Consider the following 121,293-nt stretch of genomic DNA (forward strand, 5'->3'; position numbering starts at 1 on the left):
CTATCTGTGCCTTCTGACAGGTCTCTGTGCTTTCAATGACATGACTACTATTTTAAATATTGCCTGTGTAATTTCTGTTCAAAACTGAAAATTTAAATCCCACAATATGGCTGCCGCGGCCCGCGCATGAGCAGAAGCACCTTTTGATTGCCAAGAGATGCTACTGCGCAAGCGCAGGTGCCATTTTGCTTCAGGAAAAAGAATTTGGGTGCAGCAATATGGCGCCGCGCATGCATGAGCCTGGTGTGAAAAAACTAAGAGGGAACCCCCTAATGGATATCTCTCTGAGCGCCTCTTCTTTCTGTGAACATTTCAGTGTTAGGCAATGTTCACACATGTTGGGTTTTTCAGCTTTTTTTGCTGCAGATTTTTATGCAAATTTTCAGCTGTGTTTTGCTGTACCAGCAAAGTCTGTGAGAAACCAGAATTATCTCTTCACACATCTTGTTTTTTTTTTTTCTGTGTATTTTGTGTCCTGGTTGGGGTTTTGGAAAATAGACCATGTCACTACTTTCAGAATTTTTTCACCCATAGGAAGTAATGGGTGGTGAAAAAAATCGCTGAAAAAACGAACCAATAACGCAGGTACATTTTTTCAGCGTTTTTGATGGCAAAATAGAATGGGTTCTTTTTTTTCACAGGACTTTATGTACATGTCTAAATAGATAGAAGGAAAGTGAAAAAAACGCTGAAAAAACGCAGCAAAAACCGCAGCAAAACCTGGGTTTTTGACGCAGCTGATTTCCTGCCAGAGATCAGTTTTGCTGCAGATTTCTGACATAAAAAAACCACATGTGGGAACATAGTCTAAAACAGTTTTCTGTAATGTGGAATTCTTTCTGTATTTCATGATGCCAGTGGGTCGAGCAGTATGAAAACCTGAATGAGGTAGTGTTAGATGAATCGGACAATTGCAGCAGAACTTTGAGGGAAAATCTGGAACGTGTAAATTCAGCCTTAGAGTAGAAGTGGATTTTCCTCTGTTCATTCACTTGCAATAAATCTACTTCACAACGTGAATTGACAAGGTCAGTGGGTTTGAGATCCACAGTGTGAGGGTGGTGGGTGTGGACCCAATGCCCCACTGGCCGGGTGTGTGAAGTGGCTACCCGCTCTTCACTAGAGCATCTGATGGTGAGGATAGGCTTGAGTTGTTAGGGTAGCCACCAGGTGCCCCTCCGGGGCAGTGCCTGGACCTGCAGCAGCTGACCAACGGGTCAGGGCAGGGATACAAGGCACCGAGGGCATAGGCATAGACGTGGTTGGGAAGTCCAAGGTCGGAGCAGACAGCACAGGTACAGAATACAAAGCCAAGGTCAGGAGCAGACAGAACGGGTACACAAGTCGGGTCGGTAGCAGGAGAGGCAATACAAACATGCACATAGTGGGGGATTCTAGGAGACGAACTGCACTATGAACCTAAGTTCAGGCACGGTGTGGAGCTGCCTAATATGATAGGCCAGGGAAGTTAAACTTTGCAGGACACACAGGGGTTAAATTCCTGCAGACAAAGTGTCTCAGATTGCTTATCAGACTATCTTATGGCCTTGTATCATGACTATTTCCCAATGTTATTCTACGTAATGGTTGTTTAATAAACTTTTTCTACTTTTATTGTATACGCTGTTGAAGGGTCCTTTCTTCCTATCGGTCTGTTGGTTCTTTTGGACCTTTTCATTAAATGAGAGTGTTCTTTGGATTTCTAAATTCCTGCAGAGTCTGGCTGTGCCTCCCTATAACCATGTACAGATTCTCAGCAAGAGGAGGATGCAGCCATGCTGGGAATGCTGCAAGAGGGCATTCAGTGTGATGTCCTGAGACTGAGAACAGCAGTGTCGTGAGCACAGTGAGTAGAACAGTGCTGAGAAAGCATGCGAGTTACCAGCGTGACACACAGCATGTCAATTTATGCTGCGAAAATCAATGTGAATGTCACCCTTTGCAATGGGATTCAAAGTAGGATTCCTTGTATGAAGGAAACCACACCACATTAGTACATGAGTACAGAACCACCACGTTGGTTTTGGTGGTGTATTCCTGTACTAATGATGGATCTGGTGCTGTGTTCATGTACTGATTGTGGTTCTGGTGATGTATTCATGTACTGATGATGATTCTGGTGATTTATTCATTAATTGTTCATGATTCTGGTTCTGTATTCATGTACTGATGATAGGTCTGGTTCTGTAATCTTGTATATACAGTACAGACCAAAAGTTTGGACACACCTTCTCATTTAAAGATTTTTCTGTATTTTCATGACTATGAAAATTGTACATTCACACTGAATGCATCAAAACTATGAATTAACACATGTGGAATTATATACTTAACAAAAAAAGTGTGAAACAACTGAAAATATGTCTTATATTCTAGGTTCTTCAAAGTAGCCACCTTTTGCTTTGATGACTGCTTTGCACACTATTGGCATTCTCTTGATGAGCTTCAAGAGGTAGTCACCGGAAATGGTCTTCCAACAATCTTGAAGGAGTTCCCAGAGATGCTTAGCACTTGTTGGCCCTTTTGCCTTCACTCTGCGGTCCAGCTCACCCCAAACCATCTCGATTGGGTTCAAGTCTGGTGACTGTGGAGGCCAGGTCATCTGGCGTAGCACCCCATCACTCTCCTCCTTGGTCAAATAGCCCTTACACAGCCTGGAGGTGTGTTTGGGGTCATTGTCCTGTTGAAAAATAAATGATGGTCCAACTAAACGCAAGCCGGATGGAATAGCATGCTGCTGCAAGATGCTGTGGTAGCCATGCTGGTTCAGTATGCCTTCAATTTTGAATAAATCCCCAACAGTGTCACCAGCAAAGTACCCCCACACCATCACACCTCCTCTTCCATGCTTCACGGTGGGAACCAGGCATGTAGAGTCCATCCGTTCACCTTTTCTGCGTCGCACAAAGACACAGCGGTTGGAATCAAAGATCTCAAATTTGGACTCATCAGACCAAAGCACAGATTTCCACTGGTCTAGTGTCCATTCCTTATGTTCTTTATCCCAAACAAGTCTCTTCTGCTTGTTGCCTGTCCTTAGAAGTGGTTTCCTAGCAGCTATTTTACCATGAAGGCCTGCTGCACAAAGTCTCCTCTTAACAGTTGTTGTAGAGATGTGTCTGCTGCTAGAACTCTGTGTGGCATTGACCTGGTCTCTAATCTGAGCTGCTGTTAACCTGCGATTTCTGAGGCTGGTGACTCGGATAAACTTATCCTTAGAAGCAGAGGTGACTCTTGGTCTTCCTTTCCTGGGGCGGTCCTCATGTGAGCCAGTTTCTTTGTAGCGCTTGATGGTTTTTGCAACTGCACTTGGGGACACTTTCAAAGTTTGCCCAATTTTTCGGACTGACTGACCTTCATTTCTTAAAGTAATGATGGCCACTCGTTTTTCTTTACTTAGCTGCTCTTTTCTTGCCAAAATACAAATTCTAACAGTCTATTCAGTAGGACTATCAGCTGTGTATCCACCTGACTTCTGCACAACACAACTGATGGTCCCAACCCCATTTATAAGGCAAGAAATCCCACTTATTAAACCTGACAGGGCACACCTGTGAAGTGAAAACCATTTCTGGTGACTACCTTTTGAAGCTCATCAAGAGAATGCCAAGAGTGTGCAAAGCAGTCATCAAAGCAAAAGGTGGCTACTTTGAAGAACCTAGAATATAAGACATATTTTCAGTTGTTTCACACTTTTTTGTTAAGTATATAATTCCACATGTGTTAATTCATAGTTTTGATGCCTTCAGTGTGAATGTACAATTTTCATAGTCATGAAAATACAGAAAAATCTTTAAATGAGAAGGTGTGTCCAAACTTTTGGTCTGTACTTTAGATGATGGTTCTGTATTCATGTACTGATGATTCTGAAGCTGTATTCATATACTCTTGTAGCTTCTGTTGATGGATTTGGTGCAGTATTTATTTACAGATCGTGGTTCTGGTGCTGTATTCATGTACTGATGGTGGTTATGGTGATGAATTCATGTATTGATGGTCATTCTGGTGATGAATTCATGTAATGAAGATGGTTCTGGTGATGCATTCATGTACTGATGAAGGTTCTGGTGATGCATTCATGTAATGATGATGGTTCTGGTGATATATTAATGTACTGATGGTCGTTCTGGTGCTGCATTCATGTAATGATGATGGTTCTGGTGATATATTAAAGTACTGATTGTCGTTCTAGTGCTGCATTCATGTAATGATGATGGTTCTGGTGATATATTAAAGTACTGATTGTCGTTCTAGTGCTGCATTCATGTAATGATGATGGTTCTGGTGATATATTAATGTACTGATGGTTGTTCTGGTGCTGCATTCATGTAATGATGATGGTTCTGGTGATATATTAAAGTACTGATTGTCGTTCTAGTGCTGCATTCATGTAATGATGATGGTTCTGGTACTGTTTTTTTTTTAAGGTTCCATTCAGCATCCGGCCTTGCAACACCTGCTACTTCTCCTGTCGATCAGAGTGGACTCTGAGTTGAACTATATCCCAGCATCTCTATAACTTCATTCAACGAACACTACTTGGACACGCGACTTCTAACAGTGTCTCCGACCTTGCCTCTCCCCCCTCCCCTGTGTCCCCAAACAAAATTGCAGCACAGTCTAGAGCCTTGCAGTTTACCTTTACTCAGGTTTACTCGGCAATGGTTCCTTTTTAAAATGATAGGTCCTAGCCAGTTACCCAATATAACCAATCTGCTGAAGTCAACGCCACTATTATGGGACAGTAAACACGCAAGGTTAACCAGAACTGGCAGTGTATAACCTGCAGTAGCCTGAGCCTCTCATCATCAGAATATAAACTGGTCCCTCTCTCCCAGTATTTTCCCAATAAGATGAGTATACGACTGACTGTAATGATAATTTCCACTTCCTCGGCCCTTACAGTGAAGCCTCAGAGCAGTCTCATGGCGAGAGTCACTATATTACAGGCATTCAGTTTACAGCACGTATCTCTATCGCCACCAAGTGGTAGAAAACGGAACTGTATTCTGATCGTTCACTGCAGTCATGGCCGAGATTGTTTCTATGGTAACACAGAAGCTACAGCCGCGGCGCATTGTGATGACGTACGTAGCGCCGCTCCGGGCACCAACGACTGGCAGAGGTTGGAGAGCTGCAGGACACCGGGTATTCCTAACATAGCTGGAGTCTGCTCATAGCCAGTAGCGGTCATCGACTGTCTGCTGAGGTGCGGTAGTAACTGATGGACTACAAGTCTCAGCATGACTACGTGTGAGCAGTGAATGAATGCATTGCTGTTTCATGTGCATTGTATGATACCTTATAGATGAGCCTTAGTGCACTATTAGGCTGTGGGCACAGGAGATGGGAGGCAGCGGACAATATACATTATAAACAAAGGCCACACTGAGCTTATTGAGGCTGATCCGTCCAGAGTCCTGTGAAACCGCGTCATATCCACTTCGATTACTCTAAAGGCCCTGTCACACATAACGAGATCGCTAGCGAGATCGTTATTGCGTCATGGTTTTGGGATCGCTGGGGAGATGTCAAACATGCAGAACTTTCCAACGATCTCGGCCGCCCCAGCGATCTAACCAACGATCTCGGCGGTCGTTGGGACGCTTTCACACAGCAGCTATTTCAACGATCCACACCGTTATAGGGACTGTACTGTGTCAGAAAGGCGTGCATAAAATTGCTTTTTTCCGCGCCCCCCTCATCTGCAGTTGGTGGACGCTACTGCATTCAGATTGGGTGGCCTTGGTTTAACACTGCGTCTCCGGTCAGATGGGATCTCTACTGCGTCTCCATTAAAAATGAAAACTCATTTGAGACCCCAAACAATACCTACCTCGCTAAAGATGCCTGGAGAACGCTGGTGGGATCTGAAAAAACAAGGACGCAGTAGTGACCACCAATCGGGGACGAGGAGCGCAGAAAAGTCCAATTTATGCACGCCTACATGTCTCAGTTCTGAATCGCTAACGAGGTCGTTGATAAGGTGTCAAATACAGCGATGCACACTGCCCAGCGGGAGCGCAACGACCCAGGAATGGTCCAGGAAGCTTTTTAACGATCAGCGATCTCACAGCAGGGGCCTGGTCGTTGCTACCTGTCAGACATAACGAGATCGCTATTGCGTCACCAAAACAGTGACTCATTAGTGATCTCGCTAGCGATCTCGTTATGTGTGACGGGGCCTTAAGGCTGTGTTCAGACTCCGCTTCTTTCCATCAGTTATTGAGCTGGTCCTTTAAAAAAAAAAAGGTGGATAAAGCGCTAACAAAATGCTCAAAAGAAAAAATGAATATAAGGATTTCAATGTAATGATGACGTGCTGCTCATATGTTAGGTCTTTTGAGCGTCGTTTAACCACTTCAGGTTCCCAAAGGCAACAATTGGATATAAGACATAGGCAGAGCGTTCTTCAGGCATCTTCTGCTCTATACCCTCACAATAGCAATGGGGAAACCAAACGATTTGTTTTCACAATAGAAAGGAGGTTTCACTCACGGCAATGAGGCTTTCTTTGCTAAAAGCTCTGCAGCCAGATACTTGTAAGTCACTAAAAGGGGTATTCCCATCTCCAAGATCCTATCCCAATATGTAGTAGGTGTAATAATAGTAATATTAGCAAATACCTCCAATTAGAAATGTAGTATAGTTCTTCTGATTAGCTATGTCTCTTTCCTCATGTGCAGGCATCGCAGGACCTTAGGTATCCATGGTTACAACCACTGATCTAGTGACATCTAGTTGCTAGTGGTCGTAACCATGGATACCTAAGGTCCTGCAGTGCCCTGCACAAGAGGAAAGAGGCATAAGAAATCAAAAGAACTATACTACATTTCTAATTGAAGGTGTTGGCTAATATTATTATTACACCTACAGCTTATTGAGATAGGATCTTGGAGATGGGAATACCCCTTTAAGGTAAGATGAAACCCTGCCATGAAGTCTTTCCCCCCACTTTTGGAGCCTTTGTTGGTGCCTGCCATTTATTCCAAGCACAGTGTGCTCCGCCTGTGGTGTCTACTTCATGCATGTTCCCAAAGGTTTTTCTATGGGATACAAATAATGGATGAAGAAATATGTGTATAAAAAAACACCAGAAAACATTTGCAAAAAATGCATAAATATAATGATGTTTCTTACAAGCCAAAAAAAGTCCTAAAAAGCTATGACGTATATTACTTTATTACTACTATTTTATGAGATTGGTGTTTAGTTTTCCAATTTTTCTATACAATGTTAGTGGTCCATGACCTCGCTGTAATCTGCAGAGATGAGCAACCGCTATTGTGCTGTATCTGTACAGATCCAGCACTCCAGAGACCCTCCTCAGGTCATTGGGACCACCAGTTATCATGTTACCTATCCCGTGGAGAGCTGATAATTCCATTTATATTCCAACAATTTTGCCGGTTTCTTTTTTTAAGTCAGCTCCATCCAACTGTCCACATATTTTTTTTTTCTTTTTTGCTAGGTGAATTGCTGAACAAGACAATGTCTGTAAAAAAGACAAGAGGACCTTTGCAGAACATTATAAAAGTGACAGATGACTTGAAGCGCCAGGTATTTATTTATGTTACTTATATATCGCCATTAATTCCACAGCTCTTTACAGACATCATCGCTGTCCCCATTGGGGCTCACAATCTAAATTCCCTATCAGTATCTCTTTGGAGATATACATTTCTTCTAAAATGTTTCTAAAAGTGAGGAGGATAAGGTAACGGGATGACTATCTGATGTGTATAGGGGTCTCCCAGCTCTCCCCTGACAGCAGAGCTCAGGGGAAGAAAGACCAGGCATGTTAGATGCTATTACTGACGTCTGGTGACCCGCTCTCACCCATATCTCACCTCTATGGGACCTCTGACTGGCATCCCACATATCATACCATGTATGATAAATCTGGATGGCACAGATACCAGCCTGCTATGGCACCATCATGATTTCCTTGTATTGCCGGTATATTCACCCACTGATTCATGATCTGGAGGACAGAGAATGACATTTTAGGATTTGTTTGCTTCATATGAGTAATACATGTCCAGGATGATTCGATTTCATGTTTATCTTTCTTATAATTTGAGACATGAAACCAAATCTCATCTTGATTCACTTATAGGCTGCCCCTAGCTCAGAAGTACTTTCCTAAAAACTTTAGGCAATTGTACACACAGCATTTTCCCAATATATTTCATATCCTGCAGAGGAAATAGCTGTGAAACGATCCATCATCTGCGGTAGGGGAGCCAGCTATTAGTTTACAGACACAGCAATGGCGAGCTGATTTTAAAGGAGAAAACGGCAACCAGCTAAGCTGCATCTCAATGGTTATATAGAATTACATGGCTGACAAGCAGGTGAACATCATCCACGAAATATTCATATGCCACCAAAGTAAAAGCCAGTATTACAGAGTGGCTTTATGTTCTGGCTCTTAGATGGGGTTCAGACTTGTGGATCCTCCTCTCTGACGTCCATGTGCCCTTGTAGGAACGAGACAACCCCTTCAATACCAGGGTCTTTAAAGGTAAGACAGGAGCGTTTAGTTGCTGCCCTGCTTCCTCCTAAATCAAACTGGCCGTACACATAAAATGTCATCTAAAAATCCCCATCAGATTTCAGAGCAGTTTCCCAATCTAAATGCCATTTTACTAGATTTTAGGATCTCCTTGCAGGGATTTCACTCTTTGGCAGTCGGTAGCGTTCAAACACAGGCACAAAGTTCTTATGGCACCAAGGAAGGTTTATTACAGTTCATAACACTTCCAGCATAAGGCAAAGATATACAGCCTTGCTCCAGCAAAAAGGCAAGCAAAGGAAAAACAGTGACAGGCAGCTTTCTGCCTATGCACAGTATACACAAAGTTGCCAATCAGTGGTGTGGTTGGGTTATACAGAGCTTATTCAGAGAACTGCTATATCTGCAGCGGATAAAACAGTTTTTAATCAAAACTGCAGCACTGCAGGAATCTGGGTCTCTGCCCCTACCTCATGCAGCTCTCAGGTGTGGTAGCAAAAACCTGGTGACAGATTCCCTTTAAGGACCACTCAGTAATACATGGAGTTCAGTATAGCAGTAACTTACAGTGGCAGGATGATGAATACTAACAAAATGCAACATTAACTCCTGAATGCTCAGGAGGAAGAGTATAACAGATAGAATTGTAAATTTGGCCCACCAGTCCACTAATCCTGGGAATCTAAGAGTATGGGCTTTGTGGTCATTTCCACTGTATACAGCCACCATTCTGATGTTTGGTGCCAGATATCTTCACTACCCACGCTGATTGGCCAAGCCTTTTCTTTACAGTTACTTGTAGCAGTCCAGCTGTGTGTCTCATGACAGCTGTAACAGTCCAGTTTTGAGGCGCATTCAGCACAACCTTGTGGCCTTTTACAAGATCACTGCAGCACTCTCCTTACTTTCTGCCAGGCTGGGCTGATGCTGATACGGCTTTCTGACAGACTCTATCTCAGCAGCACCTATTTGATGATAAGCAGTAATGCTGCAAAGTTCAGCACCACTGCATGCAGCAGCCTGACGGACACAAGCATGGAGAGAGAAGACAGGTGGACACAAGCATGGACAGAGAAGACAGGTGGACACAAGCATGGACAGAGAAGACAGGTGGACACAAGCCAGCAAGGGATAAGACACCACAGAGAAAAAAAATATATGAGTTATAGCCTATACAAGCTTAATATCTGCCTACAGATCCCTGTGCTTATTCTTTTAATGACCTCTCATTACTGAATATTCTCAACAGCAGACGATGAGATGATCTCACTTTCCATACCAATGCAGGTTATCTTTCACTAGTCACTATAGAATACGGCCATGTGAGGAGTCTTCTATGCGTACTATGTAATCCTCAGCATTTAGAGGAATCCCCTCCCCATTCTTTTATATTGCAGGTTGGTAATTATACATATCTCATGTTCCTTTCACAATGACTTGGCTGTTATTAGCATTAGTTTAATTGTGATCATTTTTTACATTGGGTAAATGCTTCTTCTTTCTCCAGTCTTCTACTCTTCTGGTTGAACCTTTGAAGCCTTTTTAGAGTACGGAATTACCCGCTTTTATAGACACAAGGTAGCTGGAGCATTCACATCAGCTTTCATGTCAGTCCGAGCTCCTGGCACAACTCTTGGACAACGACTTGGAATTTAGATTGTCCTTTTATCTCCTGCTTTGGCGGTAAAGATAGCAACTCCCACAATAACAGTATATTAAAAAAATGTCTGCACAAATTATTTGTTCAAATAATTCAATATTTAAAGGAGATCTGTCAGCAGGCTTTCACCCCCAAACTATTTATATGCATATGTATCTTCTTCAAAGACAAGTCCAGCAATATCTTTACACGACCAGTCCGTTTTTCCATTAATCAGCGTTTGAAAGAATGTGCAAAGGAGGTTGGAGTGCTTTTTGACTGTGGCAGCACTTCCAGAGCCTCTCTATTCCCTGTTCAGAACTTTCTCCTGCCTGAGTGACAGCTCTTTTGCTGTGTGACTTCAAGCAAAGAAACTGTCAGTCAAGCATGTGGACAGGAAATAGAGCTGGAGTGACAAAGGCTTGGGAAGAGCTTTACATGCCAAAAGCACTTCAGCCTCATTTCCATATCCATTAAAACTGTTATTTTTCAGTAATAGAGAAATGGACTGGCCATGTAAAGGTATGGCTGGATTTCTCTTAAAGGGCTACATGCGCATATATATTGTTTGGGCTGTGAAATCCTGCTGATAGATTCCTTTTAATGTCGGTCCTTTGGTGAATCTACACTTTAAGGGGGTTGTCCAGCAGATTCAGAAGTGAAAGGGTTTATTCCCATCTGGGACATTATATGTCATAAATGTCCAAAACATGCGGGTCCCCCCTTGAGCTTGTGTTTATTGTAAGAACAGTATGGAGTTGTGTGCCACCAGGAATGGAGAGGTGGGCGCGCATACTCTGACCTCTATTCTATTACATGGGAATGTTACAGCTAATGTGCTCGGCGATATTCAGAGCTCGACGCCCATGATGGCGCCTCCTTATTAACAGAATCGTACAATGGGGCGCTGTTCTCAAGTTAGTTGCAGATCCCATCATTCAGTTGCAGTAAAGACATGGTTATTTAATCTAAAAATATATTTAGGATGCAGTAACATATGCTGCTGCAGATCACTATAGAGGTGTTGTATCCACCTAACTCAGTTGTGATGAATGTTAGGACCTGTTCACATGTCCCTAGGTTTTTTTATGTCAGATATTTTTTATTAAGTTTTCAGGTTTACAACAAATAAATCCCTAAAATGTCCCCACCAGCTCCCCACCCTGCATCCCATCCAACCTCCTAGTTGAGTTCACTACTGTGTAAATGAGCTATTATAAACCACCTTATTAGGTATCATTGACAACAATGGACTCCATAGCTCACTTATGTAAAATGTAGCATTTTACAATATAACATTGTTACCTTTTTAGCTGTTTCTTCTTATTCTTAAATTCAGAACCTGGAAACCATCTATGTGCAAGTTAAATGGGTTTTCTGGGATTTTACAAAATTGGCCCTCAGATGTGGAATAATATAAAATAAAGAAATAACTATTACTTACCACTTGAATTCTCCACCACTCCAACACCGCCGCTCTGGTAGACCCAAAAGTGATGATGTCCCACCTGTCAAGTCACTTGACTGCTGCATCAATTGACTATCCTCAGTGGTGACGATGTACTGAGTGTGAGAGCAGTGATTGGCTGCAGCAAGCAGGTGACTGTATTCACTGTGTGTGCACTATACAGGCACCGGGGGCCTCGTGAGACACTGGACTACATACATTGACCAATCTGGTATGAAAGAACACAACTGTAGGGCAATTCTAGTATTATTACGCCAATCCGGCCCCCTCCCCATTCACTGCAGTATGCCAGTAGACATCCAAAACACTAATTAGAAACGAATAATTTTAGATCCATCATTAGCATCTCTTATGACATGTCAGTAAACCATTCCATAAAAATGCAATTGATGGGTTACTTTCACCAGTTACAAGTGAAAAATAATTGGTGGAGGTCCCGGTGGTCATATCCCTAACCATCATAGTTTTGTGGTATGCTGACATGAATTGATTCCTTACCCAGCCCCAGGATCTTTAGCTTGATTACTAGCTCAGTGTCTGATTTACTTCCATGGTGCATAATGTCACACAGTGAGCTACCAGTCAAGCTAAACGAGTTAAGGGCAACATTAGGTGAGGATAGTTAAGTGATCTGTCATGCCCCAAGCACTTTAAGGGCTTGTCTCCTTTTAGTTAATGTTTGTTCATGAGCAAAGTTTGGTATAAAAAAAACTACAAGAAACAAACCACGCTGTATTCACCTTCCCCAGGAGGACCAACAAGTCTCTTCAGCTGCTCCCGGTTCCTGGCATTGGATGACAGCGTGACAGCCAGTCAGTCTAACAACTCTGGGTGGGACGTTTCATGGTGACTGGCAGAGCCACTGAGCTCACTGATTGTCTACCGCTCTGTCAACGTGATCTTAGTGACATTAAGTTGTTTCAGAAAAGTATTAAAGGGGTATTCCCATCTCCAAGATCCTATCCCAATATGTAGTAGGTGTAGTAATAATAGTATTAGCAAATACCTCCAATTAGAAATGTAGTATAGTTTTTCTGATTCACTATGTCTCTTTCTTCATGTGCAGGCATTGCAGGACATTAGGTATCCATGGTTACGACCACTGATATAGTGACAGTTAGTTAGCTAGTTGCTAGTGGTCGTAACCATGGATACCTAAGGTCCTGCAATGCCTGCACATGAAGAAAGAGACATAGCGAATCAGAAAAACTATACTACATTTCTAATTTGAGGTATTTGCTATTATTACTACACCTACTATATATTGGGATAAGATCTTGGAGATGGGAATACCCCTTTAAGCCTGAAAACTGAAATGAACTCTGAGTTCTCTCACGTGTATCAGATATATTTCACCTTTTGTATTTTTTTACTTTCGTAAACGGGATAAGCCACAAATATAGATATTTACATTGCGAAAATGAATTAATGAATTCTAGGCAGTTATGCAATAAAGTGAAACCAATGGCTGCTCTGCCTAATTGTCATTTGCATTGATAAAGTATTTTTTGGGGTGTGATGTTTAAAAGGACGTTCAAGACTATTGAGTCATTGTAATTCATATGATACTAGGAGTGTCAGCATAATGGGAACACAGGACCACACCTTTGTGTTACCTACACAACAACTTCTGAAATCCTTTTAGGTATTCCACCTTCTCAGACACGTGAAAAACTGACTTCGGTATCAGCATGTTATTCATACCTACAACATGAAGTGACTCCAAAGTCGTAGCAATCTGGGAGGTTGGAAATAAGAACGCGGCTTAAAATTTGAGTGTTGAGTTTGTGTTTATAGGTTTCTTTTTTTGAAAATTAAGAAAAGAAAAGAAAATCCCAAGTAAGTAAAAGGTGACAGACTACAGCTGCTCTTTGGGTATTGTAAAAAGGTTCCTTCTAACAGAAACAGGGAGTGTCCATAGTTGAGAAACCTGTTTTGTAAAGGTCCCGATAAACATTTGATTATTGTTGGTCGAACATGGCAATCTGAACAGATTTGGCCAACAGTCTAATGTCCCCATTGTCCAGATGGATGATAGCAGGGTACAGAAGGATCTGGCATGTCCGATTTGGGACTACCAGACCTTTTCCGTTAGATGTAAGCTGCCGCCAAATATCTCTGTTGGTGGCTCTTTCATGGAGAACACAGAGTGCTCGGCTGAACCATAGTTCAAGTAACCGCTTTCTAAAATGTATTGGGGTATTAGAGTCATTTGCAGTGTTTGTCGGAACTATGTGTCAGGATGTTTGCTGACATGTGCCTACAGCATTCTGCATACACTCCTGTGTTAAAAAAGTTATGCCATTCTGTATAGGTTTTGTTTGCGGGATGCCTCTGTAAGAAATTTGTTCTGCTGTAAATTCGAACATTGGCTTCAATAAAAGTTTGTTGGTTAAAATAAAAACAACAAATGTTTTACCTAACAGAAAGAATGAGCCACGATCCCGTGCTGTCCTGTCTGTATACTCTTTTTCCTCCTCCTCTGCCCAGGAGCTGTGGTATGATCAGACCATGTTCCTGCACGGTCAGACACAGCCATTACACAGTACACAGCAGGGGCACATTTATAAGATTATCTCAGCACAGGAAAAAAATTTTTAACACATCCAATAGTGTAACTTATTATTTTTTCCAAGATCTATTGATTAAAATGTACTTTGATCGTGGGAAAACCTCTTTAATGCGCAGATACAGAATTATGGAATGTAAATTACAAAGTTGCATCCTGATCGATCCCAACTTTTGGGTTACCGTGTTGTTATTGCGTAGAACCACCTTTTCCTTCAGAGATTCCACTTTTATCTTGCAGTCTAATAACATAATTAGACTTTACCATTTCTATTATTCTTTTGTGTTCTAGTTTGATGATTTACTTCAGGAGACCTTAGAAAAGGATGTTCTGGAGCCCAGAACCGGAAAAGATGTTTATAAAAGGTAATGTCATATCTATAAAGTAAAAAGTATAGGGTGATAATTTACAGTTTCCGCCCCACACCTTATTAATATCCAGTATGTAGTAGTATTATAATTAGCTCTCTGTATTCTCTAAGTAGTTGCACAGTTAAACCTTGAATGTTCTGCTTTTCTTGTTCAACTAGCAAAGACTGCCAGTAACTTTATTACTAAAGATGCAGCATTTAAAAATGTATTTTTTACTACCTTATTCATCTTCATATAGATAGAAAAATTAAGATTTTTGTTCATACTGCCCTTCAAAAAACCGTAAATGTGTTGTTTGTTGGCTTAAAAAAAATAAAAGAAGCAATAATCATCTAAACCACTCCCCGCCGTTATCACTCCGGTGCTGCCCGGTGGACCTTTGCAGTTTCTACTGGCTCAGCACACTGAAGATACTACTGTAAGTAGGTCACTGCTGCATCCATGATTGACTGAGCGGGCATTTCCTAACAGTTCCTGGATTTGCATCTTTTTCTTTTGTTGAGTATAAGCCATTGATAAAATGTTTTTATCTGGCTCTGATGGAAAGTTAGAGAATGGCAGGGTCTACAAGGGGTCACTCAGTTTGGCAAACCCCTTAGCTTTCTTTTTTTAAATCAAATAATTTTTATTTAAACATTTTCAACATGAACAGGTAAGTTGCCAATCACATCCTTTCAAATTTCCTCACAACTCCCATCCCTTCCCGCCGGCTCTTTCGACTTTAAAGGGGAGAAACAGTTTATAGACATTGCCAATTTCTTCACATTGTAAAACTTGTTTCTCATGCAATAAAAGGATTTATTTTATTACGTATCAGATGTGTTGGTCACTTTCTAACTCTCCCTTATTTATTAACATGCACAGTTCATTTAGCTACTTGTTATCAATCTGCTAATTATCAATTAGCTGGAGTCATTACATTTATATTACAATCGAATCTGATTTATCTAATCAATGCAGTCGCTAACATTCTTGACTATGTTAATGTCATAGGGGCCAGGCCGGAGAATCCAAACAAGGTGCCCACAATTTTTCAAATTTAAGAGGGTTCCCCCTTCTCTGGTACACATATCTCTCTAGTCTAAGTATATTGTTGATTTTAGGGATATATTCTTTTATGTTTGGAGGTTCATTGTCTTTCCAGTGTGAAGCTATCAGCTTCCTTGCCTGGTACAGTAGACGGAGGATAGCTATCTGATGGGCCTCTTCAGTTGGTAAACCATTTACATATCCCAATAGACACACAATAAGATCTTGGGGAATCTCACATTCAAACACCTTGGACACAAGATTTAGAATCTCTCTCCAGAATCCCCTAAGTTTAGGGCAGTTCCCCATTGCGTGACATAGATCTGCATCAGGATTACCACACCTATAACAGTTTGAGTCGTTTTTGTAACCAAAATTGTGTAAGCGCACAGGGGTATTATATACTCTATGGATTAGATAGTATTGTGAAAGTTTTTGCCCCTTGCTTGTCGACACTAGTGGTATGGACTGTAAAATATCTTCCCATGTGTCTTCCCCTATTGGGCCCAGGTCTTGCTCCCATTTAGTTTTAAGATTACTACCTTGTTTTTTGAGGACCTGTTCCATTAGACATTTATAATGGAGCAAGATTACGCCTCTCGTTGACCGCTTCCCCACCACTGTATCCAAGAAAGCTGTTCCTCTACTTTGAATAATAGGCTTCCGACCATTTTGTGTCATGAAGGCGTGCCTCAACTGCAGGTATTTATAAAATCCCTTGCTAGAGACCTCAAACTCATTCTGGAACTCCTGGAAAGACTTAAACCTACCATCCTTGACTAATTGTACGATCTTATAAAGTCCCAGTCTTTGACATTGACCAAACCCCTCCAGTCTATCGAATTGTGGAAAATTAGAATTATTCCATATGGGTGAGTATATTGAGTATCCCACTATGCCCATCATCTTTTTAACTTTAGACCATATTTTATGAATCCCTCTGATTGTTCCTCTCACTAGCTCGTAATTCCTTAATCTTCCTCCTTCCAGAGCCTCCACTAGGTTGCTTTCTCCTAGTACATGCCTAATCATTCTAGCGGATGAGGATGGGAGTTCCGGGCTCTCCCACCCCCTCAAATGCTGTAATTGTGAGGAAAGATAATACACCAGTGGGTCAGGAACCGCAAGTCCTCCACCCCCCTTCGGTCTCTGCAGGGTCTCAAGTTTTATCCTTGGCACCTTTAAGTCTCTAAAAATTCTATTAACTTTATAAAAAACTTGTAAAGGAAGCAATATTGGTGCATTATGCAGCAGGTACATTAACTGTGGTATGAGGATCATCTTAATTAGACTGGTTCTCCCTATCACCGACAGGGGCAACTTACACCAAGCTGCAATTTTGTTTTGGAATTTACTTAAAAGGGGGTCAGTGTTTAGATATACATACTTCTCCATATTCTCGCTTATTTTAAACCCAAGATACTTAAATGAGTGGACAATTTTAAGTTGTCCCACTTCCATATCTTCATTTGAGAGTTTAGTTCCCACCGTCATAGGCGCTTATTTACCCCAATTAATAAAGAGGCCTGACAAAGAGCCGTAGTTGTTAATAATTGCCATGGCTTCCCTCAATGATTCCGGCGAGTTAATCAAGAAAAAGAAGTATATCGTCTGCATATAATGCGATTTTTTCTTGATGGTCCCCTGAACCCTTGGGGAGAGGCGAATTGCTGCAGCCAACGACTATATAGCAATGGTGAACAACAGTGGAAAAAGTGGGCATCCCTGCCTTGTGCACCTTTGCAAGGGAAACATATCTGATTTAAGGCTGTTAACCTGAATTTTGGCTTGGGGGGGCAGAATAAAGAAGCTTAATCAAGGAGATAAATGTATTCCCAAATCCCATGTGTGACAGTGTACTCCACAGAAAGGCCCACTCTATACTGTCAAAGGCTTTGGCTGCATCCAAAGATGCTATAGCCCTGTAGTTGTTATTTTGATTAGGAAAGGACCTAGAATTGTTGGGAAGCTGAAGGTTTAAGTACAGTCTACATATATTAATCACTGTTGATATGTTTGGCATAAAGCCTGCCTGGTCTTGGTGGATTATGGACGTTATTACTTTGTTAAGCCTATTGGCTAGTAACTTTGCCAGTATCTTAATATCCACCATAAGTAATGAAATAGGGCGATAAGGTTCTGGGAGCAGCATATCCCTTCCCTCCTATGGAATCACTGCAATTATGGCCTCATTCATGGACGGTGGAAGTCTCCCACTCTGTAATGCCTCATTGTAAACCTCCATCAATTGTGGAAGAATATATTTGCTATACTTTTTGTAAACCTCTACTGGGATACCATCCTCTCCTGGTGCCTTATTATTTGATAAGGAGCCCAAGGCTTCTTCTAATTCCCCAAGTGAAAGTGGTTTGTCTAAGAGTTGGGATTCTGTGTTTGTCAGTGTAGGGAGAGAGAGAGGGGAAAGGAAGCCCTCTAGGTCTTACTTCGTGGGTTGTACCTTTGAGGCATACAATGAAGCCTAGAAATCTCTAAACACCCCAAGTATATCCGGGAGAAAGCAGAGCTCTACTCCCATCGAATCTTTGATAGTCCCAATATATGATGATTTTTGTTGTGCCTTAACAACCATAGCCAACATGTGCCCTGCTCCCTCCCCTTCTTCATAAAATGTCTGCTTCATAAAGAACCTCTTATTAGTCACTTTTGTGATTAAGTGTTGTTTCAGTTGACCTTGAGAATATTGTAAGTTTTTATTTGTTAAAGTGGAGGGGTTCTGCACATGCTCAGTTTCTTCCCTTTGCGCCTCCTCCATTAGGTACTTCTCCAGTGCTCTGGAAGATGCTTTAACACCATTAACCTCTTTAATCAACAGCCCCCTTAAAAATGCCTTTAGGGCCTCCCAGATCATCAGTACAGAGGCCGTGCCCTTGTTGACCTCCAAGAATTCTGTTATTAATTCAGGGATATCATTGTCGGGTGGTATGACCCCCAGCCAAAAAGGATTAAACCTCCAGGAACGATTGGGCAAACTGCCATAACCAGAAAAAATTAGTTCCACCATAAGCGGTGAATGATCCTATAACGGGTCAGGGAGGCGGAACCTCTGAGCTACTATATAAGGGGGTGGTCCTTGTAAGGGAGCGGGTGGCGACCAGGGAAGACGGGCAGGCAGTCACAGCAGGTGACCGGGACAGTCTCTGAGTGAACGGGCTGGAGGTCACGGCAAGTGACCGGGGCAGTCTCTGGATGAACGGGCAGGAGATCACGGCAAGTGACCGGGGCAGTCTCTGGATGAACGGGCAGGAGGTCACGGCAAGTGACCGGGGCAGTCTCTGGATGAACGGGCAGGAGGTCACGGCAAGTGACCGGGGCAGTCTCTGGGTAAAGGGTAGGTACGACCTGTGATGGCAGAGCCTCCAGGTAGGCTAGCAGGCAGATGGTTGATGTGTGCTCCCAGGTGAGCAAGCGAGAGTCTCTGGAGTGGCAGGTGGTCACAGCACGTGACGGCGGAGCCTCCAGGTAGGCTAGCAGGCAGGTAACTGGTGTGCGCTCCCAGGTGAGCGGGCAGGAGTCTCTGGAATGGCAGGTGGTCACAGCACGTGACGGCGGAGCCTCCAGGTAGGCTAGCAGGCAGGTAACAGGTGTGCGCTCCCAGGTGAGCGGGCAAGCTGGTCCATAGACAGACTGACAGGAGTTGGAGGGCAGACCGTCGGACCTCAGGCTAGCAGGCAGGTAGCAGAGGAGCGCTCCCAGGTGAGCGGGCAAGCTGGTCCTTAGACAGACTGACAGGAGTCGGTAGGCAGACCGTCGGACCTCAGGCTAGCAGGCAGGTAAGCAGAATATCAGGCAGGAATCAGACAGCAAACTGGCAGGAATCTGGCAGGTAACTGGCAACGGGACCTGAGGGCTGAAGCAGAGTAGTGAACAGTGCAACAACATTGCTCGGGCACCTCCATTTTGGAGGAGGTGCCTTATATATGGTGAAGTCCTCCGGCCATTGGCCGGGGACTCCTTAGGACGGCGCGCGCGGCCCCTTTAAGAGGGAGGGAGCGCGCGCGCGCGCCCTAAGCACAGTGGCCGGGAAGGAGCGCGCGCTGCCAGCAGAGCGGGAGGAGGACGCCGGGCTAGGAGCAGAGAGGTGAGGGGAACAGCGTCCCTGCCTAGCAGAGGGCAGGGACGCCGGCGCTACAGTACCCCCCCCCCTTTAGGCCCCCCCTTTTTTAGGCCAGACAGAAATTTAGCTAGGATGAGAGGGGCATGGATGTTCTCCCGGGGCTCCCACGTTCTCTCCTCAGGACCAAACCCCTTCCAATCTACTAGAAAAAAGGTCTTTCCTCTTACCCTTTTGGTGGCAAGAATGTTCTCTACCTCAAACTCGTCCTCAGCAGAAACCGGAGCAGGAGGCGTACCTGTAGACTTGGAAAAAGAGTTAAGTACCACAGGTTTGAGGAGAGATACATGGAAGGAGTTAGGGATCCGTAAGTTGGCCGGGAGTTTCAATTTATAGGCCACCGGGTTGATCTGACTGATGACCTCCAGAGGACCGATGAACCGAGGCCCTAACTTGTAAGAAGGTATCTTGAGTCGGACATATTTAGATGAGAGCCAGACTTTATCTCCAGGACGAAATTGTGGAGGATCCAGGCGTTTTTTGTCAGCGTGTCTTTTCATCCGTTCGGACGACTGAAGGAGTGCGGATCGGGTACTCTCCCAAATGGAGGAAAATTTGCTAACGAGAGATTCCGCAGCCGGGTTGTCCACAGTGGTGGAGACAGGAAAAGGAATCCGAGGATGCTGACCGAAGACTACAAAAAACGGGGATTTGGAGGAGGATTCGCTCTCGTGATTGTTGTAAGAGAACTCGGCCCATGGTAGGAGATCCACCCAGTCTGAATGATGGGCATTAACGAAGTGCCGGAGGTAACTGGTCAGGTTCTGATTGATCCGCTCCACTTGACCATTGGACTGTGGGTGGTAAGCGGAAGAGAAGTCCAGGGTGACGTCTAGCAGTTTACAAGTGGCTCTCCAGAAGCGTGAGGTGAACTGTACCCCACGATCCGACACGATGTGGAGGGGCAGGCCATGAAGACGAAAGATGTGACGAATAAAGTCTTTAGCTAGCTCGGGTGCAGACGGGAGGCCAGGCAGGGGAACGAAATGAGCCATCTTGGAGAAGCGGTCAGCGACCACCCAAATGACCGTACAACCGGCAGAGACTGGGAGGTCAGTTATAAAGTCCATTGCTATATGCTGCCAGGGGGGCAGCAGGTACAGAAAGCGGAAGGAGGCGTCCGGCTGGCAGATGTCTCGGAACCTTGTTGCGGGCACAGGACACACAGGCAGAAACAAAGTCTATTACGTCCTTGTGCAGGGTAGGCCACCAGTAGTGCCGGGTAATAAGCTGGAGGGTCTTTTTCTGACCGGCGTGGCCAGCCAGTTTAGACGAGTGACCCCAGTGAAGGATCTTCTCCCGATCAGGTACAGATACGAACGTCTTTCCGGGAGGGAGACGATTTAGACTCACGGGAGCCACCTGCATTACTCTGGCGGGATCGATGATGTGTTTCGGATCTTCCTCGAGATCAGACACCAGAAAGGATCGAGACAAGGCGTCCGCCTTGACGTTTTTGTCAGCCGGGCGAAAATGAAGAACAAAATCAAAGCGAGCAAAAAACAAGGACCACCGGGCTTGGCGCGGGTTAAGTCTCTGGGCATGCTGGAGGTAAGCCAAGTTCTTGTGGTCAGTGTAAATTATTACCGGGTGAAGAGCCCCCTCGAGCAGGTAACGCCACTCCTCCAATGCCAGTTTGATGGCCAATAACTCTCGGTCTCCTATGGAATAATTGCGCTCTGAGGAGGAGAAGAGTTTAGAGAAGAAGCCGCAAGTTACCATCCTCCCGGAAGATGATTTTTGAGTAAGTACCGCTCCGGCTCCAGAGGAGGAGGCGTCAACTTCCAGGAAGAACTGCTTGTTGCCGTCCGGGCGATGCAGCACCGGGGCGGAAGAGAAGGCCTGTTTTAAGGAAAGAAAGGCCTCCTCTGCTTCGGGCGGCCATTCTTTGGGATTAGTACCCTTACGGGTGAGCGCGGAAATTGGGGCAGTCCGGGAAGAGAAGTGTGGTATGAAGAGGCGGTAGTAGTTGGCGAAGCCCAGGAATCGCTGAATGGCCTTCAACCCCTCCGGTCGAGGCCATTTCTCGATGGCAGACAGTTTCTCTGGATCCATTCGTAGGCCGGTCTGAGAAATAATGTAGCCCAAAAACGGAAGCGAGGTCTGCTCAAAGAGGCACTTCTCGTATTTAGCGAAGAGGTGATTCTGCCTGAGCCTGAGCAGGACCTGACAAACGTCCCTCCGGTGAGTCTGGAGATCCGGAGAGAAGACCAAGATGTCGTCCAGGTACACCACTACGCAGGAGTAGAGAAGGTCCCGGAAGATGTCATTGACCAACTCTTGAAAGACGGCAGGAGCGTTACAGAGACCAAAGGGCATTACCAGATATTCATAGTGGCCGTCCCGGGTGTTGAATGCCGTCTTCCATTCATCCCCCTGACGGATACGAACCAGGTTGTACGCCCCATGGAGGTCCAGTTTGGTGAAGATTCTAGCCCCCCTCAGACGATCAAATAACTCCGGAATGAGCGGAAGGGGGTACTTATTCTTCACCGTGATCTGGTTAAGGCCTCTATAGTCTATACAGGGACGGAGAGAGCCGTCCTTCTTTTTGACGAAAAAGAAGCCTGCTCCCGCCGGGGAGGTAGATTTCCGGATGAATCCCCTGGCCAGATTCTCCTCAATATATTCGGACATGGACCGGGTCTCAGCAGCGGATAATGGATAAATACGCCCACGGGGAGGAGTAGTACCAGGTAACAGGTCGATAGGGCAGTCGTATGGTCTATGAGGGGGTAGTGTCTCTGCCTCCTTTTTATTAAAGACATCAGCATAAGACCAATAAGGAATCGGAAGTCCAGGTAGATTAGCTGGGGTAGGAGAAGGACGGACGGGATGGACGGGAACCAGACAGGTCTTATGGCAGTCCTGTCCCCAGCGAAGGACTTCTCCGGTCTGCCAGTCAAGCACGGGTGCATGTCTCTGGAGCCAAGGTAGACCTAGTAAGAGGGCGTGAGAAAGTCCAGGCAGAACATGAAAAGAGATGCTCTCAGAATGCAGCATTCCCACCTGCAGAGTTACGGATTCGGTGATGAGTTGGATGGGACGTGGTAAGAGGCCCCCATCCACAGCAGCGATAGATAATGGTATAGCCAGAGGTTTGGTGGGAATGCGGTATTTTTCTACCAGGGCCTGTGAAATAAGATTCCCGGCCGCTCCAGAGTCAAGTTGGGCTAGTTCGAAATAACGATTCTCCCCGCAGATAATTGAGACTGACAGCAGCAGAGATGGAGAGGATTTATTCTTGTCTAGGTCGACCTCTCTGAGCGAACCTAGACACAGGCGTTTCCCGACCTCTCCGGGCAGGTACGGATCCGGTGCTCCTTACTGCCACAGTAGAAGCAGCTCCCCTCGGCACGGCGTAAGTCCTGACGGGTTTTGACCATCTTGGTCTGGTCGACCTGCATAGGCTCAGGAGAGTGTACCTGGGGAGAAACGGAGGGAGTGACGGATTTCTGAAAAGTAGGAGCTAGACGTGGAAACCTCCTCTCACGGGTGACTTCTTTGGCACGCTCCTGGAACCGTAGGTCAATCCGGGTGGCAAGAGTTATTAGGTCATCGAGAGTGGTAGGAATGTCTCGACCGGCAAGTTTATCTTTAATACGGCCGGACAGACCCTCCCAGAAGACAGATACCAGAGCGTCGTTATCCCAGGCCAGCTCTGAGGCAAGGGTACGGAACCGTATGGCATATTGGCCCACGGTGAGACTTCCCTGACGGAGGCGTAGCAGAGATGATGCGGATGAGGTCTTCCGTCCAGGTTCGTCGAAGACTTTCCGGAAAGCCGTGAGAAAGGCAGGCAAGTCGGACACCAGGGGGTCTCCTCTCTCCCATAGAGGATTTAGCCAGGCCAGGGCCTCCCCGGTGAGATGGGACATGATGAAGGCAATTTTGGCCCGGTCGGAGTTAAACTGGTGGGACAGGAGTTCAAAGTGCAGGGTGCACTGATTTATAAAGCCCCGAGCCTGAGCGGAGTCGCCTCCGAAGCGAGGAGGTGCGGAAAGCCGGGGTCCGGGGTAGGATACCATAGTATTGGTGGGCAGCGGAGCTGCCGGATTGCGAGTCATGGCTCTGGCGGTGGTTGCTGGTGGAGCAGTCAGAGTGTCCAGGCGAGTATTGACATTCCGCAGGTGACCCAGGATGGACTCCTGTTGGGACCTCTGACGGGACAGTTCATGACACAGGTCCGAGAGTGAGGGAGCTTGGGTGCCACCGGGTTCCAGGGCCCGAGCAAACTGTAACGGGTCAGGGAGGCGGAACCTCTGAGCTACTATACAAGGGGGCGGTCCTTGTAAGGAAGCGGGTGGCGACCAGGGAAGACGGGCAGGCAGTCACAGCAGGTGACCGGGACAGTCTCTGAGTGAACGGGCTGGAGGTCACGGCAAGTGACCGGGGCAGTCTCTGGATGAACGGGCAGGAGATCACGGCAAGTGACCGGGGCAGTCTCTGGATGAACGGGCAGGAGGTCACGGCAAGTGACCGGGGCAGTCTCTGGATGAACGGGCAGGAGGTCACGGCAAGTGACCGGGGCAGTCTCTGGGTAAAGGGTAGGTACGACCTGTGATGGCAGAGCCTCCAGGTAGGCTAGCAGGCAGATGGTTGATGTGTGCTCCCAGGTGAGCAAGCGAGAGTCTCTGGAATGGCAGGTGGTCACAGCACGTGACGGCGGAGCCTCCAGGTAGGCTAGCAGGCAGGTAACTGGTGTGCGCTCCCAGGTGAGCGGGCAGGAGTCTCTGGAATGGCAGGTGGTCACAGCACGTGACGGCGGAGCCTCCAGGTAGGCTAGCAGGCAGGTAACAGGTGTGCGCTCCCAGGTGAGCGGGCAAGCTGGTCCATAGACAGACTGACAGGAGTTGGAGGGCAGACCGTCGGACCTCAGGCTAGCAGGCAGGTAGCAGAGGAGCGCTCCCAGGTGAGCGGGCAAGCTGGTCCTTAGACAGACTGACAGGAGTCGGTAGGCAGACCGTCGGACCTCAGGCTAGCAGGCAGGTAAGCAGAATATCAGGCAGGAATCAGACAGCAAACTGGCAGGAATCTGGCAGGTAACTGGCAACGGGACCTGAGGGCTGAAGCAGAGTAGTGAACAGTGCAACAACATTGCTCGGGCACCTCCATTTTGGAGGAGGTGCCTTATATATGGTGAAGTCCTCCGGCCATTGGCCGGGGACTCCTTAGGACGGCGCGCGCGGCCCCTTTAAGAGGGAGGAGGACGCCAGCAGAGCGGGAGGAGGACGCCGGGCTAGGAGCAGAGAGGTGAGGGGAACAGCGTCCCTGCCTAGCAGAGGGCAGGGACGCCGGCGCTACAGATCCGAGAGCCCACGGGGCATATATTCAAGTTTACCAATCATCCCTGCAGCCGAGGCACTGCTTATTATATGATCTATACGTGAGAGTGAACCATGCATGGCTGAGTGACCGGATAATATTTTATTTTCCGGATGTCATGCACTCCATACGTCTATCAGCGCCGCCTCTTCTAGTACTCTTCCGAACTGGGTTTACCCATCCCTTGATCCAGCTGCACCCCCCCGAGAGTCTATCCATCATGTAGTGTACTGTATTATTAAAGTCTCCCACAATCATTAAGGGGCAACCGGGGTATTTACTAGCAAATATTAGGACGTTTTGGAGAACCTATCCCTTATACAGTGGAGGAACATTAATCGTAGTTATAATGACCAGAGTATTAAGTAACTTCCCAAACAGGCATATATATCTCCCCTCTTTGTCTATCTCTATATCAGTACATTGAAAGGGAGTGGAGTGATGAAACAAGATACTGAATATCTAGAGAACACTGAGTGATAACTTGATCCTATCCAGGAGGGGGGTAACAATTTGGTGGTTTGTGTTGTTGCATGAGTTTCTTGAAGGCATATTATTGAGGGCTTGCGTTTTTTGACATCATCAAGCACTGCCTTCCTCTTACTTGCGTCATTCATTCCTCTAACATTCCATGATATTATGCTAAATTTCCCAGCCATTTTCTGTTAGTGGTAGTAAACTGTAAAGATATTGTAATAAACAATGAACTGTTTCTATTGACATTTTAGCTATCCAACTAAGAGCTAGCTTTAATCTAATTAACTCTAAACATATCCTAAAATTAACCTTTAAAAATTGGGTCACCGCGACCGTACCCCAATATTTCCTCCCGTAGGGACTAGGGTATAGTAATGGGCCGTACTCGCACCAAACGGTCGCAGTGGGGGGGGGAGAAAACCCCTTAGCTTTCTGATCATCAACTAGAAGGGTTTACGAGGTGGAATTTGAGGGGGAATTACAGATTGTCCCATGTTTTGGTATGTGACCTGATAAAGGAATTTTATCAACTACAAGCTGAGTTTGGGATACCTACCTCTGAATTTTATAATTACCATTCGTTGAGAGATGCATATCAGGCAGAGGGTTTATCCTGGAGGGCCACATACCTAAGAATATGATAATTCATAGAATTTCTACTTTGCATAATTCTAGTGGTCTGATCTCAGTATTATACAGTGTCTTATTAGATGTGGTTTTGGCAAAGTACCCATCACATTCTAAAATAAAATGGGAAAGTGTAATAGGCCCTATAAAAGATGGTCAATGGAAAGAAATTTTGGAGAGGATCCCGCAATTGACTCTGAGTGAATCCCATAGATTATCCCAGTTATATGTGTTACATCAAGTATACAGTTCTTATTCGACATAGTACTCCAGACAAATCCTATTTGCACTAGATGTAAAATTAACTCTGCAAACTTACTACACATGATGTGGTCCTGTCCTAATCTGGAACCTTTCTGGAAAAGGTGTGGAAATTGTATATAGTGTTTATTCAATTCACATAGTTCCTACTCCTTTAGTGTGTATATTGGGGTATGTTGAGGACTTGACTACTGATGAATATGGTAAGACGGTTGTGTGCTGTATATTGTTCGTGGTCAGGAAATTAATAGCTCATTATTGAGTAACGGATGAGGTCCCTACAATTCCGAAGTTGATAATAAAAACAACTGGTTATTGAATTTGGAAAGGGGCATTTATTTAAAAAGGAATGTTATTACAAAATTTGAAAAGCTGTTATGACTGCACAAGCACACTAGTACCGTACAAACCGGGGGAAGAAATACCTGAACCTGTCAGATCCCTGTTCAGACTGGTAAAAGCCCTACTCTAACCCTGGTCTGTCCCTACCTGACCACTGAGTTTGGCACCCTAAGATATCGCAATGGCGCTCCCACGCGATGGCGGCTCACCCTGAATGCTCCTAGTATCGCTATGCCTGTGTAGCAAGTCACTCGGAAAAATAGGTTATACACTAAAAACTGCAACTGACCCTGCCGATTCCTATACAGACTAGATATCCTGACTCTGCAGTCCTTAGTAGTGCCTGCAGTTGCAGAGATAGACCTAACCATAGACTAGGAGATGGCAACGCTGGCCTAAACTTGCTTCATGTTCCTCCTAAAGAACCAGGGGGCTGAGAAAAGTATGAATTATTTACAAGAGGACATGTGTGCTGAACAAAGGAAAGATCCCAGAGTAAGTTAAGTACTTAACGAAATACCAAACAAAGAATAAAGCAAGTAATTTAACAAATATACTGCATACTTCCTAATGATAAACAGAAATAGGTGCAAAGTATAGCAAAGAAACAGCAAAGCGAAAACCTTTAGCTGGAACATACAAATGAATCTATCACCAGCAGGAAATGCCAGCAGGGAGACAGAATATAAAGTTTCACCCAAAAGGTGATGGGCACACAAATGAAAACACCTGGTTTAAGCTAATCAGACTGCAGCTAGAAAACCAGAACCAAAATACACAAAAAAAGTTGTGTTTCTTCAATAAAAATTGAATTTTGAAAATAAAAATGTTGTGTGTCCTGTTGTACAGCAGAAAGAGAAGCCGACCACAGAACATAAACTCAAGGGATTGAATCCAGGAGCATGATAAAAGCTCTGAGCTCCATGGATTGATGGATCAGGGTTTGCATCAAGAGAGTTACAGAGATACCGTTTAGGTCTTTTCTGAATACTAGGCCTTTATAGTACATCAATTCCAGAAAAATTATATTTTGTGGTGAAACTTTTTCCAGCTTACCTGTACTCATTTGTATTTAATCTCTGTTTCAACAAGTTATCGGTAATCAACTAAGTATGATATTTTCTCCTTTACCGAACTGTGGTCTATATTTACACTTTGATATGACTTGTTATACTGCTTTGGGAGTCTGGTTCCCTTTTGTCTGTAATTGTCCTTAAATTTGAAAATCTTCAGTAAAAAATATTTGATTTTAAAAAAATTGGTTTTAACTGCTGGAAAACCTCTTTAACCGCTTCCCGACCGCCCACTGTACATAAACGCCAGCGCTGCCTGGGCTCTGTGCAGCGCCGACGTTTATGAACGGTCGGTGGTCCCGCAGCCCTCAGGACCCCCAGGGTCTTGCAAGTGCTGCGGTTGCGGTTCAGAGCAACAGCTCTGACGGGACATCATCGGGACCTGATTGGATCAGGTCCCAATGATGTTAACCCTTTGCTATCTTCTATATGCTGCGATCTATAGTGATCGCGGCATATAGAAGATAGTGAGAGGAGAGGGGGTCGTCCACTTACCTCTCCGACGGCCCCCTGATGTCTTCCAGGACCTGCCATTGTTATGGCAGCTGGAGGTCACATGACCACCTCCGGATCTGCCATATATGGTGTCCTGCTAGGCTCAGCCTGCAGCTGAGTCCAGCAGGAGACAGACAGTGTGAAACTGTCAGAAAACTTCTCTTGCAATGCAATACATGTCTATTGCATTGCATGAGAACAGTGATTAGAAAAATAAAAATTAATGTCCCATACAGGACTAAGTAAAAATGTAAAAAAAAGTACAAAAAATGTTTTCAAACTGTTAAAAAAAAAAATCACAAAATAAATAAAAATTAATGTCCCATACAGGACTAAGTAAAAATGTAAAAAAAAAGTACAAAAAATGTTTTCAAACTGTTAAAAAAAATCACAAAATAAATAAAAATAAATAAATAAAATATTAAACCAATAAATCCGTATATTTATGCAAAAACAAAAAGAGTACACATATTTGGTATCGCCGCGTCCGAAACAACCCAATCTATAAAACTGTCTTACTAATTAACTCTTTCTGTGCACACCGTAATAAAAATAAATAAAAAACGGAGCAAAAAACTATGCTTTTTCATCATATCGCAAACAAAAAGTGGAAAAAAATGCGTTCAAAAAGCGAAATGGAAATAAAAATGGTACCGCTGAAAACGTCATCTTGTTCCGCAAAAAAAAAAGCCGCCATACAGCTCCATCAGCCAAAAAATAAAAAAGTTATAGCTCAGAATAAAGCGATGCAAAAAAAATATTTTTTCTATAAAATTGTTTTATCGTGTAAAAGCGCCAAAACATAAAAAAATATACAGTAAGTGTAGTATCGCTGTAAACGTACTGACCCGAAGAATAACGCTGCCTGATCACCTTTACCACACGCAGAACGGCATAAAAAAACCTCAAAAAACAATTCCTGAATTGTTGGTTTTTGTTAATTTTACCTCCCAAAAAACGGAATAGAAAGCGATCAAAAAATGTCACGTACCCAAAAATGGTACGAATAAAAATGTCAACTCGTCCCGCAAAAAACAAGCCATCACATGACTCTGTCGGCCGAAATATGGAAAAGTTATAGGTCTCAAAATATGGCAATGCAAAAACTAGATTTTGCAAAAAAAAGCGTCTCTTAGTGTGTGACAGCTGTCAGTTATAAAAACCCGATATAAATCTGTTATCTCTGTAATCGCACCGACCCGAAGAATAAAGTAATCTCATCACTTATACCGCACGAGGAACGGCGTAAAAAATAAATAAAACCAATTCTTCACCTGCTACTGATTTGTTTATTATGTCTCCCAAAGATCGCAGTAAGGCTCTGCTCACATTTATCCTGCGCTCTGCGCTGAGCACTTACACCAGAGTTTCCGTGTAAATTTCCGTGTAAATACGTGATTCAGACGGAACCCATGACGGAAGATTGCCTGTAATGAGGCAGATATAGGCCACTGTGGATGCCATCTGGCCTGTGATCCCACGGTGTCAGTTTTTTTAGGCGTGCATAAAAGTGCGGTTGGCCACAGTTTTGTGCACTTCTGAAAAAAAGGACACCACTAAACAGAGGCCAGACGGAGTCCAGAGTAACTCTGCTGCCTCATTATAGTGAATGGATCCTGCAGGGGTTTCATCTGAATTACATCACTTGGAAATTTAGATGGAAACCCCGATGTAAGTGCTCAGCCTAGAGCGCCGGATAAATGTTACGTAAAATGTTCCCAATAAAAGCTTCAACTCGGTCTTCAAAAAAAGCTAGTCCCCATTCAGGTCTGTCATCTGTTAAAAATATAAGGGACTTCCAAGTTACTGGTAGCAGAAAGGCTCTGGAAAAGTGAAATGGCCCTTGCCCCCCAAAAGAAATTCTGAAAATTTTGTGCTCCAAAATCCAAATGCCTAATCTACAATAATTTGTTCTCCAAAGGTCAAATAGCGCTCCGTCCCTCCCAGATCTCGCCGTATGGCTAAGCGGTACAATACAGCCACATATGGGGTATTGCCACTTTTAGAAGAAATTGTGTGACACATTTCGGCACCATTTTTACCCATTGCCCTGTGTCAAAATGTAAAATCTGAGGGTAAAACATTTTTTTGTGGTAAAAATACAATTATGTTTTCTTCACTGCCCAATGGTATAAATGTAAAAATTAAAAAATACTCACTACTTCCCTATATGAATTCCTTGAGATGTGTAGTTTACAAAATGGGGTCACTTGTGGGGGTTTCTGCTGTTTCGGCATGTCAGCGACTCTTCAAATGTGACATGGTGTCTGCAACCTATCCCAGCCAACATAGCGCTCCTTCCCTTCCAAACCCTGCCGTGCGCCCAAACAGTGGTTTGCCTCCACATATGGGGTATCGGCGTGTTCAGGAGAAATTGCACAACAAATTTCATGGTGCAATTTATCCTATTACCCTTATGATAATGCAAAATTAAGGGATGAAAAATGTTTTTGTGGGAAAAATGGGAAAATTTTATTTTTACGGCTCAATATTATAAACTTCTGTGAAGCACCTTGAGGTTCAAGGTGCTCACCACACATCTAGATAACTTCCCTAAGGGGTCTAGTTTCCAAAATGGTGTCACTTGTGGGCGGTTTCCACTGTTTAGGCACATCAGGAGCTCTCCAAACGCAACATGGCATCTGCTAATTATTCAAGCAAATTTTACATTCAAAAAGTCTAATGGGCTCCTTCCCTTCCGAACCCTGCAGTGCACCCAAACAGTGGTTTTACCTCACATATGGGGTATCAGCGCGCTAATGAGAAATTGCACTACAAATTGTGTAGTCCATTTTTTCCTGTTACCCTTGTGAAAATAAAAAAATTGGGTCTAAAGTAACATTTTTGTGAAAAAAAGTTAAATGTTCATTGTTTTCTTCCACATTCCAAAAATTCCCGTGAAACACTTCTTGAATGTGGTTTTGAGCACCTTGAGGGGTGCAGTTTTTAGAATGGTGTCACTTTTGGGTATTTTCTGTCATAAAGGCCATTCAAAGTCACTTCAAATAAGATGTGGTCCCTAAAAAATATTTTTGTAAATTTTGTTGGAAAAATGAGAAATCGCTGGTCAACTTTTAACCCTTATAGCTTCCTAACAAAAAAAAATATTGGTTCCAAAATTGTGCTGATGTAAAGGAGACATGTGGGAAATGTTATTTATTAACTATTTTGTGTGACATATCTCTCTGATTTAAGGGCATGAAAATTCAAAGTTTGAAAATTGCAAAATTTTCACCAAATTTCCAATTTTTTCACAAATAAACGCAAGTGATATCGAAGAAATTTTACCACTATCATGAAGTACAATATGTCACGAAAAAACAGTCTCAGAATCAGGGGAATCCGTTAAAGCGTTCCAGAGTAATTACTACATAAAGTGACAGTGGTCAGAATTGAAAAAATTGGCCCGGTCACGAAGGCAAAAGCAGGCTCTGGCGCGGAGTGGTTAAATTTCTTGACTGGTTTCGAAAAATTATTTTCTTATACTCTGTAGCAGATGCTACATAAATAGAGTGTAGTCTCCAAACCAGTACTGTTCATCCATTAGTCATAGAGAAGAGCACCTACCTCCGGGGAATGCAGCATGTTTATAGATTTCAATGGGAAAGGTGTAATACTTCAGTTCCCCTTGGATATTGCTGCAGGGCACTGCTGTGGTGTATTTCACCACAGATTATAACTGATCTGTGGGAGTTGCAGCATTGTGGCAACTTGTGGTTATCGAATTATAGATATAGATAGCCCCTTCAAAAGGCTCGTGCACATGACCATGTTTTCGGTCCGAGTGTGATCCGACAAAAGATTGGATTGCTCTCAGACCAATATTAATCTAAGGGGCCATGTCCATGTCCGATTTTTTCCTTGGACTGTGCCGGTCCGTGGAAAAAAAATCACTGCATGCCCAAGTTGAATCTGATTATCGCACTCGGCCATACAAGCAATGGGTCCATCAGAAAATTGGACTACATTTGGATAACATCCAAGTGTGGTCCGATTTTCATGTATTGACACAGTTGAGAAGAGGGCGAAATTTCTTTCCATCTTCTCCATAATCAAACTAATTTTCTTGGATGAGAGAAAATATGGTCGTGTGACCCTTGCCTTACCATGACAGGAATTGTCCAAAACAAATTAAAAGGGTTTCACCAATGCCAACTACACATAGCACAAGTGCATTATATCTGTTGATCTTGCATGGATTATGGAATGTATGTGTAGATGTGAAGTCATTGCTGGCGCTCATCTCCCAATAGGGATGTGAGCAACATCGGACAAACCATTTCAGGCTGCTGACCCATGTTTTACAGGTAACCAGTATTATTCTCAGTGGGGATTTGCAGGTTATAATAAATTGCCCTTCAGTATAGCCAATGGGAGAAGTCAAGCGCGTTTCTTCAGTTATTTATGGATTTCTCATATATTTCACCTCTCCACAACCAATTTCTTGGAATGTATGTGAGTTGCTTTGGTCAGACCCAGTTTAACCTTGGGAAAAACTTGCCTGTAAGGTTTTATTCTGATGAATTGTCAATTATTCTCTTTTAGATGTGTTCATCTTAAGAATTTAGTCCAAAGAAACAGAGATATTCTTCAGGGGCTGAAAAAGGTAGGCAAATGTTATTCTGTATTAGAAACATGGGCCTATCATGTGTCAATTTGTATAAAGTTCTCAGTACTAAGGTTATTACTACAGCTCAGTAAGGCTATGTTCACACATCTTGTTTTTTTTCAGCCTTTTTTTATGTGTTTTTATGCAAATTTTCAGTTGCATTTTACAGTACCAGCAAAGTCAATGAGATTCCAGAAATCTCATGCTCACATCTTGGTTTTTCTTTCTTCAGGATTTTGTGCTTTGCATGTTTTTTTGTAAAATAGAGCGTGTCACTATTTTCAGGGTTTTTTCAGGTTTTTTTCACCCATTGGAAGTAATGGGGGGTGAAAAAAATGCTGAAAAAATGCACCAAACGCAGGTTTTACAGCGTTTTTTTTTTCTGTCACCCATGACGGCACAATGAGAGAGGGGATTCGCCCTTCAAGGACAGGAAACCTTCAAGATAAAAATGGGCGGCGACCGCAGCAAGCTTACCTGGGCTGGTCCCATGGTTCCTGGAAGCGCCGTGGGGGGCACCAGCATGTGGTCTCCCCACGTGCGGGCGGGGGTTTGCGGCACCTACTCAGCATGGTAACCGGCAAACCCCACGTCCCGGATGTGACATCACGGGGCGTGGCCGGAAGTGACGAAACCTTAAGTCACGCAACGATGACGCGCGACGGGACCTCTGACCCCTGGATGTAACTTTCGGGGGAGGTACCGGAAGCTGCGGGGACGTCAGTCAGTGATCTCCCTGGCACAATAAGGGTACTTAAGGGTAGATCACCGGCCAGGCTGGGGCGCTCCACATGTGCGCTCCCCTACTAGGCCCCTTATTTCCGGGTTGCCCCCTGACTACTCTGTGACCCGGTTCGATTTTCCCTGGTATGTATATGGTGAATGCTCTGGGGATAATGTATATGTAAATGCTTGTGAGCGACTCTTTTTCCCTATATATGCTATAAGGGTACTACGATAGATTACTTTGTGAACTTCTTATAGAGTTGTCACTTGCTATGTTCCCCATGGTGACATCCTTTTTGTTTTTTTATGTCTTAAATTGATGACTGTAGTATATATAATATGGGGCTTATTATGGTGACTGTCATGTGGTGTGGGTTGTTTTTAAAGATTTTTTAGTCTTTCCTATTGTACTTGCACTTTCCCCTATTGTGTGCCTAATTATTGTTAATAAACTTTGCTATAAATTCTCAAATTTAGTGTCCCCTTCTATCGTCCTTTGTTTCCTATGTGTTTTTCCTGTATTGAAAGGAGCAGCGGCCTTCTTATCGGACGCCTCTGCGGATTCTGCCATATTAGCAGCAAGATCTGCGGCCCTGTCTAATGCCGGCCGTAGAGCAGTCTGGCTGAAATGTTGCCCGGGGGACATACAAACGAAGGGAAAGCTATGTTCTCTTCCGTGTGAAGGAGACTTTCTTTTCGTTGCCTCTCTTGACACAATTCTGGAGAAAGCAGGTGACAACAAAAAAGGATTTCCTAAATCTTCCTTCTCAACTTTTAAGCAGTCCTTTCTGAGGAAGAAATTCGGCCGCAGAAGGACGTCCACAGAACAATCTAGATGGGAGGATCGTTCCAGGAAAGGGAAAGGGTTTTTGTTTGGCGGACCCTCCCAGGATAGTCGCAAACCGCCAAAATGACACTCTATCCCAGGTGGGAGGGAGGCTCTCTCTCTTCCTTCCAGCCTGGGAAAGGATCTCTTCCAGCAAGTGGATCCTCAATTTAGTAAAATTGGGTTTCAAACTGGAATTTCTGAGAAATCCTCCAGAGAAATTTATCCCGGCTGACTTAAGATCCTCTCTACCAAAACAGCGGGCACTGGAGGAAGAAATTTCAGGTCTCCTGCAAAAGAACGTCTTGCTGGAGGTATCACCACAAGAAGAAAGAAGAGGGTTCTATTCCCCCCTGGTTCCTTATAAAGAAGCCGGACAATTCATACAGAGTGATCCTCAACTTGAAAGGCCTAAACAAATTCCTGAACATTCCATCATTCAAGATAGGCCTTCTATTCCCCTGCTGCTACATGGCAGTGTTGGACCTAAAGTATGCGTATTACCATGTGCCAATCCATCACGGCTTTCAAAAATACCTGAGTAGCCGTAACTGTACAGGGAGTCGTCAAGCACTTCCAGTACAGAGCTTTTCCCTTCGGCCTAGCAGTAGCGCCCCGCATATTCACAAAACTTATAGCGGAGGTTAAGGCTCATCTCAGGGAGGAAAACAGATTGATCATTCCGTACCTGGACAACTTCCTAATAGTGGGCAAAACTTACAATCACTGCCTGGCCCAAGTGGATCAGGTCTGCACCATCTTAAAAAACTTAGGATGGTGTTTAAACCTAGAAAAATCAAAACTGATCCCGCATTCAACTCAGATCTTTTTAGGCCTTACTCTGGATTTGGTTCGACAGGAATGCCGCCTGCCCGAGCAGAAAAGTGAGAAAATAAAAAATTTAGTCTCGACAGCCATAACAAACCCAGTAATGACTCTCTGGGGGGCCATGTCTCTGTTGGGGTCCCTCACCTCCTGCATCCCAGCGGTAGGATGGGCCCAATTTCATTCAAAAGAATTGCAATGGGACGTCCTAAAGAACAAAATCATCCTCAGGGGACATCTGGAGGGCAGGTTAACACTCCCACAAAATGTAATTCAGTCTCTGTATTGGTGGTTAGAGACAAACACATTCCAGACAGGCGTCCCCTGGGTTCCCCAATTTACCAGAGTGATTACTACGGATGCCAGCCCCAGGGGGTGGGGGGCGCACCTAGACAACCGCCTGATACAAGGGACTTGGTCAGAGGAGGAGAGTCTTGAGTCTTCCAACATGTGGGAACTATGAGCAGTAGACAAGGCACTGATCAGCTTCTTACCCCTTCTACGAGGGCATAACATAAAAATTCTGTCCGACAACCAGGTCACGGTGGCATATGTAAACCACCAGGGGGGAACTCGCTCAAAATCACTAATGCAGATTGCGGGGAGGATATTTTCTCTAGTGGAAGGAAAAGTTCTCTCTTTTTAAGGCCCTTCATATCAGAGGAGAGGACAACACTAAGGCAGACTTTCTAAGTCGCAGGCCATTATTGCAGGGAGAATGGACTCTAAATCACTCAGTCGTCCGCCAGCTAGTGGCCATGTGGGGGTCTCCAGAGGTCGACCTGTTTGCGACCCATCAGAACAGCAAGTTAAAAAAGTTCTGCTCCCTGAATCCCACGGAAAACCCTTTAGTAGTAGATCCGGGAGGATCAGCTCGAGTGGTCCTCATAGCCCCCTTCTGGCCCAAGAGACCATGGTTCTTTTGGCTAAGGAGCATGTCAGTCACGAACCCCTGGATTCTTACAGAGATTCCCTACCTTCTTGCTCAAGGTCCTATATTCCATCCTCAGGTGAAAGGATTGCACTTAGCGGCCTAGAACTTGAGAGGTCGTTGCAAGAAGGTCGAGGTTTCTCATCGAATCTAGTTACTACTCTTCTAGGTAGTAGGAAACCAATCACTACTAAAATTTACAGTAGAGCCTGGAAGAAGTTATTGTCATCTCAGGGATTATGGTTAATAAAATTATGTGCTCTAACCGTAGAGTCCTCTCATGCTCTGTAATCCACTGAGGTGGAGAGAGGCGCCGCCCTTTTTATCTTGAAGGTTTCCTGTCCTTGAAGGGCGGATCCCCTCTCTCGTTGTGCCGTCATGGGTTCCGAAAAAACACATTACCGGTAAGTAATATACGTGTTTTTGTGCCAAAACCAGAATTTAATTATTTTTTTTTCACTGAACTTTATGTAGATGCATAAAGAGACAAAAGGACAGTGAAAAAATGCACCAAAAACAAGCTTAAAAGCAAGAAAATCCTGAACAAACCTCCTGGCAAGGGATCAGATTTTGCTGCAGAAAAAAAAACGCAGCAAAAACACAATGTGTGAACATAGTCTAAGGGAGGAGTTATGAATGAGGAGTCTTTAAAGTCCCACTTTAGTGTTTTTTTTTTTATTTCGCCATTTGTTAGGTATCAGTAATGTGTATTCAGTGTGTGCATTAAAAAACTTACCAGTTGCTGTCTTCTGCCGTTTTCAGCGCCGCTCCAGTCCACTCCTGGATTTTGTGATAGCAGTTGTGACCACCTGGCTCACAACACCGTTTCTGTGGGAAAGGAAACTTAAGTCTGAGACCCAGATCAAGGCTCTCATAGATTTACATTAGGAAAGTAAGTAACAGTCTGGTGTCAGCTGGCAAGAAAAAGCTGTGGTCACATGTAGCAGGAGAGCACTGGAAATAACAGAAGACAGCGACCGGTAATTATTTTAATGCACACCCTGAAAATTCTTTTCTGATAGATAACGGATATGGAAATAAAAAAGACGTTGGAAAGGGACTTTAACAACGTGGACACTTTGTTTCAAAAACAGCACTTGACCTGTTTACACTCACAGTTTATCCATAGTCACTACAATGGAGCTGAGCCGAACTGAAATACAGTGCTGGCCAAAAGTATTGGCACCCCTGCAATTCTGTCAGATAATACTCAGTTTCTTCCTGAAAATGATTGCAATCACAAATCCTTTGGTATTATTCTCTTCATTTAAATTGTATTCAATGAAAAAAACACAAAAAGAATTGTCCTAAAGCCAAATTGGATATAATTCCACACCAAACCTAAAAAAGGGGGTGGACAAAAGTATTGGCACCCTTTGAAAAATCATGTGATGCTTCTCTAATTCGTGTAATTAACAGCACCTGTAACTTACCTGTGGCACCTAACAGGTGTTGGCAATAACTAAATCACACTTGCAGCCAGTTAACATGGATTAAAGTTGACTCAACCTCTGTCCTGTGTCCTTGTCTGTACCACATTGAGCATGGAGAAAAGAAAGAAGACCAAAGAACTGTCTGAGGACTTGAGAAACCAAATTGTGAGGAAGCATGAGCAATCTCAAGGCTACAAGTCCATCTCCAAAGACCTGACTGTTCCTGTGTCTTCCGTGCGCAGTGTCATCAAGAAGTTTAAAGCCCATGGTACTGTGGCTAACCTCCCTAGATGTGGACGGAAAAGAAAAATTGACGAGAGATTTCAACGCAAGATTGTGCGGATGGTGGATAAAGAACCTCGACTAACATCCAAACAAGTTAAAGCTGCCCTGCTGTCCGAGGGTACAACAGTGTCAACCCGTACTATCCGTCGGCATCTGAATGAAAAGGGACTGTATGGTAGGATACCCAGGAAGACCCCACTTCTTACCCCGAGACATAAAGAAGCCAGGCTGGAGTTTGCCAAAACTTACCTGAGAGAGCCTAAAACGTTTAGGAAGAATGTTCTCTGGTCAGATGAGACAAAAGTAGAGCTTTTTGGGAAAAAGCATCAACATAGAGTGTACAAGAAAAAAAAAGAGGCATTCAAAGAAAAGAACACGGTCCCTACAGTCAAACATGGCGGAGGTTCCCTGATGTTTTGGGGTTGCTTTGCTGCCTCTGGCACTGGACTGCTTGACCGTGTGCATGGCATTATGAAGTCTGAAGACTACCAATAAATTTTGCAGCATAATGTAGGGCCCAGTGTGAGAAAGCTGGGTCTCCCTCAGAGGTCATGGGTCTTCCAGCAGGACAATGACCCAAAACACACTTCCAAAAGCACTATAAAATGGTTTGAGAGAAAGCACTGGAGACTTCTAAGGTGGCCAGCAATGAGTCCAGACCTGAATCCCATAGAACACCTGTGGAGAGATCTCAAAATGGCAGTTTGGAGAAGGCACCCTTCAAATATCAGGGACCTGGAGCAGTCTGCCAAAGAAGAATGGTCTACAATTCCAGCAGAGCATTGTAAGAAACTCATTGATGGTTACCGGAAGCGGTTGTTCGCAGTTATTTTAGCTAAAGGTTGTGCAACAAAGTATTAGGCTGAGGGTGCTAATACTTTTGTCCGGCCCTTTTTTGGAGTTTTGTGTGAAATGATCAATGATTTGGTTTTTGCTTCATTCTCTTTTGTGTTTTTTCCTTGCAAGCAAATTAAATGAAGAGAATAAGACCAAAGAATTTGTGATTGCAATCATTTTCAGGAAGAAACTGAGTATTATCTCACAGAATTGCAGGGGTGCCAATACTTTTGGCCAGCACTGTACAACTTCCGACCTATAGACAGGTGTAACACAGTTGTTGGAAGAAAGCAGCCATAAAACATAAATTAACTGGTTCATCACATCTTTAGGAAGCTGAGTTCAATTTCCCTTGCCACACACAGTCCTGATTACTGCCACACCTGTTCTCAATTAAGAAATCACTTAAATAGGACCTGCCTGACAAAGTGAAGTAGAAAAAAAAGATCCTCAAAAGCTAGACATCATGTTGTGATCTAAAGGAACAAGTGAGAAACAAAGTAATTGAGATATCAGTCTGGAAAAGGTTATAAAGCCATTTCTAAAGCTTTGGGACTCCAGCGAACCATAGTGAGAGCCATTATGCACAAATGGCGAAAACATGGAACAGTGGTGAAGCTTCCCAGGAGTGGTTAGCCGACCAAAATTACCCCAAGAGCGCAGCGACGAGTCATCCAAGAGGTCACAAAAGACCCCACAACAACATCCAAAGAACTGCAGGCCTCACTTGCCTCACTAGTCTCGCCATAAGAAAGAGACTGGGCAAAAATGGCATGCATGGCAGAGTTCCAAGAAGAAAACCACTGCTGAGTAAAAAGAACATAAAGGTTCATCTCAGTTTTGCCAGAAAACAACTTGATGATCGCCAAGACTTTTGAGAGAATACTCTGTGGACTGACGAGACAAAAGTTGAACTTTTTGGAAAGTGTAGGTCCCATTACATCTGGCATAGAAGTAATACAGCAGATGGTTTGGTGCTGTTTTGCTGCTTCAGGACCTGGAATACTTGCTGTGTTAAATGGAACTATGAATTCAGCTGTCTACCAAAAAATCCTGAAGGAGAATGTCCAGCCATCTGTTCGTGACCTCAAGCTGAAGCGCACTTGCGTTATTAAGCAGGACAATGATCCAAAACACACCATCATGTCCACCTCTGAATGGCTTAAGAAAAACTAAATTAAGACTTTGGAGTGGCCTAGTCAAAGTCCTGACCTTAATCTTATTGAGATGCTGTGGCATGACCTTAAAAAAGTGGTTCATGCTCAGAAACCCTCCAATGTGGCTGAATTACAACAATTTTGAAAGATGAGTGGGCTAAAATTCCCCTAGAGCGTTGTAAAAGACTCATTGCCAGTTGTTGCAAATATTTGATTGCAATTGTTGCTGCTACGGATGGCCCAACCAGTTATCAGGTTTAGGGGGAAATCACTTTTTCACACAGGGCCCTGTAGGTTTGGATTTCTTTTTCCCTTAATAATAAAGACCTTCATTTAAAAACTGCATTTTGTGTTTACTTGTGTTATCTTTGTCTAATATTTAAATTTGTTTTGTAATCTGAAACATTTAAGTGTGACAAACATACAAAAGAATAAGAAATCAGAAAGGGGGCAAACACTTTTTCACACCACTGTACTTAATAAATAACTTTATTTTGGTCATCCTTTGCTTATAACTGAGAACATCCACATTTCCATAATATAATTGTAATGATCTAATGGCCCCTTATAATACCCAAGACATTTACCTCTTGGTGCAGAAGAACGGCATTGTATTGCAGTACTTAGTTTTTGACCAGTACTTACACCCACATTATCTTCAATAGTATTGTAATTTTACATTCTGCTGTCTAAAAGCAAAATGTCTAATCTTTCTCCACTTTTAGGCTGATGAACCAGGGCCTGTTGGGAATTATGACCAGAGGAAAGATGAGGAAGATCGGAGATTGGAGCAGTTGTCTCACCACTTGCAGAATCTGGCTAAGACTTTAGCACATAGAGAAGATGTCAAGTAAATCATAAATTCTAGTTATCTTTCTCGTCTTACTGCACCTTTCTTTAAAGCAGACCTTTCATCATCTTTTACTAGTAAAACTGGCTAGTTCTTGATAAAAGGACTGAAGAGCTGTATTAAACACAGATTTCTTTTTTTTTTTTTTATTTCATCTCTCCATAGCGGAGATATTGGCTTCTAAAGTTTAGGACACCTATTGAGATAGTCACCTCTTCAAGCAAAAGGGCGTTAGCAGAGATTCTTCACTGGGGGTGCTTACTCTTTCCTCTGTATGACTTTGACCAATCATAAGAAGGCAACGTCGTAAAGGAAACACTTCACACAGGGAAAAAAAAGGAAATGCCCCTAGAGAAGCTCAGAAATGTTTTTTTTCACTGTGATCACTCCTCATTCCTTTAGTTTATTGTCATTACAAGCGCCGGGAGAATAGATATCAGGGAATAATATGTGACAAACGTTGCTTGCACACTGCAGCTCTCCTCCACTGATGCTGTCATGTCATTACATTATGAATAACATGACAGTGCTGGGAGACTAGAGCTGTAGTGAGCAAGCAATGTTTGTCACACACAATGCCCTGGAGCTACCCTGGAGCTCCGATACCTGGTAAAGATCCAGAGTATTGTATGTAATGAGATTACATGATTAAATGCCCAATAGAATAATCTTTCTACTTGTTGAAGGGAAAGTTATCATGTTAGGTTCCCTAAACTTTAGGAGCCAAAATCTCATCAAGTGAGCGGAATAAAAAAACAAAAATAAAACTACATTATATTCAGCTGTTCATCCTCTTTATCATAAGGTAGCCAGTTTAATATGCAAAAAGTGGTTAAAGGTCATCTTTAATTTTTCATATGGCCTCAGTGTGGTAATAGGTTAATATATGCTATCGATCCACTGCTGCTCCTCAGTCTTGCTGTTTCCCTGGGCAGACTCCTCTCCTTCACTACTGGCATGATTGAAGCTTGACAGCTGCAGCCGATAGCTGCAGCTGATCGCTGCAGTCATATATTAGCTGATGCACCAGACTAAAAGGAGAGGAAACCAGAAGTGGGGATACAGCCAGCGGGATGGAGGAATGGCAGGGGATCAAAAGGTAAGTATGTGCTGTATTTTTTTTTTACCACAGTAGGGCTATTTGAAAAAGTTAAAAAAGGGGATACAATCCCATTAAATACTTTACATAAGTTTTCCCCTTAAAATCAAAGATATTTTCAATAATTCCTTAACAGAAATTAAGCATCATACTTATTTACTCTACTAAAAGTTGACTTTTTTTGCAAAAATTTCTCCTTGTTTCATATTGTTTGTCCATTCTTTTTTGCACTTTTCTTCTCAGATACTTTCTCTGCCTCTTTACATCCTGCTCTTCTTCTTGGGTGGGCCCAAAACATATTCATGTACTAAATGTGATTCTATAAACTGCCAGTTATTAGTAATACATGTCACATCTGGATTGCACAAAATGAGAGGTCTGGCAGCAGCGCAAAGCATGTGGTCTGCACATCTCATTTTATGCACTTGCTTAAGAAAGGCTTCATTGTACACCATAAAAAATCCAGAAATCCAGTATAGAAGTCAGATGATGTTACATCTCCTTTTGCCTTGTTATCTTATAACGTGCATACAACACATACTGTGCTGTATAACAGACCTCGGTTTAGTTTATTCTTGGGTCTAACAGGTACATGGTGGTTTTCCTTGCACTAAGGCTATGTGCCCACGATGCAGAAATGAAGCAGAAAATTTCTGCAGCATTTCTGCATCTCCCTGGCAGAAAAAACGCATGCAGATTGTACATGCAGATTGTACATGCGTTTTTCCTGCAGAATACATGCGGATCCACATGCGGATTCACATGCGTTTCCGCATGCAGATTGACAAGCGCTTTCCAGGCGAATAGCATCACTTGGAAAGTGCTTGACAACTAGGTCACACTATATAAATCCATGCAACCGGCATGGATTTATACAGTGTGAACCGTAAAAATTAAAACAAATAAAGCTATACTCACCCCCGAGGCCCCGGTGTGTGCAGCAGCGTTGCTTCCTGTCTGGTTCCCGGCTGCCGGCATATCGCGAGACAGAGCGGTGAAGGGCCTGCGGTCACATGACTGTGATGTCACCGCAGGTCCTCAAGCGATGCCGGCATTCAGAGAGAAACCTTCGGAAAGGTGAATATAAACTTTATTTGTTATTTTATTCTTTTTTTACAGGTACAATGGTACCCAGGTCTGGATGAGAGTCTCCTCTCCTCCAGAACTGGGTATCATCCGCACATAGAGACGCATAGAAGCCGCTTGTAAAAATGTACAGTCGCGGTTTCTATGCGTCTCAATGCAAGTCAATGGCGGGAGTTCCGCTGCGCTTCCGCAAAATTAAATGACATGCTGCGGATTTTTGTACGCAGCATAAACGCTGCGGAAAAATCCGCAGCATGTGCATAGAACATGCGGAATCCCCTTGGGGACCATGGGGTGCGGATTACCTAGCGTTTCACAAGCGTTTCCGCTGCGGAAATTCCGCAGCATAAACGCTTGAAAAACGCTATGTGGGCACCCAGCCTTATTGAGGATAAATGCCCTTGAAGTCTGTAGTTTCAAGATTCCTATTTTTTGTTATGTTGCAGTACATGGTACTGATATACTTTACAGTCTTGTATTAATATCTTATGTCATGTACTAATTTGATGTTAATGTTATAACATTTGGTTAAACCGCCGTGATCTCGACTTACTAATAGAGAAACAAGTGGTGACGAAGAGGAAAGTGAAGACGAGGAGGATGAAGAGGAGGAAGATGATGATGATGAAGAAGAAGAGGACGAGGAAGAAGAAGAAGATAAATTAGATGCAACTGCAAAACATTTCATCACTCTTGGAGATTTTCAGGCACAGCAGAAAGAAGATTTAACATTTCAGGTAAGGGCTTTTAACTGAATGAAATACCATTTTTGAGGGTTACATATAATGGAAGAAAAAAGGAAATTTTAATAAGTTGCAAACTGCTGTAAAAGTTTTTGTCCCAAAATAGAGAATAGTAGAAACTGTATGCAAGTTGTAGCCAACTTGTATGCAAGTTCACAGCTATGTGGGTATTCAGTAGTTTCCCTATGGAAATACTGTATTACATGCTGAGTATGAATAGCACGGACCTGCATTGACCACACACGCTTCTGCATTGCTCATTTGAAGGTTAGCAGGATATTTTAATCGATGCTATTTGCTATTTGCAAAGTCTCCACATGATTTTTTCTGTCTTCCATTACTGATCACAATTATGCCAAGTACAGGAGATTGGTAAATGAAAGAAGGAAATTCTGAGGTTGGCATTAAAAGTCTCATTAAAGGGGTTGTCTCAAGTTCATAAAAGGATAAAATTGAAAAGAGCTTGTAGAAAAACGCAGAAACCATCTCTTGGCTTTTGGAGTATGAATGCCATATTCTTGGCTATAGAAAGTAAATGGAAACTAAGAAAAGATGTGTAATGTTTTGTCCTTTTTCATTTTTCACTGTGGAATTAGATAAATTCGCTAGACAAGTATTTTTATGTCTTTTTAGAAAGGAGAAGTGCTACAGATTCTTGACAAAAAACCTGATGGTTGGTGGATGGCCCAAAACTCAAAGGGAGTTCAAGGTCTGGTACCCAAGACTTACTTGCAGGCAAGTCCCAAATTCAGTCATTACATATTGTAAATTCTTGAGTCCGGCCTATTACAATTTTCTTGGCAAATCACTGTCCATTCGTCAGTACACTGAAGTAATACATTTCATCATGAATTCTGTGAACATAACTAACTCTTACTTTGTATATGGTAAAGAGCTGCTTATGGCAAATATAATTACTTATTATTTCATAAGAAATAAGATTAATGCCTTTGCTTTCAGTTCTTTAGAAATATAGACAGATCATTTTGATTATTAAATGTTTTTATATTTCATCTAATTCACAGTCCTATAAGGGGGCAGATCTAAGTCTGAGCCCCAGTGACGAAGAAACTGGAGATGAGGAAGAGTCAGCAGAAGAAAATGTTGGAAATACAAAGAGGTAATATAATTGTGCACACAAGGATATAACTTAGGCCATTGAGAACGACTGTAGATTTTCCACTCTTACCGATCCCTTATCTTACCCTTTGAAGAATGATCACCTAACTTCTTGCAGATCAGTAACGAACACAGTGCCTCCCGTTGTCCCTTGTCTAGCAGTCATAATTTATACCCCAGAGCAGCATTCACACTAGTGCTGGTTGTCATTGCCAAGAACTGCTTAGCCTAAATCATACAGTTTAGCTGAGTTTCTATAATTCAGTTTTTCCTATATCAGATCTAAACCTATCAGTATGCAAATCAGCAGAACAAGTCTTGTTCATATACTGAGCCATAAAAAATCGTTTATGATTTCCACTCTGAATCGTTAATCCACTTCTAAATTAGAATTTAGGAATAGTGCAAAATAAGTAATGCAGGGTTACCCAACTGTTTATGATGATTATTTAGTTTCTGTAGATATGTACATACAAAACTGTAAAGTTCTTAGCGTTCCAAATCATGAATTGTCAACAAATCAAATACTGGTACTTCCAAATTTGCCAGAAGTAAAATCTGACAATAAATACAATTGTTCTAGTTTGTAGTTCATTTGGATGATGATGTAATTATCTGGACATGTTTGGATTCTGTAATTGTAACTTTGGGCAAATGTATTCCCATTTTTTTTTTCAAATGTAAAAGGCCTGCAGAAGATTCCATATCTCAAATAAGCTCTTCTAAGAAAACCCAAGAGGTAGGTAATATGTGATTAAGTGTCTGGCTTAGCATCGGTATTCAATTTCTTTGTATACGATACATAGTACATATGCAGTGGATGTAAAAAAAAACCTACGAATCCTTGTTAAATTGCCATGTTTATGTCATGTAAAAAAAAATCATAGTAATATGAATCATTTCAGAACATTTTGTACCTTTCATGTCACCCATAATCTGTACAAATTCATTGAAAAATAAGCTTAAATATTTTATTCTTTATTTTAGAAAAATAAAGAACTAAAATAATGTTGTTGCGTAAATATGCATACCCTTAAACTAATACTTTGTTTGAGCACCCTTTGAATTTATGACAACATTCAGTCTTTTTGGGTAGGAGTCTATCAGCATGACACATCTAGAAAACACAGCCCCAAAACATAATGCTGCATCCACCATGCTTCACTGTGGGTATAGTGATCCCTTTGTTGTGTTGTAAGCAGTTTGCAGACCATGGATTTTGATGTCAAATAGAGCTAAGAAAATGTCAGGGGGAGGCGTGATGCACAAAGTCCAAAAAAAGACTGCGGGAGAGATGGGGCTGCAGATCCCAGATGGCAACGTGGCCAAAGTGATGGAGAGCACGGGAATCATTGAAACAAAAAGAAGAGAGGTGGCGCACAGCTTCAGAGATTTGCTTGCACCATGACACTGATTCCTGCTGATAAGGCAGTGCTGTTGCGGACTCTCTGGTGTCTCGGGGATGGTATGACGACTTTGGTAGATAAAAGATCAGAGGTGGCAGATACCGGAGAGGTGCCCCAGAAACACTGAATATATTGATGGTGCTGCTCATTCCTCAGCTCAACAGCACTTACAGCTCAGATACCAAAGTTACCCACTCTGAAAGATGTCTTCTTAGCGTTGGCTCAGTCAGTGTCCTCTTTGCCTACTTTAACATTATAACTTTACAGTCTCAGAGAAAATTAGTCAGGTATCTATTGTAACTTTCAGAAAGTAAAAGACAGGACGGGAGCTGTAGAGGGCAGAGTCAGTACCAAAGAAATCCAACTGGTTAGGGCAAGAAAAGAGGGCAAACACTCAGCGTAGCAAATATCTGCACTACTGTCCTCAAAAATTATGGAATACAAACAACTTAATTTAGCACCTTTGCCAGTGAAGTTTAAACAATAGATCACAGTGTGATCCAAACTATATTTCTTAGTGGTGTGAAGGATGAACTGGATTAAAATCAGGGACGTAACGACGACATCGTAACCGGGTCCATGAGGGTGAGGGGCCCGCCGACAATGCACAAACTTCAACTAGATGTGCGTCCTCGGATTCCCATTTAGCTGAAGTGTATTGTGGAGCACAGACCTGGCTGCTGGCTTCAGAAGAGGACACCGGGTGGGAGCTAATGTGATTTGAGTATAATTGTTTATTTTTTTATATGCATTAAACAACAGCGGCAGAACCGGGAACATATGCTAGGATGGGGGATATATACCAGGGTGGGGCCCAGGATAAGGAACATATATACCAGGATGGGGAACATGCATACCAGGATAAAGAACTACCTGTCACACAGGCCACAGTTTGGATGAGAGTGGTTGTGTCTGGCGGATTATTGAGCAGTGTAGGTGCCCCTCCGGGAACTCTGCTTTCGCCCTTTCTTTTCACATTGTATACAGCAGATTTTCAGTATAAATCTGACTTTTGCCACCTCCCAAAATTCACGGATGACTCCGTGGTAGTCGGATGCATTAAGGGGGCCGGGGTGAGGAGGAATATAGGAGGGTGGTATCGGATTTTGTGAATTGGTGCCAGGCTAACTATTTACAACTAAACATAAAGAAAACTAAAGAACTGGTGGTGAACTATAGCAGGAGAAAGATGGACTATTAACCTGTCACTATTGCTGGTCAGGAAGTGGAGCAGGTCGAGAGTTGCAAATATTTGGGGGTCCACTTGGTCAGCAAATTGGACGGAGATGCCATACGGAGAAGATTTACAAGAAGGGGATGAGAAAACTGTACTTCCTACGGAAACTAAGGTTGTTCAGTGTTTACAGCAAAATGTTGGAAATGTTCTACCAGTCCGTAGTGGCAAGTGCCATCTTTTTTGCAATCATATGCTGGGGAAGTAGTGTGCAGGTGTCTGATGTTAGTGAGCTAAATAAGCTTATCAAGAAGGCAAACTCTGCTGTTGGCCGCCATCTTGACACTTTTGAGGAGGTAGTGGAGGGAAGAATTCAGAAGAAGTGTTTGGCGATAATGAACAATAATGCACACCCATTATATGAGCTGTTCATGAGGCAGAGGAGCAACTTCAGTAACGTCTAATCCTACTAAGGTGTAAGAAGTAAAGATACAGAAAATCGTTCGTGCTGACTGCTATGGGATTGTACAACAACTACCTAAGTGTCAAATTCTCCAAGTGATTGGTGTATTCTTGGCGTTCTAATTGTATATCGTACTGACCGGTCATGAATAGGAATGTATGAGATTATACCTGCCAAATTCTACTGCTTTGTTGTAATTCATGTCTATGTTCTGCTGCATTGATACACTTTATTGACCCCGAGGGAAATTACAGTATTGTATCGTTTCGTAGGATGGGGTATATATACCAGGGTGGGGCCCAGGATAAGGGATATCTATACTAGGATGGGGTCCAGGATAAGGGACATATATGCCAGGATGGGGCCCAGGATAAGGGATATATGTATCAGGATGGGGTCCAGGATAATATGAAAAAAAGAAGAGAGAGAGCGCGCTATGTGAAGAACCAGATGAGTAGATTGTGAAGTATAAGGGGCCAAATTGGCTACTCACCTAGAGGGGTTGTGCACCCCTGCACAACCCTGGTAAATGCCTTGAGGCTGAAGGACTTGTGCTCACACCGCGTGCTGCAGACCGCCGTCCGTCACTGCTGCTTCCGCATTCCTGGTCGCAGACCTCGTGACTGGAAGCTGGTGGTGCATCACCGCAGGTCCTCTAGGTTGGAGGTGATAGCTCCGGTGCTGCAGGACCTCAAAGGGGTTGGATGGGGAGTTGTATAATCAATTATTAAGTGATCAACAGCTGCTCCTGCTGCCAACCCTCAGGGAGGGAATAGAATTAGATAAAATAAATGAAAAGCGGTTTACAGTATGGAGCGCTAATAATGATCACCAAGGGGACAATGTTTAGGGCTGAAAAACTTTTAATTAGCCCTCTCCACAGCGCGTTTCGATAGCTAAACTATCTTCATCATGTGGTTGAACAGGAAAAAAACATTTATAGGGGAGGTATAACAATGATTGGTTGCCAAACTAATTGGTTAATCATAGACTCTACACACCCTTCGTGTGCCGGTGTATAAGTGTTTCTCATGTCAATACATAGACAGCTAGCATATGAATTCACAAAACAGGGGAATATAGACATAAAACCAATAAAATACAGTAATTCATATTACTGAAGAATATTAGAATATAAAAAAATATATAAAATGCAATATTAAAATATGGCATAATGAAAATAAAAATAATGATGAGGATGATGAAAAAGGGAGGGGGAAGGGTGGTGAGATCACCCACAAGCTCAAAAATGGCCACTAAGAGCTGACCACATTCTCAATGGCCAAATTCAAACCTTCAGGGGCTAAGGTACCCAAATTGAAAATCCAGAAACTCTCCTTATTAATTAAACTAGCCAACCGATCTGGAACAGTATCTATTACATGATCAATGATAGTGAGCCTCATAAGTTTTGGATCTTTTTGGTGGACAATACTAAAGTGTTTAGATGCACTATGTAGTTGATAACCTATTCGTATATTATGTCTATGTTTATTAAGGCGTGCATGCATGGTTTGTATCGTGCGGCTCACATATTGGAGGCTACACGTACATTCCAGTAAGTAAATTACATGTGTTGATTGACAATTCATGTCATGTCTAATAGAAAAAATTTCACCTGTGGTTTGTGATGAAAAAATTTTTTAAACAACATTTTGAATAGTTTTGCAACGCAAGCATTTTGGCGTATTACAAGAGTGGCAGCCCTAACGGAAGCTATCGTGTGATTTCTGCATTTTGACTTCAAAGATGTATTACTTGGTGCAATTAAACTTCGCAGGTTATTATTCTTTCTATAAATAATTCTTGGTCTATTGGGTATACATTGCCCTAAAATTGGATCCCCCCTTAAAGTAAACCAAAATTAATTTAAAAGGTTCTGAACGGTAACAATGGATTGACTAAACGTGGTAACCATACTCCATTTAGCCAATTCAGAGACCGCCTTGATTTTGTCAGTGGATGATTCTATCCTGTCAATACAGATATCCTGAGTCAGGACTCTTGTCCTGGAGAAGGCATCATTTAGCAGTCTTTTCGGGTAACCTTTTTGTATAAACCGTTTCCTCAATAGTTTTGATTCTGTAACGGGTCTGGGAGGTGGAACGTCAGAGCAACTATACAAAGGGGCAGTCCTTGTAAGGAAGCGGGTGGCTCCCAGGGAAGGCGAGCAGGTAGTCACGGCAAGTGACCGGGACAGTCTCTGGGTAGAAGGGCAGGAGGTCACGGCAAGTGACGGGGACAGTCTCTGGGTAGAAGGGCAGGAGGTCACGGCAAGTGACAGGGACAGTCTCTTGACAGGCGGATGGTCACGGCAAGTGACAGCAGGGTAAGAGTCTCTAGACAGGCTGGTGGTCACGGCAAGTGACAGCAGGATAAGAGTCTCTAGACAGGCAGGTGGTCACGGCTAGTGACAGCAGGGAAAGAGTCTCTAGATAGGCTAGCAGGCAGGTAGCAGGTGAGCGCTCCCAGGTCAGCGGGCAAGAGTCTCTGGACAGGCAGGTGGTCACGGCAGGTGACGGCAGAGCCTCCAGGTAGGCTAGCAGGCAGGTAGCAGGTGAGCGCTCCCAGGTGAGCGGGCAAGAGTCTCTGGACAGACAGGTGGTCACGGCAAGTGACGGCAGAGCCTCCAGGTAGGCTAGCAGGCAGGTAGCAGGTGAGCGCTCCCAGGTGAGCGGGCAAGAGTCTCTGGACAGGCAGGTGGTCACGGCAGGTGACGGCAGAGCCTCCAGGTAGGCTAGCAGGCAGGTAGCAGGTGAGCGCTCCCAGGTGAGCGGGCAAGAGTCTCTGGACAGGCAGGTGGTCACGGCAAGTGATGGCAGAGCCTCCAGGTAGGCTAGCAGGCAGGTAGCAGGTGAGCGCTCCCAGGTGAGCGGGCGGGCCGATCCATAGACAGACTGACAGGTGTTGGAAGGCAGACTGTCGGACCGCAGGAATGCAAGCAGATAGACAGGAATCAGGTAGGTATCAAGCAGAGATCTGGCAGGTAACTGGCAGGTATCTGGTAACGGGACCTGAGGGCTGAAGCAGAGTTGAAAGGCTTTGCAACAACATTGCTCGGGCACCTCCATTTTGGAGGAGGTGCCTTATATATGGTGAGGACCTCCAACCATTGGCCGGGGACTCCTTAGGACGACGCGCGCGGCCCCTTTAAGAGAGGGGGAGCGCGCGCGCGCCCTAAGCACAGAGGCCGGGAAGCAGCGCGTGCTGCCAGCAGAGCGGGAGGAAGCCGCCGGGCACGGAGCGGAGAGGTGAGGGGAACGGCGTCCCTGCCTAGCAGGAGGCAGGGACGCCGACGCTACAGATTCTACTAGAAATTCAGAATCTCTAGTGCAGTTTTTTCGAACCCTCCAATATTGGCCTTAGTGGACATTAGTGATCCATTTTGGAAGATGTCCACTATCAAACCTCAAATAGCTATTTACATCCACCGGTTTAAATAAGGTTGATGTGAACAATCTTCCCATGGTGTCAAACTGTTGCTGTAAAGGATAGGCCCCAAGAATTGGAATTTAACTCCTCAACAAATTTGAGTGCACTCTCACTTGTTCCCCTCCACAAGAAAAAAAGATCATCTATATAACGACGATAAAAGACCACATGGTCCTCCGCCATAGGGGACTGTGCGATGAAGACGGATTCAAAAGCCCCCATGAACAAGTTGGCGTAACTTGGGGCGAATCTCGTCCCCATCGCACAGCCTTTCAACTGGTGGTAAACCAACCCCTCAAATGTGAACACGTTATTATTCAATATGAACACGTTATTATTCAATATGAACAAGTTATTATTCAATATGAACACGTTATTCAATATGAACATAATAGATGTCTTAAGGAAATTCTTTTGTTCTGTTGGGATGTTGTTATCAGTCTTCAGGTAATGATCGACTGCTTTCAACCCCAAGTCATGGGATATGTTACTATACAGGGCACTGACATCAAGGGTCAGAATGAGACAGTTGTTTATAGGGGGTAGACCTCTTAAAACTTTAATCAGTTTGGAGGAATCTCTCAAGTATGAGTCAAGTTTGAGGACATACTTTTGATGGAAAAGGTCAACATAATGAGAAAGATTACTGGTGATAGAGCCAATCTCGGAAATTATTGGGCGGCCAGGGGGGTTAGTGGGACTTTTGTGTATCTTGGGGAGGAAATAAAAGAACTTTTTCTCTTTTTTGTTTAAGAGACCACTAGCATGTGCAGTTTTCACAAGTTCTTTATATCTCAAAAAAATTGAAACCGAGGGATCATGAGGCAAAATTTCGTAATATTCTTGATCACTCAGGATCCTTTTACCCTCCCCAAGATACCAACCTCTATTTATCAGCACTATACCACCCCCTTTATCCGCATTCTTGATAATGATATTCTGGGGTCCAGTAGAAGGGACATATATACCAGGATGGGGCCCAGGATAAGGGATATATGTACCAGGATGGGATCCAGGATAAGGGACATATATACCAGGATGGGGCTTAGGATGCGGAATATATACACCAGGATGGGGTCCAGAATAAGGGACATATATGCCAGGATGGGGAACATATATACCAGGATGGGGCTCAGGATGGGTGATCTATACACCAGGATGGGGCCCAGGATAAGGGACATATATGCCAGGATGGGGAACATACATACCAGGATGGAGATTATATATATATCAGGATGGGGCCCAGGATAAGGGACATGTATGCCAGGATGGGGAACATATATAACAGGATGAAGGACATATATACCAGGTTGCGAGATACATATACCAGGATGGTGCCAAGGATAAGGGACATATATACCAGGATAGGGGATGTATATACCAGGATGGGGCCAGGAAGGGGCACATATATACCAGGATGGAGGGAATATACCGTATATATACCAGGATGTGGTCAGGATGAGGGACATACATATATATATATATATATATATATATATATATGTACATACAGTACAGACCAAAAGTTTGGACACACCTTCTCATTTAAAGATTTTTCTGTATTTTCAAGACTATGAAAATTGTACATTCACACTGAAGGCATCAAAACTATGAATTAACACGTGGAATTATAAAATTAACAAAAAAGTGTGAAACAACTGAAAATATGTCTTATATACTAGGTTCTTCAAAGTAGCCACCTTTTGCTTTGATGACTGCTTTGCACACTCTTGGCATTCTCTTGATGAGCTTCAAGAGGTAGTCACCGGAAATGGTCTTCCAACAATCCAACAATCTTGAAGGAGTTCCCAGAGATGCTTAGCACGTGTTGGCCCTTTTGCCTTCACTATGCGGTCCAGCTCACCCCAAACCATCTCGATTGGGTTCAGGTCTGGTGACTATGAAGGCCAGGTCATCTGGCGTAGCACCCCATCACTCTCCCTCTTGGTCAAATAGCCCTTACACAGCCTGGAGGTGTATTTGGGGTCATTGTCCTGTTGAAAAATAAATGATGGTCCAACTAAACAGAAACCGGATGGAATAGCATGCCGCTGCAAGATGCTGTGGTAGCCATGCTGGTTCAGTATGCCTTCAATTTTGAATAAATCCCCAACAGTGTCACCAGGAAAGCACCCCCACACCATCACACCTCCTCCTCCATGCTTCACAGTGGGAACCAGGCATGTAGAGTCCATCATCCGTTCACCTTTTCTGAGTCGCACACAGACACGGTGGTTGGAACCAAAGATCTCAAATTTGGACTCATCAGACCAAAGCACAGATTTCCACTGGTCTAATGTCCATTCCTTGTGTTCTTTAGCCCAAACAAGTCTCTTCTGCTTGTTGCCTGTCCTTAGCAGTCATTTCCAAGCAGCTATTTTATCATGAAGGCCTGCTGCACAAAGTCTCCTGTTAACAGTTGTTGAAGAGATGTGTCTGCTGCTAGAACTCTGTGTGGCATTGACCTGGTCTCTAATCTGAGATGCTGTTAACCTGCGATTTCTGAGGCTGGTGACTCGGATAAACTTATCCTCAGAAGCAGAGGTGACTCTTGGTCTTCCTTTCCTGGGGCGGTCCTCATGTGAGCCAGTTTCTTTGTAGCGCTTGATGGTTTTTGCCACTGCACTCGGGGACACTTTCAAAGTTTTCCCAGTTTTTCAGACTGACTGACCTTCATTTCTTAAAGTAATGATGGCCACTCGTTTTTCTTTACTTAGCTGCTTTTTTCTTGCCATAATACAAATTCTAACAGTCTATTCAGTAGGACTATCAGCTGTGTATCCACCTGACTTCTGCACAACACAACTGATGGTCCCAACCCCATTTATAAGGCAAGAAATCCCACTTATTAAACCTGACAGGGCACACCTGTGAAGTGAAAACCATTTCCGGTGACTACCTCTTGAAGCTCATCAAGAGAATGCCAAGAGTGTGCAAAGCAGTCATCAAAGCTAAAGGTGGCTACTTTGAAGAACCTAGAATATAAGACATATTTTCAGTTGTTTCACACTTTTTTGTTAAGTATATAATTCCACATGTGTTAATTCATAGTTTTGATGCCTTCAGTGTGAATGTACAATTTTCATAGTCATGAAAATACAGAAAAATCTTTAAATGAGAAGGTGTGTCCAAACTTTTGGTCTGTACTGTACATACATACATATATACTAGGATGAGGGGGTCCCGGTCCAAATCTTGCACCGGGGCCCTTCGCACTCTAGTTACGCCAAAGGGTTTATATCCACTATTTATAGTAATGTTTATATACTTATCTTTCATTTGCTGAAAGGCAAATGATATAGGACCTATTGCAGCGGAGGTATGGTCCTCAATTCTAGAATACATTGCTATAACATCTCTTAGTGAAACTAAACGGCTTACGCAACTCTGTGTTATCTTTGGAGTGTATAAGAAACCATTAGTCATGTTTAACCCCTTTCCGACCTTGTCAGTAATAGTACGTAGCTGCGCCCTGGGCCTCTAGGGCCAGCTACGTACTATTACGCGTGATACGATTGCGCCCGCACACAAGCGATAGTCGTCGGGTGTCAGCTGATTGTCACAGCTGACACCCGGTGCTATGTACCAGGAGCAGTCCTGCACTGCTGGTGGCACATTAACCCCCGCAAAGCTGCGATCAAAGTCGATCGCAGCATTGTGGGGGCAAGGGGAGGTAAGCGCCGGTACTCACCTCCTCTGCCGGTGTCCCGCTCTGTCTGCGGCAGCTCCCGGATGTTGTCATGGTGACCCGATGTCATCATGACAACATCCAGGTCACCAGACAGCAGGAAGTTACTTTGGTCATGCGCAGTGAATGACCAAAGTAACTTCTCCTTGTGTGCAGCGCTGACAGGCTGCATAGCATAGGGAGCCGCTGCTCTCTATGCTATACAGCCGATCAGGCTGCAAAAAGTGAAAGTCCCATAGTGGGACAAAGTGCAAAAGTAAAAAAAGTGCCATCAAGTGAAAAAAATAAATAAAAAGTGGTAAAAATATATAAAAAAAAAAAAAAAAAAATAATCCCCAAAAAATAAAAATATATTGTACCCATAATATTTATTTATTATGAAAAAAAATAAACCAATAAAAGTACACATATTTGGTATCGCCGAGCCCGGAACTACCTGACCTATAAAACTGACCCACTAGTTAACCCCTTTAGTGAACACGGTAAAAAAAAAAAAAAGAAAACGAAGCAAAAAACAATGCTTTATCATCATACTGCCTAACAAAAAATGGAATAAAACGCGATCAAAAAGACGAATGCAAATAAAAATGGTACCGCTGAAAACATCATCTTGTTCTGCAAAAGACAAGCTGCCATACAGCTCCATCAGCCGAAAAATAAAAAAGTTACAGCTCTCAGAATAAAGCGATACAAATTTTTTTTTTCTATAAAATAGTTTTTATTGTGTAAAAGAGCCAAAACATAAAGAAACAATATAAATGTGGTACCACTGTAAACGTACTAACCCGAAAAATAAAGCTGCCTTATCAATTTTACCACTCGCGGAACAGCATAAAAAAAAAAAAAACAATTCCGGAATTGTTGGTTTTTGTTTATTCTGCCTCCCAAAAATCGGAATAGAGAGCAATCAAAAAATGTAACGTGGCCGAAAATGGTACCAATAAAAACGTTAACTTGTCCTGCAAAAAACAAGCCATAACATGACTCTGTCGGCCAAAATATGGAAAAATTATAACTCTCAAAATATGGCGATGCAAAAACTAGTCTTTTAGATTGACAGCTGTCAATCATAAAAAACTATATGAATCTGGTATTGCTGTAATCGCACTGACCCGAAGAATAAAGTCGTCTAATCACTTATACCGTACGAGGAACGGCGTAAAAAATAAACTCTAGGGTTAGGGTTGTGCTAGGGGTAGGGTTGTGCTAGGGTTAGGTTTGTGCTAGGGTTAGGGTTAGGTTGGTCCTAGGGTTAGGGTTGTGCTAGGGTTAGAGTTGGGCTAGATTTAGGGTTGGGCTAGGGTTAGGGTTGGACTAGGGTTAGAGTTGGGCTAGGGTTAGAGTTGGACTAGGGTTACGGTTGGGCTAAGATTAGGGTTGGGCTAGCGATAGGGTTGGGCTAGGGTTAGGGTTGGTCTAGGGCTAGGTTTGGGCTAGGGTTGGACTAGGTTTAGGGTTGGGCTAGTGATAGGTATGGGGTAGGGTTAGAGTTGGGATAGGGTTAGTGTTGGGCTAGGGATAGGGTTGTGCTAGGGTTTGGTTAGGGGTAGGGTTGGGCTAAGGCTAGGGTTGTGCTAGGGTTGGGTTAGGGGTAGGGTTGGGCTAGGGTTAGGGTTGGGCTAGGGTTAGGCTAGGGTTATGGTTGGGCTAGGGTTAGTTAGGGTTGGGGTTGTGCTAGGGTTGGGGTTGTATTAGGATTGGGGTTAGGGTTGCGTTGGGGTTGGGATTTTTACAAAAGTAAAGAAAAAAAAATGATGACAATATGGCGAATAGTGTTGAGCGCAAGTGCTCGCTACTTGAGTTTGCATCAGGTGCTCGGGTATGCACCGAGTATTGCGGGTGCTCGAGTCTCCACCCCATATGTTTTGCAGCTGTTATACAGCCAAAAAATCCTTGCGGGAATTGCCTGCCATGCACGAGCGATCCCCCCATGGTTTTATTTTTGGGTGTCTAATAACCGTGAATCATGCGGGGTGGGGACTTGAGCATGTTACTTTAGCACCCGAGATATACGGTGCATATCCGAGCACCCGATGCAAACTCAAGTAGCGAGCACTTGCGCTCAAGACTAATGACAACTTATTCAATATGATGACCTAATGTTATCAAATTCTGGGTCATACCGCTGGGTTCAAAATGTTCACTATACCCCTTGATAAAATCCTTAAGAGGTCTAGTCTAGTTTCCAAAATGGAGTCACTTCTGGGGGGTTTCCCCCACATATGGGGTATTGGCTTACTCAGGAGAAATTGCACAACAAATTGCATGGTGCAATTTCTTCTGTTACCCTTATGAAAATGCAAAATTGGAGGCTGAAAAACATTTTTTGTTGGAAAAATGTGAAAATTTTATTTTTACGACTCAATGTTCTAAGCTTCTGGAAAGCACCTGGGGGTTCAAGGTGCTCATCACACATCTAGATAAGTTCCCTGAGGGGTCTAGTTTCCAAAATGGTGTCACTTGTGGAGGGTTTCCACTGTTTAGGCACATCAAGGGCTCTCCAAACGCAACATGGCATCCGCTATTTATTTAAGCAAATTTTACATTCAAAAAGTCAAATCGCGCTCCTTCCTTCCCGAACCCTGCCGTGCGCCCAAACAGTGGTTTTCCCCCACATATGGGGTATCGGCGTGCTCAGGAAGAATTGCGCAACAAATTTTGGGGTCCATTTTTTAATGATACCCTTGCAAAATTAAAAAAATTGGGGTCTAAACTAACATTTTTGTGAAAAAAATTTTTTTTTCATTTTTTTCTTCCACATTCCAAAAACTACTGTGAAGCACCTGAAGGGTTAATAAACGTCTTGAATGTGGTTTTGAGCACCTTGAGTGGTGCAGTTTTTAGAATGGTGTCACTTTGGGGTATTTTCTGTCATAAAGACCCCTCAAAGTCACTTCAAATGTGATGTGGTCCCTAAGAAAAAATGGTTTTGTAAATTTTGTTGTAAAAATGAGAAATCGCTGGTCAACTTTTAACCCTTATAGCTCCCTAACATAAAAAAATTGTGGTTCCAAAATTGTGCTGATGTAAAGTAGACATGTGGGAAATGTTATTTATTAATTATTTTGTGTGACATATCGCTCTGATTTAAGGGCATGAAAATTCAAAGTTTGAAAATTTCAAAATTTTCAAAATTTTCGCCAAATTTTTGTTTTTTTTCTCAAATAAACACAAGCGATAGCAAAGAAATTTTACCACTATAATGAAGTACAATATGTCACGAAAAAACAGTCTCAGAATCAGGGGGATCCGTTGAAGCGTTCCAGAGTAATTACCTGATAAAGTGACAGTGGTAAGAATTGTAAAAATTGGCCTGGTCATTAACCTGCAAACCACCTTGGGGGATAAAGGGGTTAAGGCAGGGTTACGAGTGGATTCAAACTGCCAGCGATGCCCATCAGATGGGGTGACATTTTGCACATGCTGTGGAGTTGTTCATGTCTACAAACGTACTGCCCAATAGTCTTGAGTTCAATTAAATTAGTTACTCAAATGAAAATTTCTAGAAACCCACTGGTGTGCATTTTAGGGTATGTAGATGGATCCCAAAGTGATGACTAAGGAAAGTTGACAATTTGCTAGACTCTTGTATGCTAGCAGAAAACTGATTGCATCACATTGGCTATTAGAAAGTCCATTTACACACAGGGTATTAATTACTAGGGTTAATAATATTATTCTTATGGAGAGAAGTGTATATACCTAGAAGGGTAGGCTTCATTAATATGAAGAAATATGGGATGTATGGTTAAGTACTCCAGGATTAGCGACATTTGAACTATTAAGAGAGATGTATCGAATCTCAGATCCTATTTGTTTTACCGTGGGGTGGTTTAATGTAAAGAAATGATATGTCAATGTATATTCATGGTTGTGATAAACCTATACTCGTTTGGTGTTGGTACACTACATGCCTGTGTTTCTTTTGGACGTTTTATTATCTTTAAACAACATTTTAACATACTTTCTACCTACTCTAAGATGAGATGCTACTACAATATGTTATAGAGTCATATAATACCTGTTTGTGATATGTTGTCTCATAGAGGCGAATTGGCAAGTAAGTTTGTTGGCCTTGTGTTTGGGATCGGAAGGGGGGATGGGTTTTCATTTGTCATATTTATGTTTTTTTTTACTGTGTAAAATACAAAACGTCATTAAAGATTATGTGATGGAAAACAATATAGGAAAATGTCGGGAAAATCCTACTAGAACAGCTAAACTTTATATGGGGCTAATCAGAATCACTGTAAGTGATGGCAGCTGTGTACTGACTACTATCTAACATGAGCTTAAGGCCATGTTCACACATTCAGTATTTGGTCAGTATTTCACATCAGTATGTGTAAGCCAAAATCAGGAGTGGGTGATAAATACAGAAGCGGTGACGTGTTTCTATTATACTTTTCCTCTGACTGTTCCACTCCTGGTTTTGACTTACAAATACTGATGTAAAATGCTGACCAAATACTGAACGTGTGAATATGGGCCTAATGTGACTGGCTAATTCTGAACACAATCACATCCCCAGATATTGGAGGGTGTTCACACTTACAAAACACATTATTATAGTTTTGATATTTTTATTTCCCCCTCAAAATGATTTCAGTTTGTTTCTTACTGGATTTGTATTTTAAAGATGGAAAAGGTTATTTTTTTTACATGACAAAAATCTGTCATTTTAACAGGGGTGTGTAGACTTTTTTATATCCACTGTATTCCTTCTTTTTCTGGGAATGAGTAACAAGATAATTTTCCTTCCATTGAAGCTTAGTGCTGCAGAAGCTTTGGCCACAATGGGCACAGTCCCCTCTGGGTTCCGAACATCAACTCTATCACATTTTCTAGAACAAGGTAAAACTTATATATTTCTTCTATAACCTTTTCTTACCATATGTATAATTCTACATTGTGTATGGCCTGGGCCAGGGGATGTCTGGTTTATTGGAGGATGGCAGTTGACATGAATTGTTCTTGTTTGCATACAGAGATTTTCATTTTTGCTGTAGTGAGAATGAACCTCAGACTGCACGCTATAAAACTAATAGGCTATCTATATAATGCACAGATGTGACAGGTCTTCACAAGAGAAGAGACCCTCCTCTATCAAAGTCATATGCCTGCCAGAAAATATGCTAAGGCAGGCTAACAGCTGCAGCAAATGAATACACTTCCAAAATTAATGCTACTTTTTTTTCAGTCTTTTAAGGTCTGCCATAATTTGACTTTTTGTAGCTAATTATTTACAGTAAGTTTTCTGTGTGAGAGCAATACATTGTACGTCTTTGGTTAACCCATTTGATTTTGATCTGGGATGTCAAACTCAAACACACAGAAGGTCAAAATAAAAAACTTTGACAAAGTCGCGGGCCAACCAGTATACAGTACTGTATAATGGGCCTGATATAGTCCTTCATGCAGAATAATGGGCTCCACATAGTCCTCCATACAGTATAATGGCCCCACATAGTCCTCCATACAGAATAATGACACACATAGTCGTCCATACTGACTAATGGGCCCACATAGTCCTCCATACAGAATAATGGGACCCACGTAGTCCTTTACATAATAAAGGCCCCACATAGTCCTCCATACAGAATAATGGGCTCCACATAGTCCTCCATACAGTATAATGGCCCCACACAGTCCTCCATACAGAATAATGGGCCCCTCATAGTCCTCCACACAGAATAATGGCCCCACATAGAGGCACTGGTTCTGGTGTCACTGGGCAAATAAAACCACCCTGCGCGCCAGAGTTTGCCAGGTATGATTTAGATGTTTACCGAGCAGCGGCCTTACAGGGGTTGTCCACTTTATGGACACAAATCAAAAATGCTTTAAACTATGAGGTTGTGCTGGGAAAAGCTTAGATACCTGCATATCACATCCCCAATGTGCCAATAAAGAAATAAACACTGGATATAGTGCAAACGTATGCAAGGTGGCTCAGTGGTTAGATTTGCTGCTTTGCATCGCTGGGATCCTGGATTGAAATCCAACCATGGACAACATCTGCAAGGAGTTTGTATGTTCGCCCCGTGTTTGTACAGATTTCCTTTCAGTACTCTGGATGCCACCCACACTCCAAAAACATACTGATAGGGAATTTAGATTGAGAGCCCCAATGGGGACAGTGATGGCGATAATAGTAAAAGCTGCCTATGTTGGCACTATACAACCAAGCATAATAATTAAATTAATCTCTGCATTGAACATGTCCAGGGCTTGCACAAATACAGACAGCAAAATCTCTTGTAGCTTCAGACACGTGCAAGCCGCGACTGTCATCATACTCATGGTATGGAGGCTGAGATTACCAGGTTAATTGTTTACTTGGTGTAAAGATTGGAAGCTATGGCCTTTTTTAGCACAGTAGGGGTGTGATACGCAGGGACAGTCCATTTATGCTGCAGAATCAGCATGGTTGCAGCCAGGTATGTTTTTCTGTTAAATGCTCCAATTTATCAGAGAGAACAAAATTTAAAGATCCTTCCAGAGATCATAGAGCAGGGGTGTCCAAACTTTTTTCTAAGAGTGCCAAATTTGATGAAGTGAACATGTGCGAGGGCCGATCATTTTGCTTGACATTCTTTGGACCATTAAAATGAATGCAAATAAACTTTTTTTGCAAAGTTTATTGAAAACGGCATACTTTTTATTTTGTGACTTGGATGACAAATCTAAACAGGTGTTTAATCAATCTGCCTTAAAGGGGTTAACCCAGACATACCCCCATTCTCACCCAGGAAGCCCCTCCCCGACTTGAGCATCGAAGCAGTTTATGCTCCAATGTCCTACTTTTGCCCTGCACTAAATTGCGCAGAGGAAAGGCATTTTCTGGAGTTCTAGTGACATACCCGGCTCTCCACGGGGCTGGCAGAAAGCCCAGTGACGTCACCGGCACTGATGGGCGGGCTTTATCACCAGTAAACCAGCTAGAGCAGCGCTAAAGCCTGCACATTAGAGCCGGTGAAGCCTCCTACCGGCAGTGTGTCATTGTAAATAGCACAGGGCAAGGGAGCACATCGGAGCATGAGATGCTTTGATGCCCATGGCAGGGGGGCTGCCTGGGTGAAAAAGGGGGTATGTCTGGGTTCTGAACTTGGACAACCCCTTTAATATAATAAAAACAGGAAACTGAGATATCTCAGGAACATTTTAAAGTACATTACACAAAGTAATGTAAGGTTGTCTGTCAACTTATAAGTTCAAAAAATGTGAACAGGAACATAACAGCAAGTATACATGTGTTCAAATATATAACTGTCTATCCAACTGACATTAATTGAGATTTTACAACATATTAATCTCAATTAAAAAAAAGAAACTAGCCTGCACTAATGTGAAGGGTGAAACTGGGATCTGGACTGCAGCACATAGACTAGGTCTGGTTCAATGGCCGTGGTTTTGATGCGCAAAATGTCACGCAGGTGAGAGTCACTTAGTCTTGTCCTCACGCGGTTCTTGTTAAAGTTCATAACAGAGAATGTCTTCTCACACAAATATGTTGAGCCAAACAAGCTCAGGGTTTTCTTAGCCAATGTTCGAATCTCTTGAAACCGGCTCTTATCCAGTTGGCGGTAAAAGTTAACAAGAGAGAGCTGTTGATGACGACTGCGTAACTCGCTGTCACAATGTAGCTCAATGAGCTCGAGCTGCAACTGATCAGGAGCATTGTCGGGGTCAACAGAGAATGGAGAGGAGAAAATGCTGATCTCCTTTTCAATAGCTGCAAAATCTTGAAAGCGCCGTTGAAACTCCCCAGCCAGAGATGTGATGTCTGCTGCATACCTGCTTATTTGCGCATGGATATCATCCTGTGGAAAACTGTTAATTATTTCCTGTAGCGCTGAAAAATGGATGGTATTGGGCGGTGTTTGTGACAACTGCCTTAGGAAAAGTTGCAGCTTTGTTCCATAGGCTTTGAGGTGTGAATAAAGTTGGTTCACCGCTGCATCTTTGCCCTGAAGATTCATGTTCAGTACATTCAGATGCTTTGTTAGGTCGACTAGAAACCCCAAATCAGCCAGCCAAATTGGATCAGATAGTTCTCGCATCGTTTGTCCCTTTGTTTCCAAGAATTCTCCTATTTCCTTTCTGAGAGAGTAGAAACGTTGCAGTGCAGACCCCCGACTGAGCCATCTTACATCGTTATGATATGAAACATCTTCATATTCAGCCTGGATATCCAGTAGAAACTGTTTAAACTGGCGGTGGCACAGGGCTTTAGAGCGGATAAAATTAATGGTCTTTAGTACCGGTTTCATAACATGATCATATTGGAGATGTTTAGCACAGAGAACTTGTTGATGAATGATGCAATGAAGTTTAATAGCTTTGCCTCCTTCTTCGCTCACCTTGTTACAGATTAGGGTTGATAATCCACTTCGTTCACCAGTCATGGCAGGTGCCCCATCAGTAATAATCCCAGTAACTTTGTTCCAAGGCAGTTTCATGTCATCTATGGCAGAACTAACAGAATCAAATAAATCTTTCCCTCTTGTTTGATCCTTGAGGCTCTGGAGGTCAAGTAGCTCTTCAGTCACATTCATTTCATCGTCCACCCCTCTTAAAAAAATCAGCAACTGAGCCGTGTCAGATAGGTCCGTGCTTTCATCACAGGCTATTGAAAAGAAGTCAAAATCAGCTCCTTTTGACATTAACTGTCTCTTAATATCCGATGAAATTTCTTCAATTCTCCGTGCTACAGTGTTACGAGCCAGGCAAATGTTGGAAAACTCTTGCTTCTTCTCGGGACAGACATTCTCTACCATTTTCATAACACATTCTTTGATAAAGTCACCCTCTGCAAAAGATTTGCAATTTTTAGCAATTAACGCTGCCACCTCATAGCTCGCCTTTGTGGCATTTTCATTTGACTCACGGGCTCTTGTAAAAAATCGCTGTTGTGACAATAAAACAGCTTCAAGTTGCTTATACTTTTCACTTCGGTCGTGCCCTGTTAGCTTGTCGTATGTGCTATGTCTCGTCTGATAGTGTCGCTTGACATTAAATTCTTTATAAACAGCAACGGTCTCTTGGCATATCAGACAAACACAGTGATTCTTTATTTCAGTGAAAAAATATTCTACTTTCCACTTGTCCTGGAAGCGGCGGCCCTCACTGTCAACTTTTCGTTTCTTATTTGTAGTTGCCATTATAAAAATTGGCCAGAAGGGGAGAGATTAAAAGGCGCAGAGGGTGGAACAGCAAAAATAAGATACTGCTATATGCTTTATAACACAGGCAGAGAATAGCAAGCTGTGCAACAGTCGCACATCAGATAATGGAATTATAGCACAGTGACAGGCAGTCAGGGGTTAATGAAGGGTATGACAGCTTGCTACCACAAGCTTGTGTGAGAGCCCTGCTGGCCTAACCTTTCTGGAGGTGTAAGGTGGCGCAGGGACTTATATATAACTTAATATATATATTATTTATATAATTTTACACAACTAAGCTGAGGTCTTCAGCCTATCTGACCTCTGAACGTCTTACAACCCCTGGGGGCTGGAGATCTCGCACGTCGCGAGATCTTGGCTGGCCGGTTGCCGCCGCTCAGTACTCCGGCGCAGGGAGAAGGAAAGCCGAAATCTCGCGATGTCCGAGATTTCGGCTCTTCTCCCTGCGCCGGAGTACTGAGCGGCGGTGGCGACGAGAGCGGCGGTGGCGACGAGAGCGGCAGCGGCCGCAAGGTACATGCTGCTGGATACCTGGGGGCCTTATTAGTCCGGACCGCGGGCCGCAAATGGCCCGCGGGCCGGACTTTGGACATGCCTGTCATAGAGAGATGAGAATATTCCAGTGCAGACCCCGGCCGGCTTCTCCCTACATCACCCCAGATGATTGACAGGTCTCTCCCTTTGTACATATAGAAGACTTGTTAGTTACTAGAGCGGCGCAAGGCGAAGTAGTTGCTGGACTAGTCATGTTTCTCCTTATGGTCACCGGCTGAATCCTTAAACTATGTTTTCCCTGAAACGGCTAAGTGTTTTAGAGAAGATATACCTGGCTGCAATCGTGCAGCGAGTCTCTGATTAATGTTGCCCGTAGTGTGGACAGCATGAAAATCAGCTGACAAGTTCCCATAAATACATTTTCTGATTTTGCTTAGCCAAAAAAGATGCAATGTGCAGGTAGGTGATAACTAGAGATGGTTCCAATTGTTATATTATCTGGTCAATGTGTAAAAAGCGTAGAAAATGTATCAAGGACTATATTTTTTATGTAGGAGATCAATACAAAGCCAGTAGATACCTCCAGCCTGACCTCACCTCTTCACAGTTGGGCTTTAAGGATCTGTTGTGGGACTCGGAGAAAGGAGGGGTAAGTTCTAGTGTATTTGACCAATATAGAAAAATTTCTAATAAGATACAAAACTAAAATGACAGGAAAGAATTGTGTAGTATACTTCACTTTTCTGTTCAGTAAAAACAAAACACAAGAGACCTATTATAAGTCCATAATGGAAAAATAAAAATGGTTAAAGGGATATTCTCTGCAGTCTCCCTACCATTTTTTTTCCTTTAATTTTGCACAAAACCCCAAAAATGGGCCAGACAAAATTGTTGGCACCCTCAACTTAATATTTGGTTACACACCCTTTGAAATAAATATCTGCAATCAATCGAAATGATAATTACAGGGACATTACCATCCTGTCTTTTAGGATCATACTGCTCCCCAGTCTCTCAACTTTCTTATTGTTGGGGGGTTTGCACGCCTGGTAGATTGACTGGTTGGACCAGCGACATTGTTGCTCCGCTTGGACTGTGCTCACCAGATACTGCTTAATCTGGCAGCTTTACCCTCTGCAGCGTCGGCAGTTTGGCGGCCATGAAACTAGTTGAGATCAGGAGCTAACAGTGCACTACAGTGATCTTGGCTAAAGCAGAGCAGTGCTTACAAGCTCCATTGGAAAGATCATGTAGGCACAGGATGTTTGCAGCAATTGCGAGTAACCTAGGCAACTAGCAGTAAATAATAAAATAAAAATTACTGTTATCTTGAGGGCGGAGAGGAATTTTAGTAAAAAGTAAAGTCGCTTGCTTTTGTAAGCTCTTTGCAATTTTATTCTAGAAGATGGGAATAACCCTTTAAGCTCAGTAATGTTGTATTAAGTCTTGATCTAGCTTTATTCTTTGCTTATTGGTCAATAGTCTGTTATGTCAGAGTTCTATAATTCACAGTCTATTACTTTATAATTGTAGATCCTTCCCCTGCCCACTCGTGTTTCTATATATTTGACATTATGGAGCTGTAAGATGATACCTCTCCCTGGGGCTAGCATTCAGATTCTCAGCAGACATGTACGACTCTGTCTATTTGATGGCAGTAAGGTAAGCATTTTTTATTTTTCAGTTCCAATCTTTGCTAATTAGGATAATTTAAATGTTATGTTTTAGGGTTGCATTTATGTGAAATACTTCCCCTTTAAAATTCAGAAAGCACCAACAAGTATTAATTCTAAGTATTAAGCATGTTTTATAAGATTCCTAAACTTTTATTGAGTTCTTTCTTTGTTCCATTTATTTTAGGGAAGGTATGTGATAACTAACCCGTCCACAAAGGTTGTCTCTCAGCTTCCCCAGAGCTGACGATATTGTATATCACTAAATAGAATGAAAGTGTATCGTCAGAAAATGATATAGTGTTTAAATCAGGTTTTTTTTATTACACTTATTTAAAAAAATGGCATTTTTTTTTTGTTTATATCACGATTTTTATTAAAAAACAAAATTAGTAATTTTGCAATTTTCACACTGGCCACTGGCGGCTTTTTAGATTTATAATTCCTGTCCTTTCAGGAAGAGTTTTCAACAGGCTCCTTATCATCAGAGGCAGGATTACAATGACAGGTAACACCTCTATACACAGCTGATAACACTGGATCCAGCAATCACAATAGGCAATGCCACAGCTGACCCTGATCCTCTTTTTTCACAATGATCTTTATACATACGCATGCACATGTGTTGTTTGCTGAAACAACAGAACGTTAGGGTGTAACAAGCCACAGTGGCCAGTGTGAACATTGTAAAATTTCTATTTTTATTTTGATGTAAATACTTTTATGCCCAAAAATGACAAAAGGATTCTCGGAGTGATACCTTTATTGGCTAACTAGAAAAAAATATATATATGCAAGCTTTCAGAGCACAGAGGCCCCTTCTTCAGGCCATATTACAAATGAATTCATAAGACAAGAGGCACAACATTTAAGAGATGTTACACCAAGACATTTGTTCATGAGGTGAAAGGGGTGATGCCTCCTAATGGTAAGTCAAAGTGATCAAAGTTAGGGTTTTTAGTTGCAAATGGCAATATGTCAAAAAAAACAAAAAAAAACAAAATTGCAAAAAATATTTAAAAATTAATTTAACCCAGAAACCTGATTTAAACAATAGATCATTTTCTGTTGATAACTTCCCTTTAAGAGCTTTGCAAATCTGGGGGGGGGGCAACTCGTTGACACCTGTAATTGTGAACTTATTGGTTGTTATTTCGATACAGATATAGCTAAAGAATGGCTGAATAGAAGTTTTACGACTCGATTACTTATATGTAATAGTGATTGTTTCTATACTTTGGAGACGGTGTTCTCTAAATACTAAGGGTGATAGAACATTAATCATTTTTTTGCTTTTCTATTGTATGCCATGCCGCATTGGTACACAAGTTAAAGGGAACCTGTGACATGATTCACGCTACCTTATCCAGGGGCAGAAAAAATCAGAGACTGACTCCTGAATTACAAACTTATAGGTTTTTCTCTGAAATGCTGCGGCATTTTAGAGAAGAACATAGTTGACAACCTGACCGGGGATGGGATAACTAGAGCATGAGACAGGTTCCTGCCAGCTTCTCCCCACCCACTCAGCTAGATTGACAGGTCTCTCACTATGTGTGAATAGTCAACATAAATCATGGGACAGGTTTCCACTAAGAGACATTGTAAGGCTTTTCAGAAGAATTACCTAAAATGATTGTGTCATTCTGTTACTGTTCTCTAATGTCACTGCTAGGGTCCCCCTCACCAGAGAGGTGTCTTGTGGCCCTGCCGCTTCCAATAACGTATTAACAAGGGACATCTTTTTACTATGTTAGATAGGGGAAAGGGGAAGTAGGAGAAGTGTGGATATATAGAAATATTTAAAATTCATAACCTTTATTAATTTATTAAATCCTTAAAATACAAAATATCTAATGCATCTATAGATGCATATAAGGTAACCATCTATTGGAGTATAAAGATGGTACCCACTAATAAATCTGGCTAGATGTAGTGTAGGGCAAATTTGGTACACCTCTGTCCAGTCCCTCTAATATAGGACCGAGGTTATATGTAAATTATATCCCCATATATTGGAATAGCCTCGATGCTAATATCAGGTGGAGCAGTTATACAAATCCAATAAATTGGAAAATGAGTTGCTATCTTGGCAAATTATTTCACTGTCATGTATAAATCTGCCTTGGGACACAACTGTTCACCCCCTGATTATCATATAAAGATGAGCTGACATTTGTCTAGCGGTTAGTAATATTATGGTAGTGATAGATGTCAGCTATAATCACTAACTCTACCCAATACCGCAGTTGTCCATAATAGAATGCACTGTGTGTGTATTAGTACTTGTTATAACTGAGTTGGCACCATTTGAAATCTTTGGCAGGAGGAAAGCCTCACTGCCAAGCGATCATAAATCTTATGACACTGAGGAGCAGCCCGCTGTGCCGAACGACTCCTCACATGTCAGGTACTAATGATCACACTAATGTTCAGCGTGCCTGGCTGAACAGCTAATCACTGGGGTGAGGGGCAATCTATTGTCCCCTATCTCACTCCCCGCACATGTGCTCAACGTGCCGGCTTCAAACAGCTGATCGCTGCAGTGAGGAGCGATACACTGTCTCCTTGCTCTCTCGCCGCACACGTGCTTCGCGTGCCGGCTCCAACAGCTGATCACTGCAGACCTAGACTCTGCTGTCCGCTGCAGCTTGGAGTACTGATGCGGTTCTCCCTATTCCAGAGTACCGCAATTGTATGCATATATCTCATTCCCCCCTACACTATCATATAGCTCAGATATAATCCCTGACGCGCGTTTCGCCGGTATACCGGCTTTTTCTAAGGGTCACCCTTACTGCAGCGATCAGCTGTTTGAAGCCGGCACGTTGAGCACATGTGCGGGGAGTGAGATAGGGGACAATAGATTGCCCCTCACCCCAGTGATTAGCTGTTCAGCCAGGCACGCTGAACATTAGTGTGATCATTAGTACCTGACATGTGAGGAGTCGTTCGGCACAGCGGGCTGCTCCTCAGTGTCATAAGATTTATGATCGCTTGGCAGTGAGGCTTTCCTCCTGCCAAAGATTTCAAATGGTGCCGACTCAGTTATAACAAGTACTAATACACACACAGTGCATTCTATTATGGACAACTGCGGTATTGGGCAGAGTTAGTGATTATAGCTGACATCTATCACTACCATAATATTACTAACCGCTAGACAAATGTCAGCTCATCTTTATATGATAATCAGGGGGTGAACAGTTGTGTCCCAAGGCAGATTTATACATGACAGTGAAATAATTTGCCAAGATAGGAACTAATTTTCCAATTTATTGGATTTGTATAACTGCTCCACCTGATATTAGCATCGAGGCTATTCCAATATATGGGGATATCATTTACATATAACCTCGGTCCTATATTAGAGGGACTGGACAGAGGTGTCCCAAATTTGCCCTACACTACATCTAGCCAGATTTATTAGTGGGTACCATCTTTATACTCCAATAGATGGTTACCTTATATGCATCTATAGATGCATTAGATATTTTGTATTTTAAGGATTTAATAAATTAATAAAGGTTAAGAATTTTAAATATTTCTATATATCCACACTTCTCCTACTTCCCCTTTCCTCTATCTAACATGACTATTTTTGGTGGTGTACACCTGTGGATATAGATCTGATGAGAATAGACCATCTCCTTGACATCTTTTTACTATCAGCTGAAATATTTTGATTAAAACCTATAATGTCTTTGACATCTTTTTTACACCATTGGATTAAACATCATGGTCATGAATATTAGACACTAAACACATGGAGATGGGACAGTAAATACGTCTGCTCAAACATACCCAACTAACAGCACAACATATCAAGAGAACAAAAAGTACTTCCATAGCGATCTTCAGCTTTTACAAACCTGCAAAGGAAATGCCTTATACATAATTAATCATTATACATAAAGTCATGGGCACAGAGTACAGTCAGTAGTGTTGCCACAATTATAACAATTAGAAGTAAAAGTAATACCTTGCTATTGTTATTGCTGTGAATGAATGCCAAGCCGTGTGCCCATCTACGCCAATGCAGTGTTTCACCCTGCTTTGTCAGGGGATGTGTCGGGGGTGGGGAAAGACTCAATTAATAAATACTGTGTGCCACCCTATCAGGATAGATCATGTAGTACAGCGGAGGAGGCAAGCTAATATGTGGAGAGTGCACTGTGTATAATCAGCGCATGATGCGTCTGTCACCTCCCAAACTAACACGTGACTTCCGGTTTCCAGCTGGTGGAGTGTGGGTAGATAACTCTACCCCTTATTGGAATTTAAGGAGATAATGTGTGTGCTGCGACCACGTAATCTATTACATATCTGAAGTGGGGTCAGCCTGTGTAAACAGTTTATTAAAATTACTGCCGACCAGCAAACATGCTGCCGGTCGGTGGTCTTTTACCCCTGTGGATTGGAGTGTAATGGACCCTAAGAGCCATCGATAACATATATAATGTATACTTTAGGTTACATGTGTTTGCTCCTGTGTATTTTAATTTTTTTCAGGTCCTAAGCAACATTCATACCGTGAGAGCTTCATGGCTGCCCAAAAACTCAAGAACATGGACTTTTTCTCCGAGGGTAAATGTGTCATCCATTTTCCTTGCAGTTTACATTAGTTTTTTTTTATTGTGCTGTGTGATTTATTTTATGACAGACAATTTAGGCAAAAGTAATGTAATGACTGGATGAATATTCCGCAATTTTACTAACCAATGCATTATATAACAATATAGGGGACGCTGTACTCTGTATATAGATGATTGCAGTGTTGTTTGCCCTTTATCTTCCTACAGAAGTGACTCCTGTACAAGACAGTAGCCTGACAGCCAAAGTGGGACGCTGTCATGTTGAGCGCGGCTTGGAGCCCTGACCTCGGCCGGCTCAATTAAAATCCAAAATACCCAAATACAATGAATTAGAAGCATCGTTATATTACAAAGTCCTGCATTTTGTGTTTTTTTTGTGAAACTGGGAATACACTTTAAATGTATAAACAATGGGGAAAGTTTAATAAACTAAGTCAAAATACTGTTGTACAGAATTCATGCTGTACGCGCCATGCTTCACATTTATTTATTTTTTTTCGGCCCATATTTTGCTTTGCTGAACGATGGGCGTAAGTAACTCAGCGGGAAGAGTTTGGTTTGAAATGCAAAACCGTATGCAAAACCAAAATGTGACAACCAATTGGTGTTGTAAATTCAGGCAAAGGTGACTAAAGATGCACCAGATTTATCATCCGGTATGAGCTAACTTGAAAAATTTGGCAAAATGGAAGCTGGCACGTTTAGGCGGGCTGCACTGTGGGAGTGAAGACTTTTGGGATTCCAAAACGGTTTTTATTAATACCAACACGTTTCTGTGACGGACCGGCGCCTTTCTCAAGGTATAAAAACCAAGTGAGAACCGTGAAAAATTTGGCACATTTTCAGACTCTGTAGCCAAAGTTTTAAGTTTACACTGCCTATATATTGGACAGGATTGATAACTCTGCCTTGTTTTTAATTTATTTGATGCGAAAGGAAGGATTTTACATTCATTCTAGATCAAAACAAGATGTAAATCCTAAATGGATTGTCCATGATAACCCAAAAGCTGCAAGCAGACTGCAATACATGTAAAACAACATGATCACCTTTTACTCTGTGCACTTGAAGCTCCTTGTCCCTGATGTGTCCCACTTGTTCTGTTTCATTGGCTGCAGATGTCACAGCTGCTATACTCCTCAGGGTTTTGGACCATTTATCGCTGCAATTGTCATGTGGTGCATGCAGGTCGCGTTGTCTGCAGCCAGTGTGAACAGAGAACAAGCGAGGCACATCAGGGAGTACATGTTATTTCATTATTTTACGTAGCTTGCTGCCTCTGAGCAACTTATGCACTTTCTTGGAAATATCGCAAGAGTCTTTTTAAAAATAATAGAAGACTCTACAAATTAAAAAGTGCAAAAATAGGTTAAAAATAAATGCGATCTGATTTATCATTCCTGCTTTACATATATGGCTATTGAGCTCTTGGGGATGCAAGGGACGGACACCATTCCCTGACCCCTCCAGGCTTTCCAGCTCCATGATTTGAGGACAGCTCGTTTTGACTAGTCAATATTTTTTTTCTTTTTTTGCACCTTAGTGATCTCAATGCATTTATTAATAATGCATAGATATGATAGTTAGAATGAATATTTAAGATTGTTCTGAATATATGTTTTTAGGTCACTGGTATTCTTCCAAGTCTGCTGGACGGTGACTGTTTTGTGAGGTCTGGCAGTCAGTCCTCTGAAATAGGAATCCTCTTTGAAGTTGGAGTCACCTATATTCGCAATGTAAGTGATTCATGGGATGGGGAAGAGCGGTCCTATGCAGCATTGCCATTGCCGCCCTTTTCACAGTCATATTGTATCTGTCTGTAAACATCTTGTCACCTTGTTAGGTTTAGATTGCGCTAATACTACCTATCACCTGTCTGGGGCTTGTTATGTAAGAAAAGAGTGGACAGCCCCAGACTTGTCATTTTTCTAATTGTCATCTATTAGCCATAATGATCATCAGGGTCCCTAATAGCAACCTAAAGGTCCTGACTTAACAAAATTTGTGCTCAAATTTTCTGATTGTACTACCCCTACATGGAGAGCCGGATCCCATTACCCTCTGCGGCCCTCCCCGCTGTGTAAGGCCGAGATCTCGTGTGCCGGGATTTCACAATCTGGAAGTTCAAGGAATGACTTTTGCTAGAAAGTGGAATAATTTAGGGGGCCAATAAGGATCCTTATGGTGATTTTTAAAAAATCACCAGTCTGAGGGCGAATACTTTTTTCTTAAATAAAAAGGATAGCCCAGATTGTTAATAGGTACTCTGTTAGTATGCACACACACATATATACTGTCACGGTTCCACCCCTCACTGTGTCTGGGATGCAGTTACTGACAGCTCAGCCGTCCAATCTTGTACAGGGGCGTGCTGGAGCTGCCAGTACTGTGATTGACAGCTCAACCATCCAATCTGGTACAGGGGCATGCACTAGCTGTCAGTGTGGTGATTGACAGCTCAGCCGTCCAATCTTGTACAGGGGCGTGCTGGAGCTGTCAGTACTGTGATTGACAGCTCAACCATCCAATCTGCTACAGGGGCGTGCAATAGCTGTCAGTGTGGTGATTGACAGCGCGGCTGTCCAAACTGAGACTGGGAGGCACTGGCTATCTTCAGGTGTTCATTATCCCAGGTGAATGTCTGCCTACTTAACTGATCTGTTTTTCCCAGATCTCTGCCAGATGTACATTCAGCTAGTGTGTGGTTTGTTCGCTGTACCTTGAGTTCTGTTTATTGATCTTCTGTTGCCTGACCTTGGACCTTGTTCTGACCATCCGTCTGTTTAACCCCTTCTGCTCTGATCTGCTGTCCTCCTGGTATTCTGATCTACGGAACGCTATCTGACTACGCCTTTGCCTCTTCCCTCTGTTTATGACGTACCCTCCTGGCTTTGACTTCAGACTCCTTGACCATCCCGTCTCACGGCCTCGCCGTGAAAAGTGACTCAGCGTCACATATACCTTTTAAAGAGTTGTTGACCACTTTTAGTAATTGTATTGCTTGCTTGCAATGGCCCTCATCGACTCCATGCAACAATATCAGGAGGCACTGATGAGTTACTGTGGCAGCCAGCTGAAACCCCTCCGTCGATTTTGTGAAGCTCAGCCATCACAATTTTCACTATATAGTGCAGTATTAAGGTATTGCAGTATATTTTGTATGTGGTTGCAGTTTCAAGGCCACTACTTGGAATAAAAAAGGAAAAACGAGTAAAAAAAATATAGAAAAATTTGAATCATTATTTTCCTCATTAAAAATAAAAAAATATTAAAAAAGTGAAAATATTGGGTATTGCTGCGTACATAAAAGTCTGGTCTTTCAAAATATAAAATTAGTTAATTCAAACGATAAGCTCTGTAAAGAGAAACAAAATCAAATCTCCAGAATTGCAGTTTTTACGGTCACCACGCGTCTCTAAAAAATGCAATAAAAAGCCATCAAAATGTTGTATGTACACTAAATCGGTATCAATAAAACCATCAGCTTGCTATGCAAAAGCATTATCTTGCCAATGTCACACACTGTGTGGGAAAGACTAAGTGCAACACGACGGGATGAGGGGAAGGAATCCCAGACACTAGGGAAATGGGGAGTGGAGACCCCTAGGCAGATCTAATAACACTCTGCCTACCCTACCATCCCTATATTGATTTCACACCAATCACCTAGCAAGAAACCTAAGCCCTGTATATCCCTAGAGCTAGGCCCTAGATAGGGAGGGGGGGTGAGCACTGGTCTGTACCCACTATAAACTAAAGACAACAAGGGAGACAAACAAAGGGGGAAAACTTAGCCTGAGCAGACACCAGAGAGATAACACCAGATGTCCTCCAAGGGCACCAGAGAGAAAGCTTGCCGACTGCAATAGCTCCAAGCCTTCACAAGGGGAAAAAAAGAATATCACCGGCGAGTCCCTAAAGCAGACTGAGAGTTTATAAACACCCAGACCAGGGTGTGTCAATCAGAGCAGGAGGGAGGTTGCCGCTGGGTCCAAAAGTGAGAAGGATTAGGGAGGTTTCTGCAATTCCAAGCGCAGTGACCTTCTGCAGCCAGATGCAGAGCGACTGTCTGTTACATCTGACACACCCATGACATCCAAGCTTTCATAGAACTCCATTAACAGAAAAATAAAAAACATGATTTTTTTTCACCATGTAAATAAAAAAAACATCCATTCATGTTTGGTTTCCAGCTCATTTTTAGCATACAATGAACGCTGTAAACACAAACCTGAAAAACCATGGTGGAATTGCATTATTTTTCACCATTCATTTTTGTAAGCACATTATATGGTAAATTGGATGGTATCATTCAAAACTACCCCTCGTCCAACAAAAAAACAAGCCCTCATGCATTTACGTCTATGAAAAAATTCTGTCTCAAGGAAATCAAAGTGCGACCCAGGAGTAAACTGATCAAGTGGATTATTACGTCTGTGTAAAAACCAAACTGAACTAGTGCACTGTGCCTTTTGTGCCAAAGGCTGATGCTTCAGGTAGCTGAGATATTAGTTTTTTATCGCTTTAGCACATTTTATTCTCCTCCTTTCGGGCAGTCGGAGCAGTATGCACAGGATTGGTGTTGTGGGAGCATGTCGAGGTTCATAGTTTATCTATCTATGCAGCGTTTTGGGTTGAAAATGGTCAGGGAGACCAACCTATATAGAATTACAGTAACAATATTCATAAAGCGCATATTACATATGCAGGTTGGGAACATGGGTACAGGAGCCCCCCCCCATTTAAATGTCAAAAATATTATGTTGCTACACGATGGAGTACTCCTTTAAATTGAAAACAAAGAAAAAGGACAACTGATGGAGGTGCCACAAACCACCAATAAAGTATTAAAAATAACAATTTATTTAGAAATATTTAAAATAATAACCATTATATACATCAAGGTCTATAAAGGAAGAAATAATGGTAAAACATCAATATCCAATAGTGTACATGAGTACCAGCATAGACCGTTTTGCATAATTGCTTTCTCAAGACACTTCCTCTTGAGAAAGCAATTATGCGAAACGCACGTCGGGGCACCGTGGTTGGCTCATCTGTCCTCCCTTATCATGGGTAAGCAACACATCTTATACTAAACAGCATGTACTGTTTCCGGCTTCATTCTAGGTTATGGGCACTTTGATGCTATATTATAATGACTGCTTACCCAAGTACCAGCATAGACCACATGAAAAACGGTCCTTATACACTATTGGATATTGATGTTTTCCCACCATTTCCTCCTTTCTAGACCTTGATGTATATAATGGTTATTATTTTTAATATTTATAAATAAATTGTTATTTTTAATACTTTATTGGTGGTTTGTGGCTACTCCATCAGTTGTCCTTTTTCTGTATATAGAATTACGGTGGTCCAGCTGTGGGATTGGTAGATCTAATGGAATGAGATGCTGAATTCTTGAAATGCTTCTCAGGTGGATGTATGAGGATTTCTGGTTCCTCAGAGCCGGTACACTATCAATAACTACACAGAAGTTGGATAATTGGTCTGTCTTCTTCCCAGGAAGAGAGGGTTTGAACTTGCAGGTTGCAATTTTGCTGTTAGGCAACATCCAGTCAAAGTTTATTCTATTTTTGGTCATTCATCTGTTCTTCTAGTTCACCTAGGAATTTATAGATGCAGATGGGCCATTGACTCTGGGCTTAAAGAACAAGTATGGGTATTGTGTGCATAGCTTGGGTATGCCTGACCATGGTAGTAGATAATCTGCAAACATTAGGGTATTGGAGATAGAACTGAGCCCTGCAGTACCTGATATTGTGAGGAAACTGGTAAAGATTTATAACTTCACAACGATGGTGAGTCAGTACAGTACATAATAATAGTGTCCATGTCAGCTGTCAACCTTCCACCATTAGGAGTTTTGTACTGTTAGCCCTTTTTGGACCCATCAAACCAATTATCACCAGTCCTTTTAAAGAGGACCTATCACCTGAGTAATGACTATTTCTTTTTTTAAATCCGTCATTTAGTTTCAGAGAAATGTTTTTTTTTTTATTCATTGCTAACTTTTATGGTCTTTAACAAGGGGGCGTGGCTCACAGGATTTTCTGGGGACGTGTCTGGAGGCTGCTCTGCATTATTTCCCTGTGAGCCATGCCCCTTTGGTAAAGACCATAAAAATGAGCACTAAATAAAAAAGGTTGATATCTCTGAAACTGTATAGCAGATTAAAAAAAAAAATATGCAGAGAAGCAATGGAAAAAAAAAAGAGCTAAAAGGACAGGTGACAGGTTTTCTTTAATACCATAATTTAATCTGTTCTCCTACAGACTGCCCTTTTGAAGGGGGAAATGCCAACTCCTAGCTTCTGGAACAAATTAGAAGAAATGCAATGCGCACATAGGGCAGTATTAAATTAAACAAAAGAACAGAAGTGTGAGTAGGAGTGTGCTCACCTTTCCCTGTTTGTGACAAGGCACAACTCCTGGAAAAGTGTGTAGAGTACCAGGAGGGAGTGAATACTCTTCTGCACTTGGATATGCTTCTTTATGGAGAGTTGGAGGTGCTGATTGCATGAGTCATGTAGATGACTTGAAGAAGAGGACGGTATGACCTTGAAACGTATGACCTTGAAACGCGTTAGAATAAACTACTGAAAACCACTTCAGCCTTTATGAACATTCATACAGCAGCACAGCAATCTGCGCCTCCAACTCTCCTTAAAGAACCAAATCCATGCTTCTGACTTCCTCATACAGTATAATGAGTAGTGTCAAATTAGTGTTAAGTGGATACTTAAAGGGGTTGTCCAGTACTATTGATAATGCCCCAATGTATTTTTATGGTTAAAAGAAGTGTCTTTGTAATTAGCTTGTGCTGCTGTTTCTGTCTGTGAGCAGTTCTATCACAGGCCACTCACAGGCATCACGTGACCCCCGGCTGATGTCACGTCAAATGAGGCGTCAGTGCCCGTGGTGGATGCTGGGCTATGGGCAGGGTGACCCCATGCGTCACACCCAGTATCCACCGAGCACTTTCCCAATGAATGAGGAGAGGGAAAGCACACGGTGGATTCCGGGTGTGACGCGCGGGGTCACCCCGCCCACAACCCAGCAGCCACCGCAAAAGTGAGTCACGCCCGGCTGCATCTGGAACTTGATATGACATCAGCGGACAACCCTTTTAACCGCTTCCCGACCACCCACTGTAGATAAACGTCCGCGCTGCCTGGGCTCTGTGCAGCGCGGACGTTTAAAAACGGTGGGTGGTCTCGCAGTGCTCAGGACCCCCAGGGTCCTGCAAGCGCTGTGAGAGCGGTGCAGAGCGTTAGCTCTGACAGGGAACGTCATCGGGACCTGATTAGATCAGGTCCCAGTGATGTTAACCCTTTGCTGTCTTCTATATGCCGCGATCTATAGTGATCGCGGCATATAGAAGACAGCAGGAGGAGAGGGGGTCGTCCACTTACCTCTCCGACGACCCCTTGATTGCTTTCAGGACCTGGCGTTGCTATGGCAGCTGGAGGTCACATGACCGCCTCCAGCTCTGCCATATATGGTGTCCTTCCTGTCTGGCTTCAGCCTGTAGCTGATGCCAGACAGGAGACTGTGAAACAGTCAGTGAAGATCTCATATAATGTAATACATGTCTATTACATTACATGAGATCAGGGATCAGAAAAATAAAAATTAATGTACCATACAGGGACTAAGTAAAAATGTAAAAAAAAGTAAAAAAAAAATGTTTTGAAACTGTTAAAAAAAAAATACAAAATAAATAAAATATTAAACCGATAAATCCATATATTTATGCAAAAATAAAAAAAGTACACATATTTGGTATTGCCGCGTCCGAAACAACCCGAGCTATAAAACTGTCACACTAATTAACTCCTTCTGTGCACACCGTAATAAAAATAAAAAACGGAGCAAAAAACTATGCTTTTTCCTCATATCGCCAAACAAAAAGTGGAAAAAAATGCGATCAAAAAGCAAAATGGAAATAGAGATGGTACCGCTGAAAACGTCATCTTGTTCCGCAAAAATCAAGCCGCTATACAGCTCCATCAGCCAAAAAATAAAAAAGTTATACCTCTCAGAATAAAGCAATGCAAAAAAAATATTTTTTCTATAAAATTGTTTTATTGTGTAAAAGCGCCAAAACATAAAAAAATATACAGTAAGTGTAGTATCGCTGTAAATGTACTGACCCGAAGAATAACGCTGCCTGATCACTTTTACCACACGCAGAACGGCATAAAAAAAAACCTCAAAAAACAATTCCTGAATTGTTGGTTTTTGTTAATTTTACCTCCCAAAAAACGGAATGGAAAGCGATCAAAAAATGTCACGTACCCACAAATGGTACCAATAAAAATGTCAACTCGTCCCGCAAAAAACAAGCCATCACATGACTCTGTCGGCCGAAATATGGAAAAATTATAGCTCTCAAAATATGGCGATGCAAAAACTAGATTTTGCAAAAAAAAAGCGTCTTAGTGTGTGACAGCTGTCAGTCATAAAAACCCGATATAAATCTGGTATCTCTGTAATCGCACCGACCCAAAGAATAAAGTAATCTAATCAGTTATATCACACTAGGAACGGCGTAAAAAATAAATAAAACCAATTCTTCACCTGCTACTGATTTGTTTATTATGTCTCCCAAAGATCGCAGTAAGGCTCTGCTCACATTTATCCTGCGCTCTGCGCTGAGCACTTACGCCAGAGTTTCCATTTAAATCTCTGAAATATGTGATTCAGCCGGAACCCATGACGGAAGATTCCCTGTAATGAGGCAGATATAGGCCACTGTGGATGCCGTCTGGCCTGTGATCCCACGGTGTCATTTGTTTTAGGCGTGCATAAAAGTGCGGTTGGCCACAGTTTTGTGCACTTCTGAAAAAAAGGACACCGCTAAACAGAGGCCAGACGGAGTCCAGAGTAACTCTGCTGCCTCATTACAGTGAATGGATCCCGCAGGGGTTTCATCTGAATTACATCACTTGGAAATTTAGATGGAAACCCTGATGTAAGTGCTCAGCCTAGAGCGCCGGATAAATGTTACGTAAAATGTTCCCAATAAAAGCTTCAACTCAGTCCTCAAAAAAAGCTAGTCCCCACTCAGGTCCATCATCTGTTAAAAATATAAGGGACTTCCAAGTTACTGGTAGCAGAAAGGCTCTGGAAAAGCGAAATGGCCCTTGCCCCCCAAAAGAAATTCAAAAAATTTTGTGCTCCCAAATCCAAATGCCTATTCTACAATAATTTGTTCTCCAATTGTCAAATAGCACTCCGTCCCCCCCAGATCTCGCCATATGGCTGAGCGGTACGATACAGCCACATATGGGGTATTGCCACTTTTAGAAGAAATTGTGTGACACATTTCGGCACCATTTTTACCCATTGCCCTGTGTGAAAATGTAAAATCTGAGGGCAAAACATTTTTTTGTGGTAAAAATATAATTATGCTTTTTTCACTGCCCAGTGGTATAAATTTAAAAATTAAAAAATACTCACTACTTCCCTAGATGAATTCCTTGAGAGGTGTAGTTTACAAAATGGGGTCACTTGTGGGGGTTTCTGCTGTTTCGGCATGTCAGCGACTCTTCAATGTGACATGGTGTCTGCTGCCTATCCCAGCCAACATAGCGCTCCTTTCTCTTCCGAACCCTGCCGTACACCAAAGCAGTGGTTTTCCCCCATATATGGGGTATTGGCGTGTTCAGGAGAAATTGAACAACAAATTTCAAGGTGCAATTTATCCTGTTACCCTTATGATAGTACAAAATTAGGGAAAGGAAAACATTTTTTGTGGGAAAAATGTGAAAATTTTATTTTTATGGCTCAACATTATAAACTTCTGTGAAGCAGCTGGGGGTGCAAGGTGCTCACCACATATCTAGATAAGTTCCCTAAGGGGTCTAGTTTCCAAAATGGTGTCACTTGTGGGGGGTTTCCACTGTTTAGGCACATCAGGGGCTCCCCAAATGCAACATGGCGTCCGCTAATTATTCAAACAAATTTTACATTCAAAAAGTCAAATGGCGCTCCTTCCCTTCCGAGCCCTGCCGTGCGCCCAAACAGTGGTTTGCCTCCACATATGGGGTATCGGCGTGTTCAGGAGAAATTGCACAACAAATTTCATGGTGCAATTTATCCTATTACCCTTATGATAATGCAAAATTAAGGGATGAAAAACGTTTTTGCAGGAAAAATGTGAAAATTTTATTTTTACAGCTGATTATTATAAACTTCTGTGAAGCACCTTGGGGTTCAAGGTGCTCACCACACATCTAGATAAGTTCCCTAAGGGGTCTAGTTTCCAAAATGGTGTCACTTGTGGGGGGTTTCCACTGTTTAGGCACATCAGGGGCTCCCCAAATGCAACATGGCGTCCGCTAATTATTCAAACAAATTTTACATTCAAAAAGTCAAATGGCGCTCCTTCCCTTCCGAGCCCTGCCGTGCGCCCAAACAGTGGTTTGCCTCCACATATGGGGTATCGGCGTGTTCAGGAGAAATTGCACAACAAATTTCATGGTGCAATTTATCCTATTACCCTTATGATAATGCAAAATTAAGGGATGAAAAACATTTTTGCGGGAAAAATGTGAAAATTTTATTTTTACAGCTGATTATTATAAACTTCTGTGAAGCACGTTGGGGTTCAAGGTGCTCACCACACATCTAGATAAGTTCCCTAAGGGGTCTAGTTTCCAAAATGGTGTCACTTGTGGGGGGTTTCCACTGTTTAGGAACATCAGGGGCTCTCCAAACGCAACATGGCGTCTGCTAATTATTCAGACAAATTTTACATTCAAAAAGTCAAATGGCGCTCCTTCCCTTCCGAGCCCTGCCGTGCGCCCAAACAGTGGTTTACCCCCACATATGGAGTATCGGCGTGTTCAGGAGAAATTGCCCAACAAATTTCATGGTGCAATTTATCCTATTACCCTTATGATAATGCAAAATTAAGGGATGAAAAACGTTTTTGCGGGAAAAATGTGAAAATTTTATTTTTACAGCTGATTATTATAAACTTCTGTGAAGCACTTTGGGGTTCAAGGTGCTCACCACACATCTAGATAAGTTCCCTAAGGGGTCTAGTTTCCAAAATGGTGTCACTTGTGGGGGGTTTCCACTGTTTAGGAACATCAGGGGCTCTCCAAACGCAACATGGCGTCTGCTAATTATTCAGACAAATTTTACATTCAAAAAGTCAAATGGCGCTCCTTCCCTTCCAAACCCTGCCGTGCGCCCAAACAGCGGTTTTCCCCCACATATGGTTTATCGGCGTGTTCAGGAGAAATTGCACAACAAATTTCATGGTGCAATTTATCCTATTACCATTATGATAATGGAAAATTAAGGGATGAAAAATGTGAAAATTTTATTTTTACAGCTCAATATTATAAACTTCTGTGAAGCACCTTGGGGTTCAAGGTGCTCACCACACATCTAGATATGTTCCCTAAGGGGTCTAGTTTCCATAATGGTGTCACTTGTGGGGGGTTTCCACTGTTTAGTCACATCAGGAGCTCTCCAAACGCAACATGGTGTCTGCTAATTATTCAGACAAATTTTACATTCAAAAAGTCTAATGGCTCTCCTTCCTTTCCGAGCCCTGCCGTGTGCCCAAACAGTGGTTTTCCCTCACATATGGGGTATCAGCACGCTCAAGAGAAATTGCACAAAAAATTTTGGTGTCCATTTTTTCCTGTTACCCCTGTGAAAATAAAAAAAATTGGGTCTAAAGTAACATTTTTGTGAAAAAAGTTAAATGTTAATTTTTTTCTTCCACATTCCAAAAATTCCTGTGAAGCACCTGAAGGGTTAATAAAGTTCTTCAATGTGGTTTTGAGCACCTTGAGGGGTGCAGTTTTTAGAACGGTGTCACTTTTGGGTATTTTCTGTCATAAAGACCCCCTCAAAGTGACTTCAAATATGATGTGGTCCCTAAAAAAATGTTTTTGTAAATTTTGTTGGAAAAATGAGAAATCGCTGGTCAACTTTTAACCCTTATAGCTCCCTAACAAAAAAAAATTTTGGTTCCAAAATTGTGCTGATGTAAAGTAGACATGTGGGAAATGTTATTTATTAAATATTTTGTGTGACATATCTCTCTGATTTAAGGGCATGAAAATTCAAAGTTTGAAAATTGCAAAATTTTCAAAATTTTCGCCAAATTTCCGATTTTTTCACAAATAAACGCAAGTGATATCGAAGAAATTTTACCACTATCATGAAGTACAATATGTCACGAAAAAACAGTCTCAGAATCAGGGGGATCCGTTGAAGCGTTCCAGAGTAATTGCTTCATAAAGTGACTGGTCAGAATTGAAAAAATTGGCCCGGTCACGAAGGCAAAAACAGGCTCTGGTGCGAAGTGGTTAAGGTTAAAATTCATAATGGCATAATGTTTCAGAAAGATAGCTGACGGTTTTTATATAGATCTGTGATTTACCGAATTGGGGACTTAAACAAATGCATAAAAAGTAAAAAGGGTTGTCCGGCTTTAGGCTACAAGTCTGCTGTCACTTTTTGTTTGATTCTCCTATTTCGGCACCAGTGCGGTCATTCTGTGTCCAGCCTCGCGCAATACACTTGCATTGAGCGAGGCCATGCCCATTTAGTTGGCACATGACCGCATACATGGAAATCACACAATTGGGGTCACGCGCCTGCCAGCACCAGAGGATCCTCACAGCGCGCAGTGCACGTGATTTGAGCACTCACAAATCTGCAGTCACATAGAGTGGCTGCAGACTTGTAACCTAAGGCCATACAGCCCCTTTTAGACATGAAACTCCATGCAGGTAAGCTCCTACGAGATGCACTTAGCCTTTTCTTGACACTGTGTAACTGTATCCTTGTGTACGATAGAATGAGCTTTTAAGAAAGTTGCTTTTATCTGCTGCTGGATGTGACAACATAGCACAATTCATGATTTGGTTCCATTTATCCTTTTCAGTCAACAGGAGAGAGGGGAGACTTGAGCTGTGGTTGGACTTTTTTAAAACTCTTTGATGTGAATGGAATCCCATTACCTACCAGGTAGGATGAAGATCTTTCCGTTTTTACTATTAAATCTATAAAAAAATATTTCTACTAAAGCTGGCAATCCATGTCAAGATTACAAATTTTGTGATAAATGCTATGAATGTAGTATTTATTATGATCCCAAAATAAATGCACAAATTGCTCTTCTGGTTCATTCACCATCTTGGGAATTCATGGAGATAGCTGAGCACTGTACTTGGTTATGTCCGTCAGGCCATTAGACTGTAAATGGTGTATGATTACGCACTTAGGTGTGACGGAGTTAGCCGAGCACTGTACTTGGCTATCTGTAATTGGAGTGGGCAGTGTGTGTGCTTCACCTATGACCCATCCAAACGAAGGACTCTGATCCCACGTACTCTAAATCATTTTTTTTTGTAGGACCTTGAATCTGCGTTAGACATCTGGTCATATATTACTGCATTAGATCTCTGGTAACAGACTTTTGTGAGCAGATATTTCTGCTAATTTCCTTTTTTTTTACTTTTACCAATATCTAACATTTTACCCTCCAGTAATAATTTAGTGACAAAATGTAGAATTGATTGGACTTGATGGACCTAGGTCTTTTTTTAACCTATGTAACTATATGTATTGTTCATGATCCATTATTATAAAACATGAGTGCTGTCTCAAAGCTGAAAATAACTTTTAATATTAAAGTGGAACAACTTTACTGCAATTATAGAAAGTGGCTGAGAACATAAAGCAATATGGTAATTGGAAAAGGGCAAGTCAGTGCAGTCAGCTGAAGGTGGTGTGCAGGAAATTTATGACTAAGCCCGTAACTTTATTACATAGCCTGTAATCTTGAAGACAGACTATTTTATTTGGTCGTAAAGTAGATTCTACAAGCCAGAAAAATTCTATGCAGCTAATTGCCCAGAAGCTAAGTGCAAGCTCTCTGCATTGGCCGCTCATTCATTCCTGGTGATGACTTTACTATCTGCTATAGCCGTTATATTTTATGATAACTGGCATGGGATATTCAGGAGATAACTGAAACGCTTTTACACAACTACACTATTTCCATATGACCTGTGTAACATTCCCAAAAAGTTAAAATCCTCCATAGTGATCGCACTAAACCCTTAGTTTAGTAAAACCTCTTGGTGCGGCCATCTTCTTTGGGTTTATAACACCCCAAGCCGATGCATGGTGTGGCGTATCATGTGCTGTTGTTTTGTATACTGATGAAGGCTTTATCAGCATAGGGTGTATTACTTTATACTGGTGACTGGGCAGTTGACACACAGTGTATGATAATGCATAAAGAAGTAGCTAGAAATGTAAAAACCCGATATAGTTGATGCTAACGTTATACACTATATGGATGGAGTAGTTGGCATGTTTAATAAATTAGTATTAAACTTAGTACTGATAATAACAAAATGTGCATGCAAGGGGTTCTCTATAATTAAAACGGTGGTTCCGTCTGCCACATTTATGGCAAATCCACAGGTTTTGCCATAAATATCTGAAAGATATGGGTCCCACCACTGAGACCTTCATCTATCTCGAGAACAGGACCCCTGTTATATGCTGTCGGAGATGGAGAGGTTGATTACATGGCTGTCTCCATTCATTAATTCATTCCTATGAGAATTTTGCAATTTTCGGATCACAAGTAGAAGTGCATTTATACCGTGTTATGCATTAGTATCTACTGTCTTCCCGTAAGAGCCTATAGAGGAGTATGTGCACCTCCATGCAAATTTGATCTAAGAGATCTCAGTTTAGGGATTATATTTCAACTAAAATTATTTAGTGCTTTACACTGCAGTTTTACATTGCAGTTTTCAAGAAGTTCAGATTTGCATTCTGGTTCAGTTTTAAGACTAAGGTTTGAGCTGCACCACAGTGCCCCTGGTCTGAACATGGCTCTTCAGATTTTGAGGTCTTAGTTATTATCATCTAGCCATGGTCAACATTGGAGTGGGAGGGGGAATGGGCAAACTGGACAATTGCCCAGGGCCTCTATCTACGAAAAAGCTACTGGCGGGATCCTCAAAGGATGTGAAAAAAATGCTGCAAAGTGATAATGCTTTCTAATATAGGTGTGTTAAAAGTTAATTTTTTATCAATTAATTAAATGCAAATTGAATGAACAAAAGAGAAATCTAAATCAAATCAAGATATGGCCTTCAAAACAGCATCAAAGCATCAATTCTTCTAGGTACACTTTCACACAGTTTTTGAAGGAATTCGGCTGGTAAGTTGTTCCAAACATCTTGGAGAACCAACCACAGATTTTCTGTGGATGTAAAACTTGTGCAAACCCTTCAGACACTTCATGTAATCCAACACAGACTCGATGTTGTTGAGATGAGGGCTCCCTGGGGGCCATATAATCACTTCCAGGACTCCTTGTTCTTCTTTACAGTGAAGATAGTTATTAATGACACTGGCTGTATGTTTGAGGACGTTGTCCTGTTGCAGAATAAATTTGTAGTTAATCCGGCAAACAAGTGAAAAATGACTTAAGTTTAGTCGATAAATGCTCATTCTCAGTCTAAAATCAGCTTCTGTAAATGCACCCTAAATGTTTCTTTTATGATGCAACATTTAGCATTTGGGGCCACACCTTGAATCTTGTGCAGGGCCCTACATTGTCTCAAACTGAACTTGCATCTATATTGCAAATAATAATAGGTTGAGGCCTGATTAACATTGTATTGATATGTTGGGGTCACATTGTGTTTTGTTTGCAAAATTGTGGCAAAGTTGCAGTATTGAAGACACACGTAGTATGTGGTCCGTAACTTGGGTTACTACTCCAATGCCAAGTTGAGCTATTTTCTTAGCAGTGACATTTTAATTTTTCCCAAAATTATTCTGCTTTCTTATTTGCGTTTAGGACATACGAACTGACGTTAAATGGTGGAACTCCATATGAACGAGGAGTAGAAGTTGATCCATCTATTTCAAGACGAGGTATATGATGAAAATATCACCAGACATAAGAATTGTTGAAAATTTTTGATTAGATCTCAAATGTGCTGTGCAAACAAGAAGACCAAAGACTATTATTTTTCCATTACATTTCTCTTAATTCACATAATAGTGGAATGAAACATGTGGAAATCTGTCACATAATTGTTTTTTTTTAGAATATGAAACTATACTTTCATTTATTTTCTAGCAACTAGTGGAGTCTTCCATCAAATGATGACACAGAGAAGACAACCCCGACTTCTAGTGAAAATTAGATCACTGAATACAAGAAGAAAAGAGATGTTAAAGTAAGTGAATAACTCGTTGGATGGAAATTGGGGAGAGAAGATTCTGGGATCTGTGGTTACATAGAACGCATTGTTGTCGGTCCTCGACGATATATGCATACATAATTCTGTTTTGACTATTATAATTAGATTATCAATTTGTAATAGGTTTGATGATGTACAATAAAAAGTAATATTGTGGTCCCATCTCTTAACTGTTGTGCTCTTGTTTCAGTAATTCATTTGTAAACTTGCCTGAAGAAGGAGCCTCTGTGCTCTGAAAGCTTGCAAATATATTTTTTCTGGTTAGCCATCAAAGGTATTACTCCTAGAATACTTCTGTCTTTTTTGGCCATAAAAGTATTTACATTAATAGGATTGACAAAGCAAAGGTCAGATTAGGTATGCTCTGGCTCCGTGTGATGGTCTTAGTTGTAATTTTCCCTTGTATACACAGACTTTCAGCTCTCTTTCAGGTCTACATTATTTGCTAAGGTGGAAGACCATCATAAATTAACTTGAATCTTGATTCTTAAACGGGTTCACCAAGAATGTAATAAAATGGCCCTGTCACATAACTCAAACGGCAGCCCGTCCTAGTCACGTGTCTGGATGAGCGTCAGTCTGAAGAAACACTCCTCCCTGTACCTGTGTCTCAACGGACATATGACTAGGTCGGGTTGCCATTTGAATTATGTGATGGGGCCATTTTATTACATTCTTGGAGAAACCCTTTAAGACCTCCTGCATAGGTTAATTACAAGACCTGTGTAAATAATGCTGCAATCACCCGTAAAATACTTGTTCGTTGGGTAATAGATCCTCTATGTCGGCATAAAAAAGCATTGTTATTGGCAGTCAATGTGCTGCACATCATCAGTAATTTGTGTTTCTTGCAGTCTGCTTCCTGAGACATTGGTTGGCAGCATGTGCCATATTCCACTGTTGGTGTTCTACCGGCAAATCCTCGGTGATGTACTTCTGAAAGAAAGAAATAACGTGCAGAGCACAGGTAGAAATGCATCATTGTGCTTTTATTTTTCTTTCTTTTATGAATTTATCTTTTTTTCTTTAAGATTTTCATATTCCCATTGTATTCTACCCTTTTCTCATGTATTTGCAATGCAAAAGGTGACATCTCGTTTAATGAACCTGCAATTAGTGTGATGGCATGTCACCTCTGCTGCCAGCAGTTGGCTGCTGGGGCCACCTGGCACATTAATAAAAGGGAGAGGTAACAGGTGGTTTGGGAGTGGTGCAGAATTTTAATTTGACATTTTTATGAGCCTGAATTAATATTGTAGTGAAAGCAAACACATTAATGTCCATATCCTAAAAAGCATCAGACTCCTATATTAGCAGTTTTAATAATGTGCACACATTGTGTTTTTATATCAGTGACCCGAGTGGATAAATTGATAAAAAGTATCTTTTATTCAAAAATATAAAAAAAGTGTTTATTTATATTTCTATCTTACTAAGTGCAAGTCTATCTGGCAATGTTTCAGCTTTGTGTTGCGATTCCGCTTAGGATTTTGTTTAAAGGAAGTTTAAAGGAAATCCTCCTTTAACTTATCAAACCCCACTATTATGCAGTTGCCATATATTAATAATAAAGGGACAATATCTGATATGTAAACTATCACCTCATATCATCATAAAGGATCACATTAGCATGCTGATACATATGAGCTGCCATCCATTGAACACTATTACAATGTACTTAATTATGTTCCACGTTTTAACACGTTTCGCCCATCCTGTACTGGGTGGACACCTCAGGAGTATTATTATTGTTGTTATTCACTTTATGATCCCTTATGATGAAATATAAATGTATGATCCCCTAGTACGGTGGAAATGTAAATAGACACATTTTTTAAGACTTTTGAATAAATGATACTTTTTATCAATTTATTCACTCAGGTGAGTGATATAGTCATTTGTCATAGTTTTATGGATTTAATTATACTGTGGGATTGTATACTGTGATAAACACATTGCTTTTTCTTTATGCATTTTTTTTCATGTGCGTTTTTGTCATGAAAAACAATGCTACAGCTTACAGTACCAGCAAAGTGAATTTCTAGAATCTCATGCACATGCTGCTTATTATTTGCAGAGTTGAATAAGTTTCACATCTGCAGCTTGACAATTCTTGCAGCCTTTTTGCAACTTTTTTTCAAACATAACAATGAAGGGGGGAAAAAATGCATCAAAAATTAACTTATTTTACGCAGTGTTTTTCCTGCCAACATTCCAGTATTTGCAGCAGATTTTTCTGCTGCAGATACTGAACATGTGCCCATACCCTTACTTATATTTTTGCAAAATCGACAACGGGATGAGAAGCCCTATTGGTTTCCACTTTGAGGTTATGCCTTCAGCAGACAATTTGCTGCTTTCATTGTGTTTTTTTTTATAGAACTTGCTGACAACAGTCAATTATAGGTTTCTGTGATTGTAAATGTAGCAATCAATTCCCTGTGCTTCTGTGTCGGCTTTGCAGAAATGAACTTCTTCAGTGGCGTTAACTATTTCACTGGTAATTGGGTGGGAATGGCATAACTTCCAGCAGAAGGCTGATCATAACATAATAATAATCGGACACCTCTTACTCTACACATGCAATCCTGTCTAACAGGATATTTGTAAGGAGTACCAGTTAAAATGAAAGAAAATGCACGTAATGTTTAAATGCACGGTACCTGAAGGTTATAATTATACCGATAATTATCTGTAGGATGAACAGGTTATACAAAGGCGTTCATTCATTTCTTTCTCAGTGCAACCTGTCATTGTTACATAGAAAGTTTATTCTGGTAATGTTTTCAAAATTCAAATTATATGAACCATTGTTGGCAACTACAGCAGTTGTCTTATCTTGAAAAGGGCTCTAATAAGGTATATAAATGACATAGAAGGGGGTCCCCTACCTGGGAGGCAGCGTCGAGAGCTGTTAAGCAGCTGCTCTCCTTTTGGCACACCCTGTCTATTGTGTGGCTGCATGTTGTACTTAATTGCGGGTAAATTCTCTTTGCAAAATTAGCTGTGGTTTCAAGAACCTTCAGTTCTTCAATTCAAAAAGTGAAACTCATATATTATATAGAGTCATTACAATCAAAGTGATCTATTTCAAGTGTTTATTTCTGTTAATGTTGATGATTATGGCTTACAGCCAATGAAAACACAAACGTCATTATCTCAGTAAATTAGAATAATTAACAAAAAACACCTGCAAAGGCTTCCGATGCGTTTAAAAAGGTCCCTTAGTCTGTTTCAGTAGGCTCCACAATCATGGGGAAGAGTGCTGACTTGACAAATGTTCAGAAGGCAGTCATTGACACACTTCACAAGGAGGGTAAGCCACAAAAGGTCATTGCAAAAGAAGCTAGCTGTTCACAGAGTATCCAAGCATATTAATGGAAAGTTGAGTGGAAGGAAAAAGTGTGGTAGAAAAAGGTGCACAAGCAACCAGGATAACCGCAGCCTTGAAAGGATTGTTAAGAAAAGGCCATTTAAAAATTTGGGGGAGATTCACAAGGAGTGGACTGCTGCTGGAGTCATTGCTTCAAGAGCCACCACACTCAGACGTATCCAGGATATGGGCTACAAGTGTCACATTCCTTGTGTCAAGCCACTCATGAGCAATAGACAACCCCAGAAGCGTCTTACCTGGGCCAAGGAGAAAAAGACCTGGACTGTTGCTCAGTGGTCCAAGGTGTTGTTTTCAGCTGAAAGTAAATTTTGCATTTCATTTGGAAATCAAGGTCCCAGAGTCTAGAGGAAGAGTGGAGAGGCGACAATCCAAGCTACTTGAGGTCTAGTGTGAAGTTTCCACAATCAGGGATGGTTTGGGGAGCCATGTCATCTGCTGGTGTAGGTCCACTGTGTTTTATTAAGACCTAAGTCAGCGCAGCCGTCTACCAGGAAATTTTAGAGCACTTCATGCTTCCCTCTGCCGACAAGCTTTTTGGAGATGGAAATTTCATTCTCCAGCCGGACTTGGCACCTGTCCACACTGCTAAAACCACCAATACCTGGTTTAAAAATAACAGTGTCACTGTGCTTGATTGGCTAGCAAACTCGCATGACCTTAACCCCATAGAGAATCTATGGGGTATTGTCAAGAGGAAGATGAGAGACACCAGACCCAACAATGCAGACGAGCTGAAGGCTGCTATCAAAGCAACCTGGGCTTCCATAACACCTCAGCAGTGCCACAGGCTGATCGCCTCCATGCCACGCCACATTGTTGCAGTAATTGATGTAAAAGGAGCCCCGACCAAGTATTGAGGGCATTTACTGAACATACATTTCAGTAGGCCAACATTTTGGATTTTAAAAACATTTTTCAAGCTGATGTTATAAAGTATTCTAATTTACTGAGATAATGACTTTTGTGTTTTCATTGGCTGTAAGCCATAATCCTCAACATTAACAGAAATAAACACTTGAAATAGATCCCTCTGTTTGTAATGACTCTATATAATATATGAGTTTCACTTTTTGTATTGAAGAACTGAAATAAATTAACTTTTTGATGATATTCTATTTAGCAGATTTAGCAATTTAGCAAAGTAAATGAAAAAACAACCAGTCATCAGTGCTAAGTGGATCTGGAAGACCTGCTGTATAGTTGTGCTGGGTTTGGGATGCATTAACATTATAGAATCAACACTATGATTTGATCAAAAATATCAGATCGTATTATTAATCGTTAAATGTACTTTCAAGAAACTTTTGCAGGAATCAATAGTACAAGCAAATATAAAACCATTTGTAATGTATCTTATCAAAGAAATATGTTTTTTTTCCAGGTACAAAACACTTCTTCTCCCATAAGACTCCTTAATTTATCATTCACTCTCGAAAACTACTATTAAAACTAACTCCAACAGAGAGCGAAACCGACCATACAGGCAGAGGTCAACAGATCGAGCCCTGGAGTCGAGTCATGACAGAGAAGCAGAGACACTACTGCTGCTTTCTAGTGTTTAATCCCTTTCAGTGCTGGGTTCACAGCTTCACTGCTCAGTACTGCTGTAGAATGTGCTCCGTGCTACTGCTGCTTCTGAACTTGTGCAAAATACAGATAGGAGAGCAGGAAGCCCTCATATCTATTGTAGTGTATGGGAGACCTCATAACAGCAAGTCTCCACCCACCAGCTCAGAGACAGCTAAAAATTAATCATAGAGCCTGCAAAGGAGAAAATTGGTGAAAAAGGAATGATATAAGTCATAATGACCAGAATTAGGCTTTGTCTACATCTATATTTTAGGTTCACTAAAGACTTAAAAAAAAAAATTTTATGCATGCCAACGAGGGAAGCCTGATGAACCCCATTATAGTCAACGGGGCTGTGAGTTATCACGTCTCGATTTTGTGATCGATCTGGTACATCTATGGATTCGTTATTTTCTGCTCTTATGACATAACAGAAAATTGTAATTCACAGTGCAGATGTGGACATAGCTGTAAGTAGATAATCGCCGTCCCTACAATTGAAATCGTATGTTTGGGAAACAACTGGTTTGAACCTATGTAATCATTATCACTTTGCTTAGGTCTGAGGTGATTTACTATTCAAATTGCTAAAAAAAGTTGAATTGATTTCTAAATCTATTCTTGGGTGAATATGTTCATATTTTGAAGTTTTTTTCTGTTTCAGATTTGATTTGCAATCCTGTGCTGGCAACTTTTCCCAGACTTCTGGAACAGACCGATGTCATGGATGCTTTAAGGGTCAGTCAATAATTTGCACAAAACACTATATGCCTGTGTACCCATACCCCTTCCCTTCATTCATACCTTCGCCCATCTCTCTGTTGAACCTGATGGACATACATCTTTCTTTCTACCATACTATGTAACAGCATTTTGTGTTTATTCTTAGTTCTATCCACCTCATAGAGCAGAATCAGCCTGCTAGAAGCTATTATTTTCTATGTAACAGTTTTTACTAACTAAATTTTATCACGTGTCTATCACATGATCAGGGCAGATTTGTATCCTCAGGACGTAAGCTAGAAATCTGGAAACTATATAGAAAGTAGATTGGAAAATTGTAAACCGTAATACCCCTTTCAGAATAATTTTGTTATGTCTAATAAAAACACATAAAAGTATTACGATTGGGCAGGCGACCTCAGGCCGTGCCATCATTACCAAGAATAAAAAGCTTTTTTGGTTTTCATTTATGGCCTCAAGTCAATGACGAAAGAGTTGCACTTGTCAAAAAATGAATGGGACTGCATTGAAATACTGTTTCCAATAGCCCTATTGATTTCTGTATATCTGCACAGACCCAATTTTCCGAGTGAGAATGGCCAATTTAGGAAATTCAGTTTCAGCAGTATTTAGGACCCTAGTCTAGTCTTAAAGGGGTTGTCCGGTCCAATTCGATAAGTCTGGTGTCACTCTGTGTGACTGCAGACTTATGAATCCCCATGTGCATTACGAGGATTTGCCGGTTTCTGAGCCGGGACCGGAGGGTATATATGAGTGGGTGCGGCCTCGCTTCCTTACTCTCTCCGAGAGTTTCTGGTCAATTTCAATGTATTGTTTGCTCATGAATTTCCAATAAAGTTCTTGACAAGGTCTTTGAATGATAACCAAGCATACTTTTGGAGTTCTGACATTGTCCCTATGAAATGTTCATTTTTGGTGAGCTGCTGAATGTGGACCATCAAACACACCGGCCTTTATTTTTTCAAATGACATACTAGGAAATGCCAAATTAAGGTACTTGAAAATCTCCTTCAGTTGGCAAAGCTTTAATGACTTGCTTCATGAGAACCAGTTGCTCCTGTAAAATGTTTGGATCACCAGCTTTGAGGTCAGATCTTGGAGGCCATTTCCTCTCCACCCAATGCTTCTCATGAGCTCTGCTATCCCACATGCACAGAAAACAAGAATACTTGGTGTATCCACATTGCTGAACAAGAAGTACGCATATCTTTTTAAGGTCAACACATATGATCCAATTGTGTTTCTGATATTGCAACAACTCAATGACTCTTTTTATGTCTCTGTATTCTTCACAAAGAGAAACTGAATAGCCAGTTGGGACTGCACTAAATAAATTGCCATTGCGGAGGAGGACACACTTTTAAGCTCTGCCTTGAGCTATCGATGAACAGTCGCCATTCATTTGAGTTATAGATTGGAATTCCTAAATGACAATGCACAATGCCACTGTCACTGATAGAGTATTGTAGAAATTCACTTTCTCAGGATCGAAAGTAGGATGCCTTGGCTCGTTTTCAAGCAAGTTTTTCTCATGCAGTCTTGATGTTTGGAGTTCTGAAGCCTTTTTTGATAGTCCCAAATCTCGTGCCAAATCGGTCAAATCCCTTACGAACTGAGAGACCTTCAGTTTCAAAATCTTCATCATTGCTGTCATTTTATTCTTCAGCATAACGCTGTGCTTGAAAAAAGGGTGGTTCAAGGAAAACTGACACTGGGATTTCAGCTGAATGAGGCACTGGACGTATAGCTGAAGGTAGACTAGGATACTCTATTTTATTTTTATTTTTCTTGTTCTATCCTGAAGTACAAAAGTAACAGTCACTGGAATGATCTCTTGGCTCTTTCCAAACTACAGGTATACCAAATGGCATCTTATCATGTGTTCCCTTTGTCCACATCTGTAAACTTTCGACACACTGCTTGCACACCTTGTGAGGGGCCCAAAACTTATCTTGATCACCAAATTCTACAATGAAATATGAAAAAATAGGCTTGCTTGACAAATGTGCTGATGTTCGTCGTTTGACTGGAAATAGTGAAACTGCCACAGATATAACTAAAGGAATCAGGTCTGTTTAGGCACTTACTACGAGAAATAGCAGAGACAGACAAGATCTGAAAGAAATGAAATGTGTGTAAATAAAAAATAAATTCTGCTAACCCCTTATATACAGACTTTCGGAATAAGTTTCCCTATATAGAGCGGCACAGAACCTCTCGCCAGACTGTCTCACGTGTAACCGGATAGCCTAGACAAATAACCTGTTGCCAATCGCCAAGGTTGTCCTCTACCCCTCCCCATTCGAGGGCCGTTAGCTCTCGTCCAATTGATAGAGCACTAGTGCTATCCTTAATCCAGTCTAGAGAAATTGCTGTAGAGAAAAACCTGACTTGATAGAAGAAAACTAAACACAGTTTTGAAAGCCACATTCCTATTTTAGTCTAAATCAGCCGAAAAATCAAACTCAATAAAACTTATGTTCAAAATTGTTCCCAGTGTCATCAATCCATGAAAAATACTGATGGCACTCTGATAGTAAAATCAGGATACAGGGACTATACACTGATGACACACTGATCCATAGCACTGATCACAAATGTGTTTAAACACGAACGTGTGAATGAGGCCTAGCCAGGAGCGGTGCAGAGAAATACTATCAGCTTCTTGCAACTGTACTTCTAGCAATTGTTGGGACTGCATCTCCTAGCAATATATAGTCATTTGATTATTTAGGAAAACCCATTTACTCATCACTTCATTCTGCCGTATTCCAGGAATAAGAAGGAAGTAAGACTTGCTGAAACAATGCTTATAGGTGGTTAGTAATCCCCAAGTATTGTTGGTCATTAGGGTTTGCCATTGCAACAGCAGAAAATATTCATCAACAGAAACTGTCCAACCAAATACTTTACAGATGTGACACAATATCGCTAGAAAGGACTTTTTCCACCTTAGCAGTTGATGATAAAATTACTGCTGATTGGTGGAAGTCTGACCGAAGTGACCGTGACCAACCACAAGAATGAAGGAATCGGTGTCCTTGTGTTATATTTTATGTATAGCACCTCTCATCCAGGAGCTGTGCCGAGAAATACTAGTTTCTTGCAATTGAACTTCTACCAATTAGTAGAGGTCCTAAGGATCTGACCCCTACTGATCAACAAGTGACGGTATATCTTGGCACTACAAAACTGAAAACGTCTACATAGAATGAGTTCATGAAGGAGTAGGTGGCACGATTCTGAAACTGGTAATGCATGGTGTCCACCCTGGGAGACTGATGTGCAGATACAGTACTAATAGTTCTTGCAGGACTTGTTTGTAGAGTCTTGATATATTCATGAAGAGACATTTAGATATAATTAACTTGTGTTTTGTCAGTCAGTTTTGACAGTCAGTGGTGTGGCTGTAGGGTTTGCACAGGTTGCAGTCACGTTGCCGTCACACCTGAAGGCCCCTTTGCTGTTTAAGACGATAAGAGTACTACAAGGGGTACGTGATGGTTGGAAGGATTTGTCACTAATTTTCTATCTGTGTCTAACAATCTAGAAGTTTTCAGTTATGCCTCAGAATTCATTCTAGGTGGCTCGTTAGTTGTTCCTGTCAACGACCTGAAGACACAGTACCTTATTGTTGGGAAAGTTACAACACAGAGTTTATTAAATTCCATTTCATATTAAGCTTAATAAGCCTGGTTCCTTATCTCTTTAGTTATATAAGTAAAAAGATTATTATTATTATTATTACCTACCCACAATCGGATGACAGGAGATGGGGGGATTTCTCAGGATATTTCTCAGCTATTGAAGGTGTATGATTATCTTCACCTTACAGGCAATGAGAAACTTACACCTATTCACTATTATTATTATTACTAGATGGTGGCCCGATTCGAACGCATCGGGTATTCTTGAATAGGTATGCAGCCGACGGGGCGCAATTAGCAGAGCGGTGTTTAAATTTGGCACCAAAATCGCTGATTGGTCGCAGGCGGCGGCCGCGACCAATCAGCGAACCGTGTTAGTGAGGAATGGAGAGGGTGTTTAAATTTGGCACCAAAATCGCGACCAATCAGCAAAGAGGTGTTTAAATTTGGCGACAATACTGCTGATTGGTCGCGGCCGGCGACCGCGACCAATCAGCAGAGCGATGCAGAGCGGAGTTTAAATTTGGCGCCAAAATCGCTGATTGGTCGCCGGCCGCGACCAATCAGCAGAGCTTTGTTTAAATTTTGCGCCAATACTGCTGATTGATCTCGGCCATGGACCACGATCAATCAGCAGAGCATTGTTTAAATTTGGCGACAATCTCGCTGATTGGACGCGTCCGGCGTCCGCGACCAATCAGCAGAGCGTTGTTTAAATTTGGCGCCAAGCTCGCTGATTGGTCGTGGCTGGCGTCCGCGACCAATTAGCACAGCAGTGTTTAAATGTGGCGGCAAGATCGGTGATTGGTCGCGGCCGCTATTTAAATGTGGCGCCCAAATCGGTGATTGGTCGCAGGCAGCGGCCGCGACCAATCAGCAGAGCGGTGTTTAACTTTAGCGCCAAGATCACTGATTGGTCGCGTGCGGAGAGCGCGACCAATCAGCGAATCGTATTGGTGAGGAGCGGGGAGCGGAATCGTATTAGTGAGGACCGGGGAGCGCAGCTGCCTGTGCGGCTACTTCCGCTGCGAGAACCCGGGACATGAGCGACTGCTCGCAGCAGAAGTATCCCGACCCGCAGCGCCGCTCCCCGGTCTTCCCTTCACACCCTAGCCGCTGATCTCCCCACAGTATCCGCATGGTGTTACAAAGGTCCGGACATTTGTGTTAAAAATCGCTGATTGTGTTAAAAATCGCTGATTGGTCGTTGGCGCTGCCCGCGACCAATCACCGGTTTGGGCGCCAAATTTAAATATCAGCCGCGACCAATCACCGATCTTGGCTCCACATTTAAACACCGCTGTGCTGATTGGTCGCCGACGCTGGGCGCGACCAATCACCGATTTTGGCGCCACATTTAAATAGCGTCCGCGACCAATCAGTACAGCGGTGTTTAAATGTGGCGCCAAGATCGGTGATTGGTCGCGGCCGATATTTAAATTTGGCGCCCAAATCGGTGATTGGTCGCGGGCAGCGCCAGCTCCCGGCTGCATCGCCGCTGAGCTCCGTCCCGCAGATGAGCCGCTAACGGCCGCCATCTTTTTTCAGAAATCCCGCGGCGCTGATTGGCGGCTGCCGGACCAATGAGCGACGCGGGATTTCCTAGATAGACAGACAGACAGACAGACAGACGGCATAAGACAATTATATATAGATTCTTAGTAATACTACTACTAATAATATAATAATACCTAGTACTCTAAATACACTGTATGGGTATTACTATTATGTGCCACATGTGAACTGGTGTTATGTGAACTTGTGGAAATGCTGGCCTACTGTATGGGAACTAAACATTACTTTTCTCTCATTACATGAGGCCAATGGCTGTGACTGGTTAATATTGGGAGCACATAACTGTTATGTATAAATTCCAATCTGCACATGCGCCGCCGGAGGCGGCCATTTTCCTGAAGTCCACCGTAGTGAATACAATCAAAAGTGTGGGGATTCCGCCGACATTTTCTGAAACCCTGGGGCCTGCCACAGCCTCACACCACCAAACACCCCCTCCTACAAGCCGGGGCCCGCAGCATTGCCCCACTCCTGCCACCGCCACCTGCTTCCTGCAGCAGAGACCCTGCGTCCTGTGGCTCCACTCCACCGCAGCCAACCCCCCGATAAGCTACCGTAAAATTTTCAATTTGGGTTGATACGCAATGGTGGGTCATCATCTTAGAGATTTCACAGTATATTATTATTCATATGTACAACAAAAGATATTTATATCTTTATTTCCTTGTTACCCTTTAGAGTGGATGGGCAGAAAAAGAGAACTCTTTGAGGAGATCAGAGAAGGTAATATTTCATTATGGCACTCTTTATTACCACATGTAATGTGTCCTATAATAATGATTGTTTCTATTTCTTCTGGAATCAACTTTTTAGCCCAATTTTATTTAAATTAAAATATAATTAAATCTGTAACTGATATTTAAAAGGATATACACATCTTTGGGGGGTGGATTTAAAAAAAAAACATTTGGTGGGATTTGAACCCAGGACCCCCGCACTGCAACAGTGCTAAACACTGAGCCACCGTGCTACGAATCTTTCAGTGAGCTTGTTCTGGGGTAGAGTTTGTAACTCTTAACTTCACTGAGGTGATTTACGACCACATCAAGGTTCTGGACAACTTCAGATGAAGAAAGATGAGACTTACAAACTCTGCAGTCAGAACCAGATCTTTGTAGTATGGACGGTGATACAGGATTCAGTAAGAAGCATGCACTCTTAATGATTCTGGCGCATATCTCAGCTGCCACTGTAGGAAAAGTACTACATCAATAATTCTAATGCATCAAATGCCGATGTGCCATGTACACAATGTGCTCAAATAGCTGAAAAAATGCCCACAATTCCATCCAGGACACACAATACACTATCAATACATTAATTGTGGCCTGTAGAAATGAGCGGATCGCTTTGCGCAACCCCAGTCTAAGGTCCAGGTCAGGGCTCTACGGATGTGGACAGGAGCTATGAGAATTTACGGTGCTTCCAGGTTCTCTGGCACGTTTTTGATTCGCTGACCTGGCGTGACGTCATTTGTGCAGGTGACATCTCTCCAGACCGGTTAATCATAAAGCCTGGTATCCCGGAGGGTAAGGAAATTTGTGCAGCTCCTGTCTATGGATAGAGAGCCCTGCCCTTTAACGTGGACTGGGGTTGTGCGAAGCGATCGGTTGATCTCTATTGGCCTGATCTGGCATGTCTACACTCCAAGTATCATTTAAATGCAACAGTACAACAAAACATCATAAAAGGAGTAAAAAAGCAGAACCTGCATTTAGATATACAATAGAGCATAAAAAAGGCAAAACTGGATCGTTCGTAAGGAGAGAACCTTAACCCCACGTGTATCACTGCTAAAATGTGTGGCTTCCTCAGGGGTACAAATAACGCTATGTCAGTCCTTCAAATACTTAACAAATCATAGATAACTGCAGGCATAAATCATGGCATGAGTACCTGTTCGATTCCAAGTCAACATGGCACCGGACCAGATGTAACTCATCCCAGAGATGCCCTTAGAAAGGATGGGTCCGCTGAGAACTAATAGCCTCGATTGCATGTATACACAATGGTGATTAGAGCAATCCTCAGTCCATGTAGCATGGATGCTCCAGAAGATGACTAGTGTCCATTCGCTAAGTACCTCTAGATAGTGAGCCCTCTCTGAGCATTTGATCAGTATGTGAGCCACATCCCTAAAGTCAATACAGTATGCGGTTGCATAGTTGGGTTTGAATACCGGTATATAAGACGTGATGATGTGTGTTAATATGTTTATATTTACTGATTCAGATTACAGTGTTATGGAGCGTGCATTTGTCATCTCAGTGTCATTGAATATAACCCCCTCCCCTTTAAAAAACAAAACAAAAAAAAACCCACTACAATTAGGGCAAAATATTATATCTGTCTGCAACGGCATTTCACAAAAATGTAATGTGTATTACGGAGCTTCAGTTGCTCTCACTCTACATCTACCTTTCTCATAGAGAGATGTTGAATTTGTGAAGAATGCGTTCATCCAAGTGTACCATGACACCGCATACCCTCTCCTACAGTCCACCTTCCTACAGGCGCCGAGGTGGGCCGAGGATGAGACTGAAGCTGCACGCTGGAAAGCAATTGCTGATTTCCTAAAGCAAAATCGGGAGAAAGAAGGGGCCATTCATTTCCTGCTGTCTCCTGACAGTCTTCACAAGCCTTTTGATGTTTCAGAGATAACGTATGATTTTCTTGAAACGGCAAGGACATCTCTTGTCACATTGTAACTTTGCTTATTAAGGATCCTCTGCCCTTAGGCCAAAGCCCAACCATGGCCACAATTTCAATTATTATGGCTCCTACAAAAACAAGGGTCTAAATCTAAAATAGTTTAAGAAGTTGTCCAGCTTATGGCCACGTTCACACATTCAGTACATCAGTATTTGTAAGCCACGAGTGGGTGAAAAATACAGAAGTGGTGACGTGCTTCTATTATACTTTTCCTCTGATTGTTCCACTCCTGGTTTTGGCTTTGAAATAATGATGTAAAATACTGACCAAATACTGAACGTGTGAACATGGCCTAACAGTAACTCATAAAAGATAAAAACATCATGGAGGTTATCATAAATTTACCAACTGAAGTGCAAGCACATCTGGCCACGTACATGTAAATGTATAATGGCCAAAATGAATTTAAATAAATAGACTGCAAAGTGCTGGTGCATACATTAAAGGTAGTCAGTAAGATATATCCATACACTGTAAGAAAAGCACAAGTGAATAGTGCATACAGGCAATGGGAGCTTGCACGTGTCATACCAATGTGCGTTTCGCCATTGCTTCTTCAGGTACTCCAGTTGATATAATTACATTAACTTCCATTACGTTTTTATGTATGATTTTCTGATTTACTGATGAGCAATAATGCTCAATAACTTGTTAGCTCTGTTAGGGTTCGATCCCTGTTTTTGTTAGTGTCTTGTAGAGGATCTTGTTTTCGGAAGACTAATGATTGTCTGGGGGTTTCTTCAAAGAATCCTAAATAGTGTCATGGAAAAAAATCTATTTCAATTTGTGCCGGCTTCCTTCGTAATATATGTGTGAAGAAAGAATGGTGTACATAAAAATGGCACCACTGTGAGTCTGGAGGGTATTTGTATAAGGTTGCAAAAACCTTCCTTTGTCCTTAATTGAATAATTTATAGTATCTTACTATGTAGTGACTCAGGAATAATGCCAGTAACTGAGAGTTAAATGGCACTATATCAATCATTCCATAGTCGGAGGAGTAGGTCTGTACATTATGCATATGCTGGACGTTATAATACCCTTTCAATTTAGACAAATATGATTGGACAATTATTTAATAAAAGATGGTACCCCTCAACAGCCATGAGTTTAGGCCACAGATCGTCACAAGTTAAATAGTTTTTTTTCCTCACTTTTATTTTCGTTGTTTCATCATTTATTGAAGCCTTGCACAACAGCGTATGATTTTTTTTTTTAATATTATTTACATGACACATATTGTGTGTTTGTTTTGTTTGTGATTACTTAGTTTATGCTCAAAATAATTATTTATATTCATTAGCTTTTTTTAATTTAATAAAGTATTAAACATTGATCTGTCTCTTTCATTATATCCTGCTATATGTCTGGCAGATGACTTTCATAAAGTCCCATGGTTGTATGTTGTGTGAAGTTGTTGAAAAGTAAAAAAAATAAAGTAACTGATTTCAGATTCTTCATCCAGGGCAACTTAAAGGGATGTGTCATCAGAAAATGACATATTGTTTAAATCAGCTTTTTGTGTTCCAGGTATTTTTTAAAAATGTTTTGCATCTTTGTTTTTCTCATATCACGATCTTTATTAAAAATAAAACAAATTAGTAAATTTGACATTTTCATAGTTGCCATTGGGACTTTTTCGACTCATCATTCCTGTCGTTTCAGGAAGAGTTTTCAGCAGGCTCAGAGGCACAGGGTTACAATGACAGGTAACAGCTCTATATACAGCTGATAACACAGGATCCACCACTAACAATAGGCAATGTCACTGCTCCCTCACCCTTCACAATGACCTTTGCACATGCTCAGTAGATGCTTCAATACAAAAGATATGGTCAGGGTCTGACCATTGCTGCTAACGTACATGTGCATTTCCCAAATCAACAGGAAATGATAGCAAAGCATCAATTGGCAGTGTGAAAATTGCAAGGGTTTGTGATATGGGAATAAAAAACATTGGCAAATTTTTTTTTACGACATCACTGGAATGGCGCTGCTGCAAGAGGTGAGCAGTCACTGTTTTATTTTAATTGGGTCCGTGAAACGATTAAGCAGGGGTTGTCCTCTAGGGTTCAAAAAGCCATCATTACTCTATGTAGGGCACTATTGATTGCAAATCTTAGTTGAGACATGGGAGGGGGAGAAAGATTGATCAAAGCATGCAGTCCTATGAAGACATAGGTGGTCAAGTGGGTGATCATCATAAGCTGCAAAGTCTCCTGGTATAGCAGATTTTGTTCAGGTGGTTTATTTCTGATATTCTGCCGAAAGCTGCACATGTAGGAAAACAACCATTACCTGCTGAGTAATATCTGACAACAGGACCTTTACACTGGTTCAACCAATTTGCAATTTTTCCACCGTATCTTGCACATTTTAGAGGATGCCGGATAGATGCTCTTGAATAATATTGGAACCACGAGCTCTAATTAGGACATACAGATGGCTAATGTGGCCTCATTTTTGAATTACACTAGTGTCTGAGTCAATCATTGGATAGATTGATCTTTTCTTTTTGATCATACTGTTGAAACTCCTCCTTCACCCAATGCGGAAGCCTAATATATACACCCACTTTGAAAAATAAGATTTTAATCAATATGGCCGGTTCAGGCAGGGATGCCTTCTCTACATCGGTCGGTCCGGGGTTCCTGGAGACGACACAGTGGGCTCAAGGGGGCCTGCTCCGTGAGCGTTCGGAGCCTGAGTGGCATCTCCTGCCTGGGAACATGCCGCTCACGCATGGCTCAGACCGCAGGTGAATCTGCGTGAGTCCTGAAGTTTCTTCCCCATCTCCACAAACAAAAAGTTCGGGCCACACTGGCGGGTGACGCAGCAGGCTCGGCTGGATGACACGGCTGGGGGACGTGAATGGTTGCGGGACCGGCAAAAGGCGTGCCCTAAAGCAAAAGTCAGGTAGGGGGATGTTCCCCAGCGGGAGGGGTTAACCACGTCACGCAAGGGGTCAGCTGACCTGGTACCGGAGCAGTAGCCGGTATAAAAGTTACGGGCGCCACTGCTAAGGTGCTTCCCAGCCCATCTAGTGTGTTTTTGTGCATGATGGAGGATATTGGTGAGCAGCGGCAGCCACCGCAGCAGCAACAAGATCTGCTGCTGCCTGGGAAGCCCCAAGAGCTTGTGGTCCAGCGTCGCCCTTTCACCAGTGGAGGGAGCAGCCGTTCCAAGGATAAGCATGGATCCACGAGGTCCAGCTAGAAATGCTCAAGCAGAAGGAAGGTTTCTACAGCCCCGTGGAAGGATCCTCCAGCTAAGAAAGACCCTTCAGCGAATGCGGTACCGTGTATTTAAGCAGTGGGTAAGTGGATCTTCATGAAAGTTCACTTGGTAATTGTTCCCTTCTTCTCTCTAAATGTTTTTCAGAGTTAGAAGTGTAACACCAAATCAAAGGACAAGGGGTGTGCTTTATGTAAAATCCCCCTGCCTGACTCCTATCGAGAAAAGCTCTGTCAATCCTGTATTGACCAAACAGTGGCTGAAGAGACCCCTAGTCTTTCTTCTGGGTTGAGATCCCTGATTAAGGATGAAATAGGCAAGGCCCTTTCTAAAAAGAGTAGGTGAGAAAGGGAGCCTTCTCCACTGTCCGTAAACTCCTCCTTCTCCACTGATACTGAAAATTCGGATGATCCCTCTGCCATCTTCCTCTTCAGATAGTGACTCGGGTCGTCATTGCTTTCCCTTGAATTAAGTGGATGCATTAGTCAAGGCCGTCTGTGCCACCATTGGCATTGTAGACACTAGATCGGAAAGATCAGTGGAGGATGTGATGTTCAGGAGCTTAGACCATAAAAAGAAAAAGTGCTTTCCTTTGAATATTAAAATACAAGGATTCATCAATAGAGAGATGAAGAAACCAGAAATAAAAGGTTCTATGCTACCCTCATTCAAAAGGAAGTATCCATTCGAAGATACTTCATCATCCTCCTGGTCCAAAGCTCCTTAGCTAGATGTGGCCATAACTAAAGCCTCCAGAAAATCCTCCTTGCCCTTTGATGATATGGGGGCATTGAAAGACCCATTGGATCGGAGAGCGGATACCTTTCTAAAATGTACCTGGGAGACTGCAGCAGGTGCTATGAAACCAGCGATGGCGGCTACCTGCACTTCCAGGTCTTTAATGATCTGGTTATAGCAGTTAGGAACTCAGTTAAAAGAGGGGGTGTCAAGAAAACAGCTCCTGTCTACCATTCCTCTCGTTCAGGGTGCTGTAGCCTTCCTGGCCAATGCATCTGCCGACTCTGTAAGATTGGCAGCAAGGTCGGCTGCCCCGTCAAAAGCTGCGCATCGGGCTTTATGGCTCAAATGTTGGCCAGGAGACATACAAGCCAGATCCAAATTGTGTTCTATCTGTTGTGAAGGCGAGTACCTGTTTGGTCCTGCTATGGATGAGATCCTGGAAAAGGCAGGGGATTCTAAAAAAGGTTTTCCTTGAGTGTCCTTACCTACCTACAAGTGGTCTTTCCGGAAAAAGAAATTTATACGTAGAAGACCAACAAAATAACAGGACAAGTACGAAGACCGCAGGCAGAAAGGTAGAGGTCTGCTATTCGGGTCTTCTTCTAAGGGCATCAGGAAATTGGGCCAGTGATGCCAAGCCCAGTTGGGGGAGGGAGACTGGCCTCCTTTTTCACAGCCTGGGAACTAAATACAGCAAGCAGCTGGATCCTCGGCTTGGTGAAATCGGGACTAAAATTGGAGTTTAAATTGCTACCCCAGGAAGGTTTATAGTTACACCTTCCCGCTCTTCCTCAGAATAACAGTTAGCCCTTTAGCTGGAAGTCCAGAACCTAATTGGAAAATCAGTTCTGATTGAAGACTCAGAGGCAGAGAGAAGAAAGGGATTTTACTTCCCCCTCTTCTTAATTCCTAAACCTGACGGTTCCTTCAGAACTACAATTAATCTGAAGTCCCTGAATAAATACCTGAAATTGCATACATTTAAAATGGAGCCTTTGAACGCAGCAATAAAATGTCTTTTTCCCGATTGTTACATGGTAGTCTTGGATCTTAAAGATGCGTACTATCACATTCTCATTCACAAGGACTATCAAAAATACCTAATAGCAATTGAGATGGAGGGTGTAATTAAACATTTCCAATACACTTCCCTTTGGTCTAGCCGTAGCACCTAGAATTTTCACTAAGGTGGTGGCAGAAGCTATGGCCCATATTGGAGAAAAAGATATTCTTACCATCCCCTATCTCGATGATTTCCTCATAGTGGGTAGTTCCTTCCATCCATGTGAAGTCCATTTAGTGGAAATAATGTCCATCTTAGAGACCCTGGGTTGGTTATTAAATTGACCAAAATCTAAGCTAGTACCCATGAAAGCCCAACAGTTTCTGGGAGTTATACTAGATTCAGAAAGACAGGTGTCATATCTACCAGCCTTGAAAGTTAAAATGATTCAGCATCAGGTGAAGGAAGCCATAGATAAACCCTCCATGACTCTTCGAAAGGCAATGTCTTTATTAGGCACCTTAACGTCCTGTTTTCCCACAGTCTTATGCGCACAATTCCACTCTAGAGCTCTTCAGTGGGATGTGCTATATAATGAGTCAACCCTCGGTGGGCATCTTGAAGGTAAATTAACCTTATCCCCTCACTCGACACAATCCCTTCGGTGGTGGTTGGATAGTGAGAACCTGTCCAGGGGGGTCTCTTGGGAGGTAAATCCAACCCATGTTTTAACCACAGACTCAAGTCCCACAGGTTGGGGAGCCCATCTAGACGGTAAAATAGTCCAGGGAGTTTGGACGGAGGAAGATAAAAAATTCTCCTCTAATGTTAAAGAACTGTTGGCAGAGGATCAGCCAGTAAGCAGGTTCCTTCTATCTCTACAGGGCCGGGACGTCAGGGTGCTATCAGACAACCGGGTTTCCGTGGCTTATATAAACCACCAAGGGGTACCAAGTCAAAAAATCTCATGAAAGTTGCGGACAACCTGTTACAGAAAGCAGAAAGTCATTTACTCTACCTTACTGCCTTACATTTAAAAAGGAAAGGAAAACATCAAGGCAGACTTCCTGAGCCGCAATATTTTACAGGAGGGAGAATGGGTGCTGAATTCACAGATCTTTTCTCAGATATTTCTAATGTGAGGTCTTCCGGTGGTGTATCTGTTCGCCACAAAACAGAATCGGAAGGTGAGAGAATTCTATTCCCTAAATCCCAGGGAGATTCCTCTGATGGTGGACTCTCTACTAGTTCCCTGGAAGTTCAGCCTGGCTTATGCGTTTCCTCCTGCATCTCTACTCCCAGTTGTCATAAGGAAAGTCAGGGCAGACAGAGCACGGGTCGTGCTCATAGCTCCCTTCTGGCACAAGAGATCTTGGTTTTCCTGCCTAAGGGAGATGTCGTAACATACTCTTGGATCCTTCCAGAGGCCGATTGTTCATCCTCCAGCGCCAGGACTACATCTGACGGCGTGGAATTTGAAAGGGCGTTATTGAAAAATAAAGGTTTCTTTTCAAGCCTCATAAACACTCTTTTATGTAGTAGAAAGCCAGTTACTACACTCATTTATGCCAGAACTTGGAAGAAGTTCTTAGCCTTTTCAGGTGTTAGAGTGGAAGAGGGTGCACCTATAGGGAAGATTTTAGAATTCCTGCAAAAAGGACTAGAGTTGGGATTGTCTACTAGTACCCTGAAGGTTCAGATCTGAGCACTTGGTGCCTTATTTGCCTATGACTTGGCAGCAAATTACTGGGTCTCACGATTTATTAAAGCATTGTTTAGATCTAGACCCTTTGTTAAATCAAAACTAATGCCTTGGGATTTAAACTTAATCCTGACTGCCCTGACTAACTCACCCTTTGAGCCCTTAGAATCAGCGTCCCTTAAACTCATTTCCTTAAAAACAGCCCTTTTAGTGGCATTGACATCAGCCAGGAGTGTGAGCGACATTCAAGCTCTGCCCATGGCCCCGCCATTTACTGAAATTCTAGAGGGTAGAGTAATCCTTAAACCGGACCGGGCATATCCCCCCAAAGTAGCAACTCGCGTTCACAGAATTCAGGAGATAGTCCTGCCCACCTTCTCTTGTCCAAAAACCAGAAGGAAGAAAAATTCCATACATTAGATGTAAGGAGATGCGTTATTAAATATTGTGAGGCAGTGACCGGAATCGTATACGAGGGACTTTATATATCCCCCAGAATGTGCACAGAGACCTATTAAATCCATTGGAGTGCATTGCAGTCACAGACACAGCTGCGGCTGCAATGCAGGAATGAAGGTGAGCAATCACCTGGTCAGACTACCTGGCTAAGGCAGATTAAGTAAAACCCGGCAGGGCCTTCATTTCTTGGAGGAGGTCACAGGAGGCAGTGGGGCGGCCTCCTCCCTCCAACCCGGATTTTCCAGTGGCTCTTGCCACAGGTCCTTTAAAACTCCTTCACTAAGGTTTAGTGTTGTTCTATGTTGCAACCTGCTAGGAGCACAGCAGGTTAGCTCAGCAGGACTGAGTGTGACTGAACCACCGCCTAGGAAGGCTCTGCACCTGTCAGGCTCTGAGATGCCCAGCGTGGCCGTTGTCCCCGGCAACCGTTGTTTATGGACTCATGTTAACCCGGCTGCGAACCGGAGGACTTTCTGTTTAACCGTGAGTTGCTGAATAAAAGCTGTTTATGTTGGACTTGCTTGGGTCACTGCCTCCGTTACTGCACGGTGTGTACACCGCCGCCTTACAGCTTGGTGGAGAATGTGGGCAAAGTGACTGAGGCATACCCCACCGGCAGCTGCATGACCACAATTCGGCCTGCCACCTTCCAGTTCCACCCCACGGACAAAATGGAGGAGCTTTTTAAGCAGCTGGTACTCACTCAGCGGCAACAGCAGGAGCAGTACCAGGATCTCCAACGGCAGCAGCAAAAAACAAATGAACTGATGATGCAACAAATTGCTGCCCTGCGGGAGACACCGACGGCATCAGCCCCGGAACGTCGAGACGCCCGGGACAAGGTTCGATCAGCGTTGAGGAAGATGGGACCGGAGGACGACGTGGAAGCCTTCCTTACCATCTACGAACGCACAGCAGAGCAGGAAAACCTACCAGCTGACCAGTGGGCGGAAGTGGTGGCTCTGTTTTGACCTCAGTCAGGAGGACGCCCGGGACTACCAGAGGCTCAAAGGTGAGATCCTTGACCGGCTGGGAGTCAATACATATGTGAGGGCTCAGCGTGTGTTTTCGTGGGCCTATGTGGAGACCCGACCTGCCCGGTCTCAGGCTTATGACCTCCTGCAGTTGGTAAAGAGGTGGCTCGAACCTGAGACTTTGTCCCCAGCCCAGATAGTGGAGAGGGTGGTGGTTTACCGGCTGGTGAGGACTCTGCCAGTCGCTATCCAACGTTGGGTGGGGCAAGGGGACCCCGGCACCCTCGACCAGGTGGTCAGTTTGGTCGAGCGCTACTCGGCTACTCAGGACTTCATTCGAGACTCCGCCCCCTCTCGGCTGTCATGCCGATCCCTGCCAACCCAGGAGTCGGGAAAGGGGTCGCGTCCCTCTGCTGGGGACAGTCAGCACCGTGCCCGTGCTGAAGGGGAACCCCGGAGTGAGAGCGGCAGGAGACTGGTTCCCTCCCAAACTGCCATAAGACCTAACAGTACCTCCACCCTTAGGTGCTGGCGGTGTCAGGGGCCGGGACATGTGATTGCTAATTGTCCCCTGACTACGGAACCCATGGACTGCGGATATAGCCGCCGGGTCTCAATGTACGCCCAGACCGTCTGCACAGCGAGCGCCAAATCCCGGGACAGTGAACTCCAACTATGCCAGGTACTGGTTAATGGGTGCCCCACAGAGGCCCTCCTGGACTCAGGGAGCCTCGTGACTCTGGTACATGGGTCGCTGGTGGCAGGAGACAACCCCAGTGGACTGCCAGTCGGGGTTGTGTGTATCCATGGGGACCTCCGAGAGTACCCAACTGCAGAGATAGTTTTGTCCACGCCATGTGGAGACATAAAACATGTGGTGGGAGTGGTAAAAACTCTTCCCTATGGGACTGTGTTGGGAAGAGACTTGCCCCTGTTCTGGACTCTGTGGAAAAACAAAATCCACTCTCCCCCGGTAAAATGTATTTCAGACGCTGTGCCCGATGAACCTGCCGTAGGGGTGTCCAACCTAGGGACAGAGTGTGACCCCGATAGGTTTCCCTTAGAGGTGTTGGCAGGAGAGGTCGAGGACACCCCATCGATCCCCGAGCTGAAAGTGTCCCGGGGCACGTTTGGGACAGCTCAGCTACGGGATCCCACCTTGACTCAGGCGCGGGAAAGGGTGTTAGAGATAAATGGCGTAGCTCAACAGCCCGGTGCAGATACTGTATTTCCACGCATGGTAATCAACGGTGAGTTACTCTACAGGACAGATAAGATCAAGGACGAGGTTGTAGAACAGTTAGTGGCACCTCAGTCGTACCGTCGAGAGATTCTGGAGATGGCACACTCACACCTGCTGGGTGGACACTTAGGGGTGAAAAAGACGCTAGACCATATCTTACAGCGGTTCTTTTGGCCTGGGGTTTACGCGGAAGTCAAAAGGTATTGCGAATCCTGCCCCGAATGTCAGTTGACCTCACCCACTGCAAGTTTCCGTAGCCCATTGGTACCCCTGCCAGTGATAGAGGTGCCTTTTGAACGGATTGCAATGGATTTGGTTGGACCCATTGTAAAATCCGCCTGTGGACACCAACATATACTAGTAGTCGTCGACTATGCCACTCTGTACCCGGAAGCTATACCACTACGCCACACCTCGGCAAAACTGATTGCACGGGAGCTGTTTGCCATGTTCTGTCGCCTTGGACTCCCGAAGGAGATCCTGACGGATCAGGGGACCCCCTTTATGTCCAAAGTGACAAGGGAACTATGCAAATTGCTAAAAATTAAACAATTGCGCACCTCGGTGTACCACCCTCAAACCGACGGGCTAGTAGAACGGTTCAATAAAACCCTCAAGTCCATGTTAAAAAAGGTGGTTTCTAAGGATGGAAGGGATTGGGACATGTTGTTACCCTATTTGATGTTCGCCGTCCGTGAGGTACCCCAGGCTTCCACAGGGTTCTCTCCCTTTGAGTTATTGTACGGCAGACACTCTAGGGGTCTGTTGGACGTAGCCAAAGAGACATGGGAACAAGAGCCAACTCCGCATAGGAGTAGAATTGAACACGTGGCTAGTATGCAGGACCGGATCGCGGCGGTCATGCCCATCGTGAAAGAGCATCTGTTAGATGCCCAGGCCGCTCAGAGGCGCACATATAATAAAAGAGCCAGAGTCAGAACTTTTAACAAGGGTGATCGGGTGTTAGTTCTGGTACCCACAGCCGAGACTAAGTTCATGGCCAAGTGGCAAGGACCATATGAGATTCGAGAAAAAGTGGGGGAGGTAAAATACCGAGTGTATCAGCCCGGAAGGAAGAAACCTGAGCAGCTTTACCATGTAAACCTGTTAAAACCTTGGAAAGATCGAGAGTGTTTAGTTACAGACGTCAAACCGGGCATATCACCAGAGAGTTCTCTACCTTTAGCCAGGGAAGCATCCGAAGGGGAGGTCAGGATAAATGGTGCCCTCACTAAACAGCAGCGACGGGAGGCTCGCTCGCTGGTGCAGCACAATAACAACGTGTTCTCAGAGCTACCAGGTAGGACTACGGTTATCCAACATGACATTGTCACCGAACCTGGCGTAAGGGTACGAATAAGACCGTACCGGGTACCCGAGGCCCGGAGGCAAGCCATCACGGCTGAGGTAAAACAAATGCTTCAGCTAGGCGTCATAGAGGAATCACGGAGTGAGTGGGCTAGCCCCATCGTATTGATTCCAAAACCAGACGGATCATTACGCTTCTGTAACGATTTCCGGAAGTTGAATGAAGTGTCAAAGTTTGACCTTTATCCAATGCCCAGGGTGGACGAGCTGATTGAGAGACTGGGGCAGGCCCAGTACTTTACCACGCTCGATCTCACCAAGGGTTACTGGCAGGTACCCCTCACAGATTCGGCGAAGGAAAAGACCGCCTTCGTAACTCCAGAGGGTCTATACCACTATGTGGTCTTACCTTTTGGGTTACATGGGGCCCCGGCTACATTCCAGAGGTTGATGGACATAGTGCTTAAGCCCCATCAGGAGTACGCGTCCGCCTATTTAGATGACATTATCATCTTTAGCACTGACTGGCATGCGCACCTATCCCAGGTACAAGCGGTTCTGGATTCTCTCAGAGCTGCGGGGTTAACGGCAAATCCCAAAAAATGTGCGATAGGGCTAGGGGAAGCCCGATACTTGGGGTATGTGATAGGCCGAGGAGCTATTAAGCCCCAAATCAATAAAGTTGAGGCCATAAAAAACTGGCCTAAACCGTCAAGTACAAAGCAGGTGAGGGCGTTCCTTGGCATCCTTGGGTATTACCGCCGGTTTATACCTAATTTTGCTGGGCGAACGGCAGCCCTGACTGATCTCTTGAAAGGAAAAAAATCGGTAATAGTTCAGTGGAACCCTAAGGCAGAGGAAGCTTTTCAGTCCATGAAGTTGGCCCTGTGTGGACAACCGGTCCTCATCAGTCCCAACTTCAAGGAAACCTTCATTGTACAGACAGATGCCTCGGAGGTAGGCCTAGGAGCGGTATTGTCACAAAAAGTGAATGGTGAAGAGCACCCGGTCACCTACTTGAGTAGAAAACTTGTCCCGGCAGAGAAAAACTATAGCGTGGTAGAGAAGGAGTGTTTGGCTATTAAGTGGGCCTTGGAATCACTACGCTATTATTTACTCGGGCGTCAGTTCCGCTTGGTGACGGACCACTCACCCTTGGTATGGATGAGAAATGCTAAGGAGAGGAATGCGCGAGTCACCAGGTGGTTCCTGTCACTGCACAATTTCAGTTTCTCGGTAGAACATCGCCCTGGGAAGTCGCAGGGAAACGCGGATGCCCTGTCCCGGGCACCCTGTATGGTGGCAAATGTTCAACCCCACAAGTTTGAACAGAGGGGGGGGATATGTGAGGCAGTGACCGGAATCGTATACGAGGGACGTTATATATCCCCCAGAATGTGTACAGAGACCTATTAAATCCATTGTAGTGCTTTGCAGTCACAGACACAGCTGCGGCTGCAGTGCAGGAATGAAGGTGAGCAATCACCTGGTCAGACTACCTGGCTAAGGCAGATTAAGTAAAACCCGGCAGGGCCTTCATTTCTTGGAGGAGGTCACAGGAGGCAGTGGGGCGGCCTCCTCCCTCCAACCCGGATTTTCCAGTGGCTCTTGCCACAGGTCCTTTAAAACTCCTTCACTAAGGTTTAGTGTTGTTCTATGTTGCAACCTGCTAGGAGCACAGCAGGTTAGCTCAGCAGGACTGAGTTTGGCTGAACCACCGCCTAGGAAGGCTCTGCACCTGTCAGGCTCTGAGAGGCCCGGCGTGGCCGTTATCCCCGGCAACCGTTGTTTATGGACTCATGTTAACCCGGCTGCGAACCGGAGGACTTTCTGTTTAACCGTGAGTTGCTGAATAAAAGCTGTTTATGTTGGACTTGCTTGGGTCACTGCCTCAGTTACTGCACGGTGTGTACACCGCCACCTTACAATATCTTTCGGTCTCCGAGAATTATAGGAAAGATAGGTCACTTTTCATATGTCACCAGGGCGTTAGGAAGGAGTATAGGGCCTCAAAACCCACTATCGCCAGATGGATGAGGGATGCCATCGCTCTTGCCTACTCGTCAAGCGGCGAGGAGATACCAGAAGGTTTGAGAGCCCATTCCACTTGGGCCATGGCAACCTTCTGGGCGGAGAAGTCAAATGTCTCCATTGAAGAGATATGTAAGGCCGCAACTTAGTCCTCGCCCTCCACCTTTTATAGACAAAAGACTAGATATGGGTGGTTCTTTCGATCTCACTTTTGGTAAAAGGGTGCTCCAGGCCATGGTCCCTCCCTAGAATTGTCTTCTCTGTGATTTTCTCATGGTGCTGTCATGGGTGAACAAATAAAGTCTTAGTTACTTAGTCTTTCGGAACCCATGACAGCACCCTTATATTCCCTCCCTTCACATTTGTGGGAGCACTCCCTTAAGCGGATTATAACTCTCTTATATGGTGTGAAAAAAAAAAAGGGGTCTTTTGGATAAGTATGTTGTTGTATTTGGATTGTTGTTGTACTAATCTTGGCTTTCCTCCCATGCTCTGTAAACTAAACTGAGGCGAGAGAGAGGTGCCGCCCTTTTAAGCCTGTATGTTTCCTGTCCTTCGTGGGTGGATTCCATCTCTCGTGGTGCTGTCATGGGTACCGGAAAGTAACTAAGACTTTTTGTTCTTTTCTATAGTGCCAACATATGGCCCTGCTAGTCATATTCTACATGTAATGATATTATGTAAACCTGAATAAGATGGCAAATATAGCTAAAAAGGGCAGAGGCAATTGAGAGAGTTAGGGAATGTGATGGAATTGTTTCCTGAGGAAAGTATGGATATTGCAGGCACCGTGTCATGATTTAACTCTTTTATTGTAGCTGAATCACTTATAAGCTAATATTGTACAAAGTGATAAGATATTTTTAGCTTTGGCAGTTCTGACTTTTCCAAATCCAGCATTACTTCAGTACACAAACCAATGTCACTGTTTGAAAAGCTATTCAAACATGAAATACGTAGGTAATGAAAAGTCATTAAACTTCCACATATTTACTTATATTGTGGATATATGTACAAATGTCCATATCATTAAACTTTTTGGCCTCATGTCTAGTCCCGTAGCTACAGTACTTATAGTGGTGTTGCTATTTAAGGCAGAAATCCAGTAAAATTATCTTCTAATATGTCAGAGATAGATATGAGAAGATCACATTGGTGAAATCTATGAACTGGGACCACCATTGATTTCCAGAACGATTGGCTTTGTTGAGCACTCAGACCCCTGCACACAGATTTCTTTTACTTACAATAAATTGTATTCTTTTATTGAAAGTAAACTATAATCTAGCCTTTGTTACCTCAGATTTTCTGTATCAGAGATTCAAAAGATCTTAAGCACTCTATAAAATCCCAGTATTCTGGGAGTGACATTCTCATGATAGAATTCACCAATATGATGTTCTCAAATATAGTCATGACTTATCAGAATATCACCTACCAGGTTTTTCTGCCTAAAAAAAGAGAAAGGAGAAAAGGATCTTCTTTGAAAAAAAGAAAAGCTAAAAGGCAGGGGTGTGAATTCGGAGTTGGAATCGGTATAAATTGGACCAACTCCGACTACTAAAATATATAATAAATTGGGTATAGTAGTTCAATGCAGAATGTGCTGTAAATGTTTTCATAAGAATTCAGGAAAGTTATGAAATGTCCTATAAATATCTGTTCTGTTCCTGATCTAAGGATCTCGGCTTTTAGTTGAGATGAATCTGTGCTGCACTTTATGTACACGCTCAGTAGTGAGGCAGTGCTGTGGAGTCCTGGTCCTCATCTTATAGTAATGCGCCATCCTGGTCCCCTTCTTATAATAATGCCCCATTCTGGTCCCCTTCTTATAGTAATGTCCCGTTCTGGTCCTCATCTTATAGTAATGCTCAGTCCTGGTCCCCTTCTTATAGTAATGCCCCATTCTGGTCCCCTTCTTATAGTAATGCCCCGTTCTGGTCCTCATCTTATAGTAATGCTCAGTCCTGGTCCCCTTCTTATAGTAATGCCCCATTATGGTCCCCTTCTTATAATAGTATCCCATTCTGGTCCCCTCCTTATAGTAATACCCCATTCTGGTCCCCTTCTTATAGTAATGCCCCGTCCTGGTCCTCATAATATAGTAATACCCCATTCTGGTCCCCTTCTTATAGTAATGCCCCGTCCTGGTCCTCATAATATAGTAATACCTCATTCTGGTCCCCTTCTTATAGTAATACCCCATTCTGGTCCCCTTCTTATAGTAATGCCCGTCCTGGTCCCCTTCATAGGCCACGGCCCCACTATCAGTATTCGGTCAGTATTTTTTCTCAGGAGTGGGAGCCAACACCAGGAGTGGGTGATAAATGCAGGATTGGTGACTTGTTTCTATTATACCTTTTCTCTGATTGTTCCTCACTTGGTTTTGTCTCCCACTCCTGAGAAAAAATACTGACCGAATACTGATAGTGGGGCCGTGTCCTAATAGTAATGTATCATCCTAGTCCCCTTCTTATTGTAATTCCCCCTTCTTGCTCCCTTCTTATAGTAATGCCCCATCTTGGTCCCCTTCTTATACTAATTCCCCATTCTTGCCCCCTTCTTATAGTAATGCCCCATCCTGGTCCCCTTCTTATAGTAATGCCCTATTCTGGTCCCCTTCTTATAGTAATGTTCAAACCTGGTCCTCATCTTGTAGTAATGCCCCATTCTGGTCCCCATATTGAAGTCCCCTACTGTGTCGTTGTTCACATACACAAAAAAGAAAAAAAAAAGATTCTTTTCACCAGTTCTCCGTTCCCTCGGTGTCTTTTCTGCACATGCGGCCCACAGGTACTGTAGACCCCTTGACGATCACGGCCGCCGACGGCAGTGCTTTATTTCAGTTGAATGTGTGTCCTTGGATGCATATTAAATTGAAATATATTTCGGGGAGAGACCAGCTCTCTGCACAGCCAAACCAATGCCAGCTGCAGGCCAATCAGAGGAAAGCAGCTGACACCGGCGTGCCGGCGCAAGGCAGCGACCTCATAAGCCGGCATGCCAACTTAAGCTGCTGGCATCTGATTGGCCAACAGCTGGCATTGGTATTGCTGGGCAGAGAGCTGGTCTCTGCACGCCAATACATTTCAATTGTATGTGTGTCCAACGGTGCACATTCAACTGAAATTAAGTGCTGACGTCGGCGGGCCACTGGACCAGGCCGCGATCGTCAAGGGGTTTACAGTGTCTGCGGGCTGCATAAAGCAGCCTCAGGGGCCGTGTGTTTGAGACCCCTGAACTAGAGCATCTCTACACGGTCAGACACAGCCATTACACAGTACTCAGCAGGGGCAAATTTATAAGATTATCTCAGCACAGGAACATTATTTTAACACATCCAATTGTGGAAATGTATTATTATTCAAAGATCTATTAAGTAAAATGTACTTTGTTCGCAGGACAACACCTTTAAGCCTCTGCCAACAGTGTAGCAAACAGTCTTAATACCTAATCTGATAAAAATGATTACCTTCAGATTACAAAGATAGTAAAAACCACAATGTTAAAGCTATCCCAACATACCCTTTTTTGTGTTTTTAAACACTTGTAAAAAATTAAAGTGTATTTCATAGTTTTTTGTTAACAAACCTTTCTATTTTATGACATTTAAAAAATTGTTCTTTTTTTTTTTTGCTTCCATTTTCCAAGTCCTGCAGAGAAGCCTATGGGTAAAATGCCTGATCCCATTTCCAGTGAATTGTATGGTAAAATTAATTATGGCATTCAAAACTACAACTCATACTCAAAACAAACTCTCAATATGGCTATGTAAATGGAAAAATAAAAAAAGTTGAAACAAGGGGAGGAAAGTGCATAAACAAAAAATGTCCAAGTCCTGAAAGGGTTAAACTTTGGACAGGGGCTTACATAGAAAACATGGGGCCCCATAAAAGTTCTATTTGCCCCTCTCTTTCCCCCAAAAAAACCCCTTAATATTCAGCAGGTTCACAGAAGAGCATATCTCACAAATTTGCTGCCCTTACAAAGTTATTTTCCTCCTATATAGTCCTCCATACAGTATTATGGGCACCATATAGTCCTCCATACAGTATTATGGGCATTACATAGTCTTCCATACATTATTATGGACACCACACAGTTCTCCATACAGTATACTGGGCCCCATATAGTGCTCCATATAGAATAATGGGCCCCACATAGTGCTTCATACAGTATAATGGGCCCCACATAGTGCTCCATACAGTATAATGGGCCCCATATAGTGCTCCATACAGTATGTGTCCCATATAGTGCTCCATACAGCATAATGGGTCTTACATAGTGCTCCTTATAGTATAATGGGCCCCACATAGTGCCCCATACAGTATAATGTGTCCCATATAGTGCTCCATACAGTACAATGGGCCCACATAGTGCTCCATACAGTATAATGGCCTCACATAGTGCTCCATACAGTATAATGGGCCCCACATAGTCCTCCATACATAAAAAATAAATAATCACCTCTCCCCGTTCCCCCGGTCTTCTCAGTATCTTCTGACACTCTGCATTGCTCAGCACAGAGGGTGTGCTCTAGTGACATCATCACACCTTCTGCTCCCCTCTGTATTTGCAATGCTAGTGACATTCAGTGGAGAGTGGGGAGAAGAGATGGCAGGAACATCCTATGTGAGGTGAGTAGGTTTATTTATTTTATTACATACCCAGGGGGCACAGTAGGTATCCTAAAAACTATAGCAACATGTTGCCTGGCATTATTTTGTTGAAAAACGGCTCCTGGGACACTTTGGAGAAATTACAATTGGTTCCACATTTGATCCATTTTGTACAGTAATCAGGCTTGTATTGGCTCACAGGTGAACTGGTGAATCCCCCAGTGGGCCTCTGTACAGGACTAGGGCCCCCACCCTACAATATAAGCAATAGTAGGCACTGTACACCTGATTTGCTTTGTATAAACAAAGCCAACATCTCATCATTGATTTAACAAAATAACCATATTATTATTGTAAAGAAGCATAGGTAAAATTGTAGGCCCCTACAGTCAATGTTACTGGTGGGCCCTAGGTACCCCAGGCCAACACTGACTGCAAGTGAAATCAGACTGCACTTACCAAGTCTAGGGAGTCAAACAGTGCCTATATGGACAATAATTGCACATGCAATTGTTTTTTTTCGCTTCTATTCATTATAAAAATACATTGGGCTATTTTCAATAGTAGTGGACAACCCCTTTAAGTCACATGCTGTCCATTTCATTGTAATCCTCCTTGAGATGGTTCTACTTCTTCTTCATTGCTTCATTCCTTAAATGGAAGAAGTTTGGGACCACCAGAGGTCTTCCTAGACCTGACCGTCCAAATTGAGCAATTGTGGGAGAGGAGCCTTGGTGAGAGAGGTAAAGAAGAACCCCAAGATCACTGTGGCTGAGCTCCAGAGATGCAGTAGGGAGATGGGAGAAAGTTCCACAAAGTCAACTATCACTGCAGCCCTCCACCAGTCGGGCTTTTATGGCAGAGTGGCCCGACGGAAACCTCTCCTCAGTGCAAGAGATATGAAAGCCCGCATAGAGTTTACTTAAAACACATGAAGGACGCCCAGACTATGAGAAATAAGATTCTCTGGTCTGATGAGACGAAGATAGAACTTTTTGGTGATAATTTTAAGCGGTATGTGTGGAGAAAACCAGGCAGTGCTCATCACCTGCCCAATACAATCCCAACAGTTAAACATTGTGGTGGCAGCATCATGCTATGGGGGTGTGTTTCAGCTGCAGGGAGAGGACGACTGGTTGCAATTGAAGGAAACATGAATGCGGCCAAGCACAAATATATCCTGGATGAAAACCTCTTTCAGAGTGCTCTGGACCTCAGACTTGGCCGAAGGGTCACCTTCCAACAAGACAATGACCCTAAGCACACAGCTAAAATAACAAAGGAGTGGCTTCAGAACAACTCTGTGACCATTCTTGACTGGCCCAGCCAGAGCCCTGACCTAAACCCAATTGAGCATCTCTGGAGAGACCTAAAAATGGCTGTCCACCAACGTTCACCATCCAACCTGACAGAACTGGAGAGGATCTGCAAGGAAGAATGGCAGAGGATCCCCAAATCCAGGTGTGAAAAACTTGTTGCATCATTCCCAAGAAGACTCATAGCTGTACTAGCTCAAAAGGTGCTTCTACTCAATACTGAGCAAAGGGTCTGAATACTTATGACCATGTGATATTTCAGTTTTTCTTTTTTAATAAATTTGCAAAAATTTCTACATTTCTGTTTTTTTTCAGTCAAGATGGGGTGCAAAGTGTACTTTAATGAGAAAAAAATGAACTTTTTAGAATTTACCAAATGGCTGCAATGAAACAAAGTAAAAAATTTAAATCGGTCTGAATACTTTCCGTTCCCACTGTATATATGCGACTGCAGATACCTCCAATCAAAAATATACAGTACAGACCAAAAGTTTGGACACACCTCATTTAAAGATTTTTCTGTATTTTCATGACTATGAAAATTGTACATTCACACTGAAGGCATCAAAACTATGAATTAACACATGTGGAATTATATACTTAACAAAAAAGTGTGAAACAACTGAAAATATGTCTGATATTCTAGGTTCTTCAAAGTAGCCACCTTTTGCTTTGATGACTGCGTTGCACACTCTTGGCATTCTCTTGATGAGCTTCAAGAGGTAGTCACCGGAAATGGTATTCCAACAATCTTGAAGGAGTTCCCAGAGATGCTTAGCACTTGTTGGCCCTTTTGCCTTCACTCTGTGGTTCAGCTCACCCCAAACCATCTCGATTGTGTTCAGGTCTGGAGACTGTGGAGGCCAGGTCATCTGGCGTAGCACCACATCACTCTTCCTCTTGGTCAAATAGCCCTTATACAGCCTGGAGGTGTGTTTGGGGTCATTGTCCTGTTGAAAAATAAATGATGGTCCAGCTAAACACAAACCGGATGGAATAGCATGCCGCTGCAAGATGCTGTGGTAGCCATGCTGGTTCAGTATGCCTTCAATTTTGAATAAATCCCCAACAATGTCACCAGCAAAGCACCCCCACACCATTACTCCTCCTCCTCCATGCTTCACGGTGGGAACCAGGCATGTAGAGTTCATCCGTTCACCTTTTCTACGTCGCACAAAGACACGGTGGTTGGAACCAAAGATCTCAAATTTGGACTCATCAGACCAAAGCACAGATTTCCACTGGTCTAATGTCCATTCCTTGTGTTCTTTAGCCCAAACAAGTCTCTTCTGCTTGTTGCCTGTCCTTAGCAGTGGTTTCCTAGCAGCTATTTTACCATGAAGGCCTGCTGCACAAAGTCTCCTCTTAACAGTTGTTGAAGAGATTTGTCTGCTGCTAGAACTCTGTGTGGCATTGACCTGGTCTCTAATCTGAGCTGCTGTAAACCTGCGATTTCTGAGGCTGGTGACTCGGATAAACTTATCCTCAGAAGCAGAGGTGACTCTTGGTCTTCCTTTCCTGGGGCGGTCCTCATGTGAGCCAGTTTCTTTGTAGCGCTTGATGGTTTTTGCAACTGTACTTGGGGACACTTTCAAAGTTTTCCCAGTTTTTCGGACTGACTGACCATGATTTCTTAAAGTAATGATGGCCACTTGTTTTTCTTTACTTAGCTGCTTTTTTGTTGCCATAATACAAATTCTAACAGTCTATTCAGTAGGACTATCAGCTGTGTATCCACCAGACTTCTCCACAACACAAT

The 121,293-nt window shown here is 42.8% G+C and overlaps 1 protein-coding gene across 3 annotated transcripts; it reads left to right on the forward strand.

The window, feature by feature from the left end:
* Positions 1-5,054: 5,054 nt before the first annotated feature.
* NPHP1 (nephrocystin 1) lies at positions 5,055-102,122 on the forward strand. Of its 3 annotated transcripts, none has more exons than XM_073672530.1 (21): positions 5,055-5,253; positions 7,472-7,560; positions 14,486-14,559; positions 32,872-32,932; positions 40,681-40,805; positions 43,550-43,727; positions 44,367-44,468; positions 44,759-44,853; positions 45,540-45,591; positions 59,785-59,869; positions 65,253-65,347; positions 66,232-66,360; positions 70,884-70,958; positions 72,592-72,702; positions 83,909-83,991; positions 86,855-86,931; positions 87,140-87,239; positions 88,118-88,230; positions 92,891-92,964; positions 98,871-98,915; positions 100,622-102,122. In XM_073672530.1, the coding sequence occupies exons 1-21, from the start codon at positions 5,244-5,246 to the stop codon at positions 100,898-100,900; spliced, it is 2,052 nt and encodes a 683-aa protein (XP_073528631.1). In that variant the 5' UTR covers positions 5,055-5,243; the 3' UTR covers positions 100,901-102,122. The 3 variants fall into 3 exon arrangements, with proteins under 3 accessions (XP_073528631.1, XP_073528632.1, XP_073528633.1); XM_073672531.1 differs by having other exon boundaries at positions 5,055-5,209; XM_073672532.1 differs by having other exon boundaries at positions 5,055-5,148.
* Positions 102,123-121,293: the final 19,171 nt, after the last annotated feature.

The sequence above is a fragment of the Phyllobates terribilis genome, unplaced genomic scaffold, assembly GCF_046119375.1.
Source record: "Phyllobates terribilis strain yellow unplaced genomic scaffold, ASM4611937v1 Scaffold_3__8_contigs__length_932513732, whole genome shotgun sequence".
NCBI lineage: Eukaryota > Metazoa > Chordata > Amphibia > Anura > Dendrobatidae > Phyllobates > Phyllobates terribilis.

Excerpts from the sequence above, each read along its gene's own strand:
- NPHP1 (XM_073672530.1), top strand. Across the intron at positions 32,933-40,680 it reads TTCTTCAGGGGCTGAAAAAG|GCTGATGAACCAGGGCCTGT; the intron begins GTAGGCAAATGT and ends CTCCACTTTTAG. Across the intron at positions 86,932-87,139 it reads TCCATCTATTTCAAGACGAG|CAACTAGTGGAGTCTTCCAT; the intron begins GTATATGATGAA and ends TTTATTTTCTAG.